Source organism: Oncorhynchus mykiss, chromosome 31 (assembly GCF_013265735.2).
Source record: "Oncorhynchus mykiss isolate Arlee chromosome 31, USDA_OmykA_1.1, whole genome shotgun sequence".
NCBI classification, from domain to species: Eukaryota; Metazoa; Chordata; class Actinopteri; order Salmoniformes; family Salmonidae; genus Oncorhynchus; species Oncorhynchus mykiss.
Genome location: NC_050571.1, coordinates 16452334 through 16580270, shown reverse-complemented (window position 1 = coordinate 16580270; position 127937 = coordinate 16452334). Strand labels below are relative to the sequence as shown.

Below are 127937 nucleotides of genomic sequence, written 5' to 3'. Positions count from 1 at the left end.
CCCTGTGTGTAATAAGAAACATGAATACAGTGTCACGTTCGTTATAAGGATCGGACCAAGGTGCAATGTTGTATGTGTACATTCTTATTTATTAAAAGAATGAACACTGAACAAAATAACGAAACGAACCGTGAAGCTATACAAATGAGTGCTGACAGGCAACTACACATAGACAAGAACCCACGAACACAAAAGGGAAAATGGCTACCTTAATATGATCCCCAATCAGAGACAACGATAAACAGAAAGAAGAAAAATGCCTCCCTTCGAGAAATCTATGGAGCTGATGCCTTTCAAACTAAAAAAAATCCTTGATTGGTTCTTCTCTTATAGTCTATTGTTCTATTCTATAGTAATTCTAGTGGTCTATAATAAGGTGGTAATGTTCTTCTGTTATGCTTTTTCGAGTGACAAGAAAACATGAAGTGTGCAGTATTTGTATTAAATTCCCAAACAAGTTACCTGTGAGCAATTTTGCTGCTCTTAACATTATGGTAAATTATTGCGTCCAATAAAATGCAAGGAATGCTAACAGTTGTCTATTTGTGTGCTGTAACTGCAAAGGTGAATGTAGAGCGTTACCCCTGTGAGAAGACCCTTCCCCTACTGGACCAAATTCCTGGTTCCATTCCAGCTGACCTTGGGTCAGTTCGTCTGTCTACTCAGGTGAGCACTGGTTGTGTGTGTGTGAAAAAGGATGTGTATTATGAGGAAATCAATGTGCATTTGCTGACAGTCTGTGTGTGTGTGTGTGTGTGTGTGTAGCTCAGGCCAATGAAGGGACATGCAGATTGTTCAATGCTAGGAGGCAGTATATATACACAGTATAGGTTATATACTAAATCATAGGCTGCAAGAGGTTACTAAATGACATTTCCAGAGGCACACTGACACACCTAACGATGAAGATGAAGCCATAGGCTGCGATGGCGGATGCGCTCGTCAAGGCAATAGCCTATCTCAAGATGATCTACTTTGAAAAACAGTTCTGCTGTTGGATACAATTTGGGAGTTGTTGGAAAAATATTTTTCTATTGGTTCTACAGACAGATTAGTCTTCTCTTTTCAGCAGTAGGCATTTGCTTTCCAAACGTTTTTCCCCACAATTGTATTTTGAAATCTGCAAAAGGCAAACTGACAGCCGCAACCAACCATAGAAATATAAACCATAGACTACAGTTTCCTTTGAAGTCAGGACTGGCATCCATTGCTAGTTTAACAGTCATGTTGCCAGGGTTAGAGGTTACAAAATCCTTCTATGGAATATTTGTCTATGATCATGAAGGAGCAAGCTGTAGCCTATAGTTAGTATGCTGCCCAAGCTGCGGCCTTCCCAACTATAGACATACCATAACTTCCAAAATAAAGGAAACACTTGAGTTTACAAGGGATACAAAGTATATGTTATCGTGTGGGGTGCATTTTTCTGGCATGGTTTAGGTCCACTTGTAGAATCTATGCCGAGGTGCATTGAAGCTGTACTGGCATCTGGTCATTGAAGCTCTACTGGCATCTGGTCATTGAAGCTGTACTGGCATCTGGTCATTGAAGCTGTACTGGCATCTGGTCATTGAAGCTGTACTGGCATCTGGTCATTGAAGCTCTACTGGCATCTGGTCATTGAAGCTGTACTGGCATCTGGTCATTGAAGTTCTACTGGCATCTGGTCATTGAAGCTGTACTGGCATCTGGTCATTGAAGCTGTACTGGCATCTGGTCATTGAAGCTGTACTGGCATCTGGTCATTGAAGCTGTACTGGCATCTGGTCATTGAAGCTGTACTGGCATCTGGTCATTGAAGCTGTACTGGCATCTGGTCATTGAAGCTGTACTGGCATCTGGTCATTGAAGCTGTACTGGCATCTGGTCATTGAAGCTGTACTGGCATCTGGTCATTGAAGCTGTACTGGCATCTGGTCATTGAAGCTCTACTGGCATCTGGTCATTGAAGCTGTACTGGCATCTGGTCATTGAAGCTCTACTGGCATCTGGTCATTGAAGCTCTACTGGCATCTGGTCATTGAAGCTGTACTGGCATCTGGTCATTGAAGCTGTACTGGCATCTGGTCATTGAAGCTGTACTGGCATCTGGTCATTGAAGCTCTACTGGCATCTGGTCATTGAAGCTGTACTGGCATCTGGTCATTGCGCAACACCCTTTTTAAGAAACTTTATGTTGATGTTTCCTTAATTTTGGCAGATACCTGCATGTGCTTGTGATAAACTTAATTCACAGCAATTTTTTTTTTAATAAACTATTGATCCTCTGTGGCTAAAACATGCTCTCTGGTGTATTTTGAACACTGAGAGTGGGCTCCTGTGGTTGGATACCCCCTCCCCCCATCCTCGCTCCTCGTCTCCTTCACAAAACCCATTGGAGGAGAAGGTCAGAGGGGCGGGACCTCTGGCTTTCAAATCAAATGGGTTTTGAGAAGGAGACGAGGAAATAGGACGCGAGGAGTATGCAATTAAGATCTTCCCATTGTCTGGTCGTACGTTTTAGCACTTAGCTCCTTTAAGCTCTCCTTTCTGTCTTCCTCATAAAACAGTATCATTCCTTTCTGTCTTCCTCATAAAACATTATCATTCCTTTCTGTCTTCCTCATAAAACATTATCATTCCTTTCTGTCTTCCTCATAAAACATTATCATTCCTTTCTGTCTTCCTCATGAAACATTATCATTCCTTTCTGTCTTCCTCATAAAACATTATCATTCCTTTCTGTCTTCCTCATGAAACATTATCATTCTATTCTGTCTTCCTCATGAAACATTATCATTCCTTTCTGTCTTCCTCATGAAACATTATCATTCCTTTCTGTCTTCCTCATGAAACATTATCATTCCTTTCTGTCTTCCTCATGAAACATTATCATTCCTTTCTGTCTTCCTCATAAAACATTATCATTCCTTTCTCTTCCTCATAAAACATTATCATTCCTTTCTGTCTTCCTCATGAAACATTATCATTCCTTTCTGTCTTCCTCATAAAACATTATCATTCCTTTCTGTCTTCCTCATGAAACATTATCATTCTATTCTGTCTTCCTCATGAAACATTATCATTCCTTTCTGTCTTCCTCATGAAACATTATCATTCCTTTCTGTCTTCCTCATGAAACATTATCATTCCTTTCTGTCTTCCTCATAAAATATTATCATTCCTTTCTGTCTTCCTCATGAAACATTATCATTCCTTTCTGTCTTCCTCATGAAACATTATCATTCCTTTCTGTCTTCCTCATGAAACATTATCATTCCTTTCTGTCTTCCTCATGAAACATTATCATTCCTTTCTGTCTTCCTCTGTTTTTACATACGTTACAATTTTGACAGTGTTACATGTGTTATTATTAGATGTGTTCTGTAAAATTCAATCTAATTGAAATTCCTAAATAAACTCCCTGTCCTTTTAGTGTATACTATGGTTTGATTTTTGGCTAGTCAAACAAGCTTGTAATTTACTATTCCCCATCCTAACAGCCTTGTGATCATGTAACAGCATGTCATTTTTTGTTCAAGGACACAAAGTCATGACTTCACACGCATCACCCGAATCTCAGGAACTTCAGAGAGTCATGAGTTATATTAGTCATGTGTGGGAAAGAGGGATAGCTAGTCAGTTGTACAACTGAATGCCTTCAACTGAAATGTGTCTTGTGCATTTAACCCAACCTATCTGAAACAGAGAGGTGGGGGGGGGGGGGGGGGGGGGCTTCCTTAATCGACATCTTTGGCACCCGGGAAACAGTGGGTTAACTGCCTTGCTCAGAACTACAGATTGTATGTTGTCAGCTCAGGGATTCGATCCAGCAACCTTTTTCCTTACTGGCCCAATGCTTTAACCACTAGGCTACCTGCCGCCTGTTCTGGAACTAGACATGTGCCCCAGACATACCATATCATCTCTCTCTCTCACACACACATAAACACACACACACGTGTTACAAAACCCCCTGGCTGCTTCTAGTGCCATTTTGAAGTAGTCGACTGGGTGGGATTTTATATGGGTTAAAGACGGATCACATAATTCCATCCAGGTCATCAGGAGAGATCAGCCAATGAATGATACTGGTGAGGAAACATTTCATAACTGCAGGTGGCAGTAAATCGCCAACCTTGGCTTTATACCTGTTCTAACAACACACTATAGATGGCAGTAAATCACCAACCTGGGCTTTATACCTGTTCTAACAACACACTATAGATGGCAGTAAATCACCAACCTGGGCTTTATACCTGTTCTAACAACACACTATAGATGGCAGTAAATCACCAACCTGGGCTTTATACCTGTTCTAACAACACACTATAGATGGCAGTAAATCACCAACCTTGGCTTTATACCTGTTCTAACAACACACTATAGATGGCAGTAAATCACCAACCTGGGCTTTATACCTGTTCTAACAACACACTATAGATGGCAGTAAATCACCAACCTGGGCTTTATACCTGTTCTAACAACACACTATAGATGGCAGTAAATCACCAACCTTGGCTTTATACCTGTTCTAACAACACACTATAGATGGCAGTAAATCACCAACCTGGGCTTTATACCTGTTCTAACAACACACTATAGATGGCAGTAAATCACCAACCTTGGCTTTATACCTGTTCTAACAACACACTATAGATGGCAGTGCACCCTTTCAGTTTGTTTGCAAACTAATAGAAGTAGTAGAAGAAGCCCATGCTCTCACAGACTGCATAATGGAACCGATACAATGTTGCAATGTCTATCTAAGTCTATGGGGCTGAGGTATTTTCAGAGAAGCACAGAATGACAGTGACCCAGAAATGGACTGATGGAGGTAGAGAGAAAGATAAGCTTTCTCAAACAGGGGTAGAGAGAGACAGCTTTACAAACAGGGGTAGAGAGAGACAGCTTTACAAACAGGGGTAGAGAGAGACAGCTTTACAAACAGGGGTAGAGAGAGACAGCTTTACAAACAGGGGTAGAGAGAGACAGATGGAGAGAGACAGGGGAAGAGAAAGACAGAGGGAGAGAGACAGGGGAAGAGAAAGAGAGGCAGTCGGAGGATAAGGGTTGAGTTAAGAGGACGATATGCACATCGACTCACTTCACACCACCGTAGCCATTCTAGCACCCTTTGCACAATGTGTTCTAAAACTGAAATACTGCTTTTGAAGAGTGGTTTAAACCGGACAACTGGGTGGGTCTCTCTCGGCTTCAGGCCATGGTGGAGTCAATGTTATGAGTGGCAAGGTTATTTTTGACATACTGTACTGTGCATGGCGTGTTGTCTGTTCTATTTAATCAAGTGTGTGAAGAACACAGAGCGATGCTAAGGAAGATGTGTGAAATGGCTAATTAGTGTCGTGTCACATGTCTTACATAATGTGCTGTTGGTTTACTTTAGAATACTGATAGCTTTATACTACTACTGATATTATGATGACTTTTAAGTATAGAAGCAAGATCATTTGAGCGGTTAACAGATTGTTCTAGTTTAAGTGTGCTGTACAGATACTTTCAACACAGACATACAGTAGCCTATTACAAACACGCCACACACACATGGAAACTTTTGAAACAGTATCTCACCCATATCCATTACTCACAAGAGGAACTATAGCATTTACAGGTCAGTCAGTAGAACAGTATACATATAGTGTGTAGGAATAACTCAAGAGATTGCCCAAGTCCCAATCAAAATGAAAACAGTGTAAACCAGTTCAAACCTAATCCTGTCTCACCAGAGGCATGTTGTTGGGATCATGTGGAAAAGGGTCAGAGCATGATAGAGTATCACACAGTCTGAGTTTCATGCTGGGCCCCTAGCTGAGGGTTTGACACAAGGCCTGTGTGTTTGATGCTAGCGAAAGATAACATAAACCCCCAAAATCAGGTTCTAAAGGGGATAAAGATGCAGACAAATTCCGAGCTGTCATGGAGACACAAAGGAAACCTAGAAGAAATCAAGTGCAGTCACCATTGTGTAGTAGGTATAACCTTTGTGTAATGGGCATCAAGTTCAAATATTAAGAGGTGCAACAGAGCACAAAAACAAGCTTCAAGGTGTAAAGACACAGCTGCTTCTACAGATGTAAAATAACCCACATGCTGCATTCAAACAGCAGATGAGCCTGCTATACAGTAAACATACATGCACAGACTAACACACAGGAAATCAGATCAGAGCACCTTTGCGTAACTCACAGTTCTGTCCCAAGCCCATTCTCCATTAGCTAGATGTCATTTGAGTGCCATGCACGAAGAGAAGGATCTATGATCACCATAGAGACAAGACATTGGGGGCAAAACAACTAGGCGGGGTTGGGGGGGCTGTCATCATAATGGTATGGGAGTTGTGAAAAAGTAAACATTGTCAAGTGCAATCAATCAAGTAGATAAACTCAGCAAAAAAAGAAACGTCCTCACTGTCAACTGTGTTTATTTTCAGCAAACTTCATGTGTAAATATTTGTATGAACATAATGAGATTCAACAACAGACAAACTGAACAAGTTCCACAAACATGTGACTAACAGAAATGGAATAATGTGTCCCTGAACAAAGCGGGGGTCAAAATCAAAATAAGTCAGTATTTGGTGTGGCCACCAGCTGCATTAAGTTCTGCAGTGCATCTCCTCCACATGGACTGCAACAGATTTGCAGTTCTTGCTGTGAGATGTTACCCCACTCTTCCACCAAGGCGCCTGCACATTCCCGGACATTTCTGGGGGGAATGGCCCTAGCCCTCACCCTTCAAACAAACAGGTCTCAGACGTGCTCAATGGGATTGAGATCTGGCCTCTTCGCTGGCCACTGCAGAACACTGACATTCCTGTCTTGCAGGAAATCACACACAGAACGAGCAGTATGGCTGGTGGCATTGTCATGCTGGAGGATCCTGTCAGGATGAGCCTGCAGGAAGGGTACCACATGAGGGAGGATGTCTTCCCTGTCACGCACAGCGTTGAGATTGCCTGCAATGACAACAAGCTCAGTCAGATGACGCTGTGACACACCGCCACAGACAATGACGGACCCTCCACCTCCAAATCGATCCCGCTCCAGAGTACAGGCCTTATTCCTTTGACGATAAACGCGAATCCGACTATCACCCCTGGTGAGACAAAACCGCGACTCGTCAGTGAAGAGCACTTTTTGCCATTCCTGTCTGGTCCAGCGACGGTGGGTTTGTGCCCATTGGCGATGTTGTTGCCGGTGAGGTCTGGTGAGGACCTGCCTTACAACAGGCCTATAATTCCTCATTCCAGGCTCTCGCGGACAGTCTGAGCACTGATGGAGGGATTGTGCGTTCCTAGTGTAACCCGGGCAGTTGTTGTTGCTATCCTGTACCTGTCCCGCAGGTGTGATGTTCGGATGTACCGATCCTGTGCAGGTGTTGTTACACGTGGTCTGCCATTGCGAAGACGATCAGCTGTCCGTCGTCTCCCTGTACTGCTGTCTTAGGCGTCTCACAGTACGGACATTGCAATTTATTGCCCTGGCCACATCTGCAGTCCTCATGCCTCCTTGCAGCATGCCTAAGGCACATTCACGCAGATGAGCAGGGACCATGGGCATCTTTCTTTGTGTTTTTCAGTCAGTACAAAAGGCCTCTTTAGTGTCCTAAGTTTACAGAACTATGACCTGAATTGCCTACCTTCTGTAAGCTGATAGTGTCTTAACGACCGTTCCACAGGTGCATGTTCATTAATTGATGGTTCAAGCATGGGAAACAGTGTTCAAACACTTTCCAATGAAGATCTGTTTAGTTATTTGGATTTTTACAAATTATCTTTGAAAGAGGGTCCTGAAAAAGGGACCTTTCTTTTTTTGCTGAGTTTAGTTTGTTGAGTGGAAGTGTAAACATTTGGTTACTCTCAAGTGCTCACAGCTTGAATCAAATATATGGAAATAAGAAAATTTGAATTATGCTAAACTGGCACATCTAGACATGCCAACAATATCTAGGGTTGAGGTGAAACCAGTCTAGTAGTTTAAAACCTGCTTTTGAAAGCTTCAATAGTTTAAACCCAAAAGTTTATCTTTATATTTGTCAAAGTTCTGGAACTTTCTCAACTGTGCTTCCAGCTTTCTAAATGATCTCCACATGTTCACCATGAACGTGTTACAGAATCTCATAATCACTTCCTTCTTTCTCTCAGCTCCTTCTTCCTGTCAGTATCTTCAGTTGATCAGTAGGCCTACAGCTGTATCTCTACACTCTTGGTCAAAACATATTTAACAAGCAGATACATAAGTGGAGTCCTGTCCTCAGGTGCTTGTGTCCAGCTCAGCTGACAGTGACCGGTTCTCACCTACAGGGGGTACTTATGTATTCAATTCAATACAGGTAGACATTCCAAAATAAGAGTTTCCAACATACACTACTTAATTGGGATAAATATTACATTTTTATTAAAATTTGAGAAAATAATAAAACGGAAGCATTTGAAAACATCTCATAGTAAACCGACAGGAAATACAAAAATATAGATAAAACAATTCTAAGTTAGAATCTTTTTTCTCCAAAAAGAACAAGTTCATTACGTTTCTTTGGATCAACATATGGACAGTATATTTTAAATGTCTTTAACCCGTTTCCCATCTCCTCACATTGTTGCATTACTCTCCACCCGCCCAACCCTCCCTCAGCAAATATTCATTAACATATCCCCCACAACGCAAAACAAGCCCGCCCTAACCCAGCCCTCCCCAGGTTCATCAGATTGCGTTTCCCCCCCCCTTCCTCCCAGCACCACATCACTCTCCCATATCAATCTCCTGGTGGCGTTTAGAAGGTGGCACCAGGTGTTCCGGAAGTTTACCTGGCAGCTCATGTCCCTCCAGCTTCACTCTGATTAGATGATTGGCCAACGCAAACTCCTCGTCGTCTAGGTAACCATCCTTATCCACGTCGGCCAGCTTCCAGATCTTGCCCAGGACCGTGTTGGGCAGCTTGGACTTCACCATCTCCTTCTTGGCTGCCGCGCCCGACACTTTACCATTGATCGGTGACAGCGTGTAGAAAATCTCATCGTACGAAGGTTTGTCCCGGGCCACCACCCACTCCAGCTCATCGATGCCTTCCCCGGCACCCTCTCCGTAGCCGTGGCCGAAGGGGCCGGACATGGTGCCCTCAAAGGCACCTCCGTGGACAGCCTGGCTGGGCATGGCGGCTTCCTCCTGGCGGACCAGGGTCATTAGGCGAGCGATGTCGTTGGCCAACATGTCCTCCACAGCCTCCAGTAGCTTGGGCTTCATGGTAGGGAACTTAGAGAAGTCGTGGCCAGCCAGGAGCTCCTATAGAGACGAGGGAGAGATGTATACTATGTTACGTTAAAGGTCTGAGGTCATTAACAAATAATATGTTCATCATTGGATGGTCTTCATTACTTCAACAACATAATACAGAGGACGGGATAAGACTTCAGTTTATAGAGTCACATTGATTAACCTCTGGTGTGTACGGACAATATTCCAGCAACATTTCTCTGAGGAAACAAAGGCTAAACTAGATATGGATTCAGAGGCTCCATCTCACCTGCATCTTCTTGAGTTTAGGGAAGTCTCCAGGGGAGATCTGATGTTCCCTTTCTATCTTCAGGTACGTCTCTCCCAGGTTGGCGATCAGTTCCTTCTTCTTGTTCTCCTTTCCAAACACACTGGGCATCTCCTTCTTCAGAGAGATGATGATGTAGGCATGGACCTGGACAAAGGTTCAAAGTTCACACAACCTATAGAAACAAGATATTGACCAGACTGATATTTTGCCATAATAAACCATCTAGTTGAGGATGTAGACATGGACAAGGGTTCAAACATCCTCGAGAAACTACCTGTTGGCCCACAACAAAATACTACTAGCTTTAACGCTGCTCCTTCCTGCAGAAGTGCCCTCTTGGATATTCCCTTATTCCAAGTCCCATTCTTTTAATGTAGCTTAAATAGAACAACGAGTTAATAAATGGTGAGCGAGTGTTGCACCTGGTCAATAATACATTTTTTAAATAAATGTTGCACCTCGACTCCCGTTGGTTGAGTGCCCTCCACTTCCTTCTCTTTTCCTGTACCCCCATACATTCCTACAAGCATCTGGACCCCTCCCCTCACCTTAGCCAGCCGTGCCCTTTTGATGAGGTCGTTGAGTTTCCGTATCGCTGCGTTCCGGGGAAGCCCCTGGATATCCTGGAACAAGTCCTGTTCCTCAGCCTCAAACAGCTTCCGGTTGTCAGCGATCAGGAGAGGCTGGGCCCAGAACGACCCGATGTACACCCTCACCACCTGAGGACCACAATACACATAAATTAATAAAGACAAAGACAAATAAATATATGGGCTCCTGAGTGGCTCAGCGGTCTAAGACACTGCATCTCAGTGCTAGAGGTGTCACCACAGACACCCTGGTTCTGTGGTGGTGTTTGTGGCTCAGCGGTCTAAGACACTGCATCTCAGTGCTAGAGGTGTCACCACAGACACCCTGGTTCTGTGGTGGTGTTTGTGGCTTAGCGGTCTAAGACACTGCATCTCAATGCTAGAGGTGTCACCACAGACACCCTGGTTCTGTGGTGGTGTTTGTGGCTCAGCGGTCTAAGACACTGCATCTCAGTGCTAGAGGTGTCACCACAGACTCCCTGGTTCTGTGGTGGTGTTTGTGGCTCAGCGGTCTACGACACTGCATCTCAGTGCTAGAGGTGTCACCACAGACTCCCTGGTTCTGTGGTGGTGTTTGTGGCTCAGCGGTCTAAGACACTGCATCTCAGTGCTAGAGGTGTCACCACAGACACCCTGGTTCTGTGGTGATGTTTGTGGCTCAGCGGTCTAAGACACTGCATCTCAGTGCTAGAGGTGTCACCACAGACACCCTGGTTCTGTGGTGGTGTTTGTGGCTCAGCGGTCTAAGACACTGCATCTCAGTGCTAGAGGTGTCACCACAGACACCCTGGTTCTGTGGTGGTGTTTGTGGCTCAGCGGTCTAAGACACTGCATCTCAGTGCTAGAGGTGTCACCACAGACACCCTGGTTCTGTGGTGGTGTTTGTGGCTCAGCGGTCTAAGACACTGCATCTCAGTGCTAGAGGTGTCACCACAGACACCCTGGTTCTGTGGTGACATAGCCCTATAGCCCTATTTGGTAAAAGACCAAGTCTATATTATGGTAAGGACAGCTCAAATAAGAGAATAAGAGAAATGACAGTCCATCATTACTTTAAGACATGAAGGTCAGTCAATCCGGTAAAATTTCAAGAACTTCTAAAGTTTCTTCAAGTGCAGTCGCAAAAACCATCAAGCGCTATGATGAAACTGGCTCTCATGGAGGACCACCACAGGAAAAGAAGACCCAGAGTTACCTCTGCTGCTGAGGATACGTTCATTAGTTACCAACCTCAGAAATTGCAGCCCAAATAAATGCTTCACAGAGTTCAAGTAACAGACCTCTGAACAGTTAATGTTGAGATGAGACTGCGTGAAATCAGGCCTTCATGGTCAAAGAAACCACTACTAAAGGACACCAATAAGAAGAGACTTGCTTGGGCCAAGAAACACAAGCAATGGACATTAGAGACAGGTGGAAATCTGTCCTTTGGTCTTATGAATCCAAATGTGAGATTTTTGGTACCAACCACCATGCCTCTGTGAAACGCAGAGTAGGTGAATGGATGACTTCCGCATGTGTGGTTCCCACCGTGAAGCATGGAGGTGGTGGTGTGTGGGGGCTTTGCTAGTGACACTGAGGGTGATTTATTTAGAATTCAAGGCACACTTAACCAGCATGGCTACCACAGCATTCTGCAGCGATAATCCATCCCATCTGGTTTGTGCTTAGTGGGACTATCATTTGTTTTTCAACAGGACAATGACCCAACACACCTCCAGGCTGTGTAAGTGCTATTTGACCAAGAAGGAGAGTGATGGAGTGCTGCATCAGATGACCTGGCCTCCACAATCACCTGACCTCAACCCAATTGAGATGGTTTAGGATGAGTTGGACCACAGAGTGAAGGAAAAGCAGCCAACAAGTGCTCAGCATGTGGGAACTCCTTCAAGACTGTTGGAAAAGCCTTCCAGGTGACTACCTCATGAAGCTGGTTGCTTTGGTTACTACATGATTCCATGTGTTATTTCATAGTGATGTCTTCACTATTATTCTACAAATGTAAAAAAATAGTAAAAATAAAGAAAAACCCTTGAATGACTAGGCGTGTCCAAACTTTTGACTGGTACTGTGTGTCTGAGATATAGAGATATAGATAAGTACTCAGATCCAGACTCATTGAGAAAAAACTAACATCCATGGGTGTGGGGTAGCATTTGGCCGTAGCAAGGAGTCTGGGTAGCCAGGCACGGCCCCAGCAGGACCACAATGGAAATAAGTTGGTTGACTTTACGGTAAACTTGACGGTACACTTCACATCCTTAATGTTTGTGCTGTAGTCTGATGACTAAGGCAACTCTATATGCATTTTATATTGTCTGCATCTGAAATGGCACCCTATTCCCAAAATAAGTGTGCTAATTTTGACCATGGCAAAGTAGTGCACTATATAGGGAAGAGAATGCCATTTGAAAGACCTATGTGGACCCTGTTTAAAATAGGTGCACTATATAGGGAATAGGGTGCCATTTGGGACGCACATTTGTCGAAATGAATGTTTAAAAAAAAAATAACCTCTGGGGTGTTAATGATCTTTCCCAGCGACCACATGAGGGCGCCGTAGACCCTCATCAGCTGCTGCGTGTTGATCTGGTCAGCCTTGTTCAGCACCACGCGCATCTTGTCCTCGTGGTTCTTCAGGGCGCGGATCACCTCAGAGAACTCGTCTGAGATGTCCAGCTTGTGAGCGTCAAACAGGAGGATGATGCGGTCCACGCGCTCCGCAAACCACTCCAGTACCGCCGCAAAGTCATACCCTTCAGAGATGCAACGGGAGGAGGGTTATGGTGTACACACACACACACACACACAGCAATAATTATGTTGAGGAGGAACCCCAAATGAGACTGAGGAGAAAGATGAGATGTTGGAGACAAAATAAAAGAGGAAAAGTGGGTTTGGGGTTTTGGATTGTGATGTATTCTGAGGGTTGGACACGAGCATGATACTATAATTGACAATTACATACTGAAACTATAGACAATATACATTGTGTTTCAAAACGTTGCTGATGCAGCGATGAGACAAGATCGTAATTGAAATGGGGGGGGGGGGGTAAAATACTTATACATACATATATAAAAATAAATAACGTATTCAGTTCCATCCTCTTTGACCCATTTAAAAAAACAACAGGAAACAGGCTGAAAAACAATTGGAACAGAGAGGCATTCTGCTTTTCTGAACAGAAGCCTGGGGAGTTCTGGCACAGCGAGCCGAGGCTCTTTAAAAAGAAAGGAAAATAAAGAAATACAAAGAGAGAATGGTGGTTTTGATTGGTGCCGGTGTCATCTGATCTGAGAAGAATGCAGTCAGTCTGTCTAAAAATCTCATCTACGCAGCTGACCACACAATCAGCACCAGCTCTGCTGCACATGCATTGCAGGGGGAGACTTTGTGCGTGCGTGTTGTAGGGGGGGGGGGGGGGGGGGGGGGGGGGGGGGGCAGGGGAAAGAGTGTGTGGGAGACAGTCTACCAAGTGTCCCCACAATGGCAACTACACCACTCTCTACAGTCTACCCATGTTCAGGCCTTCCCCACTATCGCCGCACAATGCCAAGTGTTGCTTCTAACCCAGTCCCCAGCACGGTCATACTGCTGATGAACAATACAGTCAGCCCTGTGTGTGGAATCATAGCCGGTAGAAATGCGGTATTCCAGTATCACGCCCCCCCTCGTAGGATCCCTCTCACTTGTAGGGGGGAAAAACTGACCCAATAAAAGATGATTTTACAAAATCAGCAGAATCAGCCAATAAGGAAAATATTGGCTGAGCAATATCTGAAGAATGCAAAATAGGGGGATATAGGGAAATTCACAGTCATCTCTAGTCAGCTTCCCTTCCTAGGACCAATATGTCATACAACACAGTTGGATTAGATGCACTCCTCTTGACAGAAAATGTAAGTATTTGATAGTATTCTCTCCTCTTAGGTGAGTTTTAAATGGCGTGTGTTACCTCTGACCCACTTTGAGTGGTTGACACTGTCAGGCTTAACACATTTATTGAGATAACGGTGATATATTAGTTTGTGTGTAGCTGACCTCTGCTTATTCTCTGTTTCTCTCCTGACAAGATTCCAGGGGTATCGATGATACTGATGCTCTCCAGGACTGGGTTGGGCATCTGAGCACACATAAATCTGCAAGGAGAGAGAGAGAGAGAGAGAGAGAGAGAGAATGTTGAAACTAAACTAGTCATTAATGTAGGCCCAAACTATGCTTCCAGTGAAACTGTCACTGCTGGAAATGGAAACTGAATGGTTTGACTGGAAGTGGAACAAAGCTCAATTCAAACAAGGAGAGAACTGTTTTCTGTTTGAGTTGAATAATTTATTCAATTGTCCATAGAATAACCTTGATTCACTGTCCAAGCCCATACAACACATGATGTTGTCATCTTGCATTAGTCACCCCAAACATAAAGGTTTTTCAACAAAGTTGGAGCAAACCATGACACAGAGATATAATCACATGTTTTGTATCTGGAGAGAGAGGGCAAGGTCAGTCAAACAGAAAACTGCAGTTTCCTCAAGCAGGAACAAAGAAGGGGATTGTTACACTTTACAATTTCTATTCCTTCTCAACCCAGAACTCTGCTGTCCCACCGCTCCCTCGGAACAGACATTCCCGGACACCGCTCCCTCGGAACAGACATTCCCGGACACCGCTCGCTCGGAACAGACATTCCCGGACATTATGCTACAGGCATTAGGTCACAAGACTACTAGAACTAAGCTCTTAACCTACATTTTGCCAGGAGAGCAGATCTATCCTACAACTGGAGAGGGGGAGAGAGAGAACCTTTAAGGCAAAACAACAAGTCAAAGAAATATGGGGGAGGGTGGGAGATCCTGTGGTAGAGTAGTATCATACTACAACGAGAATATTTGCCAAGTATAACAAAAACTTACATTTTTCCACTTCAGCTTTTCGTATGTTATACATTTCTGTGGCACTCTGTCCAAGCCTTCCCGTTTATCTAACATTTTCCACACAACGCTCCACACAATTGGGCTAACCTCAGAATCTCTCTCCATCACACACTCAAACAGTAACTCACATCCTGCTGTCCCCCTCCTCACCCCGAGCCCCCACCAGGCAGACCTTCAACTTCCCAAAGTGAAGAAATACTATCAGCATTGCCATTCATTGTATGAGCGATGAGGACGTGGAGTGTACTTCTGTGCAAGACAAGTAGGCCTGCGTACTTTACAACATATTTCACTTTGAGATGTTACTGGAAGCCCGCATGCAGTAATGTGCAGTCAGTCAGTGTCCTGAAATAACAGGCTGAGTTCAGTAAAACGGAACCCCAACCCATTCCCGCTGACTCTTACTACTCCCTCTCGGTTACAAAAGTCATCAGTCTTGTTGTGAAACAGCCCGTCTCATGGGCCTTGTGATGCCTTGTTCATCTCATCAATTAGCCTCTAAGCAAGGCAAATTATCAATTGACTCTCATTGACCTTCACGGCTATGAATCAACAAAAATCAATTGTACATATGCATCCTGGGTAATGTAGTACCCTAGAACAGGGATGAGGAGGAGTTTAATCCAGTATCAGTGTTGACCCATGTGTCTTGAGCTAGCATATGGCGGTGTGTGAGGCACCACAGCTAATCTGGGGTTGAGGAAATCCCCTATCATCGCCAGGTTGAGCACAGGACTTCCTCTAAAACCTGTAGTCAGTCAGTCTGTGTCTCTCCAACATGGAGAGAGACAAGGCCAGGGTTATCAGACCATCTGTTTGAGTGCTGTGTATTGTGGTGCCAGCAAAGCTCTCACAGAGGGGAGATAGACCTTCTCTCTAGAAGATACTTCAGCAAAGGACACTACAATAAATACAACCTTGAAGTGTGTTTGAAGCCACAGAACAGACAGACTAATCGATTGCTGTCATAATGCCACGTTGAACAACTGACTGTGGTGTCAGAATGTGCCATAGAGCAGTCTGGATTGCCGTCATAATGCCACGTTGAACAACTGACTGTGGTGTCAGAATGTGCCATAGAGCAGTCTGGATTGCTGTCATAATGCCACGTTGAACAACTGACTGTGGTGTCAGAATGTGCCATAGAGCAGTCTGGATTGCCGTCATAATGCCACGTTGAACAACTGACTGTGGTGTCAGAATGTGCCATAGAGCAGTCTGGATTGCCGTCATAATGCCACGTTGAACAACTGACTGTGGTGTCAGAATGTGCCATAGAGCAGTCTGGATTGCTGTCATAATGCCACGTTGAACAACTGACTGTGGTGTCAGAATGTGCCATAGAACAGTCTGGATTGCTGTCATAACACCACGTTGAACAACTGACTGTGGTGTCAGAATGTGCCATAGAGCAGTCTGGATTGCCGTCATAATGCCACGTTGAACAACTGACTGTGGTGTCAGAATGTGCCATAGAGCAGTCTGGATTGCTGTCATAATGCCACGTTGAACAACTGACTGTGGTGTCAGAATGCGCCATAGAGCAGTCTGGATTGCTGTCATAATGCCACGTTGAACAACTGACTGTGGTGTCAGAATGCGCCATAGAGCAGCCTGGATTGCTGAATCACTTTGATGTGTTATGATAATGAGTAACTCAACACACAAGACCAGCTGAGACCTGAGAAGCCATAGCCTAGATGCTGACTGACTGTGCTGTCACACTACCATAAAGAACATACCAGCACTGCAATTTGACTAGGATTTCCTAATGCCTCATAGCAGGCAGAAGCCTCAGTGAGTTGGCCAGCTGTTACTACTGATGTGGCAACTGTAGCCTGCCCTGGGGTATGCAACTAAGGAGAAGACAGATAACACACTTTTGCCTGGCTACTCAAAACACAAACCATTATTTTCCATTTACCTTACAGTGCTGCTGCAGGCTAAACAGGCTAAACAATGCTAGGTCGTGACTATAGTTTAGATTAGGCTAGGTATTGTTATACTGTTCAAACAGCCCAAGGGGAAAAGGATGTCTCAACTTGGCAGGGTGACTTTTACAGGTGGGTTAACAGGCATGGTGGATGGAACAGATACTACAATCTGTTGTGGTGATGAAATAAAGGGGAATGACAGGAGGAACAGTACAGATCGTTTTGTTTCAAAGAGTCCCTACATGCAGAGGCTTGTGAGGGAGGTATTACGGAATGTTGAGAGAGGTGTTACCATAGAGATCCTATTAAATTCCTCCTTTATGGGTGTCACCTGACAGCCATAAGCTCCCCTGGGGCCTGGGAATTTGGCATGAGTATTTATTTACCTGTTGAGGAAAGCGTTACCAAATGCGTTGAGTTTGCGGAAGGGTTTTTTGGGGTCGACAACCAAGGCGTTTCCAGGTATCATCCCGTCCTGGTCACCGTGCATCACGGCTATGAATGAGTCTGTCGTCGGCTCGGGCCCTATCCTCATACCGGGAAAGTCCTGCTCCATCAGGTGCCGAATAAAGGTGGTTTTCCCGGTCGAGTACTGACCGACCAAGAGAACCATGGGTTTGTTGTCGAAGTCGGCATCTTCGAGCGACGGTGAGTGAAAGTCGTGGAATTGGTAGGTGTCCTCCAGGGGAAAGAGTTTAGTCCGATATAGTTTTTTCAACCCTTGCGAAACATCCTGGAACTGTTCAGGCGTTTTTTTGTCCCTACTGCGGAACATGTTGAGCTGGTTTGACACAGCAGTGTCACTTTCGATCTGAAAACAAGAGAGAGATGGCGAAGTAGCTAGCGCAACTCTATCACATACAACAGTAGTAGAGCTAAGCTAAAGTAGGCGAGGTCTTGAAGTGTTGATCGTTCCTCCTTCCTGACTAGGCAAACACGCCCCAGCTAGTTATTACTAGTAGCCAATCAACCGCCAAGCACAAATCCCACTCCATTACCTTGAGAATTAATGTATCTAGACAGCTATCTTTGTAGGAGTTGAGACCGTAATTTATCTTAAACGTTTAATAAAAAACACACGCTATCCGTTAAAAGGAGGGATAACTGTCCTTTTTTACCTGTCCTTTTGTGTTCTGAGGCCGCGTTCACCGGCTTACTGGCTGGCTGACACTTGCGGGTGTGTGAGATACGCAGGAAGTGGAATGTGAACGTCAAAATAAATGTCCCAGCGAAATAATGAAGTGCGTAGGCCTATGATTGCTCAAACTCATTCAGATGATGGTGAGGAATCATGATGAAGTAACAGCCAATTAATACCTGACTTCTCGTCGTCTCACCCAGTCTTGTGACAGCTGCTGCACATTGCTGGTTTGGCCTCCCTATTCTGCAATTCATTAAAAGATGGACTCAGCTTTATAGTGGCCCATCTGATAGCCAAAGAAACATCTGCTGTGTGTATGATTGTGTGTGTGTGTGCGTGTTCATTGTTGGCCCAAATATGTGGTAGGCTGTGTTAAAGACCAGATACCGTGACAAGGAGAGACAATTACCATAAATACCAGTATCTTTATTGTGAAAAGAAACATTATACAAATACATGAGAATTGAAAGTGCTATTCAAGTACATACAAGTACATAGACAACGTCACATACAGTAGATTTAGGCCTACACCGTGCATCCAGGGTGACGACCAGAGGTGTCTCTCCGCCCATAACAACAGCTCCACTGGAACTCTGAGCTATTCCATATGGAGATACTGTTACAGCCAGCGAGCACCAGACACTGGAGCTACACTGCACCTTATCACACAGCCATAAACCCACAATATTCAACAGTAAACCATTTAAGTACTGTATCACAAGTCTCAAGGAGTCATGTCATATAATGTATGTGTGTGTGTGTGTGTGTGTGTGTGTGTGTGTGTGTGTGTGTGTGTGTGTGTGTGTGTGTGTGTGTGTGTGTGTGTGTGTGTGTGTGTGTGTGTGTGTGTGTTTATTGCTGGCCCATTGTTTAGGTAGCATCATTGCAGATAGGCTGTGATGTACAAAGACCAGATACAGTGAACAGGATTCTTTATTGTGAAGGGTGCAATGTTACATCCACATTACAATGGAAAACAATTTACTTTACTTACAATACCAGTAAAAAGTTTGGACACACCTACACATACAAGGGTTTGTCTTTATTTTTTACTATTTTCTACATTTCTAAGGATCCTGGAACTAAACACCTCCCTCTGCAACTAGATCCTGGACTTCCTGACGGGCCGCCCCCAGGTGGTGAGGGTAGGTAGCAACACATCTGCCACGCTGATCCTCAACACTGGAGCTCCACAGGAGTGTGTGCTCAGTCCCCTCCTGTACTCCCTGTTCACCCACGAATCCAACACCATCATTAAGTTTGCAAACTTAATGATGGTGTTGGAGTCGTGGGTGAACAGGGAGTACAGGAGGGGACTGAGCATGCACCCCTGTGGAGCTCCACTGTTGTGTTGTCTGCAAACTTAATGATGGTGTAGGCCTGATCACCGACAATGACGAGACAGCCTATAGGGAGGTCAGAGACCTGGCTGGGTGGTGCCAGAATAACAACCTATCCCTCAACGTAATTAAGACTAAGGAGATGATTGTGGACTACAGGAAAAGGAGGACAGAGCACGTCCCCATTCTCATCTACGGGGCTGTAGTGGAGCAGGTTGAGAGCTTCAAGTTCCTTGGTGTCCACATCAACAACCAACTAGAATGGTCCAAACACACCAAGACAGTCGTGAAGAGAGCACGACAAAGACTATTCCCCCTCAGGAAACTAAAAAGATTTTGCATGGGTCCTGAGATCCTCAAAAGGTTCTACAGCTGCAACATTGGTTGCATCACTGCCTGGTACGGCAATTGCTCGGCCTCCGACCGCAAGGCACTTCAGAGGGTAGTGCGAAGGGCCCAGTACATCACTGGGGCTAAGCTGCCTATCATCCAGGACCTATACACCAGGCGGTGTCAGAGGAAGGCCCTAAAAATTGTCAAAGACCTCAGCCACCCCAGTCATAGACTGTTCTCTCTACTACTGCATGGCAAGCGGTACCGAAGTGCCAAGTCTAGGACAAAAAGGCTTCTCAACAGTTTTTACCCCCAAGCCATAAGACTCCTGAACAGGTAATCAAATGGCTACCCGGACTGTTTGTATTGTGTGCCTCATCCCAACCCCTCTTTTTACACTGCTGATACTCTCTGTTTATCATATATGCATAGTCACTTTAACTATAGATTCATGTACATACTACCTCAATTGGGCCGACTAACCAGTACTCCCGCACATTGGCTAACCGGGCTATCTGCATTGTGTCCTGCCACCCACCACCCGCCAACCCCTCTTTTACGCTACTGCTACTCTCTGTTCATCGTATATGCATAGTCACTTTAACCATATCTACATGTACATACTACCTCAATAAGCCTGACTAACCGGTGTCTGTATGTAGCCTCACTACCTTTATAGCCTCGCTACTGCATATAGCCTGTCTTTTTACTGTTGTTTTATTTCTTTACTTAACTATTGTTCACCTAACACCTTTGTTGCACTATTGGTTAGAACCTGTAAGTAAGCATTTCACTGTAAGGTCTACTACACATGTTGTATTCGGCACACGTGACAAACAAACTTTGATTTGATTGTAGAATAATAGTGAAGACATCAAAACTATGAAATAACACATGGACTCATGTAGTAACCAAAAAAGTGTTAAACAAGTCCAAATATATTTCAGATGTTATATTCTTCAAAGTAGCCACCCTTTGCCTTGATGACAGCTTTGCACACTCTTGGCATTCTCTCAACCAACTTCACCTGGAATGCTTTTCCAACAGTCTTGAAGGAGTTCCCATATATGCTGAGCACTTGTTGGCTGCTTTTCCTTCACTCTGCGGTCCAACTCATCCCAAACCATCTCAATTGGGTTGAGGTCGGGTGATTGCGGACGCTAGGTCATCTGATGCAGCACTCCATCACTCTCCTTCTTGGTCAAATATCCCTTACACAGCCTGGAGGTGTGCTTGGTCATTGTCCTGTTGAAAAACAAATGATAGTCCCGCTAAGCGCAAACCAGATGGATGGCGTATCGCTGCAGAATGCTGTGGTAGCCATGCTGGTTAAGTGTGCCTTGAATTCTAAATAAATCACAGACAGTGTCACCAGCAAAGCACCCCTACACCATCACACCTCCTCATTCATGCTTCATGGTGGAAACCACACATGCAGAGATCATCCATTCACCTACTCTGCGCCTCACAAAGACATGGTGGTTGGAACCAAAAATCTCAAATTTGGACTCATCAGACCAAAGGACAGATTTCCACCGGTGTAATGTCCAATGCTCATGTTTCTTGGCCCAAGCAAGTCTCTTCTTCTTATTGGTGTCCTTCAGTCGTGGTTTCTTTGCAGCAATTCGACCATGAAGGCCTGATTCACGCAGTCTCCTCTGAACAGTTGATGTTGAAATGTCTCTCCGCCCATAACAACAGCTCCACTGGAACTCTGAGCTATTCCATATGGAGATACTGTTACAGCCAGCGAGCACCAGACACTGGAGCTACACTGCACCTCATCACACAGCCATAAACCCACAATATTCAACAGTAAACCATTTAAGTACTGTCTCACAAGTCTCAAGGAGTCATGTCATGTAGTGTGAGATTAGACTGCCTCCTGTTGGTCAAGGAGAATTACAACACAGAGCTTCAAAATTGATACATACATCATGTTGTTACTTTTTGATCTAGCTTTTTGCTAATTTTCAAAACAGATTGTGTATCACTTATTATGGCAATAAAATCATGGTGATTATCTGAATGATAGAATATGACTAAAAGGCACAGTGATTATCTGAATGAAACAGTATGACTAAAGGGCATGGTGATTATCTGAATGAAAGAATATGACTAAAGGGCATGGTGATTATCTGAATGTAAGAATATGACTAAAGGGCATGGTGATTATCTGAATGATAGAATATGACTAAAGGGCATGGTGATTATCTGAATGAAAGAATATGACTAAAGGGCATGGTGATTATCTGAATGAAAGAGTATGACTAAAGGGCATGGTGATTATCTGAATGAAAGAATATGACTAAAGGGCATGGTGATTATCTGAATGAAAGAGTATGACTAAAGGGCATGGTGATTATCTGAATGAAAGAATATGACTAAAGGGCATGGTGATTATCTGAATGAAACAGTATGACTAAAGGGCATGTTGATTATCTGAATGAAAGAATATGACTAAAGGGCATGGTGATTATCTGAATGAAAGAATATGACTAAAGGGCATGGTGATTATCTGAATGAAAGAATATGACTAAAGGGCATGGTGATTATCTGAATGAAAGAATATGACTAAAGGGCATGGTGATTATCTGAATGATAGAATATGACTAAAGGGCATGGTGATTATCTGAATGAAACAGTATGACTAAAGGGCATGGTGATTATCTGAATGAAAGAGTATGACTAAAGGGCATGGTGATTATCTGAATGTAAGAATATGACTAAAGGGCATGGTGATTATCTGAATGAAACAGTATGACTAAAGGGCGTGGTGATTATCTGAATGATAGAATATGACTAAAGGGCATGGTGATTATCTGAATGAAACAGTATGACTAAAGGGCATGGTGATTATCTGAATGAAAGAGTATGACTAAAGGGCATGGTGATTATCTGAATGATAGAATATGACTAAAGGGCATGGTGATTATCTGAATGAAACAGTATGACTAAAGGGCATGTTGATTATCTGAATGATAGAATATGACTAAAGGGCACAGTGATTATCTGAATGATAGAATATGACTAAAGGGCACAGTGATTATCTGAATGAAACAGTATGACTAAAGGGCATGGTAATTATCTGAATGAAACAGTATGACTAAAGGGCGTGGTGATTATCTGAATGATAGAATATGACTAAAGGGCATGGTGATTATCTGAATGAAAGAATATGACTAAAGGGCATGGTGATTATCTGAATGAAAGAATATGACTAAAGGGCATGGTGATTATCTGAATGAAACAGTATGACTAAAGGTCATGGTGATTATCTGAATGAAAGAATATGACTAAAGGGCATGGTGATTATCTGAATGAAACAGTATGACTAAAGGGCATGGTGATTATCTGAATGATAGAATATGACTAAAGGGCACAGTGATTATCTGAATGATAGAATATGACTAAAGGGCATGGTAATTATCTGAATGAAAGAATATGACTAAAGGGCATGGTGATTATCTGAATGATAGAATATGACTAAAGGGCATGGTGATTATCTGAATGATAGAATATGACTAAAAGGCACAGTGATTATCTGAATGAAAGAGTATGACTAAAGGGCATGTTGATTATCTGAATGATAGAATATGACTAAAGGGCACAGTGATTATCTGAATGATAGAATATGACTAAAGGGCACAGTGATTATCTGAATGAAACAGTATGACTAAAGGGCATGGTAATTATCTGAATGAAACAGTATGACTAAAGGGCGTGGTGATTATCTGAATGATAGAATATGACTAAAGGGCATGGTGATTATCTGAATGAAACAGTATGACTAAAGGGCATGTTGATTATCTGAATGAAAGAATATGACTAAAGGGCATGGTGATTATCTGAATGAAACAGTATGACTAAAGGGCATGGTGATTATCTGAATGATAGAATATGACTAAAGGGCACAGTGATTATCTGAATGAAACAGTATGACTAAAGGGCATGGTGATTATCTGAATGAAACAGTATGACTAAAGGGCATGGTGATTATCTGAATGTAAGAATATGACTAAAGGGCATGGTGATTATCTGAATGTAAGAATATGACTAAAGGGCATGGTGATTATCTGAATGAAACAGTATGACTAAAGGGCATGTTGATTATCTGAATGAAACAGTATGACTAAAGGGCATGATGATTATCTGAATGAAACAGTATGACTAAAGGGCATGGTGATTATCTGAATGTAAGAATATGACTAAAGGGCATGGTGATTATCTGAATGAAACAGTATGACTAAAGGGCATGTTGATTATCTGAATGAAAGAATATGACTAAAGGGCATGGTGATTATCTGAATGAAAGAATATGACTAAAGGGCATGGTGATTATCTGAATGAAACAGTATGACTAAAGGGCGTGGTGATTATCTGAATGATAGAATATGACTAAAGGGCATGGTGATTATCTGAATGTAAGAATATGACTAAAGGGCATGGTGATTATCTGAATGAAACAGTATGACTAAAGGGCATGTTGATTATCTGAATGAAACAGTATGACTAAAGGGCATGATGATTATCTGAATGAAACAGTATGACTAAAGGGCATGGTGATTATCTGAATGTAAGAATATGACTAAAGGGCATGGTGATTATCTGAATGAAACAGTATGACTAAAGGGCATGTTGATTATCTGAATGAAAGAATATGACTAAAGGGCATGGTGATTATCTGAATGAAAGAATATGACTAAAGGGCATGGTGATTATCTGAATGATAGAATATGACTAAAGGGCATGGTGATTATCTGAATGAAAGAATATGACTAAAGGGCATGTTGATTATCTGAATGATAGAATATGACTAAAGGGCATGGTGATTATCTGAATGAAACAGTATGACTAAAGGGCATGGTGATTATCTGAATGAAACAGTATGACTAAAGGGCATGTGGATTATCTGAATGAAACAGTATGACTAAAGGGCATGTTGATTATCTGAATGAAAGAATATGACTAAAGGGCATGGTGATTATCTGAATGAAAGAATATGACTAAAGGGCATGGTGATTATCTGAATGATAGAATATGACTAAAGGGCATGGTGATTATCTGAATGAAAGAATATGACTAAAGGGCATGTTGATTATCTGAATGATAGAATATGACTAAAGGGTATGGTGATTATCTGAATGAAACAGTATGACTAAAGGGCATTGTGATTATCTGAATGAAACAGTATGACTAAAGGGCATGTGGATTATCTGAATGAAAGAATATGACTAAAGGGCATGTTGATTATCTGAATGTAAGAGTATGACTAAAGGGCATGGTGATTATCTGAATGATAGAATATGACTAAAGGGCATGGTGATTATCTGAATGAAACAGTATGACTAAAGGGCATGGTGATTATCTGAATGTAAGAGTATGACTAAAGGGCATGGTGATTATCTGAATGATAGAATATGACTAAAGGGCATGGTGATTATCTGAATGAAACAGTATGACTAAAGGGCATGGTGATTATCTGAATGAAACAGTATGACTAAAGGGCATGGTGATTATCTGAATGAAAGAATATGACTAAAGGGTATGGTGATTATCTGAATGATAGAATATGACTAAAAGGCACAGTGATTATCTGAATGAAACAGTATGACTAAAGGGCATGGTGATTATCTGAATGAAAGAGTATGACTAAAGGGCATGGTGATTATCTGAATGAAAGAGTATGACTAAAGGGCATGGTGATTATCTGAATGAAAGAATATGACTAAAGGGCATGTTGATTATCTGAATGATAGAATATTACTAAAGGGCATGGTGATTATCTGAATGAAACAGTATGACTAAAGGGCATGGTGATTATCTGAATGATAGAATATGACTAAAGGGCATGGTGATTATCTGAATGATAGAATATGACTAAAAGGCACAGTGATTATCTGAATGAAACAGTATGACTAAAGGGCATGGTGATTATCTGAATGAAAGAGTATGACTAAAGGACATGGTGATTATCTGAATGATAGAATATGACTAAAGGGCATGGTGATTATCTGATTGTAAGAATATGACTAAAGGGCATGGTGATTATCTGATTGTAAGAATATGACTAAAGGGCATGGTGATTATCTGAATGATAGAATATGACTAAAGGGCATGGTGATTATCTGAATGAAAGAGTATGACTAAAGGGCATGGTGATTATCTGAATGATAGAATATGACTAAAGGGCATGGTGATTATCTGAATGATAGAATATGACTAAAGGGCATGGTGATTATCTGAATGATAGAATATGACTAAAGGGCATGGTGATTATCTGAATGATAGAATATGACTAAAGGGCATGGTGATTATCTGAATGTAAGAATATGACTAAAGGGCATGGTGATTATCTGAATGATAGAATATGACTAAAGGGCATGGTGATTATCTGAATGATAGAATATGACTAAAGGGCATGGTGATTGTGCCCGCCAGTGCAATGTTCTCAAAGGGTTGGTATCAATCAGCACATAGGTAGTCTGGGAGTCCTGCAAAGGGGATTCAGTTATTCAACTTCAATCAATTAAATACTTTTTTTATGCATTCATGAATGAATTTCAATTACATTTATTGAATTGAGAGGATTTCAAACAGTATTGAACTTACTATGATAAACATAGTATACATCCTAGACCTTCTCTAGTTCCAAAATATTAGGCCTTCTCTTTTTTGCTGTCCTTCCCAGAATCTCTCTAGACTTTGACTCACTGATCTTTACCCCCCACCCTTCCAGCTTTGCAAAACTAAAACAATTTAAAAAAAAGAGTGACTTTGGACCCTCACTGCCTCCTCCAACGTTGTTCACCTTTCTGTCTTACATGTTGCTCTCTTTCTATATTTTTGCATTCATTTGAGTTTCTTTGTCTGATCAGTGAATTCACATATCACAAAATATAATCGTGTAATCATTTAGAATTACAAGTACTTAATACGTTAAATCAAGTACGGAAACAAGTTTGGAAATTAGCCGACTTTCTCTGTGCCTGTCAGTTACAATAAGAGAAAACCACAAGATGAAAGGCTACCAGTGTTCTAAATAAAACTGACTATGGATGGAATGATCTATTGCACTTCACTAAATTTCTTAATCTCATAATGTAGACAGGTTGATTTAAACATAAGAATTTGAAAACAAACTGAACCTACTCACCCTCAGGAACGGAAGTTCAGTAAAGGACTGGTCAAGGAAGTGAGTGAGGGCTGCTTAAGGCTGTGAGAGGGAGAGATAAATGAATAATTAATTATATGTACAGTAAATATGTAACAGGCCCTGCCCATAAACTCTGCATCCTGTTTGAATACCTACAGGTATACAGTCATACAGTAAAACCTTAGCAAACACACAAAGCCTACACACATGGGCGCGCACACACACACACACACACACACACACACACACACACACACACACACACACCCTAAACCCAAATAGTATCAGTAAAAGCATGCTCAGGAATCAGATATAACTTTTTATATAATACAGGGGGCAAACAAAAGTGGAGATTACACATAATGAAACTATAATGTGTGTGTATAAATCACAGTGTTCAGAAAATGTTAGAAAGACTCTGTTAGTGTAGTGTTACCTGGACACCCCATTCACATCGCTCCAGCCAACTGTTTCTTCTCCGTGATCGATAGAGCAGCAGCAATTAAATTCAGGGTGACGTCAGGGAAGGTGTAAGGTCCACTAGATAGGGATGTGTAAGGTCCACTAGATAGGGAGGTGTAAGGTCCACTAGATAGGGAGGTGTAAGGTCCACTAGATAGGGAGGTATAAGGTCCACTAGACAGGGATGTGTAAGATCCACTAGACAGGGAAGGCTTACGGTCCACTAGATAGGGAGGTGTAAGGTCCACTAGACAGGGATGTGTAAGGTCCACTAGATAGGGAGGTGTAAGGTCCACTAGACAGGGATGTGTATGGTTCACTAGACAGGGATGTGTATGGTTCACTAGACAGGGATGTGTATGGTTCACTAGACAGGGATGTGTAAGGTCCACTAGACAGGGATGTGTAAGGTCCACTAGACAGGGATGTGTAAGGTCCACTAGACAGGGAAGGCTTAGGTCCACTAGATAGGGAGGTGTAATGTCCACTAGATAGGGATGTGTAAGGTCCACTAGATAGGGATGTGTAAGGTCCACTAGATAGGGATGTGTAAGGTCCACTAGACAGGGAAGGCTTAAGGTCCACCAGATAGGGAAGGCGTGAGGTCCACTAGACAGGGTAGGCGTGAGGTCCACTAGATGGCAGCAATGAGCTATGAATGAGAATGTTTGGAAAATGTGGTCATTTTCCTTTATCCTATCGGGCCTCCGTACTTGCATGTGGACTGTACGGTCAGAAAGCGGTGTTGTGGGTTGACTGATTCTGAATGTGAGTTGCTAACGTTAGCTAATGTTGCACAAACAAATAATGCTATTTAGTAGAATAACGTTTATGAAATGGTTGAGCGCCATCATTTTCACAAGTGCAATGTAATAGTCACCCTAGATATATTTTACAGGCCATCATCAATTTACTCTGGAAACAGTGTTCTTGTTACAAGCTAGCAGGAGAGTCTAACTGAAATTAGCCATCTCATTCCTCCATCATACTAGCTACCGTCAGTTTACAGCTAGTTAGCCCGCTAGCCAGCTATATGTGAACACAGATAATACGGCAAAGTTACTGGACAAATCTTATTTGGTTTATGAATGATTTTCATGTGATGGTCTGTAGATACTAAAATGTTTCCTGCGGGACGTTGCCTAAGTGATGCTGCTTCGTTAACTTCATAGCCAGTTCAGTCCAGACAAGTACGTTAGCTAACTTAACGTTACACAACTTGCGAGCCAGCACATTCTGGATCTATGTAACAGCCCATCTAACTAACCTAGTTATACAGGTAGCATGTAAGTGGTTAAACCTGAATCTCAATCATATAGACATAACGATACATGTTTGTGGCCCTTGGATCTACTTCACGTGCCCAGCTACTTGCTTACAGTATCAGACTACAAAGTGAAACTCTTCTTCACTTTCATATTCTCAGCAAGATGGCAGAACAAACAACATTGGACAGCCTGCTGGAAATGGGCTTTGACAGAAACAGGGCGTAAGTAGCTAACTGAATTAATGTGGCTATTCTTCTACAAACTAAAGATCATGATAAGATGATGTGATCAACTCTAATCCTGTCCATATTTCTTCTGCTTGCAGGGAAAAGGCTGTGGCACACACAGGAAACCAGGGCATAGAGCGGGCCATGGACTGGTAAGTCAACTGATAGGGGCATTGGTGAGCTAGTCTCTGAGCATTTTTCATCCTCAGTTAAGTTATTCACATTGGATAACTGATTCATGATGTCTCTTCTATCATGCTTCTTCCACAGGTTGATGGAACATGAGGGTGACCCAGACATTGATGAGCCCTATGTACCTCCTGTGGGGAACGTGCTTGGAGGAAGTGACCCACAACTGCCCAGTCCAGCAGCCCAGCCCACAGCAGAGGGAGCAGACCCTGGTAAGTGGTCAGTTGTCGTGACAGCATTTTGTATTATGGTTACTTATATTGTTATGATCGAGTTATAACTATCGCTTCCCATTACATAGGTTAACATGGTTGTTGGTTTACATTGTCTTCTTGTCCCTCACCTCTTATATGTTAACTCTAACTTTTAGCTACAGATGGGGGTGACCAGATGATCCATGACGGGGATACTAAACAACCAATGACAGAGGAGGAGAAACGTGAGCAGATAAAGAGGTTAGATAATTAACCTCTACCTCTGTTTACACACTTATCTTATTCTGTCAGAAACTGGGGTTTGGTCAAAAGGTGTTACTCAATGAGATCAGCAAAAGGGTAGGCCTTCTGTTGGAAATACAAAGAGACGGCATACAATGAAACCTGTGTGTGTCTGCCTGCGTGTGTGTGAAACAGGCTAGAGGATCTGATGCGGGTGAAGCAGGAGGAGCGGAGAGAGAGGGAGCGAGCAGAAGAGGTGGACAGAGAGAAGCAGAGGAGGAGGCAGGGGCAGGAGCTGCTGCAGGTCAAACAGAAACTGCAGGAGGATGAGATGAAGAAAATGGTCGACCTGCGCCAGAGAGAGAAGAACGACGACAAAATGGCCAAGTAAGCCATGAAGTCAATGGGCTTGTTAGTCATTTCAGTCAGCATTGCAGGTGACTGCCAATTATCTGACCTACAAAATACTTATTATATTATTTGTAGATCATTTAGTCAGTCACAATTTACCCACAATACATCACGGATGGATTTGATGCTCTCGACATGGCCAGTGGCTGTTGTCTCAAAGCACATTGGAGGAGAGGATCCAAGGTTCCTCCCTCGAACCTCTTCCAATGAGCTTTGAGAGGAATTTAGGAAACAAAAATAGCTAGTAATGTTTTCAGACACAGCCAATAGTTGCTTCTTCTAAATGGCTTCGTGCAAATTAGGTCTATTCCCACTCCACAACTCTTCCCTTGCTCCCGAGTGGCGCAGCGGTCTAAGGCACTGCATCTCAGTGCAAGAGGCATCACTACAGTCCCTGGTATGAATCCAGGCTGTATCACATCCGGCCGTGTTTGGGAGTCCCATGGGGCGGCGCACAATTGGCCCAGCATCATCCAGGTTTGGCCGGGTTAGGCCGTCATTGTAAATAAGAATTTGTTCTTAATTGACTTGCCTAGTTAAATATATATATATTTTTTTTAATCAAATGACTGCTCTCTCTCTCTCAGGCAGCGGGTGCGAGACAAGATAGCACGTGACAGAGAGGAGAGAGCACTTAAGGTACTGACTGCACCTACAGCATCTAACTCGTATGCTGAACTGTTGCTAAATAACGTCTCCATGTCTTTCATAGAAAGAGTTGAACGCACTAACCCCTTCTACGCCTCTCTTCTCCAGTTTGGAGGTGGTTCTTCTAGTAGAGCTGTAACCTCCCCTTCAGCAGAGGGCCCTCCCTCCTCTCCGCCCAGTCAGGGCCCGCCTCCCGCCAAGAAGGACTATAACGAGTGTAGAATCCAGGTAAGGGGCCATGGATGTCTATGGCTTAGTTCTCATTCTGTTCATACTCACAACGGATGTACAACGCATTTGACACAACAGTTGTAATACAACAGATCTTTTTTATGAGTTTGTTTGCACAATAATCTTTAGACAACCGTTGTTTGGTGTCTCAACAGTCAATAAAGTTGATTAATTCATCCTCCTGTCCGCAGGTGCGTATGCTTGACGGCTCGGCACTGACCTCCGTGTTCAAGGCCCAGGAGCCGCTGGCTGCCGTGCGTGTCTACATCCAGATGAATGGCGACGCCCCCGAGGGCCAGGACTTCACGCTGCTGTCCCCGTACCCACGCCGCGTTTACACAGAACTGGACATGGAGAAACCTCTACAGGAGTTGGGTGAGCAGACAGGACGATGCCCCTCTTACTGGGCTTGTACAGTTACAATAGTCCAAAGTGACTTCCTCTCCTTCATCCGCACTAATCTGAAAGGACTGGAGAGGTCAAAACCAGCCAAAGACATATCGCTTTCTTCTATGCTGTGTTGCAGTTATAGATGAATCTAATATGAGATTGAAGGTGTGTTCTAGTTTGTGTAGCGACCAATAACATTTGATACGGTCTTAAATGTTTTGTGTCATTGTTCAGGTTTGGTGCCTTCAGCTGTGCTGGTCGTTGCAAAGAAATAAGGACCTGAAGTAATAAAATGCTTTATGAGCCAACATCATTTATCATCCCCAACAGGACAGAGACCAGGATGTCAACTATGGATTAATTCTCCTTCAACAAACACTTTGAACTTTAATCTGAATCTTTAATGGCAACACAAAATGGATGACTGGATTGATTATCATGGGGCCTAAAGTTAGACCTGGCTCGTTGGCACTGTAAATTGTAGTTTTTCAAAGTTAAATCATTTTACAGTGGTGTTATTGCAAACTCACTCAAACTTGAATAAACTTACTTGGAGAGTAATGTGGTGGACTGAACATACTTTCCACAGCGAATGCAACAACTCAAAATGTACAGGAATAATCTTATTTTTTATGAAGCTGCACAATCCAGGGCTCCAAATCAGTTTAACAGATACTTAATCTACATACATCGAATTCACATTAAGATGCACTGAAATGGTTTATTGAGCAATGTTAAAAGTGAAGATTAAAAAGTTACATTTTCAAAAACAGTGATAAAGGCAAAAGTTTGGTTTAAGTGGATTTTGACAAACATTTAACAGTTTCCTACTCCTAAAATTTTACCAAACATGACCAATGCTGTTAGTTTTGGAAATGTCCATTAGGTACAGCACAGCGTACATCCACTTATTACGCCTTGCTTGACCAGAGGCACTGGTACCTGCATACAACAACATGGCTTCCCTATCTTCTGTCTGGAGGACTCAACTGGGCAGAAACTTCAATGGCGATCCTCAAGCTTTGAATGAGGGACAATAGATTGATCTTAACCTGCTCGTATATGAAAGAGCTCCGACTTCATACTATAAAACACCATTATGTACATTAGAAAAAAAGACTAGCCTATACTTCTGGAATGATGCAAGACTTTAAATAATACAGGACCTGTGGAGAGGGGTTTTGCTTAAATTGAAAGGGGCTGCATGTAGAAGAGAATACAAAAATAGTTTATCGTTAAAACAATGTACAAGAGCACATTTTCAAAGACCAAACGAGTAGTAGATGTAACACCCCTGTTCCTGATATTAGTTAAATCCCTAATGGCAACCTATTCCCTACAAAGTGCACTACTTTTGACCTGGACCCTGGTCAAAGACAGTGCACTACATAGGAAATAAGGTGCCATTTGGACTCATCCGTGGAATTTAAAGTGAGGTGGTGGTGAGTTCACTGAACAATGGTGTCACAGCATTTCTCTTCCCCCTTAGCTGGGAGGGTAGTAACCCTGATTGTAGTTCCAGGGTTGCTGGTAGCCTCCGTATCCCCCGTACTGTGGTTGCTGAAAGAGAAAAAAACATTAATCAACACTTGAGTGCAGGGGTATTCAAATCTTACCCTATGAGGTTACCCTATCCCTGTCGTACCTGATACCAGCTTCCATAGCCTGCGTAGCCTGCGTGAGCCGCACTCATGTCCCCACCCATCATGGGTGGAGGTGGTGTCGTCATGGGAACATGGGGCATTGTGGGAGGGGCCGGTGGTGGAGCGGGCACAGCGGAGCCGTCTTCTCCTTTACTCATCTTCTCTGGGTCCTCGCTGTCTCTGCAGATCAATCAATACAACAACTGCGTCAATAACCAATCCATGAAGTTTATACATTTGCTTCTCCATGGTTGACTGTCAAATCTCAGTATTGAGTCACTACATCACACTATTTTATTGGTAATGATATTGACAGATGTGCTATAATCTCACCCGTTCTCAGCCCTTCTCTTCTTGTTGCCAAGCTCTTTCAGCAGCTTCTGATGCTCCTCATAGACTGTTAGCACACTGCAGGCCAGAGGACAGCAACAGTAACATTTAAAACATGGTAAAGTGATGCTCTTCATAGACTGTTAGCACACTGCAGTCCAGAGGACAGTAACATTTAAAACATGGTAAAGTGATGCTCTTCATAGACTGTTAGCACACTGCAGTCCAGAGGACAGTAACATTTAAAACATGGTAAAGTGATGCTCTTCATAGACTGTTAGCACACTGCAGTCCAGAGGACAGCAACATTTAAAACATGGTAAAGTGATGCTCTTCATAGACTGTTAGCACACTGCAGTCCAGAGGACAGCAACAGTAACATTTAAAACATGGTAAAGTGATGCTCTTCATAGACTGTTAGCACACTGCAGTCCAGAGGACAGCAACAGTAACATTTAAAACATGGTAAAGTGATGCTCTTCATAGACTTAGCACACTGCAGTCCAGAGGACAGCAACAGTAACATTTAAAACATGGTAAAGTGATGCTCTTCATAGACTGTTAGCACACTGCAGGCCAGAGGACAGCAACAGTAACATTTAAAACATGGTAAAGTGATGCTCTTCATAGACTGTTAGCACACTACAGGCCAGAGGACAGCAACAGTAACATTTAAAACATGGTATGCTCTTCATAGACTGTTAGCACACTGCAGGCCAGAGGACAGCAACAGTAACATTTAAAACATGGTAAATTGCATTTCTCCCAGTTTCATTCATTCAATAAAATGCCTTGACATGTTCATTTTTCTCTGGGTTCCTGATTGTATCTAAAAACAACAAACAATCCTGTGACCCCTGACCTTTGCACAGAAGTCCCATAGTCCTCAGCGTACTGTAGGCCCCTCTGGGAAAAGAGGATCTTGGTCCGTGGGGAGAGGGGTGCGGCCAGCGCCCGAGTCACACACTGCTGCACCCCCTCGGGTGACCCTCTGGGGTCACCAGACACCTCCAGCTCCAGCAGGTTCAGGTGCAGTTTACCGTTATCCTGGGAAAGGGAGAGAGAATAGGTGGAGAGTAAGGGAGGAAAGAGAGGGACAGAGAGTTATAGCCTACTGCTTGGTCAAGAGATCATCAAGAAAGGGAGATCTGGCATCAAACCATAAGTGATATCTTCTCTGAGGTTTAGGTTAAGGCTTCATGTAAAAGTTAGAGCAAGTGATCCTCTTCCCCTCTGTACTAAAAGCTTCCAGCTGTTATTCCCTCAATTCCCCCCTTCTCTCACCGGGCTAATCTCCAGCGCCTCCTGCAGGACACCCCGGGCCTTGCTGGGGTTCTTGCAAAGCTTCAGCAACAGCCGGGCTAGTTTGATGGAGTAGAATGCATGGAGGTGAGGAGTCTCTTTGGCTTGGTCCACCGCGTCCCTGAGCAGAGCTTCTGATTCATCTAGCCGGCCCGCCCGTCTCTCTAGCCCCGCCCTGCGCAGCCGGACCATGGCCAATCCTGGGATAGAGGTTTCCAGAGATTCTAGAACACGCCGTGCCTCTGTTAGATCACCTGGGAGGAGGACGGGAGGAGGGTGTGAGTGAGCTACAACACTGGGTAATGATATCCTGTGTTTCATGTCTCTTCCTCTCTCACCATGCCTCTCCTCAAAAGTGGCCCACTGCAGGTGCATGGTGTGTTTGTGTGCCAGGTGGATCTCACAGGCTCGCCTGAACACTCCCCGTGCCTCGTACAGACTCTGAGGTTCCAGGTACTGAACATACTGAGAAATATGCATAAAGCATATATTAGTTACACTGACATACAAACATGTTACTGACACGCGCACCCACACACACACCCCTGCAGCCCCTCCTTACCTTGGTCCAGAACTCCTCGTAGAGCGCGCAGGCAATCAGACAGCGCTCAAACAGGATCCGTACCCTCCGGTCACCCCCAGCAATGATCCCACTGCTCTTTGACCCCTCTTTTTGCTCCTCTTCCTGGCCCTCCATGGAGTCTGGTTCGGTCTCCACCTCCTTTTCACCCCCCCCTCCCAGCTGGGTGAGCTCCCAGTCCAGGTAGGAGTGCCAGGCTTTCAGCTGGGTCCGGTCCAGAGGCTTCACGTGGAAATAAGGACGCTTGATCTGGAATGGAGGGAGGAATGGGAACAGAAGAGAAGGTAAGTCAATGTTTCCAACCAATGAAAGTATCACACTTCAATCGTAACTTCGGAGTTGCACATTGAAGGGATGTGTGTGTGTGTCTGTCTGTCCGGGGTAACTCACAGCTTCCTCAAAGTTCCACCTCTTCCTGACTTCTCCCTCAAGGTCCTGGTACACCTTCTCCCTGCGAGCCAATAGGAGTTCTCGCATCTTCGGAATCACCTCTTCCTGATTGGGTGAACCATAACATGACAGTTATAATGACAGACTTTTAAATTTGTTTAACAGAGTTAGATCCTACACCGTAACCTCACTCCACAACTTGAAATGTCTCCACTATCTGCTATTTTGGCTGCATCTGACATTCATGTTAAATCTTCTCCAACACTAGCAGGGATTTGTCATTTGTAAACCACCTCTGTAGGTTCCTTCTCTTCCCCAGGCGGTAACTCATCTTCCCCCTCAGCCAACTCAGCCTTCTCAGTCTTGTGTATCTGTTTAGATTCCTCAAGCAACCCCTCATACTCCACTGCTGAGAGGACGTCCTTGGGCGCATGAGCATTAAGATGAGTCTTGAATCTGTGAGAGAGGAGGTATGGAGAGATTGGATAAGATTCACCAGGTCAGCAAATAAGAGGTCCGCATTAAGAAGTGAGCATGATTATCATACAATTATCAAAATCTAGAATTTAATAAAATGTTAACATTTCATAATTTTGACTGATTTGAAGCTCTACTATTTCTCTTAGTAGAGAAAATGTACTGTTTGTGACTGTGTACAGTCTCACTTCTCATAGTGGCTGCTGTACAGCTGAGTGGGGACTCTGAGGATTCTGTCGTAGACTCCAGTGGCAGCCTTCATGTCTCCCTGCTCCTTCTCCCACTCGATGTACAGCTCCCACAGACGGTCAGAGTGGAAGTCTAGTCCTGCCGCTGCCACCGCCTCTTCAAATGCACTGGGGAGAAGAGACAAGAATCAATCAGATTGATATAAAACATAGTTTAGGCTGTTAAAACATTACGTTGAACAATAAGTACTGTATGGAAAAAGGTGGTGTTCTGGCTAGAGTTGAATGTAAAGCTAGCAAAAGAAGTAAACAAATGTGTATAAGTGTGACACTGAGTTTAAGAGTGTATACCTGCGAATGCACTGAGAGGACTCTGGCAGGTTCATGTTCAGCGTGCCCAGTAGCAGGTTAATGTAGTGGATCCACAGATCTACGCTCAGAGGGATGGCCTTCAGACCCTGAACACACACCTGGAACAACACAAAAACATTATGAAGCAATCATCTCACTTACATAATTTCCTAGTGCCAAAGACTTTCAAAGAATGTAGCACTGCGGTATGTGCCCTTTGTTAAGTCAATGGCTATTAAACATAGCAGATGCTACAGACCATAGCAGATGCTACAGACCATAGCAGATGCTGGTTATTAAATGACTAATTGACCGACATCAGTTAAATTACTGGAATTCCATTTAGTGTGTGTGTGTATATATATATATATATATATATATATATATATATATATATATATATATATATATATATATATATATATACACACATAGAGGAGAGAGAGGAAAGTATAGCTTATCTACTTTGAAAAACAAGTAAAATAATTGTCAGACAGCATACTTAGGCAGGCTAGTTATATAGGATGACTACTGACAGTTCAGTATGGGGAGCACAGAGATTAGTCAAATGTTTTATTTAACTAGGCAAGTCAGTTATTAAGAACAAATTCTTATTTACAATTACGGCCTACCCCGGCATAATCCGAACCCGGAAGACGCTGGGCCAATTGTGCGCCGCCCTATGGGACTCCCAATCATGGCCGGTTGTGATTGGGAGTCCCATAGTAATTTCCTTTTTTTCTATATGGACCTGACAGAGACAATGAATATTTACAATGTTTTGGCAATTGAATGTTTGCTATTTTTGGCTTTCAAATTTCCATTAAATAGGTATTTCATAATGCATTTAATGTTTAAAAAAATTATTGAAAGAGAAATCGAAAACAGCGATTGTTTTTTAAATAATCTAACCAAAACATCTAAAAAAAAAAATCACGAATCGCTTAGCACTACAAGACACACATCCGTGTCACTTTTACCAAACACTCTTCTTCATCATACCTCCTGAGCTTTGTTGGTGTAGCCTGCACGTCGCTCCAAGTCGGCAAACTTCTTCCAATATCCGTAGCACAGGGGGTAACGCGCCAGAAAGGCAACCAGCGCTCGACGTGATGCTGTCATGTGACTCTGGGGAACATTAGAAATCTGGGTTAGCTGCAAATTCACTAAGTAACAATGAGTTTAGTTGTCATCATTATTGATGTGAAGTGTTGGTTTCAACTTCAACACTGCATTCCTTAACAACAGTGGTACGGTTAGCTACGCATTAATTATTCATGCAGAAGATCTTTGGTTATGTCAAAATGCCAATAGGAATCTTGTCTGTCCCCTCAGCTCTTCTCACCTCTTGCTCACTGTACTGCAGCAGGTCAGTCCAGCTAGAAAAATCCTGTGGATTGTCATGGGCCAGCTTCCAGAGTCGGTCAAAGTCCGCCGGCAACTCTCCGTCCTCTTCCTCCTCATTCTCCACCAGAGGCATGTTGTATGCTGTCGCAGCTGCTGCTTCTGAAGCCTCTTCTCCACCATTTCCCTCTGATACCTCTTCCATCTCTGTTGGATGTTGGACAGCCTCCGTGGCTTCCGGAGCTTTCAAATTAGAAATTGAGAAAGTTACACAGGGAAGAAAACTGTTTTATCTATAACACAAAGAAATGGCTGGCCTGCTCGATAATACATAAGCAGATGTCATTTACAGACTATATGTAAATTAATGCCATTATAAAAGGAAATTTCAGTCACTGATGGTGTTTTTCGCCATTCATTCATTAGGATTTCAACATACTACACAGAGATCATGACGTCGGCAATGTCAACAAACGGCATAAACTTCCGAAATTCTGCAGGGGAACAGCGATTTATGTCTGCTTCTACAGTCGTTAGATCAGATTAACATACCATAACAAAATACTCGGGCTAACAAGTACTAGCTAGTTGATTTACTCTGGTACTAGCTAGGGGAAAGACAATTTCTGTTTCGCCAGTTTGCGCACCAGAAATTAATGTTAGCCATGTCGGCTAGTTAGAAAGCTAGCCATCGTTTCACATGCGTCCTTGCGACTGCTAGCTGACCTGTGAAGTTACAAACGACTATTCATATGATCTCTACGTCACTATCGAATAGCTTCATCAATATATTTGTATTATTTTATGTTTTTACAACCCGAAGGACCCTCCATTAGCCCGTTGCTGCTCAGGTCTTCTAAATCCGAGCCTTCGGCCGCCATGTTTGAAAATGACAGAATAACGTCACTCCTATGCGACAAGTACCTTCTGCAAGAGGTAGTCACTAGTTACCACAGCCACAAAGTCATAACCCCACCCATTTCTAACCCAAACCCTATTTATATTCTTTAAAATTTTGATTTTAACCCTAACCTTAACCACTAACCGTAACTTTACATTTAGACTGAAGATATGTTTGTTTTCATGAACGTTGACGATATAGCCCATTTAGACTTTGTGGCTGTGGTAACATTGGTCCGTGCTATCCGGGGTCCTTGGGACGGCCATACTCCCCATTACTCCATTGAAGTTGACATTTAAAATGGGTTAAGGTTAGAGTCGGTGTTACATTTGCGGCACAAACCGTGCAGTATGAATATAGGCTAAAACTGCTTATTCAATAGAAATCCCCGATCACACTTGTAGGCGATGTCATTGCGACGTTGGCTAGCAAAGCTCATGACGTCTACCGCAAGGCTGCTGAAGGGAGATCGGCTCTTAATAATGGCTTGGAATGGTATCAAACGAATGGAATCTGTGTTTAATGTGTTCGATTCAATTCCATTTATTCCGCTACAGCCAGTAATATGAGCCCGTCCTCCCTAATGTAGGTGCCACCGGCCACCTGTGGTGAAACAAGTAATCGGGTCTAAAGGTCGTCTCCCGTCGAACTGCACATGTGCAGTCCGTCAAATCAAAACTCCTTCGATATAAAGTTGTTTTTGACGGAAATTAAAACATGTCACTTCACGAGGTTGGAGAAATAACATGTTCAACTACTTAATTGGCTCGAATCTAGGTTGTGCTTTTAGATTTCGAGAAAATTATCTTAAGGAATAATTTTTCACTTCTCATTGACAACTCAAACCCCAAACCCTGGCGGGGTCTGTTGGGTCTATTTTGCAAGTGTTTTCGGAAGTCTCGTGATGTTGCATATCTGGGTTACGGTTTAGGATAGTAGATATGTTCCTAGGTTCCCGAAAAGCATTGACCGAATAAAATTGGCACCGAGCGTTGTTTTAGGGTCAGTTGACATATTTCACAGAAAATATTCATAGGAATAATATAAACCAGCCTTTCTTAAAAACGTCCGGTATTATTGTAGTCCAAATTCGTATTCGAGGCACAATTGTATTGAAAAGCTTTAAGTTTACAAAATATATTTCTTATGTACAATAAATCAACAGACATTTGATTGGGAATGTAGTTACTTTATTATTACCCCTATCTACGTAAGCTGCATGAATTCATTTGATTAAAAACAACAATGCTCTCTCACATTTGGTCACGTTTATTTTCACTTGGTCTGCCATCTTATCACATACAACTGGCCTCCTTCCTTCCTGGTTCCAACACACTTGCTGAGAATGTTGCAGTAAGATTTTAATTCTCAACCACAAAATAAATCAAGAAAAACTATTCTAAAATGCTTTATCGCCAAGGACAGTAGGGAACGCAAAAACCCCATAAAGAGGTGCTATTATCAACCAGGACCGGTCCCTTGTCTCCAGAGTGAACTGCATCTTTGTAAACTAACTGAATATATCATTATTTATTTCCTTAGTCACATTTAATACATTGACACATTTTATGAAAAATATTAAGAGCAAGAGACACTGAAGACACTGGACCGTGAACCCCAACCCACAAATTAACCCCAATGCCTGACCCTAACTGCTTTGAGTTCAATCTGGGGAAAAAAAAGCTCTCACCTTCCTCTCAAGTGCATTTGATAATCAAGTAAACAAATTGAACAAGTCAGAACAGAAACATGTTATTAGGATGAGTTTCCACAAAGTCAGTGGTCCTAACCCCTGAATAATTCCAATATGAGCAAACTTAAAAAGCCAAATCCTCTTCCATTAAGTTGTTACTGACCATGTGTTTGTCTTTTACCACAAGTACATAAAAACATGGCATAGTAATGACTGATGTAAGTGCACACAATCTTATCAGAAACTAATTTGGGGATAAATTAGGAGGAATGAGTAACCTTAAATTAGGGATATCAGAGGTAAGACTCAATACACCTTATGGCAATAAGAAGAGAAATGCCACAACATTTACAGATCGTCTTGGATCAGTGCTGCATTGTTGCTTGGTGGAGTTTCTAATCAAACTAAATAGAATGTGGCACGAGTTGAAAGTCAAGGGAGAGGTTTGGCTATCCTGTTGATTGCTCTTCAGTAATTACAGGGGGTAATGGAATGAAAACATGAAATAAGAAGAAATAAGAATTTAAAGTCATAAGACACGGCCAGATATGGAATTATTAACACATACTAACTACACTACAGCCTCTGAATGAGTGTCTTCATTTTGTTGTCAGCAAACTTATTAAATGATCGCTTACATCTAAAGCATACTTGACGGAAAACCTAAAATAATCATCCATCAGACTTGAATGTCTTTGAGTACTTCCAAACATTCACTACAACATCATGATTTGAACTGTGAAGAATTTCCCTAAAATGCAACTAACAATAAATCTACCTAGCAACCCTTCAGTAAGTTGACCAACTGTCAGTTTGACTGACCGCAAGATGGACATGGAAGAGACACGGTTTTAGATCTACAGGCAGTGTTTGTATGCAAGCTTGGTATGAAATATTGTGTGCTTGGTATGAAATATTGTGTGTTCGGATAGTCCTTTATCCCTTGTCCAGTCTGTGCACCACATTAAAGCAGTTGGACAAATATCTTGCTTGGTGCGTTACAATTGCAACCCGTGTCCACTAAGTTCCTCCATCTCTCGCTCAGTCATCGTCGTCCTCCCCCTTCTTCATTGTTACTGAAGCACCACAGTCCAGTCCAGCCCTGCGTTGACACCCGGCTTGCGAAGGGTTAACACCGACATGGAGGCATCAAACTCAAACTCCAGCTGACTCTCCTTGCCATCTACAGAGAAAAGACATCAGAATAGATCAATAACAGTCATTTGAGACAGACCTGCCATTATACACACAGTAATCAATAACCACAAAGAAATACAGTTTATTGGCCAACTGTTTCCATCTCATAATTGCCTACTTGGGTGTGAAAACAGGAAACATTCAAACACAATGACTTACTGGCATCTTAACTTGGTACACTAACCCATAATATGAATAAGACACTGGAAAAACTCACCAGGTGTCTTCAGAGTGGCCTTGCTGGGCTTACTGGCCCCCAATATGACAATCTTCTCAACCCAGGAAAAAGTGGTGAACTGAGAGCCAGGGGCCAGGTTCCTGCAGGGAGAGAGAATTCAGTTACATTCAACATAGACAAAAATCAAGGAGAGTAACAACAAAAATAAACAGAATATGTGAGAGAAATGATTTGACAGACCTGGAGGACAGGGCGTTATTGGCAAAGGAAAATCTTCTGTGGATGAACTGCTTCTGTTTGTCAAAGTTGAAGGTGTGGCCGTCGTCTATGTAGAGCTCACCCTGGGCAAATCGCTAACAGACATAACATTTGAAAATGTTTAAAGGTCAAATCCTGAACCCATCCAAATTTGGGGCAACAGTATAAGTGACAAAGTGTGTGTTTGTGTTACCTTGGGGCTGAGAGCAACGAATAAGGTGTAGGGGTCGTGTTCCATGCATGAAGATGACCTTCGAACCCGGGCCTTCCTGGAAATAATGGAACCACCGCGCTGGAATACCGGAATCTGGTAAGGAGAGAGAGTCAGTCAGGGAGTGTCTTTCCAATCTTACCCAGTTCTCTCAACAGAACTTTCAGGATATGGTCTTAACTGTATGTGACTGTTTAACTAAGCATGTAGGGCGTGACTGACTGGTTGTTAGTGAGTGTGTTGTAGAGTTTCTTACAGAGCTGATGGTGACAGGGATGTAGAGGTTCTGGGCTCCGTTGTGTTTCTGGAACGTGTGGACGTCAAACCAGACCTGAAGGACACAGAACAGAGCAGCTAGGAGAGGGTTTCAATTAGACGGCTGACATATAACCTACATAAGACTGTTATAATAGTGACATAATGTTATGACAGTTCCTGAGAGAGACTCACCTCTCCTTTTCCAGGCAGGTAGGCAGTAACACCCCTAGCCCCCTCCTCAGTCACAGGGTGCACCAGCAGATCTCTCCCTGAAACAGCAGGATAGAAGGAATGTGACTCAGTCATGGTATCAGTCATAAAGGGTACGTAAAGACAGGAATATCTATTGACACTGAGCTATACTAGGGAATAACAGGATCTCACTCACCAAGCAGGAACTGGTCATCCATGGAGAACGTGGCCGTATCCTGAGGATACTCCACCCACAGAGGTCTCATGACGGGCTGGCCAGAGTGGTGGGCGTGGTAGAACAGCTGGTACCAGTAGGGCAGGAGGGCATAACGCTGGCGGACAGCCTCCCTGATCAGAGCAGTGTTCTCGGGGCCAAACAGCCAGGGCTCCCTGCGGGGGGTGTCTAGATGGGCATGGGCTCGGAAGAAGGGCTGGTACGCCCCCGTCTGGTACCAACGCACCAGGAGCTCAGTACTGGGAGACTTGAAGAAGCCACCCACATCAGCTAGGAGAGGGGGAGAGAGGAGGATGAGGAGTGGTACAGAGATAACAATGTAGTGAGATGTAAACAAACAGGCAACGAACGGTAATAATGTAATGTAAACAAGTCATGTAAAAAAGCAGATAACACCAAAATAAAATGTAGCAAAATATTTCTGATGTATTAATTGCTTAGCTGTGGCTTTTAGTAGAGGGGAAAATAGTGGTATTGAGTCCGACTCACCTCCACAGAAAGAGACACCAACCAGGCCCAGACTGAGACACATGGGGATGGAGATCTTCAGATGTTCCCACTCAGCAGCGTTATCACCTGTCCACACAGCACCGTAGCGCTGGGAGCCAGCAAAGAAGGCTCTGGCCAGGACAAAAGGTCTCTCCACTCCCCCTGAGCGCTCAATCAGTCCCTCTGCTGTGGCCCTTTGCTGAGGGAAGAGGTGGTTACTGCAAGTTCAAGCAGCAAAGCTCGGTAGAAACATAAACAGTAATTTCTTCAAAAAAAAGTAGAGGTAAAATGGAGGTCCTACTACTACAGAGGGAGGCTTACTGGATATCCTGTCTAAAAACATTGACCCCTAGTGGTCTGAATATTGACTTTGATCTCAGGCCCTTCTCATTAACAATTATTCTCTCTTCTTTATGAACAAGTCTAATAAATTATTATTATAAATGGGGTGGTTTGAACCCTGAATGCGGATTGGCTGACAGCCGTGGTATATCAGACCATATACCACGGTTATGAAAAGTTATTTTTACTGGTCTAATTACATTGGTAACCAGTTTATTATAATAGTAACAAGGCACCTTGGGGTTTGTGATATATGGCCAATATACCACGACTAAGGGCTGTCTCCAGAAACTCTGCGTTGCGTCACGCAAATGAATAGCCCTTAGCCATGGTATATTGGCTATATACTACATCCCCTTGGGCCTTATTGCTTAAAATGTATTCTTTCTACAGCTCAATATGTTCCCCCTGTTGGTGATGCTTATTATGCATTATGGTTGAACCAAATTATTATATGGAACAAAAATGACATTGGAAACAATGACATTTAATTTTTAATTTATCCGTTATTTTACCAGGTAAGATGACTGAGAATACATTCTCATCTGCAGCAACGACCTGGGGAATAGTTACAGGGGAGCGGAGGGGGATGAATGAGCCAATTGTAAACTGGGGATTATTAGGTGACCGTGATGGTTTGAGGGCCAGATTGGGAATTTAGCCAGGACACCGGGGTTAACACCCCTACTCTTACAATAAGTGCCATGGGATCTATAATGACCTCAGAGAGTCAGGACACCTGTTTAACGTCCCATCCGAAAGACAGCACCCTACACAGGGCAGTGTCCCCAATCATGCTGTGGGGCATTGGGATATTTTGTATTTATTTTTTAGACCAGAGGAAAGGTTGCCTCCTACTGGCCCTCCAACACCACTTCCAGCAGCATCTGGTCTCCCATCCAGGGACTGACCAGGACCAACCCTGCTTAGCTTCAGAAGCAAGCCAGCAGTGGTATGCAGGGTGGTATGTGAAATTCAATTAAACAATGTATGTTGATGCTAATATTATGTAAAATATCTAATTATGTTTCCATATGATAACATATTATATATGCTGTAACCTATTGTCTTTTAACAGTTTCACTCAATTCATTCTAATCAACTTAATAAATATGACACACCCTTCTCTATTGTCAATGGTTGCACTAATTGCATATTTTGTCTACATGTCATGAATGCTTGAATCAGGTTATCACCCTGAAGGCAAAATGATGCAGAGACGGTGTTTCAACCAATACATTACTGGGTTAGATATATAATGTGTGACTCTATTATTCAAGAAAAAGTCTACCATTGCAAGTCCAAGTTCTACTAGAGTGAAGATGTGCCCATACAACACAGGCAAACACTCACCACGTATAATCCGTAGAGGTTGTGGAGGTCACGGTTCTCCCAGTTCCCATGCAGGGCATCTTTATGCATGGTGACCTCTGGTCCATTAAACACTGACGGCTCGTTCATATCGTTCCATGTATACATGTTCTCCATGGAACCCTGAGATCAGAGATGGGGGAAGAGATATTTCATCAATAGAACGACACATAGGTCAAACCCGGGCAGAATGGACTTACCTCATACTGATCGTAGGCAAACATACTGGCCCACCAAGCTCTCATCTCAGGGTTCGTAAAGTCTGGGTAACCAGAATTACCTACAATAGAATGAGGAAAGATTAGAGGGAGATGTTGAGTAATTGCAATGTGTTTTTATGCAATGTGTAGCTGCAATTCATTTGCTTCCCTTTCTTTGATTGTGGGTCAGACCAATTTCGCCATCTCTTACCAGGCCAGCACCAGCCCTCATAGTCTCCGCCATCTTTGCTTTTGACGTAGAAGCCTTTGGAGCGGATCTCATTGTGGATCTTGTAGCTGCTGTCCACCTTGATGTGGGGGTCCACAATGGTCACCATCTAAATCGTACAGGGAGAACATGAGGGAGAAGGAAATTGGCAAAAATGAAACGAGATGACTTGTCAACGTGTCTCAGAACCTTTTACTTTCTCCATTCATCCAGTCGATAGAACCCAGAAACATCTACTACAAGGGAGCCCTGGCCAGACAGCTGTAACACATTAATGTGCTCACCTTGCGTCTCTTGTCTAAAAGACCCTGCAGCATGTCTTTGGGCTGGGGGAACTTGTGAGGGTCCCAGGTGAAGTAGCGCTTGCCGTCCGTGTGCTCTATGTCCAGCCAGATGAAGTCGTAGGGGATGTCGTGGTCGTCAAAGCCCTGGTCCACCGCCGCCACATCCTCTTGGTCGTTGTAGTTCCAGCGGCACTGATGGTAGGCCAGCGCAGACAGGGGAGGGAAGGCCTGGGTACCTGGTGGGGGGAGAGAGCTGGGTGGTCATATGCAGATAGTTGTATTATGACGGATCCTGGTGGCAGGCCAGCGCAGACAGGGGAGGGAAGGGTACCTATATGCAAAGGTTCTATGACATTTGAAATGGGAGAAAAATATTCTGGGGAGTGGCCTCCCAAGACGTTGGTTGACGTTTATTGGGACGAATCTTGTCCTGAAGGCAGAGTTGAGCGGATATAGAGAGAGAGATCTATATATATTAACTATTCCTGAAAACACAAATTAGCTTTTTTGTTCTTAATTTAAGGTTAGGTCTCAGGTTAGCAGTATGGTTAAGGTAAAAATCTGATTTTATGACTGTGGCCATGCCAGCTGACCGTTCCAGCTAGTGACTACCCTGCTCCCGAGTGGCGCAGCGGTCTACCGCATCCCAGTGCTAGAGGCGTCACTACAGACCCTGGTTCGATCCCGGGCTGTATCACAACTGGCCGTGATCGGGAGTCCCATAGGGCAGCGCACAATTGGCCCATCGTCGTCCGGGTTAGGGTAGGGTTTGAAAAGCATTGTAAATACAAATATTGTTTTCTTTATTGACTCGCCTATTTAAATGGTTAACAAATAATAACAATACTTTTTTTTTAAAACTACCCTGCAGAGCTGCCTACAGTACATGAGTCATCTCAATAAATGCCAACCTGCTCTTCAGATAGACAACTCTAAGCGGGCCTTGAAATTCGGGTGGGAATTATGCTAATTTATAGCTAGGGCAACAAGCGGATACGGCAGCGATGTGACTGGTCCTCTCGGTCCCAATTGATGCCAGAACTTTTAGCTGGAGCGATGATACATTGCCGGAAGAAAACCGTCTGCCTAGAGAGACTAGGTGTGTGAGGGTGATGAAGGAAGTGGAAATAGACTGGTGGACTGGGAATATGAACTGGGTTTCTGTAGTGGGAGTCTGACCTGTGAGTGAGGCGTACTGGGAGAAGACATCAGTGGGAGTGGGTCCCAGCATGATGAAGACGTCGATGATGCCGCTCTCTGAGATCCAACGCACGTCTGTCTGTGGCGTCTCACTGGAGCCCTGAACGTAGTCCAGCATCTGGCCAAACACTGTCTGCACCACCAGAGAGAACCAGCATAGGGGTAAGAGGGTGTGTGTTCTCTCTGACTGTACCCTTCAATGTCTATACACAGGGTGGCTCAGATGTGTTTGTCTCACTCAGAACCTGGAGAAAGAGGATTGACTGACTGTGTGTGTGTGTCGGTCTTACCTTGCCGGCAGTGTTGGAGCTGATGTCCACCCAGGTCTCAGCAGCGTTGAGCCAGAAGATGCCCATGGTGCGCTGTGCACTGTGAGACAGCATGACAGGAATGGCACCGTACAGGGCCATAGGGTTGAACACCTCATACTGGAACACGTCTAGGTTAAACAACCGGTATGGATCCCCTCCACTGGAAAACGCATAAGTATATATATATTATTGTATTGTCATATAGTCGGTCATTTCGTGTTATTTAAAAATCTTCAACCCACAATGTTGAAAAAGATAAAATCAAATGCATATAAGGATGTCCTGCACCGTTAGAAAATACATACACTAGTTCTTAGTTAACTACTGTCTCAATGTTGTTGTTTTTTCACCTTTATTTAACCAGGTAGGCCAGTTGAGAACAAGTTCTCATTTACAACTGCGACCTAGCTAAGATGAAGCAAAGCAGTGCGACACAACAGTGTTACACATGGAATAAACAAAACGTACATTCAATAACACAATAGGAAAATCTATATACAGTGTGTGCAAATGAGGTAAGATAAGGGAGGTAAGGCAATAAATAGGCCATAGTGGCAAAGTAATTACAATTTAGCAATTAAGCACTGGCGTGATAGATGTGCAGAAGATGAATGTGCAAGTAGAGATACTGGGGTGCAAAGGAGGAAAAAAACAATATAACAATATGGGGATGAGGTAGTTGGGTGGGCTATTTACAGATGGGCTATGTACAGGTGCAATGATTGGTAAGCTGCTCTGACAGCTGATGCTTAAAGTTGGTGAGGGAGATATAAGATTCCAGCTTCAGTGATTTTTGCAATTCGTTCCAGTCATTGGCAGCAGAGAACTGGAAGGAAAGGCAGCCAAATGAGATGTTTGCTTTGGGGGTGACCAGTGAGATATACCTGCTGGAGCGCGTGCTACGGGTGGGTGCTGCTATGGTGACCAGTGAGCTGAGATAAGGCGGGGCTTTACCTAGCAAAGACTTATAGATGACCTGGAGAGCCAGTGGGTTTGGCGACGAATATGAAGCGAGGGCCAGCCAACGATAGCATACAGGTAACAGTGGTGGGTAGTATATGGGGCTTTGGTGACAAAACGGACGGCACTGTGATAGACTGCATCCAATTTGCTGAGAAGAGTGTTGGAGGCTATTCTGTAAATTATATTGCCGAAGTCAAGGATCGGTAGGATAGTCAGTTTTACGAGGGTATGTTTGGCAGCATGAGTGAAGGATGCTTTGTTGCAAAATAGGATGCCGATTCTAGATTTTTGGATTGGAGATGCTTAATGTGCGCCTGGAAGGAGAGTTTACAGTCTAACCAGACACCTAGGTATTTGAAGTTGTCCACATATTCTAAGTCAGAACCGTCCAGAGTAGTTATGCTAGACGGGCGGGCAGGTGCGGGCAGCGATCGGTTGAAGAGCATGCATTTAGTTTTACTTGCATTTAAGAGCAGTTGGAAGCCACGGAAGGAGTGTTGTATGGCATTGAAGCTCGTCTGGAGGTTAGTTAACACAGTGTCCAAATGTGTGTGCATCAATGTAACAGTATAACTTTAGACCGTCCCCTCGCCCATACCCAGGCGCGAACCAGGGACCCTCTGCACACATCAACAACAGTCACCCACGAAGCATCGTTACCCATCGCTCCACAAAAGCCGCGGCCCTTGCAGAGCAAGGGGAACCACTACTTCAAGGTCTCAGAGCAAGTGACGTCACCGATTGAAACGCTATTTAGCACGCACCAACGCTAACTAGCTAGCCGTTTCACATCCGTTACACAAAGAAGGGCCAGATGTATACAGAATGGTGTCGTCTGCATAGATGTGGATCAGAGAATCACCAGCAGCAAGAGCGACATCATTGATGTATACAGAGAAAAGAGTTGGCCCGAGAATTGAACCCTGTGGCACCCCCATAGAGACTGCGAGAGGTCCGGACAGCAGGCCCTCCGATTTGACACACTCAACTCTAAGAAGTAGTTGGTGAACCAGGCGAGGCAGTCATTTGAGAAACCAAGGCTGTTGAGTCTGCCGATAAGAATGTGGCTGTTGAGTCGAAAACCTAGGCCAGGCCGATGAATACGGCTGTACAGTACTGTCTTTTATCGATGGCGGATTAACCAATGTCATGGTCAATGTCAGTCACTTACTCAGTGGCTTTGAGTTTGAGGCTGTCTGCGTGTTCTGGGATTCCATAGACGTTCTCCACCCCTGGCAGAGAGAAGTCTAGACTGATGGAGGAAGGGCCTAAGAGAGATAACAGCCAATCAAGATACACTCAGAAAAACAACACTGACTAGTCACTGTGCCTAACGCAAGTCATAAAACTCATCCAATCATAAAATAATATCTCCAGGAGATGAGCGGTGAGTACTCAGGATCAGAATACCAAGTACTCAACTGCAAGCCGCCTCTTTCACCTGTCAATTGAAATTACGGGTCCACAGAAAAGTATACGTACCATTGGGTTTGCTGTCTGTGTGCGATTTGAATGTCTCCTCCCACATTCCATCTTCCACTTTCTCATCCTCCTTCGCCTTCAAGGAAGGAAGGAACAAAAGAGGAGACAGATGGAAATAATTGCAGAGGAGCCTTGTGGTGCGAGAGAGAATGGGAAAAGCAACAAGGGGTTTGATTTCAGCCCAGTGACAGTAATGGTACAACTAAGGATGAAATGGTTACCGGCTTCACGATAAACCATGGCAAAATTCCCGAAGGTTAGTATTACCGTTTCAAATTTTAAATAAATCATTAAAACCGTGTTTGATTACCACGGTTTGAAAAACTCACGGTAAACACTGTCCAACATCAACCAAAGTTAGCAACAGTCTGGCGCAGCATGCAACGTGGGTTTTGTTTTGTGTGAAAACATGGCGGAAGGCAGTGACAGCGCTCGGGAGATTTTTCTGCCGTCTAAGAGGACCAAATCTGAAGTGTGGTCGTATTTTGGGTTTTACAAGAGTGCCGAGGGAAACTTAATCGAAGATGGTCACCCTGTCTGCAGAATACGCAACAACAAAAAATGCATATAAGGGGGCAACAACTCAAATCTATTGAGTCATCTTCGTAACCACCACCCACTACTTTATAGCGAATGCAGAGTAAGTTAAGTTTTAGCTCAATGCATGATGTAGGGACTTTGAACGGGGGAAAATGTCATGGTGTCTGTCTAACTTGCTAATAGCTTGTCAATAATGTAAACGGAAAATGTCAGTGTTTCCTACTCTTGTAAAAACACTACGTTGTTCTTCTGCTGTATGCGCCGTGTGTCTGCAGACTATTCGCCCATTGCACACGATAACACGTTATGCAGTTTAATCACCCAACCAACATTTTGTTCAATTAAAATCCGTCAGTCATCGACTTGGTTATAAAAGTGTTCCAAAAGGAGAAACACTATATACTCCTGTACAAGACTCCTGTATTTATGTCAATTGTTGGGCTCATTGCAATAACTACCACTGTCTTCTTAAGACTCATTTGTATTTATGTAAATTGTGGATGAGGCCATTACATATACTCAAATGCAACACAGAAGATAGACTGTGTGTGAATAATTATAATGTAACACCAATAATAATACATGTGCTATTCCCTTGTTTACAGAGCGGGAGTGCAGCAGGCAAACCCAGTGATGCTACCGGTCCCTCATCGACAGCTGTGACGCTTATGCACCCACATCAAAACATGCTCAAGACCTCACTGCAGCCCTTTTATATTACATTGCAAAGGACATGATGCAATTTCAAATTGTTGAGAGGCCTGGCTTTCTGAGGCTGATGAAGGTGGCCGTGTCTCACTACAACGTGCCATCACAAACATTATTTTCCAAGACTGAAATCCCAAACCTGTATAACCGGGTTAAAGCTGATGTTGGAAAAGGTTTGGCTCAAGGCACATGGTTTGCTGCAACTACTGACCTCTGGACCAGTGAAATCCGGGGTGGTCAACCATACATCAGCTTCACTATCTATTACCTCACCCCAGACTGGCAACTGGAATCAAAACTGCCTGGAGACACAGTTCTTCCCAGAAGATCACTCGGCTCACAGTTTGAGAATATGCTGGAAGAGTGGGGGATCAGCAACAAAGACCTGGTCTGCATAACCACAGACAACACAACAAACATGACCAGGGCTTTTGAAGAGTTCCCAGATCTGTGGCTTGGGTGCTTTGGCCATCATTTGAACCTGGCCATCTCAAAGGCTCTGAAAATTCAGAGAGTTGACACAACAGTCAAGGCCTGCTGTCATCTGGTCCAAGGCTTCTCACTTAGCTGGAAGGAGAGAACGGAGAGAAAAGCAAGCTGCCCTTAACATGCCACAGAAGGCTCTGATCCATGATGTGGTGACCGGATGGGGATCTACATACAAGATGCTGGAGCGTTTCCTCAGCCAACAGCAGCCAGCCTGTGTGACACTGGCTGGAGAAAGAGGAACATGGCACCTGATGGCCATGGATGCCGACATAAGTGTCATGGAAGCAACTGTGCCAGCTCCTTGAACCTCTGAGCAAGTTTACAGATGCACTTGCCTCAGACATGAGTGACACTGTCAACCATCAAGCCTGTCCTGAACCACATCACCCGTGATGTTCTGGTGGAAAAGGATATGGATCCATCCCTGACCAAGGAGATGAAAAGGGTAATGAGAGAAGAGCTTAACAACAGATACACATTAGGCAAAGAGTCAGGCACATGGCTTGTTTCAATGACCCCTGCTTCAAAGGGAGCTTTTTAGGTGAGCCTGAGGCTGCAAAAGTTGACACTGACAGCTGTGTTCAGGAGGCCTTGAAGCTGGCAGCTGCACAAGTCAGGGAAGAACCACAAAGCACCAGCAGCACCTCCACCACCCCTACAGCGGCATCAGAGGGGAAAGGCCTGGCTGAGTTGCTGAGAAAGATTACCTCAACAAGTCAGCAGAGAGGTGAAGAGGGTCAGATTCCAACCTCCCCAGAAGACAGAGTGAAAGAAGAGATCAAGGTCTACCTGTCTCTGCCACCCATTCCAGCAGAAGAGGATCCACTGGTGTGGAACCACCATGTATCAGAGCTGCCTCACCTTGCCACGGTTGCCAGGAAGCTTTTGTACATCCCAGCAACCAGCGTGCCATCAGTGTTCAGTGCCAGTGGGCACATAGTCTCCCCTCGCAGATCACTACTTAAACCAGACAAAGTAAATATGCTGACATTTTTACATTTCAATCTCAAGTGAACGACGCATACATACAGGATGTTAGGCCAGCAGCACCTTGTTTCTTTATGGAGAGAACGGACATAAAATCAGTGCTGTTCATTTGATTTGTTTACATTTTGTGTTTAATGTCAACACCTGCATATTGGATGTGTTTACATATGGTTGTGTTGTTCTTACATTCACATTGGATGTGTTTACATATGGTTGTATTGGATGTGTTTACATATGGTTGTATTGTTCTTACATTCACATTGGATGTGTTTACATATGGTTGTATTGGATGTGTTTACATATGGTTGTATTGTTCTTACATCCACATTAGATGTGTTTACATATGGTTGTGTTGTTCTTACATTCACATTGGATGTGTTTACATATGGTTGTATTGGATGTGTTTACATATGGTTGTATTGTTCTTACATCCACATTAGATGTGTTTACATATGGTTGTGTTGTTCTTACATCCACATTGGATGTGTTTACATATGGTTGTATTGGATGTGTTTACATATGGTTGTGTTGTTCTTACATTCACATTGGATGTGTTTACATATGGTTGTATTGGATGTGTTTACATATGGTTGTATTGTTCTTACATTCACATTGGATGTGTTTACATATGGTTGTATTGGATGTGTTTACATATGGTTGTATTGGATGTGTTTACATATGGTTGTATTGTTCTTACATTCACATTGGATGTGTTTACATATGGTTGTGTTGTTCTTACATCCACATTGGATGTGTTTACATATGGTTGTATTGTTCTTACATTCACATTGGATGTGTTTACATATGGTTGTGTTGTTCTTACATCCACATTGGATGTGTTTACATATGGTTGTGTTGTTCTTACATCCACATTGGATGTGTTTACATATGGTTGTATTGTTCTTACATTCACATTGGATGTGTTTACATATGGTTGTGTTGTTCTTACATCCACATTGGATGTGTTTACATATGGTTGTATTGTTCTTACATCCACATTGGATGTGTTTACATATGGTTGTGTTGTTCTTACATCCACATTAGATGTGTTTACATATGGTTGTGTTGTTCTTACATCCACATTGGATGTGTTTACATATGGTTGTATTGTTCTTACATCCACATTGGATGTGTTTACATATGGTTGTATTGTTCTTACATCCACATTGGATGTGTTTACATATGGTTGTGTTGTTCTTACATCCACATTGGATGTGTTTACATATGGTTGTATTGTTCTTACATCCACATTGGATGTGTTTACATATGGTTGTATTGTTCTTACATTCACAATGCTTTACTTGTGTTGCTTTTATATGCACATTTGATTTGCTTACTTAAGGTTGTGTTCATTAAAACCTACACAAGGGAAACTTTTACCTCATGGCCACATAGTGCCATCTTTAATGATATTATTTAATGTTTATGCACAAAAAGTGCATAGTGCTGCTAATTCATTGTTTGTTGGTTTTCAATATAAAACTTGGTGAAATGATTTCAGTGTGTGTGAGTATCAGTACTTTCTGCACGTTTTAACAATACCGCAATAATACTGCTAACCGTGATAATTTTGGTCACTATAATCGTGATATGAAATTCTCATACCATTTAATCTCTAGTTACAACAGAAAGGGTTCGATTTCAGCCCAGGGGCAGTAAGGTTACAACAGAAAGGGGTTGATTTCAGCCCAAGGGCAGTAAGGTTACAACAGAAAGGGGTTGATTTCAGCCCAAGGGCAGTAAGGTTACAACAGAAAGGGGTTGATTTCAGCCCAAGGGCAGTAAGGTTACAACAGAAAGGGGTTGATTTCAGCCCAGGGGCAGTAAGGTTACAACAGAAAGGGGTTGATTTCAGCCCAAGGGCAGTAAGGTTACAACAGAAAGGGGTTGATTTCAGCCCAAGGGCAGTAAGGTTACAACAGAAAGGGGTTGATTTCAGCCCAAGGGCAGTAAGGTTACAACAGAAAGGGGTTGATTTCAGCCCAAGGGCAGTAAGGTTACAACAGAAATGGGTTGATTTCAGCCCAAGGGCAGTAAGGTTACAACAGAAAGGGGTTGATTTCAGCCCAAGGGCAGTAAGGTTACAACAGAAAGCAATATTTAAAAAAAACCTTTAACTGCATCTTTTGTTCAGTTTACTGATCCTGATCAAAAGCCTGGGGGAATCCTTCGTTACCCCTCCCATACCTCTTCCTCTCCTTCTGCCGGTTCGTTGGCAGCCTCAGTTTCTTCTTTATTCTCCGTTCCTTCTGGGTCTACCTTGCTGTGGGAGAGAGAGAGAGACATAACCTCCTGACAACTGAGTAAATAAAAATTCCAAATGGAACAAGAGGCACATATGGAAAAGAGAACAGGAAAATCATGACCCCACACAGCCTTCGCACTAGAATCAAAAGTGTTAGTGTCAACCTACTTAACCTTTTAAAATTTCACTCTAATAACTTGTGGTTATTTTGATGTAAACACCAAATGACTAACCCGCAAGTGACTACCGGTACCCTGCCTTACACAGACTTCCTCAGCGAACACATGCATACTACCCCTGTGAAAGCACACACTGACCAGAACAAACAAGCCTTGAGGGGAGAGACATCGTGGTCTACTCAGTGCTATGGGATTAGACTAAGCCGCCTCTACATATGACATGACTGTTGGGTCAACAGTGTGGTGAAATGGCTGTATCATGACGACATTTGAAGTCAAGAGAAATGTGGAAATGTGGGAGGAAAAAGGCATGTGAGCATCTCCTCTGATGACCGGTAAAGAGCAGACCAAATGGTAGTGAGCCTAGAACTGGCCTTCATGCCTAGACAGGAAAATATTTCAGAAAATGCTACCAGCCCAAGTCACCACATCCTTGAGCCATTTGGTCATGTCATTTTTGGATGTCTAAACTTATTGGATGTCTAAACTACAACTCAATTCCATACTCCTACATTGCCAGCACAGACAAATACAAACCTACAAAGGTGAAGGAATTTACCTAGAGAATACCCACTTGATGTTTTCCCACATGCTACTAACTTTGGTTTTTATCTTATAGGAGATGCTGAGAGGTAGAAGAGAAGAACAGGACAGAATGGAGGAAAATAATAATGAAATGGAGAACACAATAGCAAGCAGTGAAAAAGCTAGAAAACAAAGAAACATGAGGGGTGTGTGGGATGTGAGTTGGTGCGTGGGATGTGAGTTGGTGCGTGGGATGTGAGTTGGTGCGTGGGATGTGAGTTGGTGCGTGGGATGTGAGTTGGTGCGTGGGATGTGAGTTGGTGCGTGGGATGTGAGTTGGTGCGTGGGATGTGAGGGGTGCGTGGGATGTGGGTGTGACTCACGTATCCTTGCGGATCCGGAGGTGCTCGAAGGCCAGCAGGCCACGGGAGTTAAGTGACAGAAGAACCTCCCGCCCTTCCATGATGTCCAATCGGAACGGCTTAGCGCTGACGATCAGCCGCTGAGAGTCTGCCCCCAAAGACAGAACCACCCCGTTCTCATCCCGAGACAGGAGAGACAAACTGAAGGAGAAGGAGAACGAGATGTGTGAAATAGGTAAATTGATGGGTGGAAGAAACAGAAAACACCCAACAAATAAATTATTCTGTGCCATCTTGTCTCCACTGTCTATTCACAGATGTATTCTCTCTTGGTGCTGGAGGTTATGATATTATCAACTGAGAGCCAGGCAATTGATCTACTGCATGCCCTCAGGTAGTGTTTGCCTGCTTCCTCCACTAACTACATTTCCTTTTAACTCCATTTCTGGTCTCTGTCCTAACCAATTCTTTAATTCTCCCCATCCACATGGCTCAATGTCACCCATTCACGACTCCAGATGGCTCCCTATGAGACTTACGGCTCTGTGGGTGGGTCATTGATGAGCACATCGGGGACCTCAAAACGAGGCTTCAGTGGCTTCAATTCATTTATCTTCACCCTGGTCATGTTGCCCTGGAGACGATAGAGCTCAAGCAGCAGACGCACCTGAGGGAGCGGGGGAGAGGTGGGGGGGGGTTAAAAAAGACGAGACCAGGACCCAAAGGGGTTTCAGCACACCTGTTAATACATGTATGGATGGATGTACAATAACATATTACATCATCTGTGAATTAAAGTCTGTGTGTGTGTCTAACAAACCTTGTTGTTGTCATTGATGAGCTGCAGTGTGAGTTTGGTGTTGGTGAGCTCCAGGGTCTCCAGCAGGGCTCTGTATGGGGACTGGCCAGGCTTTAACGCTCGCTGACGCCTGAGTGCACAAACACACAGAGTTAAAACATGTTTATTAAGGTACATATTGTGAACACTGGACCATAAGTGTGGAAGAGAATGGAGGTAGACTTGTTGACTTACACGTTACCATCAGTTACTTAGACTGACAGTCTACTCTCATTGACTGTGTACAATCTCTATGAAGGTGCTAAGTGGTGTAGCTGCGTATCATCTAGAACTCACTTGCAGAATGCACTCTGGTCACAGGTTTTGAAGTTCCCCCGGTCCACTGCCCAGGTCCCACTGAGGCAGCCAGCCAGCCACAACACTAACAGAGGCCCCATCTTGAGAGGGCTGATGAGAGAAACAGAAAATTGGAAGTAAATGTTAAGTGGAAAAATACTACATACATTCAGCTCTGGAAACGTTACAGTGATAGATAACGCTGACAACAAGTCATAAACATATTCCAACTGAGATCCTCGAGTACTCCCAACAGCACATGTCTGTTGTGCCCCAAGACAAGCAGACCTGATTCTACTGGTCAACTGGTGCACCCGATTAGACTACAATCACCACATTAAAAGGAGGAAATCATCATAGCAATCACACCCGTCACAACATGAATGTTGTACCCCACATGTGAGATACGCGTTACCTTTGAAGTGATTCAGACAAGTTGAATCAAGTATTTTTGTCTGGGGTTACAACAAAAATATATGTTGTACTCAAGGACCCGAAGTTGCTGCTTCCGGGTACCATATCCTGTTGTTGATTAACCTCGTCTAACTGTTTTATGAATCACTAACGTTATAGCTAGTTAACTTAGCTATATATGTTAATGACCTAGTATGCATGGTTAATAGAAAGGCCATCTTTGGCAAACTATTATCTGGCTAACATGGCTTCTTGTCATTTGCGCTCGCTGCGTCCTTAAAATGCTGTTAGAGCTATTCATCTGGCAAGCTAACTGCTAACGTCGATTTGGTCCTGTCAAATCTGGCTAGTTAGCCAACACCGGCTGCTAGTTACCTAAATCCCCGTCGTAATACAAGATGTAGGACAGAGATACGCACATATGATATTTCACCGATCGAAATAGTTACCAATGTATGTCCATTATCTAGCTAGATAGATCATTATCTAGCTAGATAGATCATCATCCAGCTAGATAGATCATCATCCCAAAAGGTTAACGTTAGCTGCTTAGAGAGCGCTGTCAGGCCGCTATTTCAATTAAAGGCTCGAGCTGCTAGCTAGAGACAGTAAAAAGATAACTCAACCTGTCTACTCCTGGATATTGCAAGCGAATTACTGTGCATGCGGAATATTTTTCGAAACCACTAGTTAAATGTGTAATTTAACCGCAGAAATGCTTTGTCTTACCTTACTACGAAGGCGGCCATCTTGGTTTAGTTTCAACCTTGGCCCACCCCGGTTTCACTCAAACTAACAAATATCGTGGAGTAACAATATTTTTTTGTAGTCTTTAAATATATAGGACGAAATTCGATATTGGTGGATTATTTTCAGTATTTATATATATTCAATTTTTATCGGCATTTAGATTTGAAACTGATATTGTATTTATGAGTCTTCTGGAATTATTCACCGTTTATCCCCTCCTTGTATTTCTTTATCCTCTCAGACAAGGACACGTCAGCTTGAGGTGGTCAGTTCTGGAGCAATTCTCTATGGTTGCACTGCACTTGCTTATTTTTCCTTCAGGGACAAACACACTTACAGGCTCTACCAATATAAAACTACATTGTGAAACATTTGTACAGAGCATATGGAAGTCAGAGACAATGATCTTTTACAGATATGTATGGCTGTTTAGAATGGCATGCACATTTGGGGTCAATTCAGATTCATTCAAATCCAATTAATGAATTGAAAATGGCCCATTAAGTGTCAAAGGTGTAGTGTTGATAGAATACCCCTCTAGGTTGACAAAATAACAGTCTCAGCTTTGCTGCACTCTTGCACATTTATTAGGAGATCTGGTTCAAACATAAATTGTGCTGTATGTAAAGACATTTTATGGAATGTTTGTGTGATTCATCATATACCTGCAGGCTGTGTTAGTTGATGTAAAATGATTACATTATCATTGATGTACCTTCTCATTACAAAGTTGTACTTCTGTTTCAATTCAAGAAAAAATAAGTTGAATTGAAATTCAGAACTGCTGTAGCTCGAAATGTAGACAGTCAAGTTCAAAGGCCAGATATTTGAAACAACAAAATTATGATCACTCCCTTTTCTGCTAATTTATGGTATACTACATGTTTTTATCCCCCTACAGTAACAGCTACATAAAAAATTATACTTAATCTATAAAAATGATACAAAACAGGAGAAAGATAAACAGTAGATATAATATGCTCAACTATGCTTCAGAGTGCATACAGATCTAGATTCAAGTTAGAGCAACAAACAAGAAAACAGCAAAGCAACATCTCCACAATTCCCGATCACCAACCACCCCCATCCTCATCTTTCACAAACAATTCCAACCGTCCCACTTCTTGCACCTTTTTCCTGTCCATCCCTCTATCAGTTCTCTCCTTCCCTTGTTCAGAGCTGGAAACGCCAGCATAGATGCCCCAGCCGGTCAATGTTCTTATGCAGGACACTGTGAATGGGTGCTACGTATCTCGCCACGTCTCCGTCCCGCGAGAAATCCCGGCAGAACAGGCCCTTCTCGGCACTGAAGACAAACTTCTGTGGCATGGGGCCGTTACCCCTTACATATTCCCACACAGCCAGGAGGAGAAGCCTCACTTCGAACGGCGTCAGGTAGGGGAAAGCCTCGTGGACGTTGCCCAGCACAGGGGGCAGCAGCTGGCCCTCGCCCATACAGGACACCAGCATGCATGAGGCCTGGAGGTGCCACGGGGAGTCCATCGCCAAAGCCTCCCTCGAAGCCTCCCAGTGGGCCAGCAGAGTGGCCAGCAGGCCCCGGAGCACCGCAGAACAGTAACAGAGAGCAGGACGCCCGGCAGCCACAACATGGAGTAAAGGGAAGAGGACAGGGTGGGCCTCGAAGCAGCGGCGGATGTGTATGTCACGTTCTACAGTTGTGCGTGCATGTTCCTCTGGCGGCCATGACAGTTCCCCGTTGGCCACGTCGGGGCAGATATACTCCACCAGCGTCACTGCCATCATTTTGGCCGCCTCAGCGTTGATGGGCGGCGGCTCGTCTGGAACGGAGGGCTGGTGTCGGGTGCCTCCACCGTTGCCGCCATTCCCGGAGGGTGCACTGCAGCACTGGACGGTGACAGCCAGCAGAGTCTGGACATTCTGTATGACACTGGCGGCGTCAGGGTGAGGCGTAGCACTGCGCTGCTTCAGACCCTTCCCTATCACCCCAGCATGGAACACAGACCACACACTGCCAGAGAAGTTGACCGTGGTGCCGAACCTGCAGTTGATGTCCAGCAGGGAGCCCACCCGGTCAGGGGCCAGGGACGGGGAGATGGGGGTGTCCCCTCCAATGTCCTCACTCTGCCCTCCGAACAAGTCAGTGTTTCCTTTATGTAGAGCTCCCTCCACCAGGTGCTGCAGGACACATTTGAGGGTTAGAGGGGAGTAACCTACCAGACGGGACAGGAGGAGCACCGAACAGTTCACCGCCTCTCCTCCCTGGCCTTCGTCTCTCCCCTTCCCTGTCTCTCCTCTCCTCCGCAGTGCCAGAAAGAAGTGTGTGACGGCAGCTCGACAAACAAGCAACAGGTGGGAAGGCAGGGCAGCACGGGGGAGGGGGCTGCGGGACAGGAGCCACACGGCAGCGTGGGATACCGCCGGATCACTGTGGAGGAGCAGAGGACAGAAGTCATGGAGGTGTCCTGAGACCGCTGCTCCAACCTGCACTGGCATGGAGGACTGAGGACTAGCACCTCCTCCTCCCATACCTCCTCCTGGGCCCCTCCTCTCCTCCTCCTGTACACTCTGCATGGCAGAGCCCAGGTTGAGAAGGAGCTGGCAGAGCTGCCTGGGTCCCAGGGTGTGTGTATGGATCTGGGCCACGCAGCGGGTCACTGCGGCAGGGATGAGGCCCGGCAGGCAGGCGGACAGTGGGGTGTGGAGCTGCCAGGCCAGGGCCAGCTGGTCTGGGTTCCGGGCCAGGGTGAGCAGCTGACAGAGGGCCTCCGTGGCCACGCTAGGGCCCCCGTATACAGACAGCAGACACAGCAGACACAGCAGCTGGTGCAGCCAGAGATGACGCTTCCTCTCCAGTCTCAGCATCTCAGCACAGAGCTCTCCCACGTGGGACTGCAGCTCCTCTAGGAAGGGGACCACACGGGGCGCCTGGGAGGAGGGAGAGTGGGGGCGGCTGTAGTAGCCGTCATCCCCTTCTGAGCGGGTGTAGACCAGCTTGTGGAGGTGCAGCAGGAGCATCTGGAGGAGGAGGTCGCAGGCCTCCCGGACCCCCTCGTGAGGGGAAGACATGGGGCCGGAGATGATGACAGAGGCGGGAGTGGCCGTGTCAGCTAGGAAGCGGAGGATGCGTGCCCCTCCAGCAGGGCTCTGGGCGATGAGGTGGACAGCCAGTCCCAGCATGTTGTCAAGCTCGTCCCTGGGAAGGCCCTGTAGAACAGCCTGGAGCTGGAGCAAGACTGGAGGCCGTAGAGACTCCACCAGCTCTGTAGATACGGCGCCCAGAAGAGAAGGAGACAGCGCCGCCAGCTGGAGAAGGAAGGGCACTGTGGCTCTGCGGAGCTGGGCTGAGTGCTCCAAGGAGGTGGACCCAGAGCTGGGGGGTATAGTCGGGGGACTGAGGCTCTCCTGGAACATCCTCAGCAGCTCCCGCCGGATGCTGTCAGAGTGCCGCGCCGCCAGGTGGCCTAGGATCCCCACCACAGAGCCGATCTTAGGCACTCGGCTGCTCTTATCTCCCTGACACTTGTCAGCCGTCCCGTGGGAGCAGAAGTCTTTAAGGCCACAGGCCAGGACACGGCTGATGATGGTGCCCGGGAAGGAGGATCCGATGTGAGCCACCACCCAGTCGAAGTGGGGGGAGTGCTGCACGGAGGTGTCCAGGAGAGCGTCCACACATTGGTCAGGACACCAGGCTATCATGGCCGCTAGGCACTGGGTATAGGCCTCCATGAGGGAGCGTGTAGCCGCACAGGACATCCACAGCTGCAGCAGCTCGTTGAGGCTGGAGGAGTGGGGAGCTGCCCTGCGGCCAGCATGCTTGGAGCTCAGCTGCCCCAGCAGGTCTACAGCCCAGGTTGAGACAAGGGGAGCCCAGGCTCGGGGGTTGAGCTTAATGAACTCCGCCAGGACGCCATGGACCTCCGTGATGACATCCTCCAGGTTGGAGTCCCCGTCGCCATCGCCGTTTGTCTCTAGATTGTGAAGAAAGGCTGAGACGTGCTCGTTGTACACGCCCCTTAGGTGCTCGAGGACCGCCCCGCGACAGGCAGGCACAGACCGTAGTAGACGCACGGCACAGCGGGCATGCTCACGGACGCTGAGTTTACGACCCTGGGTCTGGTCCACGCCACTGATGAAGGATTTTATCTCCTGGGACAGTTCCTGGGGGCTACACACACGATAAAAGTTAAGTTTCTCTCTAAAAACAATTGGTATCAATTGTATTTTCTCTCAGACTGTAATATTTCATAAATATGCTTGAAAAATGCTGACCACTGCATCTAGCACCTTAGCACAATAACAGCCTTATAACTTGTTGGTACAGTAGGGAAGCAGCCACATAGCTACAACTACTGGCTAGCTAGCTAGCATGCTACCTATGCTAAGCAACTCACCTAAATGCATTCTGCGGTGTGTGAGTGAGAGAGGGCTGCATGGTGACTGTCAGGGAAGTCCCGTCAAACACGGCACACATCGTTCAACTTCCCAAACTGAAAATAGAACATGAAGAACTCTCCCCTTATATCATCATATTTGACGTGTAGAGTTGATTATTCGTAGCTTGTTACAAGTGCGCTCCAAAACCGGAAGTCATTATTTTCTTATTCTATCATTGTCTTTCGAGGGGTAATTTATTGCCATCTACTGGCCTGACACTGTACTTGGAAATCACGTCAGCACGTACGCTGCCAGGAGATACGCCCTCGGATTGGTTTGCTTTTTTTCGAGTCAGCTGATCGTTGACTTCTAAAGTTATTTCTGTGTTCGATGTAAAGCAATCAACATCGTAGCAACGACACGGAACTTACTGTAAGTTATAAGAAGGGTCAAGTATTTAGTGATTATCTAGACTAAAGTACTTGTGAGAATTACAAATATCTAGCTAGCTAAATGGGATCGCAAGTCTTGACAGCATGCAAACATAGTCTATGTTGTGTGCCGTTTGTGGTCAGTTACAATAACGTAGCTAAAGTAGCAAGCGATTTCCTTGCATAATTAATGTTTTTTTTTTACAGTAGCGGTGCGTGGGTAAAATCACTGAGGAAGCCAGAAAAAAAGCCATATTACAACCTATGTGTTGTGATAATTGTGTTGTTTGCTCTATAACCTGTTAAGTAATATGTTGCCACAGTGTTATTTAGGCCTAAAGCCCGAGACAATAAGACAGTTGAAGAATAAATTCACCCAAACCTTTTATTTTATCACAAAACTGGATAGCAACCTCTGTTCGGTTTAGTCCACATAGCATATTGCATGTAATAGACAGTTACATGACCTCAAGCAAGTTAATGTTTCCGACATTTTCGGACCACTAAACAACTATTAATTTAGAACCACAGACATTTACCACAAGTTGCAAAGAAAACAGGAGTTGCCTCCACTATTCCAACACCATTTCAACATTATCAAATCACCTTTGCTTAGTCTAATACAGTGACAACTAAAAGATACCAAAAACAATTTAATCCAATCAAGATATATATTATGTTTTTTATTTTTTATTTAACCATTATTTAACTTGGCAAGTCAGTTAAGAACAAATTCTTATTTACAATGACGGCCAACCAAAAGGCAAAAGGCCTCCTGGGGGGACGAGGGCTGCGATTCAAAATACAAAATCAAATAAAAATATAGGACAAAACACACATCACGACATGAGAGACACCACAACACTACATAAAGAGAGACCTAAGCCAACAACAGCATGGCAGCAACACATAAAAACACAGCATGGTAGCAACACAACATGGCAGCAGCACAACATGGTAGCAGCACAACATGGTAGCAGCTGTCGTGACTAGAGGTCGACAGATTATAATTTTTCAACGCCGATACCGATTATTGGAGGACCAATAAAGCCGATACCGATTAATAGGCCGATTTAAAAAAAAATATATATTTTTTAATAATGACAATTGCAACAATACTGAATGAACACTTATTTTAACTTAATATAATATATCAATAAAATCATTTTAGCCTCAAATAAATAATGAAACATGTTCAATTTGGTTTAAATAATGCAAAAACCAAAGTGTTGGAGAAGAAAGTAAAAGTGCAATATTTGCCATGTAAGAAAGCTAACGTTTAAGTTCCTTGCTCAGAACATCCTTTTAACATGAGTCTTCAATATTCCCAGGTAAGAAGTTTTAGGTTGTAGTTATTACAGGATTTATAGGACTATTTCTCTCTATACCATTTGTATTTCATTAACCTTTGACTATTGGATGTTCTTATAGGCACTTTAGTATTGCCAGTGTAACAGTATAGCTTCCGTCCCTCTCCTCGCTCCTCCCTGGGCTCGAACCAGGAAAACAACGACAACAGCCACCCTCGAACAGCGTTACCCATGCAGAGCAAGGGAAACAACCACTCCAAGGCTCAGAGCGAGCGAGTGACGTTTGAAACGCTATTAGCGTGCGCTAACTGGCCAGCCATTTCACTTCGGTTACACCAGCATCATCTCAGGAGTTGATATGCTTGAAGTCATAAACAGGGCAATGCTTGACGCACAAGGAAGACCTTCTGGCAAAACGCAGAAAGTGCTGTTTGAATTAATATTTACGCGCCTTCTTCTGCCTACCACCGCTCAGTCAGATACTTAGATACTTGTATGCTCAGTCAGATTATACGCAATGCATGACACGCTAGACAATATCATCAACCATGTGTAGTTAACTAGTGATTATGATTGATTGTTTTTTATAAGATAAGTATAATGCTAGCTAGCAACTTACCTTGGCTTACTGCATTTGCGTAACAGGCAGTCTCCTTGTGGAGTGCAACGAGAGAGAGGCAGGTTGTTATTGCGCTGGACTAGTTAACTGTAAGATTGGATCCCCCGAGCTGACAAAGTGAAAATCTGTCGTTCTGCCCCTGAACGATGCAGTTTACCCACCATTCCTAGGCCGTCATTGAAAATAAGAATGTGTTCTTAACTGACTTGTCTAGTTAAATAAAGATTAAATAAAGGTGTAAAAAAATATACAGATTTCCGATTGTTATGAAAATTTGAAATCGACCTCTAGTCGTGACGTGACTCTCATTAATGTGATGACTGTTATTTATCGAATAATTACCTACTATGTCTAATTCTTACCAGATTAAATTAATCATGTAACAATTAACTCATTAGGACTTTGGGGCACCACGGGAGAAATTGTTTAACGAGTTACCATCTCCCGAATTACCTAAAGGATATATATATCAAAAACAGTCACTTATTAATCATTACCTCACATCAGTCTCATTCTGACTTATTGAATCTGCACAAACCTGAGTCTTACTGATAATTTTGTACCACATAAATGTATTTATTTATTTATTTACTAACACACTAAATGAAAACACAGGATACACACAGACACCCACACACACAGTATAGGTTATTGATTAGAAACTTAATATGATGACCGGTACCTGGCGGACTAACACAATATGACAGTTGTTACAAAAGATGGAGAGTTAAAGAGAAAGAGAGACAACACTTGGATACTTTGGGGAACTATGCTCACAGTAACCCTAATACCTTGCCCCGAACTGCTGCCCCTTTGGGTAAGAAGTAATGCATGTATTTACGTGTTGAAGGTCTTTGTCGTGTATCTCTGTTGGACCCAGGCCTTCGTGAAAATTGTTAGATTGGGCCTTCTCCTTTGGATGGGCCTTCTCCTTCGTTCTCAGGTGTAAGGCTCTGATCGTTCACAACAGGTCACAATGCTCTTCTTAGTTGTCTGTTTACTTGCACTTGTTCTTGAAGCGTGGTCTTCTGAGGACGGCTAATCAGCCGTGTCAATGATCCCAAGTGGTGATGAAAGCAGTGTAGTCGGTGATGATTTGAAAAGAGTAACCAGATGTTCATACTCAAATTCCCTTTCTTAGATATACTCAACCGTAATATTGACTGTTAGAGGCTACTTCGTCTTCTTCAACGTCATGTTGATTTTCATTGGTCGTGACCTAGCTGCAGCTTATGGTCCGTTTAGTCTGGTATGTTAATTCTTAACTCAATATTTTATACCTTCTGGGTAAAAGGGGCATTTTCATCACGATGACATGCTCGCTGGGCTCCCAGGGGCGTGGCTAGTTAAGAGGCAAAGTATTATAATTACTATGATCTTGTTAGAGAACTAAAATCACAATCCTATCATCACAAAAACATTCTCTTCATCCTTGATATTTTCTACACCACGTAAAGGATGTAAACCTGATATACACAGTGTTAAAGCTCCTCAAGTTACAATTTTTTCATTATAACGTGTTTATACCATTTTTAATGACATGGTAAAATATACATTAATTTTCCAAATTCCATCTTTCATCATTCCCAACATTCAGATGTTGAAATATATTGTCCCAGTGTTCCTTGTTGGATGTTGTGGGTGGCAAAATCTTCTGTAACAAAGACATTCCATTCACCCATACTAGAGACCAAAAGGAGTCGTCTGCTGCCCACAATTTACGATCGACGTGAGGTGTCATAAAACCCCCCACATCAATCCCTTCCCCCCTCTGCGGGTGAGAGGGCTCTGTAGACGCTGATCCACTGTAACCTGATCTTTGGATCCTCAAATGAGAGTCATGACACAGCACAAACTATGGTACAAACATTATTGGGCACAGACAGCACCACAAATGGCAAGAAAGTAGAGACAACAATACATCACGTGAAGCAGCCACAACTGTCAGTAAGAGTGTCCATGATTGAGTCTTTGAATGAACAGATGTAGATAAAACGGTCCAGTTTGAGTGTTTTTTTGCAGCTCGTTCCAGTCCTTAGCTGCAGAGAACTGAAAAGAGGAGTGACCCAGGGATCTGTGTGCTTTGGGAACCTTTATCAGAATGTGACTGGCAGAACGGGTGTTGTATGTTGGAGGATGAGGACTGCAGTAGGTATCTCAGATAGGGGGGACTGAGGCCTAAGAGGGTTTTATAAATAAGCATCAACCAGTGGGCCTTGAGACAGGTATACAGAGGTGGCCAGTTTACAGAGTAGTATAGAGTGCAGTGATGTGTCCTATAAAGAGCATTTGTGGCAAATCTGATGGCCGAATGGTAAAGAACATCTAGCCGCTCGAGATCCCTCTTACCTGCCGATCTATAAAATCACGTCTCTGTAGTCTATCATGGGTAGGATGGTCATCTGAATCAGGGTTAGTTTGGCAGCTGGGGTGAAAGAGGAGCGATTACCATAGAGGAAACCAAGTCTAGATTTAACCTTAGCCTGCAGCTTTGATATGTGCTGAGAGAAGGACAGTGTATGACACTTGTATGGGGTGACTACCTCAAGCTCTAAACCCTCAGAGGTAGTAATCACACCGGTGGGGAGAGGGGCATTCTTGCTACCAAACCACATTACCTTTGTTTTAGAGTTGTTCAGAACAAGGTTAAGGACAGAGAAAGCTTGTTGGATACTAAGAAAGCTTTGTTGTAGAGCGTTTAATACAAAATCCGGGGAGGGGCCAGCTGAGTATAAGACTGTATCATCTGCATATAAATGGATGAGAGCGCTTCCTACTGCTTGTGCAATGTTGTTGATGTAAATTGAGAAGAGCGTGGGACCTAGGATCGAGCCTTGGGGGTACTCCCTTGGTGACAGACAGTGGCTGAGACAGCAGATGTTTTGACTTTATACACTGCACTCTTTGAGAGAGGTAGTTAGCAAACCAGGCCAAAGACCCCTCAGAGACACCAATAATCCTTAGCCGGCCCACAAGAATGGAATGGTCTAGCGTATCAAATGCTTTGGCCAAGTCAATAAAAATAGCAGCACAACATTGCTTAGAATCAAGGGCAATGGTGACATCATTGAGGACCTTTAAGGTTGCAGTGACACATCCATAACCTAAGCGGAAACCAGATTGTGTACCCGAGAGAATACTATAGACGTCAAGAAAGCCAGTCAGTTAATTTTTGACAAGTTTTTCCAACACTTTTGATAAACAGGGCAAAATAGAAATAGGCCTATAACAGTTAGGATCATCTTGGTCTCACCCCTTAAATAAAGGATGCCCAGTGGCTGCCTTCCAAGCAATGGGAACCTCTCTAGAGAGGAGAGACAGGCTTGGCCATGATAGGGGCAGCAACCTTAAAGAAGAAAGCGTCTAAACCATCTGGCCCAGATGTTTTTGTTGGGGTCAAGTTTAAGGAGCTCCTTTAGCACCTCGGACTCAGTGACCGCCTGCAGGGAGAAACTTTGAAGCGTGGCAGGGGAAAAAGATGAAGCAGCATCAGGGATTAGAAGGGGTGGGATATGATGAAATGTTGAATAGTTCTAGGAGTCATGGCAGAGTCAAATAGGAATCCTGACTTAATGAAGTGGTGATTAAAGAGCTCAGCCATGTGCTCCTTGTCAGTAACAACCAGATCATCAACATTAAGGGACATAGGCAGCTGTGAGGAGGAGGGTTTATTCTCCAGGTCTTTAACCGTTTTCCAGAACTTCTTGCAGTTAGACCCACAGAGAGAGAACTGCTCCTTAAAGTAACTAACTTTGGCCTTCTTGATAGCCTGAGTGCACTTATTTCTAATTTGCCTGAACGAAAGCCAGTCAGTCTGAGTATGCGTGTGCCGAGCGATTTGCCAAATGGAATTCTTGAGGTGGAGTAACTCTGACAGATCACGGTCGAACCAGGGACTGAACCTATTTTTAATGATAATTTTCTTTATGGGTGCGTATTTGTTAACGATACCACTGAAAATTTAACAAAAGATGGTCCAGGTGTCTTCGACAGAGGGGATCATGGTGGCCGATAACACCCAGCAACAAGTCAACAAAGAGTTATTTGAACGTTTAATGCGTAAAACCAGGAAATCAAGTTGTTTGGGGACAGACTTGGTGGAGACAACCGAGCACTGAAGGTGATCCTTGGTAAAGATTGCCACTCCCCCACCATCTGTCTTGCCGAAAAAGGTTATAACCAGAAAGGTTAACATCAGTATTCAAAACACTCTTCCTTAACCACGACTCAGTAATGACCAACACATCTGGATTGGAGCTGTGAACCCACACTTTCAATTGATCCATTTTATGTTAAAACCTTCTAGTGTTAATGTGCAGAAAACCCAGGCTTTTACGAGAGCAGAAATCCGTGAAGCAGAAATCAGAGCAGAAACCAGAATTGGGGTTAGCAACAGTAAATTGGCCTGGGTATACATGCACAAGATCATATTGTAAAGCAATTTCATCAGGTAACATGAATACAAAGCTGGCGAGAGGTGGTTAGAACCCACGGTTGGGTAAACAAGAAAGTTCATAGTCAACAAAGCACGTGCGGCCGATGTGAAATGGCTAGCTAGTTAGCGGTGGTGCGCGTTAATAGTGTTTCAGTCGGTGACGTCACTCGCTCTGAGACCTAGAAGTAGTTGTTCCCCTTGCTCTGCAAGGGCCGCAGCTTTTGTGGCGCGATGGGTAACGATGCTTCGTGAGTGACTGTGGTTGATGTGTGCAGAGGGTCCCTGGTCGGAGCCCAGGTTGGGGCGAGGAGAGGGACAGAAGCTATACTGTTACACACGCAGGAGTCATGAGGCAAATAGCATAAAGCACCAGAGAAACAAGAAGGACTTGGGGCTAGCCATAGTAAGTTCAGAGTCACTCGCCCCAACAGTGTGAGTGACGGCGAATGGTCCTTTAAGACGGCAGAATAAAGTTGTCCTGTGACTATTGTATTTTGGAGATTCTGAGGAGGATATCTTCTGATGTGATCAAAGCAACAATATTGTTTCTTATTGATGTAACTTACAATTGAAGGCTGCATATCAGTTAAAAATAGAGATGAATCCAGGGGGTACTATATTTTAATTCAATTCAAGGGTTTTATTGGCATGGGAAACATGTGTTAACATTGCCAAAGCAAGTGAGGTAGATAATATACAAAAGTTAAATAAACAATACAAATGAACAGTAAACATTACACATACAGAAGTTTCAAAACAATAAAGACATTACAAATGTCATATTACGTGTATATATATATATATATATATACATACAGTGTTGTAACAATGTACAAATGGTTAAAGTACAGAAGGGAAAATAAATAAGCATAAATAAGGGTTGTATCTATAATGGTGTTTGTTCTTCACTGGTTGCCCTTTTCTTGTGGCAACAGGTCACAAATCTTGCTGCTGTGATGGCACACTGTGGGATTTCACCCGGTAGATATGGGAGTTTATCAAAATTGGGTTTGTTTTGGAGTTCTTTGTGGATCTGTGTAATCTGAGGGAAATATGTGTCTCTAATATGGTCATACATTGGGCAGGAGGCTAGGAAGTGCATCTCAGTTTCCACCTAATTTTGTGGGCTGTTACCTCTGCACCAATGGGACGGGAAACTCTCCTGCCATTGTTAGGCTCAAGAGTTTTCACACCTCTCACTTCACACTTCTGTGGGAATTTCAGTCAGTTTCTTTCATAGCAGCTTCATAGCCTTATTTATTAAGCTTTATATAATAAAATTACCAAGAGATTGTCTTTTAATTTTTGGCTTCAGAAGTAAGTTCAGACTGAACATTACTCACCTAGTTTTCTGCTAGATGGTGTTTCCATATTCCGCTGTGTTTCTTATGCAGGTTTTGGTTTGTTAGAAGTTTTTTTTCTTCTTGATAATTCTTGCTAGTAATAGTCCATTCAGGTAATTTTGTTCAAAATTAAGGTTTTAGGTATGGAATTGTGATTTGGAATGAAGGTTTTGATGTCCTAGTGAAAAAATGCAAGTTTATTTACATTTATCCAACTCTAAATTCTATCTTTTTGCAGAAGAACTCAGGTTGCCATGCTCTCTGTGTCTGTTCGCTCTCTCTATATATATATTTAAGATGCGGCTGTCCATGGTTCGGATTTCTGTTTGTGCAAGTAGAAAAATATGTTTACACCCTACTTGTCGAGAAACTCCAATGCCATCCTCCTCTCTTTCATGTTGACAAAACAGTCTATCACTCTGTCATACAGGACAGGCTTTTATTTATTGTTGTCCTAGGCTACCTTGCTAAAATGGTTGTTTGCTAGCCTAACTTCCATTCATGGGCAATGTTAGCTAGTTAACATTAGCCTTCTACATCTAGCTACATATTGAACTTCCATCCTCTCAGGCCAGGGGCACAACAATGTATTAATTAATGGTTGGATCAGAATCAGCATTACAATCATTGGCCAGTAAGGAGAATTAAGTAAAACCACAAGTTCAAATCTCTATCTCCATCCATGGCTAATTTAGGAAAGGGACAATTTTAGCTAGCTAGCTAGCCACCAGACGACAACAACACAACAAGATGCAACAATTCAAGTTGTTTCTGTCAATGACGTATGCTCAATGTGATTTGATAGGAGTGACACCAATATCAAAGCTGGCTTCCCTTGACACTTTCTTTTGGTGCGCCAAGACCATTCACAGTTGAGCTCGCTCTGTTTAGCTCAACGCTGATTGGCTAATTTTTTATGCTTTTTTAAAATCAAGGTAAGCCCAATGCACGCATGCTTCCCTTGCATTCCATTCAATGCTATGGGCGGCAACAATGTCATACTCGTTTGGACCAGACAGCATCAGATAGATGACCTACACATAAAGAGACAGAGGGGCACTGTTTTGGTCGCTCACATGCTTTCTCCGGTGAGATACATATGGAGCCAGATAGCTGCCAAAAGGTTGAACGTATGAATCGTTAGGATCGTAAGAAAATCCATACGTAAATTGTTAGGATCATAAGAAAAGCCATGCGTGAAACGTAAATGTGAAATTTCATCTGTGAACATGTAAACACCATGTTATGATTACGGAGAAAACGTTTAGTCTTGAACAAATCTTGTGTTGCAATTCTGATGTACAATAATACCTTTCCAAGTTTTGGCAATTTCATCTCACCAACAATAAAAACTTGTGAGGAGTACTATGAGAACAAGCATAACACAGTATACAAAAAACAGAAAAAAACAGTCTGGGAAACCGGAAAGAGGTATCCTGCATGTTTTCAAGTTAAAATTCTCCATTCTATATTACTAATATTTCAATGTTTCATTTAGGCCTATCTACAAACCTGTAGGCATTGCAATTTAGGCTTTAATTTTGGGTACTGGTGTCTTGCAGTACTCTATTTGTGTTTTATTACTGCTTTTATTATAGGCCTCCCCTTAAAAAGAGGACCCAGCTCACAGGCCTCTAAATACATTTGAAACTAAATAGTTGAAGAAGCACATGCAGTGGCTAATAGGATAGGGAAAACCAATCTGGCAATAAGAATAGGCTATTCATAGTCTTGACCATTTGGGATCCCTTGGCTATTTAGCTCAGGACAGGTTATAGCTAAGACTTAATCAATATTTCTTTAACCTAATTTATTGATATGGATATAGCCTCTGCGTGATGGGGTTGTGCAATGCAAATGGCTACAAGCCTACATACAGAGTGGAATTCACTAATACAACAGTCAAAAGGCCTAGTATAAGGCCTACAAGTCCGTGCTCCCAAATACTGGAAAAAGTGTACATGATCACCACAGTAGCCCCCACGCGGCTATAAAAAAATCAATGATGCAATTATATGACTGTTCAATAACACACAACAGTATGGCATATTTAGATAGTGGAATAGGCCTAGCCTAAATCATATTTACTTTCTATTTTGCAGCTCAGGCGTTTATTTTAGACAAGGGTCCTCTGTGTCTTTATAATACAATTCTCACACAAGTAATTTGCTGAAGGCCCAAGCCTGTATTACGTCATCTACTGTTATAACGCCCTTATCGAATGCTCTAGACTTTTATTCTGGAAATGAAACCGGAAGCTGCAAATCAACTATAAAGTCTTGGCTAGAGTTGCTTGATTGACTGGCTATCTTTGACTAGCTACATCCGGTTCATGTCCTTTGCAGATGTCACACGTTTGTGCGTATAAAAAAGATGTGTAACCCGAGTAAATGTTCATCCATAGTCGTATCGTAGGGTTTGTACGTTTACACATCTAATGAGACGTGTAAATGTTCATCCATAGTCGTATCGTAGGGTTTGTACGTTTACACATCTAATGAGACGTGTAAATGTTCATCCATAGTCGTATCGTAGGGTTTGTGCATTTACACATCTAATGAGACGTGTAAATGTTCATCCATAGTCGTATCGTAGGGTTTGTACGTTTACACATCTAATGAGACGTGTAAATGTTCATCCATAGTCGTATCGTAGGGTTTGTACGTTTACACATCTAATGAGACGTGTAAATGTTCATCCATAGTCGTATCGTAGGGTTTGTACGTTTACACATCTAATGAGACGTGTAAATGTTCATCCATAGTCGTATCGTAGGGTTTGTACGTTTACACATCTAATGAGACGTGTAAATGTTCATCCATAGTCGTATCGTAGGGTTTGTACGTTTACACATCTAATGAGACGTGTAAATGTTCATCCATAGTCGTATCGTAGGGTTTGTACGTTTACACATCTAATGAGACGTGTAAATGTTCATCCATAGTCGGATCGTAGGGTTTGTACGTTTACACATCTAATGAGACGTGTAAATGTTCATCCATAGTCGGATCGTAGGGTTTGTACGTTTACACTTCTAATGAGACGTGTAAATGTTCATCCATAGTCGTATCGTAGGGTTTGTACGTTTACACATCTAATGAGACGTGTAAATGTTCATCCATAGTCGTATCGTAGGGTTTGTACGTTTACACATCTAATGAGACGTGTAAATGTTCATCCATAGTCGTATCGTAGGGTTTGTACGTTTACACATCTAATGAGACGTGTAAATGTTCATCCATAGTCGTATCGTAGGGTTTGTACGTTTACAGATCTAATGAGACGTGTAAATGTTCATCCATAGTCGTATCGTAGGGTTTGTACGTTTACACATCTAATGAGACGTGTAAATGTTCATCCATAGTCGTATCGTAGGGTTTGTACGTTTACACATCTAATGAGACGTGTAAATGTTCATCCATAGTCGTATCGTAGGGTTTGTACGTTTACACATCTAATGAGACGTGTAAATGTTCATCCATAGTCGTATCGTAGGGTTTGTACGTTTACACATCTAATGAGACGTGTAAATGTTCATCCATAGTCGTATCGTAGGGTTTGTACGTTTACAGATCTAATGAGACGTGTAAATGTTCATCCATAGTCGTATCGTAGGGTTTTTACGTTTACAGATCTAATGAGACGTGTAAATGTTCATCCATAGTCGTATCGTAGGGTTTGTACGTTTACAGATCTAATGAGACGTGTAAATGTTCATCCATAGTCGTATCGTAGGGTTTGTGCGTTTACACATCTAATGAGACGTGTAAATGTTCATCCATAGTCTTATCGTAGGGTTTGTACGTTTACACATCTAATGAGACGTGTAAATGTTCATCCATAGTCGTATCGTAGGGTTTGTGCGTTTACACATCTAATGAGACGTGTAAATGTTCATCCATAGTCGTATCGTAGGGTTTGTACGTTTACACATCTAATTTAACGGTTACGTTTTCTGTTTCACACATGGCTTTTCTTAGGATCCTAACCATTTACATATCGATTTCCTTACGATCCTAACGATACGTACGTTTTAGCTTTTGGCAGCTATCTTCAGCCTCTTGGGAATGAATTGAAGAAAAATTCTGAAACAGAGAGACAAAAGTAATTGAAAATTATATATATATATATTTTTGGTGTAGCCTGGCTCTCCTTGGCATCCATGAATACACTCCACAGATGTTTTATAGACACCAGAACATAGTGAAATTAGATCAGTATCTAGTTTATTAGCCAATAGAATGCCTAATATTTTGTTAGCTAATGTCTTAGGAAAACAGGCCCCCTAAATATAACCCATAGATTTTGTTCTGACTTTACAGGGTCGAGATAAAAGCTCAGGAAAAACGTAAAGTTATTTACAAGCAAAAGGGAAATCAAAACTGTGGAAAGTAAATAACGGTAACCATGGCTCCAACATTGGTAAGTAAAGTCCAATCCAAATGTTGATTGTGTCCACTGTCTCTGTGTAATCTGTTTTTATGCAAATATTTACATTTTGTTTGTACAAAGTAGTGTTTGTAATGTTTACATTTTGTTTGTACAAAGTAGTGTTTGTAATGTTTACATTTTGTTTGTACAAAGTAGTTTGTAATGTTTACATTTTGTTTGTACAAAGTAGTGTTTGTAATGTTTACATTTTGTTTGTACAAAGTAGTGTTTGTAATGTTTACATTTTGTTTGTACAAAGTAGTGTTTGTAATGTTTACATTTTGTTTGTACAAAGTAGTGTTTGTAATGTTTACATTTTGTTTGTACAAAGTAGTGTTTGCACGACGAGATCTGAGCACTTTCCCTTTCAGAACGGCATACTTGGCAGTTGGTTGGCGGTTGCATACTTCAACAAGAGGGTGTCTAGCAACAACACCCCTGTATGTGGCAATACACAGATTTGCTAAATCCTACTTATTATTTCTCCCTTGGCAGTACGATGAGAAGCCAGAGCCAGGGGACCTGATAGAGATATTCAGATGCAACTTCCAACACTGGACTTTGTACGTTGGTGACGGTTTTGTCGTTCACCTGGCCCCACCCTGTGAGTTATACTATTGAGTATGATCAAATCTTTATTTTAGAAGATATAGTGCACTCAACAATTTATATACAGTAGCCTACATACAGTGGCTTGCGAAAGTATTCACCCCCCTGGCATTTTTCCTATTTTGTTGCCTTACAACCTGGAATTAAAATAGATTTTGGGGGGTTTGTATCATTTGATTTAAACAACATGACAACCACTTTGAAGATGCAAAATAATAATAAGGCATTTCAGTTTTTATTTTATACATTTGCTAGCATTTCTAAAAACCTGTTTTTGCTTTGCTATTATGGGGTATTGTGCGTAGATTGATATTTTAGAATAAGTCTGTAACGTAACAAAATGTGGAAAAAGTCCAGGTCTGAATTCTTTCTGAATGCACTGCTTTTTGATTAGAAGTATTCGTCCCCGAGTCAATGTTAGAAACACATTTGGCAGCGATTACAGCGGTGAGTCTTTCTGGGTAAGTCTCTAACAGATATTGTACACTTGGATTGTACAATATTTGCTCATTATTCTTTCAAAAAATCCTCAAGCTCTGTCAAGTTGGTTGTTGATTATTGCTAGACAGCTATTTTCAAGTTTTTCCATAAATTTTCATGACGATTTAAGTCAAAACTGCTACTAGGCCACTCAGGAACATTCATTGTCGCCTTGGTAAGCAACTCCAGTGTATATTTGGCCCTGTGTTTTAGAATATTGTTCTGCTGAAAGGTGTTATGTGACTTGTTAAGCAAATGTTTACCCTTGAACTTATTTAGGCTTGTCATAACAAAGGGATTGAATACTTATTGACTGAAGACATTTCAGATTTTCATTTTTAATTCATTTGTAAAAAAAATTGAAAAGCATCCTTCCAATTTGGCATTATGGGTTATTGTTTGTAGGCCAGTGACACAAAATCTCATTTTTTTCCATTTTAAATTCAGGCTGTAACGCAACAAAAATGTGGAAAATGTCAAGGGGTGTGAATACTTTCTGATAAAAACTAATGTGACAAAACTCAACTTTAAACTCATCTTTGGCACTGATGATATGTTTTATGACATGTTTTGTCTGTGCACCCCCTCCCTTGGAATTTTTCCCTCTCCTTCTCCCATGTCTCTTTGCTCCCCAGCCGAGGTCCCTGGAGCCAGTTCCAACAGCCTGATGTCTGTGCTCAGTGACAAGGCTAAGGTGAAGAAGGAAAAGATCTGGGACGTGGTGGGGCATGATCAGTGGTGCATCAACAACCAGCTTGATCAGGATTACCAGGTAAGTACAGTATTGTTGCGACCCAAAATAGCACCCCATGGGGCCCTGGTCAAACATAGTGCACTGTGTTAAAGTACTACTTAAGTATTTTTGGGGGGTATCTGTACTTTACTTTACTATTTATATTTTTGCCAACTTTTACTTTTACTTCACTACGTTCCTAAAAAAAAGATGTACTTTTTACTCCATACATTTTCCCTGAAACCCAAAAGTACTTATCAAGAGAACATCCCTGGTCATCCCTACTGCCTCTGATCTGGCGGACTCACTAAACACAAATGCTTCATTTGTAAATGATGTCTGAGTGTTGGAGTGTAAATGATGTCTGAGTGTTGGAGTGTAAATGATGTCTGAGTGTTGGAGTGTAAATGATGTCTGAGTGTTGGAGTGTAAATGATGTCTGAGTGTTGGAGTGTAAATGATGTCTGAGTGTTGGAGTGTAAATGATGTCTGAGTGTTGGAGTGTAAATGATGTCTGAGTGTTGGAGTGTAAATGATGTCTGAGTGTTGGAGTGTAAATGATGTCTGAGTGTTGGAGTGTGCCCTTGGCTGTCTGCGAAAAAATAAATAAAAATAAAATGATTCTGTCTGTTTTATTTAATATAAGGAATTTGAAATGGTTTACTTTTGCTTTTGATACTTAAGTACATTTTAGCAATTCCATTTACTTTTGATACTTAAGTATATTTAAAACCAAATACCTTTTAGACTTTTACTCAAGTAGTATTTTACTGGGTGACTTTCACTTTTACTTAAGTAATTTTCTATTAAGGTATCTTTACTTTTACTCAAGTATGACACTTGGGTACTTTTTCTACCGCTGGGAATAAGGTGCCAGCCTGTGTGATCCTATGTGGCTCAGTTGATAGAGCATGGTGCTTGTAATGCCAGAATAGTGTTTTGATTCCCGCTGGGGCCAACCAAATGAAAATGTATGCATGCACTAGTGTAAGTTCGCTTAAGATAAAAACGTCTGCTAAATGGCATAAATTGCTTAGCATAAAATGATCTGCTAAATGTCATGCATTATATTATTATAGGTCAGACCTATCTGTGAGATACTGAAGGACGCCCAGGCCTATGTGGACCAGGAGCTGCCCTTCTGTGTCTTCAAGGGGAACTGTGAGCACTTTGTCACAGAGCTGAGATATGGGAAGGCTGAGTCTCGACAGGTAGGTACACTGGACTGGTGCTCATCAATAGGTGTACTGTGCTCAGCATAGAGTTATCTTGTGAGCCATAATTACATTCTCAAGCTATGAATGTGTGTCAAGAGAGTGTAGAGTAACTGGATTACTTGTTGTTATACATTCAAAGCATCTATGACTATTTCTGAATCAGTCATTCATTCAAATGAATGTCTTTTTCTGCCAGGTTCAGCAGGCTGTGGAAACAGTGGGAATGGCCGCAATGGTGGGCTTTGGAGTCCTTGCTGTTGCAGGTATCGCGGCAGCCATCTTTGGAGGTGGAAGCAAAAAGAAGGATAAAGGGGGAGAATATAAGTGAGCACCTGTATGATAGCTTCCTGAGCAGCCAATCACCAATAGGCCTGATAGAGATTAATTATTCAACTACAGTACTACTGCCCTCGTCACTTGAATAATTATGTTGTTTTCAGAAGGGAGGGTTGAGTATTTCCGTACATCTTTTTAAAAAACTTCTACAATTACACAGACGTGATTTGAAAGCACAAAGGAAATGAGGAACAGTGTCTTGTTATAATTCCGAGGTTTAAAGCCTTGAAGGTGTCATAGCCTTGCAGGCTTCTAGCTGATTTAACAAAAAAATTATAATTTACTTATAAGCTATGAAGTTTTCCTACTAAAGTTTCAACATATTTATCTAGACTGAGATCTTTTAATAATGGGATAAAATGGTATTCCACTGAAGTTCTGATATTTCTATCATGAATTCAATTGTCTTTAGGACTCACAGAACTACTCCTGGTTAGGGTCGGAGTGAGCCCCCACCTGTTTAGCTAATAAAAAAATAAAATATATATATTTTTAAAAAACGTGTGCCTGTTTTACATGTTATTTTGGCAATTAAACGTATCACATATCAGTTTGCAAACATTGTAAAAAAAAAATAATAATAATAATTTTTTAAGAATCATTGAGTTTAATAAAACAAAATACAAACATGGTCTCTTTTTTGCTTTCTTGAGTAAGGCAGCTCCAAAATGGAGGTGGTTCAGCCTAGCTCAGTGCTTTCTGTGGTGGTGGGGTAGCCAGCAGAAAATACGGAGCGTAGGGGTTGGTAATGTTCTCTAGTTGCGCCATGATTGGCTCAGTGTTCTGTCACTCATGGGGACACTACCTCACTGCAAAATCTACGGCTAGATCTTTAAAATTCAAACCCCTTGGGTGCTGCCATAGAGTTACATTAGAAGTGCCCATCCAATAAGGCTCAAGGTCATTGGCCACAGATAAAAATGTCAAATCACGTTATATCTACCGTAGCTTTGATTGGACTGATCATGACAACATCATACTTTAAAAATCTTAGCTAGCAAGCTAGACAAGCAGTCATCGTCATGAATTATGTAGACAATCTACTGGAAAATCCTTTTCAATCCTTGTCATATGAAGAGAAATTATAGATAAAACGTATCGGTGCTCATCGGCCATTGGGCATAAACATTACAACAAGTTGGAAATCACAAATTCAACAATGAGTGGTTTGGAAGGAATCAGTGGTTAACTGCAAGTGTTGCAAAGCAATCACTAGCCTGCTATTCAGTGGAGTGGGTGTGTGGTCCAAGTCTGTTTAAGGGTCTCTTTTCCAAGCTTAAAATAATAAACATTCAACACCATGGGCCAGAAAAGTTGTACTACATTGGCCATGCTCTCAATCCAGCATGACTTCTGCCACGTTCAAAACAACTGGAAACTCAAAACTGGGAAATCTCAGACGTCAGACTGGGAAAATACGTTTTTAACGGTCATCCAACTTGTAATTCCAAGTCAGGAACTCTGGCCTCTTTCTAGAGCTCTGATCTGAAGATCACTGAAGTCATGATTCAACCTTGTTTTTTTCCCAGAGTTCCCAGTTGTCTTGAAAGCACCATAAATCCAGAGAATGCCAGACTTTGATGACAAAATTTTCCCACAAAGACCGCCGCGCCACCTTCCTGTTCAAATGAGCACAGCACAACAAGGTGAGTCCAAAAATGTATTTTATGCTGCTGCATAAATGATGTAATATGCCAGGGAGATTTGTATGCCGTAGCTAAGAATGTAATACTAAGTGTATGTTGTGTAGTAAGCTGTTAGTAGCCCATGTGCCTCACCTTAATAATTTGGTCCCTTTCCCCCTCATAACTTAGCCTACTGTTCTGACTTGGAGGTGTACATGTAGCCTATAGCCTGTTTTAGAGAAATATAATCATTGAATATTGTAAGCGCTTTCATTGTCTGCTTATATGCCCCCATTATTTATCCTACGGTTCTGACTTGGTGTACAGAGAGAATACTGTAAGAATGGCCCATGTTCTAAATTCTGTCGCTGTACATTTCAAAAGTGCAGAACAAATAGTTATGCTGACTATGTCCATCCTAGCTCGCTCATTAATGTCTTAATAGAAATTACGGATGGCCTCTTATCCGCTCTTCGTCCCCTTCTGCCATAGTTTGTACATCTCAATTGTCAGTAGAAACCACATTTGTTTAAGCAAGTCAGCCATATCAGCAATGTTTTTTTAAAAGGCAGTAAATGAGGCTGAATGAACTGCTTTGCTGCTAAACAAGGCTCCGCGGATGGCCAGGTGTAGCAGCGGTAATGATTCACTCCATGGTGCTGAAAAGAAAGCTCTGCTGTTGGGACAGCTTTATGTCGGCCCTAACAGTGTCACAGTCATAGTGTTGTGGCTTTGCAGGCATGCATGCAAAATATTTTGGGGGGGGGGTTTGCCCCACCAAAAATCGCCACTGGATACATCTAATGCTCCTTATATTGCCTTGAAATGACTGACAGTGTTATGAACAAAATCTTTATTCTTGAGTATACTAGCAATTTCTAGATGTTGGATTGAAAATATTTTATCTTAACCAGTGCTTGATCCGTAAACTTGTTTGCACATTAATTAAGTTGAAATATATTGATAATGAATAAACTGAATCTCGTCATTTTAGATTAGTTGATCTGGTCTTGACATGCTCTGCAATGTAAGTTTGTACATTTTTAATAAACATTATTTGGTCTCTAGGTTTGTGGTCTGATTAACATACTTCTCTTAGTAAACAGAAACACCTCTGTTGTCCCACAAGGAATTTTCCAGTGGATTTGGATGTTGGCAGAAGCAGAAATTGTTCTGAATATATATTTGTAAAACAGTTCACACCCTTTCGCATAACACTTTTTTGTCATGGTTTTATTTTGGGAATTGTTCATAGTACACAAGATTCTCTCTCTATAAAACAATGCATCTGATTTCACTGGACTTCCCTCCCTCGCCACCCACAACATATTTAAACATCACAGAGCACAGTTCATCTGACCCCAGTAAACCGTGCTGCCATCAAATAAAAGGCACAAACAGAACCTTCTCTTTCCCTTGACCCACCCAGCACTACCAATCTGACAAGATAGTTGATGGGCAGAATTATCTTTCACTTCATGATTTGATTTTAAATAGCGAAGTGACTCCATAAATATATAGGAGGAAGCTATAGATAAAATTGCATGATAACACCGTCCATGCTGAATATGAAGGCTTCAAGTCAGTCAACCCACCACCACTAATGATAACCGATTGGCTCCGAGGGGATGTAGGCCAGGTGTATATTATTCATCTGTGTACAGTGAGGTACCGTTAATCAACAGAGACACGTTCAGTTGGCAAACAAATATCATGAATAGACTTGACATGATCCCTTATTCTATCAGACTGTTCCACAACATTGTGCCCTGCTGAACGTGTCCCAGCATTACCCTTCAGGGAAGTACCGTATGCCTTCTGGTAGGTCACTCATATACAGACCCATGCATGCAGACTATCAGTCTTAAGCTGTCAGTCACACTGCAGAAATATCTAACATTCATAACCCATTTATGCGTCTATGTGAACATTCAGCATATACACATTTTATATCAATATAATAAAAAAAAAACTTTTTTCAGACAAATGCACCAACTATGTACATTTCTTTACATCTTTGTTTTTATATAAAAACAATATTTGCGTTGTAATATGAATGCAATGTTTAAACCCCGTAATAGTCTGGATGAGACATGTCTCAGCTTCTGGCACTCTGATCCCCTCTCAGCCAATGAGCAGCTTGTACAGTCAAGTTCAGTGTCTCTTCAATCTTTTTTTCATTATGGAATGTTGAACCTTCCATACATTCCACCCTCTCTGTGGGAGTCAGGGGAAAGTCATCATAGCACTCTGTCTGCTTTGCTTCCTGTCTTCCGCCAACCCTCCTCTTCCTTCCAATCAGTCCAGTTTCCGAGCACCTAGTTTGAGAGGACCCTTCACTGCCTTGCGTTCTGCCCGTTTGGCCTCCAGTTCTTTCCTCCTCTCCTCACGTTTCTTCTTGGCCAGCTCTGCCTTGCTTAGGCCTGCTTAGGAAACAAAAAGACAGACAGCTGTTATAATTTGACTTGAGCCTAATAACATGAACAGCATCTCATTAAAAGGACTCCCTGGTTTCAGATCATTGAGAGAGATGGAGAATAGAGAAGTTAGAGCAGGTTGAGACTCACCTTGACTTCCGTCCACAGACTCCCAGCTCTCCTCGGCTCCCCAGTCTCCAGCAGGCTCTGCACTCCAGCCATCACCAGCCTAGCATGAACCAGAAAGCACAGCGCACATTAAAACATGCAGTCCTTCCATTTCCACCTCAAAATGTTCCCCACTTCACATCAACACCTAACTTTTACCTCCACTTTAACAAGCCTGTTTGTCAGTTGTTCAAAACACAATGCCTACTCCTGTCAAACGTTTATTTATAAAGCCCTCTCCTCACCGTAGCAATGGGGGTGGGCATTGCTCTCTGAGACACGTTGGCAAGGAAGTCTGTCTGCGTGGCTCCCTTACTGTCCCAGTCATACTCGCTGGCTAACCGAACCCCCTCCAGCAGAGCAGCACTCTTAGTAGCCGGAGCAGTCGTTCCCTCCTCCTCCCAGTCATTGCCCCACGTCTCCTCTCCTGGTGAACTCTGACCCTGGCCGTCAGCCTCCTTCTCATTGGACCAGCTGTCGTCGGCATCCCAGCCCGAGCTGCTCCAATCAGAGCTCTGCTTTTTCACCGCCTCAGAAGTTGCTAGACCCACCTGGATGGAAACGGAGACAGCAATGAATGAATACCCCCCATGAAGTTTCAGCATGCACACGGTTTTAAATCATGGACCATTGTTCAGTAGGTTGGAACTTTCAGGAAATTGCAGACAGGAATGTATTTACAAATTAGTCATTTAGCAGATGCTCTTATCCAGAGAGAAGACAGCTAGAGAGCAACCACATCTCTCAGTCATAGTAAGTACATTTTTCCTCAATTAAGTTTAACATCAAAGCCAGAGCTAGTAAGAAAAGACAAGTGTGAGTGTTAGTTACTTTACAGAAATAGCATGACTATGCAATGTGCCATTATCTTTGACTATTCAAACATTCTGCCTCCCTGAAAACCAGATACGTACTCCTCTTACACTGGCCTTCTTTTTGACAGAAGACATTCCTGACCAATCAGAAGAGTTCCAGTCATCTGGGTCTGCTGCCTGTACCTTTTCTGGGTCCTGTGGGGGGAGAGAGAGCGCGAGAGTAGTTAAATGAGTTAACTGATCAAATAGAACATGCCTCTCCAATACAAACATCACTGTTCCCCATGTTCCGTGACAGTTGACGTCCCACGGTCCCAACTGTCAAATCCCACCCCAAAACCATTCCATGCCAATTACCTCCAAACTTCCCCAGTCCTCGTCATCCCACCGGTCTCCGATTGGCTCCTCATTCTTTTCGGATACCTTAGGAGAGTCTGATTGGGTAGCAAGGCCAGAAGCAATGGGTAGAGTCATGGAGGCCGGTGGGGGTTTAACTTCAGAGCCTGGAGGAATGAGGTGAAAGGTGGCTGTAAATAGCGGATGCTATTAACTGATGGATACAGCTTTGCCGGCTCTTCCTATGTTTCTATGGGGGATGCCACCCGTATGTATAGAATGACCAAAAATCAAATCAAATTTGATTTGTCACACGTGCCAAATACAACAGACCTTACTGTGAAATGCTTACTTACAAGCCATTAAGTTTATATTAGTGAATATTTTGTTAAGTAAAATACATTTTACAAAGTTAGAATAAAACAACGAGGCTATACACAGGGGGTACCGGGTCAATGTGCGGGGCTACAGGTTAGGCGAGGTAATTTGAACATGTAGGTAGCGCTAAAGCGACTACGCATATATAATAAACAGCGAGTAACAGCAGTGTAAAAACATGGGGGGGGGGGGGGGGGTCAATGCAAATAGTCTGGGTGGCCATTTGATTAACAGTCTTATGGCTTGGGGACTGAAGTTGTTAAGGAGCCTTTTGGACCTAGACTTGGCGCTCCGGTACCGCTTGACGTGCAGAGAGAACAGTCTACGACTTGGGTGACTGGAGTCTGACAATTTTTTGGGCCTCCCTCTGACACCGCCTAGTATATAGGTCCTGGATGGCAGGAAGCTTGATGTACTGGGCTGTAGGCACTACCCTCTGTAGCGTCTTACGGTCGGATGCTGAGCAGTTGCCATACCAGGAAGTGATGCAACCATGCTCTCGGTTTGTGCAGCTGTATAACATTGAGGATCTGGGGACCCATGCCAAATCAAAACAGAAACATATTTAAGATCCGAGTAATCCTGCAAATAAGTCAGTTTCTTACCCCCGGGTACTCCATCTATCACAGGGCTCCCAGCGCAAGGAGATGCAGTACCACCACCAACAGGGGTGTTCTCAGCCGGGCTGCCCCCCTCTGCCCCCGGGCCGGTCCGGATGAGCTTGGAGGTCAGAGAAGACACCCCCGTCACTGCCCAGCCTGCCCAACTGGCCGCTGCCCCAGCCGGCTGGGCTGATGACATCACATCCTTTTCTAGGTTGAGAAGGAGATAAGTAATATTAGACACTCAAATGCTGCAAAAAGATTCCTTATAAGGGATAGTTTGGGATTTTGGCAATGAAGGAAGTTACAGGTATACCACATGACCAAGAGTGTGGACAGCTGCTCGTCAAACATCTCATTCCAAAATCATGGACATTAATATGGAGTTGATCCCCCCTACTATAACAGCCTCCACTCTTCTGGGAAGGCTTTCCACTAGATGTTGGAACATTGCTGCTATAACAGCCTCCACTCTTCTGGGAAGGCTTTCCACTAGATGCTGGAACATTGCTGCGGGGACTTGCTATTAGCCACAAGAGCATTAGTGAGGTCGGGCACTGATGTTGGGCGATTAGGCCTGGCTCGCAGTCAGCGTTCCAATTCATCCCAAATGTGTTCGATGGGGTTAAGATCAAGGCAGTCAATTTCTTCCACACCGATCTCGACAAACCATTTCTGTATGGACCTCACTTAGTGCATTGTCATTCTGATACATGAAAGGACCTTCCCCAAACTTGCCACCAAGTTGGAAGCAGAGAATCTTCTAGAGTGTTGTATGCTGTGGCGCCAAGATTTCACTTCACTGGAACTAAGGGTTCTAGCCCAAACCATGAAAAACAGCCACAGACCATTATTCCTCGTCCACCAAACTTTACAGGTAACTTTAGGTAGCGTTCTCCTGGCATCCGCCAAACCCAGACTCATCCATCGGACTGCCAGATGGTGAAGCGTGATTCATCACTCCAGAGAACACGTTTCCACTGCTCCAGAGACACCACTCCAGTCGCCGCTTGGCATTGACATGGTCTGCTCGGCCACAGAAACCCATTTCATGAAGCTCCTAGACGTTTCCACTTCACAATAACAGCACGTACAGTTGATCGGGCAGCTCTAGCATGGCAGAAATTTGACGAACTGACTTGTAGGAAAGGTGGCATCCTATGATGGTGCCACGTTGAAGTCACTGAGCTCTTCAGTAAGGCCATTCTACTGCCAATGTTTGTCTATGGAGATCGCATGGCTGTGTGCTCAATTTTAAAACACCTGTCAGCAACAAGTGTGGCTGAAATAGTCTAATCCACAAATGTGAAGGGGTGTGTCCACATACTTTTGTGTGTGTTATATATTTATATAGTGTAGTTTGCGAGCAAATGATACCGAGCTTAGCGCAATGACTGGAAGTCTTTGGGTACAGCTAACACTAGTTAGCATTGGTTCACAAAACTACCTCTAACTTCCTTCATACTGGACACAGAATTTTTTTTATCCACGAGATCATCGGACTCTGGGGAAGCAGATAAAGGACTTCATTGCCAAAATCCCGTACTATCCCTTTAATGTGAGATCAGTGTTTGAGGCTTTGTTGTCTTTGGCGACCTGGAGGTTTGCGATTGTGTACAGACCTATTTCAGCCAGCTTGGTTGGATCTTCAGAAACAGTCTCCAGCTTCGTCAAGAAATTCTTTATTGCTTTAAATGCCTGAGGGACAGAAAAAAAAACATGTGTTTCACAAGCTAGGTTTCTATCCAATTGGCAACAACTTTTCATGCAAATATATACACTGCTCAAAAAAATAAAGGGAACACTAAAATAACACATCCTAGATCTGAATGAATGAAATATTCTTATTAAATACTTTTTTCTTTACATAGTTGAATGTGCTGACAACAAAATCACACAAATTATCAATGGAAATCAAATTTATCAACCCATGGAGGTCTGGATATGGAGTGACACTCAAAATTAAAGTGGAAAACCACACTACAGGCAGATTCAACTTTGATGTTATGTCCTTAAAACAAGTCAAAAATGAGGCTCAGTAGTGTGTGTGGCCTCCACGTGCCTGTATGACCTCCCTACAATGCCTGGGCATGTTCCTGATGAGATGGCGGATGGTCTCCTGAGCGATCTCCTCCCAGACCTGGACTAAAGCATCCGCCAACTCCTGGACAGTTTGTGGTGCAACGTGGCGTTGGTGGATGGAGCAAGACATGATGTCCCAGATGTGCTCAATTGGATTCAGGTCTGGGGAATGGGCGGGCCAGTCCATAGCATCAATGCCTTCCTCTTGCAGGAACTGCTGACACTCCAGCCACATGAGGTCTAGCATTGTCTTGCATTAGGAGGAACCCAGGGCCAACCGCACCAGCATATGGTCTCACAAGGGGTCTGAGGATCTCATCTCGGTACCTAATGGCAGTCAGGCTACCTCTGGTGAGCACATGGAGGACTGTGCGGCCCCCCAAAGAAATGCCACCCCACACCATGACTGACCCACCACCAAACCGGTCATGCTGGAGGATGTTGCAGGCAGCAGAACCTTCTCCACGGCGTCTTCAGGCTGTCACGTCTGTCACGTGCTCAGTGTGAACCTGCTTTCATCTGTGAAGAGCACAGGGCGCCAGTGGCGAATTTGCCAATCTTGGTGTTCTCTGGCAAATGCCAAACGTCCTGCACAGTGTTGGGCTGTAAGCACAACCTCCACCTGTGGATGTCGGGCCCTCATAGCACCCTCATAGAGCCTGTGTCTGACCGTTTGAGCAGACACATGCACATTTGTGGCCTGCTGGAGGTCATTTTGCAGGGCTCTGGCAGTGCTCCTCCTGCTCCTCCTTGCACAAACGCGGAGGTAGCGGTCCTGCTGCTGGGTTGTTGCCCTCCTCCACGTCTCCTGATGTACTGGCCTATCTCCTGGTAGCGCCTCCATGCTCTGGACACTACGCTGACAAACACAGCAAACCTTCTTGCCACAGCTCGCATTGATGTGCCATCCTGGATGAGCTGCACTACCTGAGCCACTTGTGTTTCCACAGCCATTTCTCGCATAATATATTTTACAGACACAAAAATCCCACCTTGTCTGGCGTATTTTGTTTTTTCGACATTTGGAAAGTTTACTGCCCGTCGTGGCATTTTTATAATTCATGTGCATAAAAAGGTTGGATGGAACCTTCTTACAGATGGAATGTTGCAATGTGAAATGAGAGTTAGGTAAAAATAGATTTTCATATGTAGATGGAGATTTCAGGCTGAAATATTTCTAAACCTAATGCAATGTGTAAGGTGTTTGTAGTGCTTCTCACCTGATCTCTAACGTTCTTGTCAGGGTCAACAGTGAGGGTACAGAGTGTTGGTAGTACCCGTGCTGCACTTTCTGTCACACTGTAGTAGTTGTGGGTCGCTGCAAAGCCCAGAACCCCGGCCGCCCGAGAGGCGGGAAAGGGGTCCTTAGTGGCCCGAGAGAACGCCGAGATCAACACTCGTTGCCGTGTCTGTGGAGGAAAGGAGAGAGGTATGAATAAGAGCACAAACGAGGGGGGAGAGTGAGAGCGAGAAAGGGGGAGACGGGAAGAGAGAGGAGGAGAGAGCGAGGAGCGAGCGAGCTAAACAGAGAGAGCGAGGGAGAGAGCTGCTCAACATGCTCTGCTCACACCTACTGTAATGGTCCGAGCCTAAACCACACAAAACACCACTAGACAGTACAGAAATCCAAGCTTTTACTATATCATGCTGGAATATACAAGGCCTCAGGTCATCTCCCTTTGAACTAAAGAGCAAGAACCTAGACTTCAAAGAAATTGGAAATACAGACATTGTCATCCCACAAGAAACATGGTATAGAGGAGGCGGACTCACGCGCTGCCCTCTAGGTTATAGAGCTGGTAGTCCCATCCACCAAGCTACCAGGTGTGAAACAGGGAAGAGACTCAAGGGGTATGCTAATTTGGTAGAGCAGACCTATCCCACTCTATTCAATTAGTCAAAACAAATGAATAAGGAAATGATCTCAGAGAAAAATGTCCTCATGTGTGCTACCTATATCCCCCTACAGTATCCATGTACTTTAATGATGACAGCTTCTCCATCCTAGAGGGGGAGATCAACCATTTCCAGGCTCAGGGACATGTACTGGTCTGTGGCGAACTACATGCCAGAACACAACACCCTCAGCACACAAGGGGACAAACACCTACCTGGAGGTGACACCATTCCCTCCCTAATATGCCACCCTAGACACAACTATGACAAATATGGGTCACAACTCCTGGAGCTCTGTCGCACGCTGGGTCTGTACATAGTCAATGGTAGGCTTCAAGGGGACCTCTATGGTAGGTACACCTATAGCTCATCTCTTGGTAGTAGTAGTGTAGATGACTTTATCACTGACCTCAACACAGAGTCTCTCAGAGTGTTCACAGTCAGCCCACTGACACACCTTCTCATGCTTTTTTTAATAAATCAAAAAAGCTGGACTCTGGCATGAGGGTCTGCTATACAAATTGATGTAAAGCAGTGTTGGGGGAAAAACATACGACTTTATAAAAAACATGTACACAAAGTGCGCAGTTAAAATTGGCACAAAAAAAACATTTATTTCCACAGGGCCGTGGGTTGAGACAGGGAGTGAGCTTGAACCCCACTGAAGTTTACATACACCTTAGCCAACTACATTTAAACTCAGTTTTTCACAATTCCTGACATTTAATCCTAGTACAAATTCCCTGTCTTAGGTCAGTTAGGATCATCACTATTTTAAGAATGTGAAATGTCAGGAAAAATAGTAGAGAGAATGATATATTTCAGCTTTTAATTCTTTCATCACGTTCCCAGTGGGTAAGAGGTTAACAAACTCAATTAGTATTTGGTAGCATTGCCTTTAAATTGTTTAACTTGAGTCAAACGTGTCCGGTAGTCTTCCACAAGCTTCCCACAATAAGTTGGGTGAATTTTGTCCCATTCCTCCTGACAGAGCTGGTGTAACTGAGTCAGGTTTGTAGGCCTCCTTGCTCGCACACGCCTTTTCAGTTCTGCCCACAAATGTTCTATAGGATTGAAGTCAGGACTTTGCGATGGCCACTCCAATACCTCAACTTTGTTGTCCGTAAGCCATTTTGACACAACTTTGGAAGTATGCTTGGGGTCAATGTCCATTTAGAAGACCCATTTGCGACCAAGCTTTAACTGATGTCTGAGATTGCTTCAATATATCCACATAATTTTCCATCCTCATGATAGCATCTATGGGGCGGCAGGGTAGCCTAGTGGTTAGAGAGTTGGACTAGTAACCGGAAGGTTGCAAGTTCAAACCCCCCGAGCTGACAATCTGTCGTTCTGCCCCTGAACAGGCAGTTAACCCACTGTTCCTAGGCCGTCATTGAAATTTGCGCAACAAATCAAATCACATTTTATTGGACACATATACACTGCTGAAAAAAAATAAAGGGAACACTTAAACAACACAATGTAACTCCAAGTCAATCACACTTCTGTGAAATCAAACTGTCCACCTAGGAAGCAACACTGATTGACAATACATTTCACATGCTGTTGTGCAAATGGAATAAACAATGATGTTTTGGTCACTTTTGAATGCTGGCGGTGCTTTCACTCTAGTGGTAGCACGAGACGGAGTCTACAACCCACACAAGTGGCTCAGGTAGTGCAGCTCATCCAGGATGGCACATCAATGCGAGCTGTGGCAAGAAGGTTTGCTGTGTCTGTCAGCGTAGTGTCCAGAGCATGGAGGCGCTACCAGGAGACAGGCCAGTACATCAGGAGACGTGGAGGCGGCGGTAGGAGGGCAACAACCCAGCAGCAGGACCGCTACCTCCGCCTTTGTGCAAGGAGGAGCAGGAGGAGCACTGCCAGAGCCCTGCAAAATGACCTCCAGCAGGCCACAAATGTGCATGTGTCTGCTCAAACGGTCAGAAACAGACTCCATGAGGGTGCTATGAGGGCCCGACGTCCACAGGTGGGGGTTGTGCTTACAGCCCAACACCGTGCAGGACGTTTGGCATTTGCCAGAGAACACCAAGATTGGCAAATTCGCCACTGGCGCCCTGTGCTCTTCACAGATGAAAGCAGGTTCACACTGAGCACGTGACAGACGTGACAGCCTGAAGACGCCGTGGAGAAGGTTCTGCTGCCTGCAACATCCTCCAGCATGACCAGTTTGGCGGTGGGTCAGTCATGGTGTGGGGTGGCATTTCTTTGCGGGGCCGCACAGCCCTCCATGTGCTCGCCAGAGGTAGCCTAACTGCCATTAGGTACCGAGATGTGATCCTCAGACCCCTTGTGAGACCATATGCTGGTGCGGTTGGCCCTGGGTTCCTCCTAATGCAAGACAATGCTAGACCTCATGTGGCTGGAGTGTGTCAGCAGTTCCTGCAAGAGGAAGGCATTGATGCTATGGACTGGCCCGCCCTTTCCCCAGACCTGAATCCAATTGAGCACATCTGGGACATCATGTCTCGCTCCATCCACCAACGCTACGTTGCACCACAGACTGTCCAGGAGTTGGCGGATGCTTTAGTCCGGGTCTGGGAGGAGATCCCTCAGGAGACCATCCGCCAACTCATCAGGAGCATGCACAGGCGTTGTAGGGAGGTCATACAGGCACGTGGAGGCCACACACACTACTGAGACTCATTTTGACTTGTTTTAAGGACATTACATCAAAGTTGGATCAGCCTGTAGTGTGGTTTTCCACTTTAATTTTGAGTGTGACTCCAAATTCAGACCTCCATGGGTTGATAAATTTGATTTCCATTGATAATTTGTGTGATTTTGTTTTCAGCACATTCAACTATGTAAAGAAAAAAGTATTTAATAAGAATATTTCATTCATTCAGATCTAGGATGTGTTATTTTAGTGTTCCCTTTATTTTTTTGAGCAGTGTATATTAGCAGATGTTAATGCGAGTGTAGCGAAATGATTGTGCTTCTAGTTCCGACAGTGCAGTAATATCTAACAAGTAATCTAACAATTTCCCAACAACTACCTAATACACACAAATCTAAAAAGTGGTGAATGAGAATATGTAAATATATGGATGAGCGGCATAGGCAAGGTGCAATAGATGCTATAAAATTCAGTATATACACATATGCATATGATATGAGTAATATAAGATATGTAAACATTGTTAAAGTGGCATTGTTTAAAGTGACTAGTGATCAATTTATTAAAGTGGCCAGTGATTGGGTCTCAATGCAGACAGCAGCCTCTCTGTGCTTGTGATGGCTATTTAACAGTCTGATGGCATTGAGGAGCTGTTTTTCAGTCTCTCGGTCCCAGCTTTGATGCACCTGTACTGACCTCGCCTTCTGGTTGGTAGTGGTGTGAACAGGCAGTGGCTCAGGTGGTTGTTGTCCTTGATCTTTTTAGCATTCCTGTGACGTCGGGTGATGTAGGTGTCATGGAGTGCAGGTAGTTTGCCTCCGGTGATGCGTTGTGCAGACCGCACCACCCTCTGGAGAGCCTTGCGGTTGAGGGCGGTGCAGTTGCCATACCAGGCGATGATAAAGCCTGACAGGACGCTCTCGATTGTGCATCTGTAAAAGTTAGTCTGGGTTTTGGGTGACAAGCCAAATGTATTCAGCCTCCTGAGGTTGAAGATTCGCCAATGCGCCTTCTTCATCACACTCTGAGTGCCCTCAGCTCCTCCCTGTAGGCTGTCTCGTCATTATTGGTAATCAAGCCCACTACTGTTGTGTCATCTGCAAACTTGATGATAGAGTTGGAGGCGTGTGTGGCCAAGTAGTCATGAGTGAACTGGGAGAACAGGTGGGGGCTGAGCACGCATCCTTGTGGGGGCCCAGTGTTGAGGGTCAGCGAAGTGGAGATGTTTCCTACCTTCACCACCTGGGGGAGGCCCGTCAGAAAGTCCAGGACCCAATTGCACAGGGCGGGGTTGAGACCCAGGGCCTCCAGCTTGATGATGAACTTGGGGGGGGTACTATGGTGTTGAATGAATGCTGAGCTGTAGTCAATGAACAGCATTCTTACATAGGTATTCCTCGTCCAGATGGGATAGGGCAGTGTGATGGGGATTGCGTCGTCTGTGGACCCGTTGGGGCGGTATGCAAACTGAAGTGGATCTAGGGTGGCCGGTAAGGTGGAGGTGATATGATCCTTGACTAGCTCTCAAAGCACTTCATGATGACAGAAGTGAGTGCTACAGGGCGGTAGTCATTTAGTTCAGGTATCTTTGCCTTCTTGGGTACAGGAACAATGGTGGCCATCTTGAAGCATGTGGGAACAGCAGACTGGGTTAGGGAGTGGTTGAATATGTCCGTATACACACCAGCCATCTGGTCTGCGCATGATCTGAGGACATGGCTAGGGATTCCGTCTGGGCCAGCAGCCTTGCGAGGGTTAACAAGTTTAAATGTTTTACTCACGTCGGCCACGGAGAAGGAGTGCAGTCCTTGTTAGCGGGTCGCAACAGTGGCACTGTGTTATCATCAAAGTGGACAAAGGTGTTTAGTTTGTCTGGAAGTGTGACGTCGGTGTCCATGACGTGGCTGGTTTTCCCTTTGTAGTCTGATTTCCTGTAGACCCTGCCACATACGTCTCGTGTCTGAGCCGTTCAATTGCGACTCCACTTTGTCCCTGTTTCCCGGCATTTTGCTTGTTTGATTGCCTTGTGGAGGGAATAACTACACTGAATACCAGGCAGTTAGCAAGTTTGGTAGGCTACCAATGACCATCAGCAGCATCAGAGTTTGGAGAAGCCTAATTACTGTGACTAAACTGTCACGTGGAATTTGACTGCCTTCATGACTCGTGACTGCCTGTAGTCCTAGTCCTGGGGCTCTGTTCACAAAACAGACCCCGCAGAGCCCCAGGACAGCAACACAATTAGAACCAACCAAATCACAAGAAAACAAAAAAAAATATTCCTTGACACATTGGAAAGAATTTACGAAAAATCAGAGCAAACTAGAATGCTATTTGGCCCTAAACAGAGAGTACACTGTGGCAGAATACCTGACCACTGTGACTGATCCGAACTTAATTAAGGAACTTAATTAAGGACAGCTTTGTACAGACTCCGTGAGCATAGCCTTGTAGGCAGACCTGGCTCTCAAGAGAAGACAGGCTATGTGCACACTGCCCACAAAATGAGGTGGAAACTGAGCTGCACTTCCTAACCTCCTGCCCAATGTACAAGAGACACATATTTCCCTCAGATTACACAGACGCACAAATTTGAAAACAAATCCAATTTTGATAAACCATATCTATTGGGTGAAATATCATAGTGTACCATCACAGCAGCAAGATTTGTTGCCACAAGAAAAGGACAACCAGTGAAGAACAAACGCCATTGGAAATACAACCCATTCCATCTATAGATCTATGGAGAGAGAGAGAGAGAGAGAAAGCAGGTGAGTTACCCCAGCGTTGAGGTAGGGGGCGATCTTTCCCAGGCACACGGTGGTGTTGCAGCGGATTGGTCCCTGCTCGTCTCTCGCCTGCAGCCGTGCAAAGTGCCTCATCAGCTCCTGATTCAGATTACTCTCATTCAGCTTGGGGGCCAGCAGCAGCATGGACTGGGAGAAGGAGAGAACAGAAAGAGGCATAAAAACCATTTAACAACAAGAACAGACCTTTGGGAACACCATTAACCACAGGGAATGTATACTTTCAGTTCCACTTGAATAAAGAAGTGAGTGAAGCCTCCTGGTCTTGTGAGCATAAGTCTGACAGAGTTGGTGAGACAGTTATACCTTGACAGTTTGTTCTCTGATGGCCGGGTTTGTGTCTGTGAAACCGTGAACGACATGAGGGAAGATCTGCGAGTTCACCGCTGCATCGTTTAGATACTGAACAAACTGCTCCATCTGAAGGAAAGAGAGATGAGGACGGGGTTGGAAAGAGGAATAAAACAAGAGATCTGCAGCAAACACTCATTCTGGTGTAATGGCCGTCTCTGTACTCTGATGTGTGGTACTCTGTACCTGTTGAAGCAGTCGTATCCTCATGGCCCGGTCTGTAGAAGAGAACATCTTCACAATGACAGGAATGATCTTCTGCTGGTACTCCTCCGCAGACAGGAACTTCCCCACCTGACAGAGACAGAAAGAAAGAGACATGGAAAATGTTCTGCCCTCTCGGGATCCTAAGGTGGGTTAGTGGTCTGTTGACATCCCCTTGGTGGTGTGTGGGAGGGTTATATTCTGCCTGGTTGGATGGGTATCTGTTGTGTCAACTACTGATGTAAAAAAAGGCTTTACAAAATACATTTGATTGATTGGTGGGAGATGATTAGTTGCCAAAAGCATGTTTCCCCATGAAGAAATGCCTTTAAAAGCCATTTAATGATTATGCTTTACATAGATATGACATAGTTTTCCCACTTCTGCATAAAAGAGAGGAGCAATTAAATGCCAGGCCGGTGATCCATTCTCCTATCTAAATCCCTCCTCTCTGCCTCCACAGCACACATACCTTAAACAGAGGTGTGAGGACGACAGCACCGGCGTTGCCAAACTCAAAGGCAGTGAGTAGCTGTGGCAGCACCTTGTGCTTACAGAAGTCCTCTGGGAATGAGTCCAGGTTCTCACTCAGGTCCTGAAAGAACTGCTGCTTCTCTGCTGGGTCTTTGATCTGGATCAGATTGAATAGATAAGATAGATTTCACTGAATAAAATGTTTTATTGGTAAGTCAACACATTTCAATGAGAGCTGTGTCACCTCTAATGTGTCAAGCTTTTTCTATATCAGGACAGGGGTCCGGAATCACACCTGGATCTCCTCTAGGAAAAGGTTGCTCTCAACGAAGCTGTTGCTAAGGAATCCTCCGGGAGCTCTGCAGTTTTGCAGGAAGCGGGCTGGGTTAGGCCGGGCCCTGGCATTGGCCCCCACCAGCTCACAGTAGTGTGGCACCAATGCTTTAGGGATCTGAGGGACAACAAACCATAATACGTTTCACATCACTTCCAATTAATTCATGATCTTTGATTTTTTTTTGACAGGAGGACATTAGAATCATTTTAGGATTTTCTTAATGTGTGATGCTCTGGTAAAATGTTAGAAGGTAAAGGGTGGGAGAGGAGGGTACCTTTCCGAGGGAGCGTAGGGAGGAGGCTCGGGGAAGTGGACCATTGAACACTTCCCAGATCAGACAGCCCAGCCGCCACACATCCCCAGCCCTTGAGGACAGAGAGATAGACTCAGACAATACAAATATGAAGTATCTTCAGACTACATTAAGCATTGAACTAAAACCTTTGTATGGGAGATCCCAGGAAGACAAATTTTCATGAAATCAGTCTTTCATTCTTAAATTATTCTCTGTCCGCCTCACCATTTCTCTCCACTGTTTGGTGATTCAGGGGCGTCGTATTTATCCATTTCAGGGTGAACAGCTTTGGCGGAGGGTAGTGATGTGGAGGCGTCCCCGTTCTCTGGGGTCATGTGGTCCAGACCGCCAAGCTTCCATTCTCCGGCTCGGTCCACAAACACAGCCCAGATACCCAGGTTGTTGTGGAGGAGGTGGCAGTCATTCACCAGGAAACTAAGGGCTTTCTACAGGGGGGAAATAGAGTGTGTGAGAGATAATCAAATAATTCCCCATAACAATGGACTAATTATTTGCCTGAATTTGATTTGGTATAGATTGCTATGTAATAAACAATTTTAAGTGTGGGAAGACTCAGAGAGATGCATTCCTTTGAGGAAAGTTAGTCTAGAATCATCTGTTGTAACTGAGTACTGATGCTCTACCTTTGACCTGTTGAATGGTATGGTTAAAGTTTGACGCCATTCTGGGCCGGGGACACACTTATAATGTATCTGTGAACCTGTTTAACTCTGTAGCAGCTGATGTGACTTCCTACGAGCCTTTCGGGCTGGTGTTTAGAGAACATTCAGTACTGTGTGATTAATATATAAGTGCCTTCTAAGACAAGATGGAGTCATATTGCCATTGAGTAAGAGATTGATAGAGAGGAAGGAGGAGGATAATGGAGTAGAGGTGGAAGAGGATTGATAAAGGACAAGCAGCACTCAACATAAAGAAACATCAGGAAATCAGAGCACTCATTTCCCCTCCAGTCTACTGACCACAGTCTGATGCAGGCCCCAGGACACCTCCAGCTCTCCAGAGCCCCCCCTCTCTGACTGGGCCTTCAGGTGGGCTGCCAGGGGGGTGACCTGCTCTGTGACCAGGTACAGGCTCTTCTCTGTCTGCAACGCACCAGAAAGAGACAACATTAATGCATTCACAATGACATTGTTAAAATGTGCATTAGTCTTAAGTATGGTTCTATTATACAGTTAGTACACTAACGACTAGCACACTAGCTACTGTTTCTCTCTAGAAGAGACATGGGAACTAACTGATTCAGTCCTTGATACTCACCACACTCTGCATGAAAAACAATTACAAGAAAAACAAATACAGAAGACTGAGAAAATGGTGACAGAATGATTGTTTTAAATATCAACTAAATTGTGATGTTATTTGCATTTGGTAGGAAATACACACAGACACACACCTCCAATCCATCTACATAGGCCAGGATGTTGGGATGTCGGAGGGTCTTCATACGTTTGAACGCTGCCTTGGCTAGCTGGGTCTGTTCCTCTGTCCCTGTTGATACCTCGTACACAAACACCGATAGTGGTTCCCCACCCGTCTAAGGAGATGTCAAAATGTGACAATGTCATGATCCATCATTAGTATGAGAAGAGATGTTATTGAGGTTTAGCGGTGATGTTATTGTGACTTAGGGGAGATTAAGTTACAGTCTCCCTGGTGAGGCCAGACCTCAATCACAGGAGTGGTGTTGTTCGATCCTGAACCTTGCAATAAGGGTTGTTGTCATGTCACCATACAATTTGTCTCAGTCAACTAGCTACCTATTTAAAGGTTAAACACAGCACGACACCTACACAAGTACACGCCAAAGGTTCCACCATTGCATCAGCATGGCATTGAACAATAAGTAAAAGGAACAAACAATGCTAAGCGGAACCTTTGACAAATTAGCCGATAACGTTAGTAGTTAGCTAACTAGCTACCAGGCAAAGCAAGAATGACAGTGTGCTAACGACATCATTATTTGTCATGAAAGTTTGTCGAAATACATTTTGCATGAGCATGTAACGTTAACTAGCTGACGTTTCTAGCTCGTTATAGGTGACACCAGTGGCTAGATAGCTAACGTTAGCTAGCTAATAACTGTAGCAGAGATTGACGTGGCGATATTACGTGTCCCTGCATAAACAAAACATAGCTAACATTAACTATGCTAGTCTTACAAGTTACGTTCGCTAACCGTGTTGTTTTAACTAACGTTAGGCGATAAATATCAGGACAACGCCATCTATATAGACGACATACATCGTGATAATCATGTATGGCAATTTAACATTCAATTTCATCCCATAAATAAGAATGGTGTCCTGCCTTGAACTCAGTCATAGCTAGCTAGCGAGGCCTTGCCTTGTATCAGCTAGCTAACAAGACATCTATCAAATATATTTCTGCCCCCACTATTGTATTTACCTTTCGCTTGCCTCGATGCAGTGTCCATATTCCGGACTTGTCTTGCGTGTCCGGTAAAATGTCATAATTAAAGTCTTTGACTGGATCCCGAGCGAAAAAGGACCACATCGTTCCTACATCAAGCAAACAACTACGTAGCTATGGCGAGCCGCAGCCTGCTAGCAAGCTAGCTACTCCGGATAGATCAGATCCTTCCCTGTAGTCGATTCCACCACTTGGGGGGGGGGAGCAGATGCTAGACTGGCGAGTGTAGGCAGTGGGTGATTCAAATGTTGACTTCTTCTTCTATGGTATTTTGGCGATCACACAATTTAATGTGCATCCCACCACCTACTAGGCTATTACCCCCAAAAACTACTATTATTTTGGATATTATAAATAAAAATGTCGGTTAAAAATAAACAGATCGGATCCCTACAGTCTCAAGGGAAACCTGGGATGGCGTGTCTTCCGGCGTCAGTACCCCCTTGCAAGTATTTCGATGTAAATCCTTCAGTCCCCGAAACCTTTCAACTGCAGCTACAATAATTCCTTCTTTGAGACTTGTGCTGTACAGTTTCTAACTGTGGAAATGACCTCAACAAAATCCAAATTTTTAACACACAGGGTATCTTTTGTTTGGCAGCTAACATTTACCACAGGCTGTGGTGTATCCACTACCATCTCTTCACTAACATTACTTGTTTAACAAATTATTTTAATCGCCCCCGCATAAGGGATTCGATTGACCGCTCCAACTTTTGTCACCTCAATTTACCCTTACAGGGCACTCCAGGAACTCAGGATCATGATCCCCACTACAATTGCGACCCCGTCGTCCTTCTACACACCTGTCTCCAGTATACTCTGTTCGTCTACACACACAATTCTTACACATGTTACATAAACAAGCTTCACATGTGTAGGTATTTGCTCTTTATCATAAAACAACAGGACCGCCAGACTTTCTTATTTTCTCCATTCGACCAGCGGGTCATATGCCAGTCACCAATCACACCAGGAATTCTCTTCAGCTATTCAACCTGAACATCCGTCTTCACCCCTGAGATTGTCCCTTTGATTATCCTCTTTTAAGGCCCACTGGGCGATGCACAAAGGTCCCAGCGTCATTCGGGGTAGGCCGTTATTCTAAATAATAATTTGTTCTTAACTGACTTGCCTAGTTAAATAAAGGTTACTTAAAAAATATCAAAAAATAAAATGTGGGAAACCCATTTGAGGTGTCGAAAATGGTGAAGAATGCGCTTGGAAGCACAGTAGTAATGATAAAATAATAATGTAATGACACTGGGTTTATAAGCGCGGATATCGACTGACGCTTGAGCATGATTTTGGGGCACAGTCGATAGCGCGCTGGACTTCGGGCTAGAAGGTCGAGGGTTCGAGGCCTGCTCCCAGCCTGTTTCGTTACAATAATAAGGATAATAAATTAAACGTGTACTCTATGTGAAGAAAATAAAGTTCAAATATATAAGTAAACATGAATGCATATCTATAATCACAGTGAACTGTTATAATAATAGGGGGGAGGGGGGGGAATGTATCATAATATGACTGAATGTGTCACCTCCACTATGGGTCCCTTCGCCCTCAATGGGACACCATCCCCATCAGCCTCCCCCCACCCCTTGACCACAATAATGATAATAATATAAATGTAAATAAAAAAAAAAAAAATGTATTCCTATATATATATATATATATATATGTACAGTACATATTCATAGGACACTCAACTTACATATTATCTCTTTCTGACATTTCCATCTGGAACGGAGTTGCTCTTCATCCCGAGGGAAGGCCAGCCCATTCACAGATGTTAGATAATCCGAGATGATCACATCATTTACATTCCAGCCCTTGTCAGCTCCAGATTTGACTACTTCAACTCACACCCTGCTGGAACCCCTGCATTCTCAGATTCCCCTCTGTTATTAATCTCTATATTGTAATCAATAAAGTGTTTAAAAAATGCTCTACTTTTACTAACATATATGTTCATTCCTGAGAGAGAAGGGGTGTAATACCTCCAGGTGGGCATGTGGTACCCTTCCTCACCCATGCCAACAAGATGTTACTTCTTGTGGGGTCTTTGCCTTGAAAGTAAGTATGAGAGCATAAGTAATGTACAATTAACCTACTGAAAGAATACAGGCAAAACAGAACTGTCAAATTATATTATAGCTGTGTCGTTGTATACTTGAGAATTAGAATCTTAAGTGTAACATAATTTTGTTGGGAAAAACTGAAATGCCCATCAAATTATTTTCCCCAGTTTGCTGAATGTGTCCTGAAGGAGTCGATTATCTTTTCAAATACGGACAAAGATGTTGACATCGTGAGAGAAGAAATAGCAGTCACTCTCCTCCAAAACACTGGTATGTTCAATTTCTAATTTAATATAATTGTAGATAAAAAAAAAATATATATATTTATATGGATCTTTCAAGGTTATCTCTAATCCAACTTCTGACTAGATGGCTGCTTAACACATGTATTTAAATAATTATGTTGCAAGAAACCTATACTATTCCTTTGTTCCCTGTTTGCTCAGAAAAACACATGTAGAGATGTATAGACTACTTGACATTATGTTTTGCTAGATGACCTGAGCCAACTGTGCCACTTCTGTGGGGAGGTGGACAATAAAGAGGAAGACACTAATTGACTAATTCACTTCTAAAGGCACATTTTTAGGAGTACGAATTGGTAAAAGCATTAATATTTATTTAGGTAGTATCATCTGCTTTGTCTGATAATTAAATAATTGTAATTCAAGAAAATGTATTTGTTTTAAATATAATAACCTTTTTCATCATAGATTTCAGATTGGTTGTAACCGCTGCCCACGTTGGTTCCACCAGTCCTGTATGAAAACCATCCCACCATTGGATGATTACAGTGCCTTGCGAAAGTATTCGGCCCCCTTGAACTTTGCGACCTTTTGCCACATTTCAGGCTTCAAACATAAAGATATAAAACTGTATTTTTTTGTGAAGAATCAACAACAAGTGGGACACAATCATGAAGTGGAACGACATTTATTGGATATTTCAAACTTTTTTAACAAATCAAAAACTGAAAAATTGGGCGTGCAAAATTATTCAGCCCCCTTAAGTTAATACTTTATAGCGCCACCTTTTGCTGCGATTACAGCTGTAAGTCGCTTGGGGTATGTCTATCAGTTTGGCACATCGAGAGACTGACATTTTTTCCCATTCCTCCTTGCAAAACAGCTCGAGCTCAGTGAGGTTGGATGGAGAGCATTTGTGAACAGCAGTTTTCAGTTCTTTCCACAGATTCTCGATTGGATTCAGGTCTGGACTTTGACTTGGCCATTCTAACACCTGGATATGTTTATTTTTGAACCATTCCATTGTAGATTTTGCTTTATGTTTTGGATCATTGTCTTGTTGGAAGACAAATCTCCGTCCCAGTCTCAGGTCTTTTGCAGACTCCATCAGGTTTTCTTCCAGAATGGTCCTGTATTTGGCTCCATCCATCTTCCCATCAATTTTAACCATCTTCCCTGTCCCTGCTGAAGAAAAGCAGGCCCAAACCATGATGCTGCCACCACCATGTTTGACAGTGGGGATGGTGTGTTCAGCTGTGTTGCTTTTACGCCAAACATAACGTTTTGCATTGTTGCCAAAAAGTTCAATTTTGGTTTCATCTGACCAGAGCACCTTCTTCCACATGTTTGGTGTGTCTCCCAGGTGGCTTATGGCAAACTTTAAACGACACTTTTATGGATATCTTTAAGAAATGGCTTTCTTCTTGCCACTCTTCCGTAAAGGCCAGATTTGTGCAATATACGACTGATTGTTGTCCTGTGTGTCCCACTTGTTGTTGATTCTTCACAAAAAAATACAGTTTTATATCTTTATGTTTGAAGCCTGAAATGTGGCAAAAGGTCGCAAAGTTCAAGGGGGCCGAATACTTTCGCAAGGCACTGTATGTCTGCGCTGCCTGTCAGGACTAGGTTAGGCTTGAGTTCCAGGTGACAGTATCACCTGGAAAACTTCCCATAAAAAGTGGACTAAATGTTCAGACAAGCTGTTGCATCTTTCCAATATTTGTTTGTTATTTATGGTAATTTTATATCTTATTATGCAAAGATCGAAATGTGTATTTCTTATTTAGTGTTTGTTAAAACTTCTTACGGCTGAGATCCCGCTAACGGGATCGATATGACAACAGCCAGTGAAAGTGCAGGGCGCCAAATTCAAACAACAGAAATTTCATAATTAACATTTCTCAAACATACAAGTATTTTACACCATTTTATAGACAAACTTGTTGTTAATCCCACCACAGTGTCCGATTTCAAAAAGGCTTTACGACGAAAGCACACCGAACAATTATGTTAGGTCAGTGCCTAGTCACAGAAAAACACAGCCATTTTTCCAGCCAAAGAGAGGAGTCACAAAAAGCAGAAATAGAGAGAGAATTAATCACTAACCTTTGATGATCTTCATCAGATGACACTCAAAGGACTTCATGTATGTTTTGTTTGATACAGTTCATATTTATATCCAAAAATCTCAGTTTACATTGGCGCGATATGTTCAGTAATGTTTTGCTTACAAAACATCCAGTGATTTTGCAGAGAGCCACATTCATTTACAGAAATACTCATCATAAACATTGATAAAAGATACAAGTGTTATGCATGGAACTTTAGATAAACTTCTCCTTAATGCAACCACTGTGTCAGATTTAAAAAAAACTTTACTGAAAAAGCACACCATGCAATAATCTGAGTACGGCGCTCAGACACAAAAACAAGCCATACAGATACCTGCCATGTTGTGGAGTCAACAGAAGTCAGAAATAGCATTATAAAGATTTACTTACCTTTGATGATCTTCATCAGAATGCACTCCCAGGAATCCCAGTTCCACAATAAATGTTTGTTTTGTTCGATAAAGTCCATAATTTATGTCCAAATACCTCTTTTTTGTTTGCGCGTTTAGTTCACAAATCAATATTCACGACGCGCAGGCCAGACGAAAAGTCAAAAAGTTCCGTTACAGTTCGTAGAAACATGTCAAACGATGTATAGAATCAATCTTTAGGATGTTTTTAACATAAATCTTCAATAATGTTTCAACCGGAGAATTCCTTTGTCTTTAGAAATGCAATGGAACGCAGCTACCTCTCACGGGCACACGCCTGACTGAGCTCATGGCCTTCTACCAGACCTCTGGTTGAAACAGCTCTCATTCTCTCCTCCTTCACAGTAGAAGCCTCCAACAAGGTTCTAGACTGTTGACATCTAGTGGAAGCCCTAGGAAGTGCAATCGGACCAAATTTACACTGTATCTTGGATAGGCAAAGAGTTGAAAAACTACAAACCTCAGATTTCCCACTTCCTGGTTGGATTTTTTTCTCAGGTTTTTGCCTGCCATATGAGTCCTGTTATACTCACATACATCATTCAAACAGTTTTACAAACTTCAGAGTGTTTTCTATCCAAATCTACTAATAATATGCATATCTTAGCTTCTGGGCCTGAGTAGCAGGCAGTTTACTCTGGGCACCTTATTCATCCAAGCTACTCAATACTGCCCCCCAGCCATAAGAAGTTTTAACAAACTTAACTTTCTGTGATGTTTTTTGTTATTGTGTGATAATATTTATGTATTATCATTATTTTCTTAAACATTACAAAATGTTTCTAAAATAAATTATGTTTCTTTATACCCTAATTTTGCTTTCTGTGGCACACACTACTGGTCAACATGAGCTGCCAAAATGATTCTGAAGTGTGCCAGGCCTTGCAATCCCAAGATAGAAGGGGGAAGGGGGGATTTCGGCAGGCCTTAATTTTGTCAAATACTTTCTGTGGCACACATCAGAGTCAAATACTTTCTATAGAACAAACTTCATGTCAGGATAGGCAACCAAAATTAATAATTAATGTATGTGTGTTATATTAAACATAGAGGAGGGAGTAAAATGTAGGCAAGCAATAAACATTTCAGAACTACTAATCGAAAAAGACATGGGAGAGGTGACGAATTTTGGCTTAGAGATTTATTTATAGACTAATATACTTGAAACAAACAGCCAATGCGAAAACTGCAGACATTAGTGCCTCCCCGCTGTTATCAAACCGACATAAAAAATAAAATGAAACGCAGCCAAACGTGATCAGAAATCTCAACGAGCAAAGCAATGAAGAACTCTAAGGGGGGGATTCTGGCAGGGGGGGATTCTGGCAGGGGGGAGCTTTTCGGCACAACGCCAGTAAATAAATCCTCTGCCTCTTCTACATGGTCATGGAACCTATTGCCCTGTCGGTTTACAATTGGCATTTTAGTAAATTAACAAGACGCTCTTATCCAGAGTGAATGCATCACAGTGCCATCCGTTTTGTCACCAAAGCCCCATATACTACACAACACTGCGACCTGTATGCTCACTTCATATTCGTCACCAAACCCACTGGCTGTAGGTCATCTACAAGTCTTTGCTAGGTAAAGCCCCGCCTTATCTCAGCTCACTGGTCACTATAGCAGCACCCACCCGTAGCACGCGCTCCAGAAGGTTTATTTCACTGGTCACCGCCAAAGCCTATTCCTCCTTTGGCCGCCTTTCCTTACAGTTCTCTGCTGCCAATGACTGGAACGAATTGCAAAAATCACTGAAGCTGGAGACTCACATCTCCCTCACTAACGTTAAGCATCAGCTGTCAGAGCCGCTCACAGATCACTGCACCTGCACATAGCTCATCTGTAAATGGCCCATCCAACTACCTCATTCCCTTATTTTTTGTTGTTGTTCCTTTGCACCCCAGTATCTCTACTTGCACATTCATCTTCTGCACATCTATCACTCCAGTGTTTAATTGCTAAATTGTAATTACTTCTCCACGATGGCCTATTTATTGCCTTACCTCCCTAATCTTACCTCATCTGCACACACTGTATATAGATTGTTTTCTATTATGTTATTGACTGTACATTTGTTTATTCCATGTGTAACTCTTTATTGTTTGTGTCGCACTGCTTTGCTTTATCTTGGCCAGGTCCCAGTTGTAAATGAGAACTTGTTCTCAACTTGCCTACCTGGTTAAATATTTTTTTTATTTTTTTTAAAGTGCACACTTCATTTCGTACTGGTCCCCGGTGGAAATTGAACCCACAAACCTGGCGTTGAAAGTGCTAAACTCGACCAATTGAGCCACACGGGACCTGTTTGTATATTTAGTAATGAATTAGAGAAGCAGTATGTGAGACTGTTCTGTGCGGTTGTACTCCTGACATGCACCATTGCCTCTGGTACTGTGCAGATCAATAACAGGCCTTATGGGGACATCTCTCCCCCTGAATTCCTTGGTCATATAGGCTTACTGTACTCACTACTAAAATAAACATTTCATGATTCAGAAAAACAATCTGGCAACTGGCTTATTTCTTTAATTTAAAAAAAGCACATCGAGACATGTGTAACCCAAATAAAGCCAGAGAAGTTGAAAGGTCAAGATTGAACACAAGTTTGAATTGTAATGATAGTATGACATTTATTTTTTTACTGTTAATTGATTTTGTTCATACAGTAACACCATTTCCAACAGTTCTCTCATGTCTCGAACTGCAAGTCATGATACTCACACCCAACCAAGACTAATCCCCCCCCAAAAAAATCCAGTCGAAAATTGCAGTTTCTCCTGACATTCAGGCATAGTTGGTTGTGTAATTGAGCAATTGTATACATGGAAACAGAGAGTTGGACAATTTATTGAAGATATGTAAAATGTCAAAACATTGATCTCTGCATATTGGAACACAAAGGTTTAATAAAGCAGATTGATATGAACTCTTTGTCATGAGGGGTGCATTCTAAACAGGGTTCATACTAAACAGGCTTCCTACACATTTTGACAGATGGAATTTCATGACTTTTACCCACATTGTACTTCGCTATGTACGTACAAAAAAAGTAAGAGTAATGTTGAATTGACAGTGAGGCTGCTCTCTGATCCCATGTACCATCTCCTGCCATTATGCAAGGTACTTAACCACCCACAAAGTAGAATACCTGTTAGACAACTGTATTCAAACACACGATCAACCCTCAGTCTGGAGATCTACTGGGTGTGCAAGCCCTTCTGATCAAGCCCTGCTCAAAGAGAGACAGTTTATCAAGGTCCGGTTGAGCAGCTAACTTCACTTATATGGTTTGTTAGAGGGACTGGTATAAAAGCTTGCACAACCATTAGCTCTCCTGGAGGATGGTTGACCATAGGGCTGTTGCGGTGACCGTCCTACTGCCACACCCGCAGTCATGACCATAGTAAAATTCAACGTGACCACTGAGTCACTGTAATCTCCTTATGCACTCAGGACATGCGTTGGTAGTATCCAACTCGCTAATGGCCTGCTACTTAGTGCTCTATTGGCCTTCTAACCAATAACATCAAGGCAATTGAAGATCACAAACACTTTTACTTTTAAAACTCACCTCACTGCGATTGATCAATTTGAAGAAAGTTCAACAGGTTGAAAACAAGTGGAGAACATTGTCATTGCGGCTGTTGGATAGAAAACACTGTTCAAAGCCTAACAACGAAATGGACAGCGTTTTCTAAGGTTATTAATTCAAAACACCCATACGCATATTAGATCTTATGCATATGCACAGGCCTATAGTGGCTTGCGAAAGTATTCACCCCCCTTGGCATGTTTCCTATTTTGTTGCCTTACAACCTGGAATTAAAATGGATTTGGGGGGGGGGGGGGGGGGGGGGGTTTGTATCATTTGATTTACACACCATGCCTACCACTTGAAGATGCAAAGAAATAAGACAAAAAAAAACAGAAAACTTGAGTGTGCATAACTACTCACCCCCCCCCCAAAGGCAATACTTTGTGTAGAGCCACCTTCTGCAGAAATTACAGCTGAAAGTCTCTTGGGGTATGTCTCCATAAGCTTGGCACATCTAGCCACTGGGATTTTTGCCCATTCTTCAAGGCAAAACAGCTCCGGCTCCATCAAGTTGGATGGGTTCCACTGGTGTACAGCAATCATTAAATCATACCACAGACTCTCAATTGGATTGAGGTCTGGGCTTTGACTAGGCCATTCCAAGATATTTAAATGCTTCCCCTTAAACCACTCAAGTGTTGCTTTAGCAGTATGCTTAGGGTCATTTTCTTACTTGAAGGTGAACCTCCGTCCCAGTCTCAAATCACTGGAAGAGGTTTCCCTCAAGAATTTCCCTGTATTTAGCACCATCCACCATTCCTTCAATTCTGACCAGTTTCCCAGTCCCTGCCAATGAAAAATACTTATTTTCCACCATAATTTGCAAATAAATGCATTAAAAAAATCATACAATGTGATTTTCTGGATTTTTTCCCCTCATTTTGTCTGTCATAGTTGAAGTGTACCTATGATGAAAATTACAGGCCTCTCATCCTTTTAAGTGGAAGAACTTGCACAATTGGTGGCTGACTAAATACTTTTTTGCCCCACTGTATATATTTTTTAGAACAACTCTGATTTGTACTTCTCCACAACTTTGTCCCTGACCTGTTAGGAGAGCTCCTTAGTCTTCATGGTGTCCCTTGCCTAGTGTTGTTGCAGACTCTCGTGCCTTTTAGAACAGGTGTAATGTAATATATTTATTTACACACTGAGAACATGTGACAGGTCAAGTGACATTCAAAAAAAGTCCACCTGTATGGAATCGAACTAATTATGTGATTTTGAAGGTAATTAGTTGCACCAGATCTTATTTAGGGTCTTCTTAGCATAGGGGTGAATACATATGCACGGACCACTTTTCTGTTTTATAACTTGAAACAAGTAACTTTTTCCATTTCACTTCACCAATTTGGACTATTTTGTGTATGTCCATTACATGAAATCCAAATAAAAATCTATTTAAATTACAGGTTGTAACGCAACAAATAGTAAAAACGCCAAGGGGGATGAATACTTTTGCAAGCCACTGTGCGTGTGTGTATATGAGCCCACGCTTGAAAAAATACAAATATTCTGCCATTATAAAATACATCGCCTAACACATTTTGCACGTCAGAAAAACATGAATCATCTTTGAGTGTGGACTGTATTATCATCGATACTGGATGGACGCACCAAACACCCTACCCAGTAGTCTGGGAGAGAAAGTATAGGCCTAGCCGTTGGTTCATTGGTTGTGCAGCGGCGCTTAGTTATCCTACAATTATAGGGAGTTTGTATTTGATTAGCCTAGCAATAGGGAATTTTTTATATTTTCATAATTAATAGGCTGACATTACCATTAGCTACAGAATATCTCACCAATGAGTTTCCATCTCCTACCCCCATTCCCTTCTCAAGCACAAACAGAAGGGCTGTCAGTTTAATTACATGTTTCATGGTGAAAACATCAATGTTGATGTTCCCAAACAGACTTCACTTGGTTTCATGCTGGAACAGTGTTGGAGAGACCATGGCATACAGAATTTGAGCAGAATATCACTCGTTGCGCAGCGAGAGGCTGCATTCTCCTCAAACAGAGTGAGTGAAATAACCAGAGTAGCCTACTGGCATAATTGAAAAACCAAACAAGGCCATCAGACTTAAATAGCCATCACTTAGCAGCTTCCACCCGGTTAAGTAACCCTGTCCATTAGAGGCTGTTGCCCCATATACATAGACTTTATATCACACACCACTTTAACAAGGGAACACTAGTCACTTCATTAATGCTTACATTTTTTGGTTTATTAATTTCACATGTATATATACACACACTGTATTCTAGTCAGTCACTCCAACATTGCGCGTCCTAATAATTATATTCATTAATTCCATTCTTTCAGGTTGTGTGTATTGTTTGATACTACTGCACTGTTGGCACTAGAAACAAGCATTTCACTACACCCGCAATAACGTGTGTATATGACAAATAAACTTTGGTTTGAAACAGGTGGGAAAGCAGCCCCCAGTCACTATTCGAGTGCATAGGTTACGGATGACACGTCTTTTCCCCCCCATTCCTACCCATTTGATAATTGGCTACTAAATTAAAACTAATTGTACTTATTAGTAAAGACCATATTTCATTTAGAATAGTTTGACGTGTGAAAATACGATCACTTGAGAACAACATGTGCAGCCTGACGCAAAGGAACAGAGTGCAAGTTTTAATTGCCACTTTCAAATCAATGCAGCTCATATGTTTTAATTTAAGACATTAAGGTTTATCACGCAACTAAAGTGGCAAGAAAAACTCCAGTGTAGCCTAATAGGACCTGTTTCAAATGGTCACTTTCAAACTTCATATAAGCACTCACCTCAGGAATGGGGGAAATAATATCCTTTCCATTTAATTCTACTAAATTCAATAATATTCTTCTTTAAAATAAGATAACACACTGAACAAAAATATAAAATGCAACATGAAATATAAGAGCCCATAAACTTTCAATACACACAAAGCTGCCTGACAGGTGGCATATCAATATGACTAAAATGCATGATCCTTACAGGTACACCTTGAGCTGGGGACAATAAAAGGCCACTAAAATGTGCAGTTTTCACAACACAATGTCACAAATGTCTCAAGTTGAGGGAGCTTGCAATTGGCATGCTGAAATGCAGATATGTCCACCAGAGCCGTTGCCAGGAATGTCCACCAGAGCAGTTGTCAGGAAATTGAAAGTTAATTTCTCTACCATAAACCACCTTCAAAGTTATTTTAGAGAATTTGGCAGTATGTCCAACCGGCCTCAATTGCAGACAATGTGTCTCGGGTCGACTCTCTTCACTGTATACATCAATGATGTCGCTCTTGCTGCTGGTGATTCTCCGATCCACCTCTACGCAAATGACACCATTCTGTATACTGTACACCTGACCCTTCTTTGGACACTTAACTTCCAGGCGAGCTTCAATGCCATACAACTCTCCTTCCGTGGCCTCCAACTGCTCTTCAATGCAAGTAAAACTAAATGCATGCTCTTCAACCGATCGCTGCCCACACCTGCCCGCCCAGCATCACTACTCTGGACAGTTCTGACTTAGAATATGTGGACAACTACAAATACCTAGGTGTCTGGTTAGACTGTAAACTCCCCTTCCAGACTCACATTAAGCATCTCCAATCCAAAGTTAAATCTTGAATCGGCTTCCTATTTTGCCACAAAGCATCTTTCACTCATGCTGCCAAACATACCTTCGTAAAACTGACCATCTTACTTATCCTCGACTTCGGCAATGTCATTTACAAAATAGCCTCCAACACTCTACTCAACAAATTGGATGCAGTCTATCAGTGAACATCCATTTTGTCACCAAAGCTCCATATACTACCCACCACTGCGACCTGTACGCTCTCGTTGGCTGGCCCTCGCCGCGAAACCCACTGGCTCCAGGTCATCTACAAGTCTCTGCTAGGTAAAGCCCCGCCATAGCTCACTGGACACCATAGCAGCACCCAACCGTAGCACGCACTGCAGCAGGTATCTCTCACTGGTCACCCCCAAAGCCAATTCTTCCTTTGGCCGCCTTCCTTCCAGTTCTCTGCTGCCAATGACTGGAAACAACTGCCTACACACAAAAAGCAATATTTAAATCACTGAAGCTGGAGACTCATATCTCCCTCACTAGCTTTAAGCACCAGCTGTCAGAGCAGCTCACAGATCACTGCACCTGTACATAGCCCATCCAACAACCTCATCCCCATACTGTATTTATCTTACTCCTTGCACATCTACCATTCCAGTGTTTAATTGCTATATTGTAATTACTTCACCATGGCCTATTTATTGCCTTTACCTCCCTTATCTTACCCCATTTGCACATGCTGTATAGACTTTTTCTTCTGTATTATTGACTGAATGTTTATTCCATGTGTAACTGTTGTCAAACTTCTTTGCTTTATCTTTGCAAGTTTGCAGTTGCAAATGAGAACTTGTTCAACTAGCCTACCTGGTCAAATAAAGGTGAAACGAAAGTGTGTATGGTGTCATTTGGGCGAGCGGTTTGCTGATGTCAACGTTGTGAACAAAGTGCCCCATGGTGGCAGTGGGGTTATGGTATGGGCAGGCATAAGCTACAGACAATTGCATTTTAGCAATGTTAAGATGAATGCACAATGATACCATGATGAGGCCCATTGTCATGCCCCTCATCCACCGCCATCACATGATAATGCACAGGCCCGTGTCACAAATCCTGGAAGCTAAAAATGTCAAAGTTCTTCATGGCCTGCAACCTCAGACATGTCACTCATTAAGCATGTTTGGGATTCTCTGGATTGACGTGTACGACAGCGTGTTCCAGTTCCCGCTAATATCTAGCAACTTCGCACTGCCATTGAAGAGACATTCCACAATCAGCCTGATCAACTTGATGCAAAGGACCTGTGCATGAGGCAAATGAAGGTCACAACAAACCTGATTCTCTGATCCACACCCCTACCATTAAGGTATCTGTGACTAACAGATGCATATCTGTATTCTCAGTCATGTGAAATCCATAGAATAGGGCCTAATTAACTGATTTTGTTACTAAGTAAAATCTTTTAAATTGTTGCATGTATATTTTGTCATTAAAATAGTACAGGACAGAATATATTGTCTGTTAAATGAAAAAGCCCACCCAATGTAAATAAGTTGTTCACAACCGACTCGCCTAGTTAAAAGTACAGCCTGTGGCATGGCCAGAACATACAGTAGGCCAACTCAATTTGTTCATGTGTTTTAGACCTGCATAAAATCTATGGATTTATTGTGATGTGCATATTAAATTGATTTAGTCAACTTTTATAAAATGTAGATGTTCCAAAGGCTCGCATGTGTGGAGGCCTGGAGATGCTAAACATGTTAACGGTCAATTACAATCAGCCCGGTAGTCTTTTGCATAACATTAACCAGCTGACAAAATATCATTACACCCACAGCCCTATGTGACCACCTTTGATTGTAAACAAAAGTTGCATTTAGAAAAAATATATTTCAAAGATCAACTGGTTATAAATAAATATTTATGGACTTAGTGATTCGAGCCCTGAACACTGATTGGTATACATTTTAAAATACAACTGCTGTCAGCCAGTTATGACATTTATTTCTACTTCTCTAATTACATTGTTACAGTTTATAATAACAATAAGGCACGGTGGGCTTGTGGTATATGGCCAATATACCACAGCTAACGGTGTTGCATTACATAGTGCTTAACAGCCCTTAGCTGTGGTATTTTGGCCATATACTACACCCCCCCCTTGGCCTTAAATATGCAGCTGAAGCAAACACCAAGTCTGGAAACGTACCTTTTCCAGTTAACTTAGCTACCGTAGAAGTGCTTACTTTGCAGGCTATTGAGTTGTAGTCCCATACACAAAATGTCCAAATAAATTGGAAGTATCTACAGAGTTTATATTTTTATTCACATCACCGCAATTGAACCAATTCTCAAATACAATGGCAAAGTAAATCATTGATTCATCAAAAAAAATTGTTTAAACGATTAAGTTATTTAACTTCATATGGCCTTATGAGTGTCAATGGAACAGTTTTTTGGACATGACACGAACACTAATACATAATAGCTAAACAGTTAACTACAGGGTACAATACATCTTCTGAATAGGCTACAGTCATTTTACAGGCTAGGCCTATCTGTTACTGCAAGGTCCAGCTGTCTTCCTCTCCTTGAGCAACGGCCCACTCGTCTTGCACACATGCAGGTAATGCAGCAAATACTGACGCGTTCAAGTGGCATTCTGATCCTGGCCGATATGTTGATTTTTTGAACAAAAGCCTAAAATCACTTAATTTCCACAACTTCCCCAAAACTGGAAGACATCCATTTTAAAATTCCACGACTGACAGGATTTTCAGACCCCATTAACAACCTCAAGACAGGTTGGTTGTTCAGCAACGTAACAAACCAGACTAGGTTGGCTTATATTGTTGACGTCGGATATATTTAGTCTCCAATGTTAATTGTAAACAATTACATTTGCACTAGTCTCAAATACATTGTTTCAGGGTTAAGCAAGCAAATTTGTCATATTAGCATTGACATCACATCAGTCAAAACCAGATGTGGTATCAAGAAGAAACAAATCTCTTATGATTCAGTGTTGGAGGAAATTATGGTTGAAATGACTAATTATGTAAACAATCCAATCAGAACTGACTAGTCCAAATGCTATATTGTACTGTACATATATGAATTCTCTCTTGCTCCCATTCCCAATTGTATATAATGTAGTCAGGAGTTTAGTAACAATGACGGTCTGTTTCTTGTACAAATAAATGTACCATCTCCAGGTGGCAGGGACGGACTATCTCCAGACTGTCTAGAATGCTGATTTATACTGACTGACCTTGACTTCAGGCGTGGAGCGAAGGCTCGAGAACTATAGGGCCTCTCTACCGGTGTCATGAAAGAGATAGAACATTTAGAAAACGCTGACGTCATTTTCAGTTTATAACCTGTGGTAAAACGTGTATGTGGCAGTACTCTCTTGAAATAAACGCTGTTTAAGACTGGGGCTCTGTCCATTCCTATAATAATATGGGTTTCACAATCCCATAGAATGCATTGAGTAATTAATTCTGATTGGGAAATAGAGGAATTTAGAATTCCACTAACATTCAGACATGGCAGTTTGTCAGTTAGTAGCGCCTGGCCATCCAGAATCACAACTTCGGCCCCATTGAAGCATGCACATTGTGACGTTGTCAGCTAACTCATCTATAACAGACTTTATTCAATACTTTAAATTGCAATCTCACTAGAACTTATTAAAGTACCTAGATTACCCTGTTTAACTATTCCCTGACTCAGCAGCAGGTTGAAAAAGCAAAGACTTCGCAGGGAATTGAACCCCATCCTGAGGAATATCAGGAGTGCCACCACCGGAGTCTTTTGCTTTTTTTTGTTGAAGGACAAAAAGCAAAACCTGGAGGAACAAAAACCAAATGGTTTGTTCTCCCAGGAAAAGAAAAACCCTCACTACCTGCTGCTCTACACGAACCAGAGGACTTTAGCATCGTTGCTGCCTGAAACTAGAGGAAAATAAGTCGCCCCCCCACCCCTCCCATTGGTACACTAAATGCCACAATAAATATTCCACAACATTACTTATCATTATTATTAAGTTTCAGCCATGATACATGAAACTAGATTACCAACACTCGTCCGGATTCAGAAGTTAGTCAAACTTGCGAGGATCAAGCGCTTAAATTTGAAGCTGTAATAAGAAAAGAGACAATTACACACACCCCCCCACCCCTCAACGCAAAACCTGATATTCTCTGAAATTGAAAACCTTGGTCATTTGCTGTGACCCACCGAAACAGTACAAACCGCACCCAGACAGTTTTTCCACACTGACAACTTCCTAGAACTGCTAGAACTGGATCAAATCAAGACAGACCGACCGACTTCCTGTGACTCTGCAGTTGTGAGCTGTCCCAGTGCACCGTAGAAACAGAAGTTGACTCAAGAGATATCTGAAAGGAAGAAAGAAAAAAAAGTGTTGCCCCCCCCAACCCTCCCTGCGTCCACCCAGACTACTGGAATGTGCCCATTTTACGCAATAGCTACATGGAACATTTAGGTTATGTATTTATCTTTATGTTATGTAGAGCTATTGTGCATGCAGACAAAGGGTTGAATTACACAGCCATGGTGAGTTCAAAGTCAAAAGGGAACCAAAATGACTTAACTTTGTAAACAAGAAACTGAAGAGATGCTCAATTAGCAGCAAGACAAGCTTGTGGCTCTTCATCTGAAAGTGACTTGGTTCTCAGTGTTCCATTACAGGGCGGATCACAGATGCCAATTCAAGACCATTGTACTTCAGATTGAGAAATAGTCACCTGAGAAACCAAAAGGGGGAAAGGAAAGGAACAAACAGCACAGAGGGAGAAGAGACTGAAGAACGTCAGGCGGGGAGGACTTTAAGCTCAAGTCAATAGAGGGAGAGATGGTAGGTACTTCAATCAGGGGACACACTCATTTGCGGACAGTTCCCGGCGGCTGATAGATGCAGGAGGCGCAATCGTAGTGGACAGTGAAACGAGAGAATGATCTGAAACGAAGAGGTGTCGACAAACATTCTCCCACCACAGCACTCACAACACCTACATGACGTTTCTTAACTTAGTTAAAGATGCAAAGCTTTAAGGCTCTAGGCCAAAGGGGTTGAGGTATATGCAGCTAAAAGCATTGCCTTACTATGGTCATTAATGGAAATGAACAGATATCCAGTTGAAGATGTCCATTGAATCAAACAAAAATATGACAGGGGTCTTATTAAATGAGTGAAAGAGGTAAAATCCTTCCTACATGTTCCAGGTTAGAAGACATCATACGTGCTTGCGCCAGGCTCACTGACTTCTGTAGAGAAAAAGTGCATAATCCCCCTTCCCAAGCCCAACAAATACCAATCCAAAAGCAACACATTTGCGCTGCATTCAGTCCAAATTACAGCTGCACAGTTGCGCAGTGTTCCTCAGCTACCTTCATTTGGGAAAGCTGTCACACAGTTGCGCGACTGCTGCAAGATCATTAAACCAAATGCTACACAGTTGAAAAGCTACTATGATACAAGACTGCCTGTGTCCTTGAACAGTTGCACAAGAGCTGGTAGCTGAGGTGATCTAATAGGTAAAGCTAGAAATGGTCTTGAATGTAACAAACGTGCTCAAACTGTCCTGCCTGTGTTGAGACGAGATCAAAGGACGGTGCGATTCCTGTGGTCACGTCACTGGTAGATGGCATTCTCCGGTAGGGCTTTTGCAATTCTGCAAGATCAAAAGCAAACAGCCAACACCCCTATACCCACCCTCACCAGAACACATGTTACCCATACCCAAAGTATGCGTTATAGTTTACATAAAATGAAGGGTTTCCACCAAATCTTCCTGTTGGAACAGAAGAGATTTGCACCCATAGGGAAAGCACAGCAGTGCAACTTCTACATACCACAAGTAGTGCTGAGCAGTTGCATTGCTAGGTAGATGCTTCTCTAGTCAAGAATAAGCAACTGAGGCCAGAATAAGGCCCATTCAGACAGCCATGTCCCATATCTTGACTTTACCCATGTTCAGACAGATATGAGCTGGATTGAACTTCTGAAACCTTCACTTTCCACCATGTAAGAGCTGCCATCAAGCCCAGGTCACTTCCGTGCTTTAAAAGCACCAAGCTAAGACACCTGAAAAAGCACAAGAAAAGCCCCCCCAAGACAAGATTCCCCCAAAGAACAAATGCATAACAAAATGTCTTCAATCACAATAAGCTATGCATTTATTACCAATTATGAATCCTTTACAGATAGCTGTTGAATCAATACAAAACATTACCTAATTTGCAAAGGAAGTGCAATTTATGTTGCCAAATGTTATGAAATATTAAAAAGGGAAATGAACACATTTGTAAGTGACCTTACTTGAGACCTTGCGAGGCATTTTGAAGCGATTGAAAACGTTTACATACAATGAGTTAGGGGGTGGTCCTGTTGGTCTTGAGTATTGAAAATGCAGGACACAGCACACTGAAAAATGCAGAAGGGAAAACAAGCCTTCCACCATTCCCACCCACACAGACAAACCCAAACAGTAACCAACCAAGACACCACAATTACAGCATCAAATTGTATTAACAGTTGCTAATATACAATGACAATATCAAAACCAAATGTGGAAATCCCAAATCATTAACTTTCCACACAAAAAAACATTAAAATACCACTGGCCTCTGCGTCACCGTTTCTCCTTAAGACACACGGGGGTAGACGTGGACCTCTAGTTGTTCTTTCATTGAACGGTTGGGTCACATAATAATCTGGAAAAGTCACAATTAAGCAGTCCCCTGACCCCAGAGACCCCAAATGCAACTTTATACTCCATGACATAGAAATGTGTCAATCTAAAGGTGACCATTACCACACTCCCTGGGAGAATACGAGTCGACTTCCCAAAACGTGGCCCGCCACTTGCTACACCCTTGTAGACACCGAGGAATCTCTACACCACAATGCGAAACGGACACCCGAAAGATGTGGACCACCCGGTTGATTCCTTGCTCCCCAAACCTCAATGCTAGCCATTTGGATCTTTAAATGCTGCTTTACACGAAGCTGTGTGAAAGAATTCTAGGAAGAAATTTGGATTAACACCCCACCCCCCCCACACAACCCAAATATGGCTGCCCAGTTCAAATGCATTGGAAGAAAAACACTTAACATAAGTATGGTAGTACATATTCAAATGTGATCAACTAACTACAGAAAACTAGCAGAAAATACCTTCCTACATCACTTTAACGCCGGAGGGGTCACTTGATCCATCCTAGAACTATCATTTACGCGATGTCCCCAACTCTTTTTGATTAATGTGGTGGGTAGTACTAACGAGGGACTCCCTTGGACGGTCAGCTTTGCTTTAAGGGGCGAGCCTGTGAAAAGAAGAACTCGGAAAATGTCCCCCCCCCCCCCCAATCCACAAAGGCACTACAGTTGGACCAATAACACCAGACTAAATAGAAATTCAGGGATAATCCCTTAGTTACCAATATAAAAGGCAAATGTAAATTTGATATCAATATTTAGCTAGGGGGAATAGTTACTCCGCATGTGATCAGATCATGCATTTAAACTCACTGCTCACTTTAACCAGCAGATGTAGCTGCTCAGCACCAAAGGGGCGTTGCGGTACGGACGTACAGAAGACCTCCCACTCAACACACTCCCATGTAGACCGCATCTTGGGGGGGTAGACCTATTGAACTCAATGACAGGAGAAACTCCTCCGCCCTGGGGGCACTACATCTGTGCTGCAGATGTAGGGTGAAATCCTTTTAAGACGGTCCTCCTCTCATCAGCCCACTCTACCAAGGCCATGGGGGACTCATCACAGCAGACACTCAGCACACAGGAAAGGGAAACCAGGAAAATAAACGCTTTACCACACCATTACCTGAAAGAGGAAGAAACAAAACTTCGCGAGCAACTGTTCTTGACAGATTTAAAGTGATTTTTAAATTAAGACTCTTGGCCTCATTAAATGTTACCACTGCCCATCATACAAACCAAACACTTTTCCTGTGACTGGCGAAGCTAGTTGACCCTTTTACACGTATGCTCTTTAACACGTCTGCCTCATTGCTGCTGGGACCCACTGGCTGGCTTAGGGCAACAGTCGACCCGGAACTTCTCCGCGCTCGGCTCACTGCAAGGCTCGCTACCCTGCCATCTGGCTCCCTCCTTCTGATGAACACCCGGCTGCTTCCCACGACTGGCTCCCATCTGCTCCTCCCTCGATCCCCCTGGGTCCTGCCTCGCTCCCCGCTGGTCCTCCCAGTTTGCCCGTGGCCTGGTTCCTCCCTCTGATCCTGAAATAGTCCTTCCTTACACACTGCTAACTAGCTAAGTCCTTCCCCCACAACTCAAACTCAGTCCATTCTCAGAAAAAAAGCCTTCTTTTCTTCACTAGAGCCAATTGTGTTTTGAAAAAGTAAAAAAAAAAAAAACATCTGAGGCTTGACAACACAAGGTCAAATTTGAGCCTGCGATTCCATGAATTACAGCACGTGCTCTTAAGGCGACCACTTCACTTGGATACTTAATCAGCAGCACATCTTTGACATTTTAGGTTTAACAACGTGGTTAATTCTTGAAGTAGCTCACATGACTGATACAGGCACCATCAGGCCAAATTCTCTCCCAATACTTCGCCTGCTATTCAAATGAATAAGGCTTCACGTTTCATATCGCTCAAGTTTAGTAGCTTTTTTCTCTCAGATTTTTTTCTGACAAGCAGACAACTATCAGAACTTGTTCTTCAAGTAAAAACAAAAACGTCTTGAAGTTGCTAAAACACGTCTGATAAGTGGGCCCATCACCCAACTTCCTTTCTTCAATTTGTTGGCTGTTCTCAAAGGCATCATATCTTTTCACAAGGTATTAAGTCTTGAAACTTGCTTCCTACATTAACTTTCTAGGATTGTCCTTACATGTAATCAACTATCAGCAGCTCCACATATTCGTAATTTTAGGCTTAATTTAACAAAAACGTTGAAATGCATCTGATATTCAACTAACTCCTATTGCTGAATCTTATTCGGTATAAAATGTATTTCTTCCCGATATGTGATCAACTTGCAACACCACTTGAAGTTAGCTTAACTGCCTGAGACCACCGCCCAACGTCTACTATTCAAATATTTAGCTGGCTATTCGTATGACGTCACAATTCTTCACAAGACCGTCTAGTAACGTGCATATTTAGCTTCGTATTCACAAGGCTTCATATGGTTATTTTCTTGTAAGTATTGTTCATTTTAGGAAAAATATCAAATAGACACATCGAACTATCTATACTGTCTCAGATAAATGGGAACGTCGTTCATATGCCATATGGTTATTGAATTGTAACTTGATTCTTTCGATAACGCTTCTTATACAACCTGATTATTTTCTGTTCTTCGAAAATAACATTTGTAGCTTGATCTTCAGACAACTGCACCGAATCCCCAGGACATCCGTTTCTCCCTAATCGCCATTTTGAATCGGGCCTACAAGTGCGCCACAAGACCCGTCTTTTGTTTGGCAAACATTTTCGCTATGTTACTTAGCTTAGAATTAATGCCGATGCCAGTTCAGTTGAACTAAGCATACTTCTGAGGTATATTAAGTAACCTCCGCTGCTAAAAACAAGACCCTGCCACCTAACGTTAATCTCGTTTTTGTGGCCACCATCTTGACTTTTGCCAACTGACACGTCAGAATTAAAAAATGTCCTTAGCTAGCGAGTTGCTATGACTTAACGTCAACTTGTTTGTTTTTAAACAAATACAAAATCATGTACGATCCGTCGCTAGAAAGCGATAGATAGAGATAGTAACAAATCTAGGCGTCGAATGACAACTCAACAGCTAACGTTAGCTACAGTAGCATAGCTACATTATCTGGTCAACTTCACCTAGTTTCACACTACACTGCTGCTATTAAACCTGTACTACTACAGTTAACCCTATCATTACGCACTACTCAAATAAAATAAGCAAAATACGCGATTCTGAAAATTCAAATAAAACCACAACGACCAAACAGCATCAACGCAGTGTTTAGAAGGGGTGGTTTGCTGACTGAATTTATAGTCTAGTTGTGATGCGGCAACGTCACAATGCGAATACCTCCGACCTAGTGATTCTACGAAATAGGTCCAACTTTGTCGAGCCTTTATGAAATGACTACGTACTTTTACTTACACTTTGTTACTTCACTGTGAAACATAAGCTTACAAACCAAATTCATTTTGATTTATGGTAAGGAAAAAAGGGGTTCGGAAGAAAGTAACTATGGGAGCACATCAAAATGTGCACTTTGCTTTCATCTCATCCATGAACCAACCTATTTATATAAACAGTTTCAAACTTGCCAACCATAATACAGTACTGTAAATATTGCCATTCTTTATTATAAAGTCTACTCATTTCGTTGGTCACAGACGCTGCAGTTGGAAGAGTGAGTCAGTCATTCGACATTTTCAAATAACAACAGCTGACGTCAAAGCATTTGGTGCTCGGATGAATACAGAGCTAGATGTGAACAGTCCTTACAAACCGGATGAAACTGGAATTCACTCGTTCATTCTACCGGGTCTACTTCTCTTAAACTGCATTGCTGAAGTTGGATTTGACTGATTTCGTATATTGTGTCAAACGTCTTTGATTGTGTAGCCTACCAACCAAGGACTCTCATCCATATTTGAAACAATATAACAACTACACATTTGCAGAAGAGCTAGATGACAACTGTGTGGGAGAACAAACCAGTTTAATTGTCCTTTAACGAAAATAGGCGGACAGTAACATGACTCATCAGTGGCATTCAAAATATTACATCAGAACAAAACTCAAAATGGCTGCAGTAGCCCAGAACAAACCTGTGTGGTTTATATGCTGGAAAAGTGATGATTATTCATGAAGCCAACATTGGCAGCAGCCAAACTAGATCCGTCAGCAGGTTTTTTAATGTGATATCTTGGCACAACAATCCGATTAAATAAAAGGGAGGAGAAAATAAACGTAATTATTGAATTATCTGGGCCTATCTGTCTATTTAGACACCCAGTGATCAATATCTGCTAGCCAAGGGCATTTTGTGTCTTCAATCTAAAAGATAAAGCTGGAATCTTGAGAATCCAACAAAAGGCTCAGTTTGTGTCTGAGTGGAAAACTACTGCCTGGATCTGGAAGGCAGAGGAATGAGTTTGCATTCACCACCAGATGGCGCAAAGCTAATTCACAAAACCTTATGAGTCACTCGATTGTCAGACACGTCATAATGAAGACCAAACTAGGAAAGGAATAGGAAGATCATCTCTAAAAGCGAACAGTAGGCCCAGATGGCGCAGAGCCTATATTTGGTTCTGAGTAGAATTCAGTCTCCATCACACTTACGTCATCATCACAATGACATCAAGGGACAAGCCCAGATTAATGTAGGAGGTTGATGAAGGAGAGTAGACTAAATAGGAAATATTATGGCCTGGGCCTATATAATAGAGAAGATATAAGCAAAAATACAAAACAACAAGTCCAAAGGTCCTGGAAGAACTGCTGCTTCTCTGCAAGGTTCTTTGAACCAGATCACACACAATACAATAGAACAGGCATTCATTTGGGTGGTGTCTGAACATGTACATTTCGAATGGTACAATCTGTCCTTATCTGTCGCTCCAGGCAAAAACACCATCAGTCAATGTGTTTTTATTTTTCAAGAGCAGGGCTGGGTAGCCTGCTGCTATCACCATTGATTATGAGTGTTGCCAGCCTTCCTTTAGGCAACTCATCTAATGATTGGTGAGAGTAGGGAGTGAAGTTCTGTCCTCTGGATGTTGCTAGTTTCAGCCTCTCGTGACCTCAACAGATTTAATGTAATCATGTCTTGTCTGGTGGGGGTTTAAACAGGATATAGTGTTTGTTTAGGCTTTGTTAAATTATATGCCTCTATTTACAGTCGCCTATTGTCATGTCATATATTGTCATATTTAGTGACTGCTTCAACAGCATTACATGTGAATTCACTTCTGTTACACATACCCTTGATGGAAGTACAAGTTTGGGCTCACATTCAACCAGATGGCAGGCTACAAAATGGCCCCCAGTCTGCATGTGTTTCATGTGTGACAGGCCCAGTGCTTCATTTGTAAATTGGGAGGTGCAGGAACAAAAAGTGAGCAAGAGAGGGTGGTGACCTGGGAAGCTCTGAGGTACCGGAACGCATAACGGAAAAAAACACCTTTATAATAAAATGTTGCATGGATGCAGTCTTTCACAGTGCCATCCGTTTTGTCACTAAAGCACCTTATACCACCCACCACTGCGACTTGTATGCTCTAGTCGGCTGGCCCTCGCTACATATTCGTCGCCAGACCCACTGGCTCCAGGTCATCTACAAGTCCATGCTAGGTAAAGCTCCGCCTTATCTCAGCTCACTGGTCACGATGGCAACACCCATCCGTAGCACGCGCTCCAGCAGGTGTATCTCACTGATCATCCCTAAAGCCAACACCTCATTTGGCCGCCTTTCGTTCCAGTACTCTGCTGCCTGTGACTGGAACGAATTGCAAAAATCGCTGAAGTTGGAGACTTTTATCTCCCTCACCAACTTCAAACATCAGCTATCTGAGCAGCTAACCGATCGCTGCAGCTGTACATAGTCTATTGGTAAATAGCCCACCCATTTTCTCCTACCTCATCCCCATACTGTTTTTATTTGTTTACTTTTCTGCTCTTTTGCACACCAATATCTCTACCTGTACATGACCATCTGATCATTTATCACTCCAGTGTTAATCTGCAAAATTGTAATTATTCGCCTACCTCATGCCTTTTGCACACATTGTATATAGACTCCCCCTTTGTTTTCTACTGTGTTATTGACTTGTTAATTGTTTACTCCATGTGTAACTCTGTGTTGTCTGCTCATACTGCTATGCTTTATCTTGGCCAGGTCGCAGTTGCAAATGAGAACTTGTTCTCAACTAGCCTACCTGGTTAAATAAAGGTGTTCTCAACTGGCCTACCTGGTTAAATAAAGGTGTTCTCAACTAGCCTACCTGGTTAAATAAAGGTGTTCTCAACTAGCCTACCTGGTTAAATAAAGGTGTTCTCAACTAGCCTACCTGGTTAAATAAAGGTGTTCTCAACTAGCCTACCTGGTTAAATAAAGGTGTTCTCAACTAGCCTACCTGGTTAAATAAAGGTGTTCTCAACTAGCCTACCTGGTTAAATAAAGGTGTTCTCAACTAGCCTACCTGGTTAAATAAAGGTGTTCTCAACTGGCCTACCTGGTTAAATAAAGGTGTTCTCAACTGGCCTACCTGGTTAAATAAAGGTGTTCTCAACTGGCCTACCTGGTTAAATAAAGGTGTTCTCAACTAGCCTACCTGGTTAAATAAAGGTGTTCTCAACTAGCCTACCTGGTTAAATAAAGGTGTTCTCAACTGGCCTACCTGGTTAAATAAAGGTGTTCTCAACTGGCCTACCTGGTTAAATAAAGGTGTTCTCAACTAGCCTACCTGGTTAAATAAAGGTGTTCTCAACTAGCCTACCTGGTTAAATAAAGGTGTTCTCAACTGGCCTACCTGGTTAAATAAAGGTGTTCTCAACTAGCCTACCTGGTTAAATAAAGGTGTTCTCAACTAGCCTACCTGGTTAAATAAAGGTGTTCTCAACTAGCCTACCTGGTTAAATAAAGGTGTTCTCAACTAGCCTACCTGGTTAAATAAAGGTGTTCTCAACTAGCCTACCTGGTTAAATAAAGGTGTTCTCAACTAGCCTACCTGGTTAAATAAAGGTGTTCTCAACTAGCCTACCTGGTTAAATAAAGGTGTTCTCAACTAGCCTACCTGGTTAAATAAAGGTGTTCTCAACTAGCCTACCTGGTTAAATAAAGGTGTTCTCAACTAGCCTACCTGGTTAAATAAAGGTGTTCTCAACTAGCCTACCTGGTTAAATAAAGGTGTTCTCAACTAGCCTACCTGGTTAAATAAAGGTGTTCTCAACTAGCCTACCTGGTTAAATAAAGGTGTTCTCAACTAGCCTACCTGGTTAAATAAAGGTGTTCTCAACTAGCCTACCTGGTTAAATAAAGGTGTTCTCAACTAGCCTACCTGGTTAAATAAAGGTGTTCTCAACTAGCCTACCTGGTTAAATAAAGGTGTTCTCAACTAGTCTACCTGGTTAAATAAAGGTGTTCTCAACTAGCCTACCTGGTTAAATAAAGGTGTTCTCAACTAGCCTACCTGGTTAAATAAAGGTGTTCTCAACTAGCCTACCTGGTTAAATAAAGGTGTTCTCAACTAGCCTACCTGGTTAAATAAAGGTGTTCTCAACTAGCCTACCTGGTTAAATAAAGGTGTTCTCAACTAGCCTACCTGGTTAAATAAAGGTGTTCTCAACTGGCCTACCTGGTTAAATAAAGGTGTTCTCAACTGGCCTACCTGGTTAAATAAAGGTGTTCTCAACTAGCCTACCTGGTTAAATAAAGGTGTTCTCAACTAGCCTACCTGGTTAAATAAAGGTGTTCTCAACTAGCCTACCTGGTTAAATAAAGGTGTTCTCAACTAGCCTACCTGGTTAAATAAAGGTGTTCTCAACTAGCCTACCTGGTTAAATAAAGGTGTTCTCAACTAGCCTACCTGGTTAAATGAAGGTGTTCTCAACTAGCCTACCTGGTTAAATAAAGGTGTTCTCAACTAGCCTACCTGGTTAAATAAAGGTGTTCTCAACTAGCCTACCTGGTTAAATAAAGGTGTTCTCAACTAGCCTACCTGGTTAAATAAAGGTGTTCTCAACTGGCCTACCTGGTTAAATAAAGGTGTTCTCAACTAGCCTACCTGGTTAAATAAAGGTGTTCTCAACTGGCCTACCTGGTTAAATAAAGGTGTTCTCAACTAGCCTACCTGGTTAAATAAAGGTGTTCTCAACTAGCCTACCTGGTTAAATAAAGGTGTTCTCAACTAGCCTACCTGGTTAAATAAAGGTGTTCTCAACTAGCCTACCTGGTTAAATAAAGGTGTTCTCAACTAGCCTACCTGGTTAAATAAAGGTGTTCTCAACTAGCCTACCTGGTTAAATAAAGGTGTTCTCAACTAGCCTACCTGGTTAAATAAAGGTGTTCTCAACTAGCCTACCTGGTTAAATAAAGGTGTTCTCAACTAGCCTACCTGGTTAAATAAAGGTGTTCTCAACTAGCCTACCTGGTTAAATAAAGGTGTTCTCAACTAGCCTACCTGGTTAAATAAAGGTGTTCTCAACTGGCCTACCTGGTTAAATAAAGGTGTTCTCAACTAGCCTACCTGGTTAAATAAAGGTGTTCTCAACTAGCCTACCTGGTTAAATGAAGGTGTTCTCAACTAGCCTACCTGGTTAAATAAAGGTGTTCTCAACTGGCCTACCTGGTTAAATAAAGGTGTTCTCAACTGGCCTACCTGGTTAAATAAAGGTGTTCTCAACTAGCCTACCTGGTTAAATAAAGGTGAAATACAAATAAAATAAAAAAATATCATCACATTTGAGTAGTGGCATTGAGCAGTAGACTAGAGGCACTTAGAGACGTTGCACACATGGGGAACATTTTAGTAGCCTAAGGTAAATGCTGGCATATTAAAAACGCATTTAATCATATTCATCATTGTTTTACATGACTTTGATTTTTTAATACCGCACAAATGATCGAAATGACATGCCACTTTGACACAGACAAACTGAGAATCTCAGATCAAACTGAGAGTCTTGAAACCATCAATAGTAGGCCTAGGTGTGTGGAGACATATTGTGGGCTACAATATGATTTATTTAACCAGGTAGGCTAGTTGAGAACAAGTTCTCATTTACAACTGGTGGTGACCAGTGAGCTTTGGGGGTGACCAGCTTTGGAGGTGACCAGTGAGATATACCTGCTGGAGTGCGTGCTACGGGTGGGTGCTGCTATGGTGACCAGTGAGCTGAGATAAGGCGGAGCTTTGCCTAGCAAAGACTTGTAGATGACCTGGAGCCATTGGGTTTTGGGGACGAGTATGAAGCGAGGGCCAGCCAACGAGAGAGCACAGGTCGCAGTGGTGGGTAGTATATGGGCCTTTGGTGACAAAACGGATGGCACTGTGATAGACTGCATCCAATTTGTTGAGTAGAGTGTTGGAGACTATTTTGTAAATGACATCGCCGAAGTCGAGGATCGGTAGGATGGTCAGTTTTATGAGGGTATGTTTGGCAGCATGAGTGAAGGATGCTTTGTTGTGAAATAGGAAGCCAATTCTAGATTTAATGTTGGATTGGAGATGCCTAATGTTAGTCTGGAAGGAGAGTTTACAGTCTAACCAGACACCTAGGTATTTGTAGTTGTCCACATATTCTAAGTCAGAACCGTCCAGAGTAGTGATGCTGGATGGGCAGGCAGGTGCGGGCAGCGATCGGATGAAGAGCATGTATTTAGTGTTACTTGCATTTAAGAGCAGTTGGAGGCCACGGAAGGAGAGTTGTACCTGTACTTTATAAAACAATATTTCGGTGTTGATCAAATATTTTGTTAGCCCACAGCAGACAGATTAGTCTTCTCTTTTCAGCAGGATGCATTTGGTTTCCAACCTGTGTTTTCCCACGATTGTATTTGAAATATTGCGAAAGGCCTGTTTTGTCTGCATGCTGTTTGTTCCCTGACAGACTTTCGTGAGTTCCCGACAGTAGGCTATGCCTTGTTATTGGGCTACACACAATCCAGAGCTAGGCTAATAAAAAACTAAAAAACTATTGATCCTCTGTGGCTAAATTATAGGCCTTTTCGCAGTGTAGTAGGCTACTCTGAATTGTTAAATTTATTTCTGAACAGACAGCAGTTATTCTATAACTTTGGCAAATGTATTTTAATTTATCAGGGGTGCTACAGCTCCTCCAGAACACTTCGCGCAGAGATTATTTTATAAAGAAATAAATGCACTTCTATAAAGAAGTGCAACCCTGGAGAGATGAGAGTTGCAGGGTCATGTCTATCAGAGCAGAAAGAGGGAGAGCGATCATAGAAAGGGCATCTCATTCTAGTTCTGTGAGAGATACAGGAGCGCTACTCACACTACTCACAAAGACGTGGCCACGTATTGTTCTCATCTCAAACATAGGTTACAATGTTATGCAAGGCCCAGAGGTGTACACATATTTTAAAGTACTACTTAAGTAGTTTTTTGGGGCATCTGTACTTTACTATTTATATTTTTGATTACTTTTACTTTAACTTCAGTACATTCCTAAAGAAAACAATGTACTTTTTACTCCTTACATTTTCCCTGACACCCAAATACTCGTTACATTTTGACTGCATAGCATGGCATGAAAATGTTCCAATTCACGCACTTATCAAGAGAACATCCCCGCTCATCCCCTGCCTCTGATTTGGTGGACTCACTAAACACAAATGCTTAATTTGTTATTATGTCAGTGATTTAGTGTGCCACTGACTATCCATCAGTTTAAAAAACAAGAAAATGGTGCCGTCTGGTTTGCCTGATATAAGGATTTTGAAATGATTTATACTTTAACTTTAACTTTTGATACTTAAGTATATTTTTGAAATTACATTTACA

General features: G+C 42.9%; 6 protein-coding genes and 1 long non-coding RNA gene across 17 annotated transcripts; 2 read left to right on the top strand and 5 right to left on the bottom strand.

Annotated features, from left to right (window-relative positions):
• Nucleotides 1-8373: 8373 nt before the first annotated feature.
• On the bottom strand, nucleotides 8374-18411 carry LOC110504662 (EH domain-containing protein 1). 2 transcript variants are annotated; one of them, XM_036970266.1, is made up of 7 exons: nucleotides 18319-18411; nucleotides 17388-17812; nucleotides 14178-14275; nucleotides 12648-12889; nucleotides 10092-10262; nucleotides 9523-9687; nucleotides 8374-9281 (listed from the first exon to the last, which is right to left on the bottom strand). In XM_036970266.1, the coding sequence occupies exons 1-7, from the start codon at nucleotides 18394-18396 to the stop codon at nucleotides 8742-8744; spliced, it is 1719 nt and encodes a 572-aa protein (XP_036826161.1). In that variant the 5' UTR covers nucleotides 18397-18411; the 3' UTR covers nucleotides 8374-8741. The 2 variants fall into 2 exon arrangements, with proteins under 2 accessions (XP_036826161.1, XP_021439105.1); XM_021583430.2 differs by lacking the exon at nucleotides 18319-18411 and adding an exon at nucleotides 18120-18279.
• Nucleotides 18412-28094: 9683 nt separating this feature from the next.
• LOC110504669 (UBX domain-containing protein 1) lies at nucleotides 28095-31791 on the top strand. The gene is made up of 10 exons (XM_021583440.2): nucleotides 28095-28201; nucleotides 28860-28922; nucleotides 29027-29080; nucleotides 29199-29329; nucleotides 29488-29572; nucleotides 29750-29941; nucleotides 30553-30604; nucleotides 30722-30841; nucleotides 31036-31219; nucleotides 31469-31791. Exons 2-10 carry the CDS (start codon nucleotides 28864-28866, stop codon nucleotides 31507-31509), a joined length of 918 nt encoding a protein of 305 aa, XP_021439115.1. The 5' UTR covers nucleotides 28095-28201; nucleotides 28860-28863; the 3' UTR covers nucleotides 31510-31791.
• A 150-nt stretch (nucleotides 31792-31941) lies between these two features.
• On the bottom strand, nucleotides 31942-38786 carry LOC110504661 (pre-mRNA-processing factor 39). 2 transcript variants are annotated; one of them, XM_021583428.2, is made up of 14 exons: nucleotides 38657-38786; nucleotides 37841-38082; nucleotides 37498-37623; nucleotides 36496-36614; nucleotides 36145-36312; nucleotides 35773-35935; nucleotides 35480-35584; nucleotides 35072-35338; nucleotides 34848-34974; nucleotides 34492-34763; nucleotides 34070-34254; nucleotides 33211-33285; nucleotides 32880-33057; nucleotides 31942-32794 (listed from the first exon to the last, which is right to left on the bottom strand). In XM_021583428.2, the coding sequence occupies exons 1-14, from the start codon at nucleotides 38718-38720 to the stop codon at nucleotides 32720-32722; spliced, it is 2166 nt and encodes a 721-aa protein (XP_021439103.1). In that variant the 5' UTR covers nucleotides 38721-38786; the 3' UTR covers nucleotides 31942-32719. The 2 variants fall into 2 exon arrangements, with proteins under 2 accessions (XP_021439103.1, XP_021439104.2); XM_021583429.2 differs by lacking the exons at nucleotides 31942-32794; nucleotides 32880-33057; nucleotides 33211-33285 and adding an exon at nucleotides 33865-33916.
• Nucleotides 38787-39908: 1122 nt separating this feature from the next.
• LOC110504657 (neutral alpha-glucosidase AB) lies at nucleotides 39909-62759 on the bottom strand. Of its 5 annotated transcripts, none has more exons than XM_036970263.1 (22): nucleotides 62541-62745; nucleotides 57004-57114; nucleotides 56689-56797; nucleotides 56408-56535; nucleotides 55890-56069; nucleotides 54745-54820; nucleotides 49834-49909; nucleotides 49523-49619; nucleotides 47368-47548; nucleotides 47057-47210; nucleotides 45878-46113; nucleotides 45576-45702; nucleotides 45365-45444; nucleotides 45147-45287; nucleotides 43452-43650; nucleotides 42924-43232; nucleotides 42728-42804; nucleotides 42534-42608; nucleotides 42260-42373; nucleotides 42049-42161; nucleotides 41848-41948; nucleotides 39909-41616 (listed from the first exon to the last, which is right to left on the bottom strand). In XM_036970263.1, exons 1-22 carry the CDS (start codon nucleotides 62618-62620, stop codon nucleotides 41507-41509), a joined length of 2874 nt encoding a protein of 957 aa, XP_036826158.1. In that variant the 5' UTR covers nucleotides 62621-62745; the 3' UTR covers nucleotides 39909-41506. The 5 variants fall into 5 exon arrangements, with proteins under 5 accessions (XP_036826158.1, XP_036826159.1, XP_021439096.2 ...); XM_036970264.1 differs by lacking the exon at nucleotides 62541-62745 and adding an exon at nucleotides 58373-58393; XM_021583421.2 differs by lacking the exon at nucleotides 62541-62745 and adding an exon at nucleotides 58147-58309.
• LOC110504680 (phospholipase A and acyltransferase 4) lies at nucleotides 62197-78967 on the top strand. Of its 2 annotated transcripts, none has more exons than XM_036970267.1 (6): nucleotides 62197-62331; nucleotides 74984-75083; nucleotides 75588-75696; nucleotides 76817-76953; nucleotides 77994-78125; nucleotides 78328-78967. In XM_036970267.1, exons 2-6 carry the CDS (start codon nucleotides 75069-75071, stop codon nucleotides 78457-78459), a joined length of 525 nt encoding a protein of 174 aa, XP_036826162.1. In that variant the 5' UTR covers nucleotides 62197-62331; nucleotides 74984-75068; the 3' UTR covers nucleotides 78460-78967. The 2 variants fall into 2 exon arrangements, with proteins under 2 accessions (XP_036826162.1, XP_021439127.1); XM_021583452.2 differs by lacking the exon at nucleotides 62197-62331 and adding an exon at nucleotides 62802-62955.
• Nucleotides 78968-81306: 2339 nt separating this feature from the next.
• LOC110504659 (N-terminal kinase-like protein) lies at nucleotides 81307-98562 on the bottom strand. 4 transcript variants are annotated; one of them, XM_021583425.2, is made up of 19 exons: nucleotides 98329-98562; nucleotides 97316-97456; nucleotides 97180-97185; nucleotides 96882-97004; nucleotides 96124-96344; nucleotides 95878-95968; nucleotides 95562-95717; nucleotides 95265-95423; nucleotides 94775-94882; nucleotides 94544-94657; nucleotides 94211-94366; nucleotides 88111-88299; nucleotides 86431-86506; nucleotides 84812-85018; nucleotides 83850-83995; nucleotides 83592-83687; nucleotides 82923-83228; nucleotides 82660-82738; nucleotides 81307-82515 (listed from the first exon to the last, which is right to left on the bottom strand). In XM_021583425.2, the coding sequence occupies exons 1-19, from the start codon at nucleotides 98434-98436 to the stop codon at nucleotides 82391-82393; spliced, it is 2607 nt and encodes an 868-aa protein (XP_021439100.2). In that variant the 5' UTR covers nucleotides 98437-98562; the 3' UTR covers nucleotides 81307-82390. The 4 variants fall into 4 exon arrangements, with proteins under 4 accessions (XP_021439100.2, XP_021439102.2, XP_021439099.2 ...); XM_021583427.2 differs by having other exon boundaries at nucleotides 81307-82518; nucleotides 83601-83687; XM_021583424.2 differs by having other exon boundaries at nucleotides 81307-82518; nucleotides 98329-98560.
• Nucleotides 98563-116573: 18011 nt separating this feature from the next.
• LOC110504686 lies at nucleotides 116574-120444 on the bottom strand. The gene is made up of 2 exons (XR_002470633.2): nucleotides 118382-120444; nucleotides 116574-118268 (listed from the first exon to the last, which is right to left on the bottom strand). It is a non-coding gene; the product is annotated as an uncharacterized LOC110504686 (long non-coding RNA).
• Nucleotides 120445-127937: the final 7493 nt, after the last annotated feature.

What these genes read in the sequence shown, in the direction of transcription:
- LOC110504662 (XM_036970266.1), bottom strand. Translation starts at nt 18,396, where the DNA reads ATGAATTGCAGAATAGGGAGGCCAAACCAGCAATGTGCAGCAGCTGTC. An exon ending in GGTAACGCTTTCCTCAACAG is followed by an intron (nt 14,276 to 17,387) that starts GTAAATAAATAC and finishes CTCTCCTTGCAG; the next exon opens with ATTTATGTGTGCTCAGATGC. An exon ending in CTAAACTCAAGAAGATGCAG is followed by an intron (nt 9,282 to 9,522) that starts GTGAGATGGAGC and finishes TCGTCTCTATAG; the next exon opens with GAGCTCCTGGCTGGCCACGA.
- LOC110504680 (XM_036970267.1), top strand. An exon ending in CGTTCACCTGGCCCCACCCT is followed by an intron (nt 75,697 to 76,816) that starts GTGAGTTATACT and finishes TTTGCTCCCCAG; the next exon opens with CCGAGGTCCCTGGAGCCAGT. An exon ending in AGCTTGATCAGGATTACCAG is followed by an intron (nt 76,954 to 77,993) that starts GTAAGTACAGTA and finishes ATATTATTATAG; the next exon opens with GTCAGACCTATCTGTGAGAT.
- LOC110504657 (XM_021583419.2), bottom strand. Translation starts at nt 62,620, where the DNA reads ATGTGTGCCGTGTTTGACGGGACTTCCCTGACAGTCACCATGCAGCCC. An exon ending in ACACCGCAGAATGCATTTAG is followed by an intron (nt 62,315 to 62,540) that starts GTGAGTTGCTTA and finishes TCGTGTGTGTAG; the next exon opens with CCCCCAGGAACTGTCCCAGG.
- LOC110504659 (XM_021583424.2), bottom strand. Translation starts at nt 98,436, where the DNA reads ATGTGGTCCTTTTTCGCTCGGGATCCAGTCAAAGACTTTAATTATGAC. An exon ending in GGGGCCTGCATCAGACTGTG is followed by an intron (nt 96,345 to 96,881) that starts GTCAGTAGACTG and finishes TCCCCCCTGTAG; the next exon opens with AAAGCCCTTAGTTTCCTGGT. An exon ending in ACAAGAACGTTAGAGATCAG is followed by an intron (nt 86,507 to 88,110) that starts GTGAGAAGCACT and finishes TCTGTCCCTCAG; the next exon opens with GCATTTAAAGCAATAAAGAA.
- LOC110504661 (XM_021583428.2), bottom strand. Translation starts at nt 38,720, where the DNA reads ATGGCGGCCGAAGGCTCGGATTTAGAAGACCTGAGCAGCAACGGGCTA. An exon ending in CACTTTTGAGGAGAGGCATG is followed by an intron (nt 34,764 to 34,847) that starts GTGAGAGAGGAA and finishes TCCTCCTCCCAG; the next exon opens with GTGATCTAACAGAGGCACGG. An exon ending in TATGGGACTTCTGTGCAAAG is followed by an intron (nt 33,286 to 34,069) that starts GTCAGGGGTCAC and finishes TCTGGCCTGCAG; the next exon opens with TGTGCTAACAGTCTATGAGG.
- LOC110504669 (XM_021583440.2), top strand. Translation starts at nt 28,864, where the DNA reads ATGGCAGAACAAACAACATTGGACAGCCTGCTGGAAATGGGCTTTGAC. An exon ending in AGCAGAGGGAGCAGACCCTG is followed by an intron (nt 29,330 to 29,487) that starts GTAAGTGGTCAG and finishes TCTAACTTTTAG; the next exon opens with CTACAGATGGGGGTGACCAG. An exon ending in GAAACCTCTACAGGAGTTGG is followed by an intron (nt 31,220 to 31,468) that starts GTGAGCAGACAG and finishes GTCATTGTTCAG; the next exon opens with GTTTGGTGCCTTCAGCTGTG.